The following is a 123,712-nucleotide window of genomic DNA, read 5'->3' on the forward strand; positions in this document are numbered from 1 at the left end:
AGGGCTTAAGAGGTTAAAAGATTTGAAGAGCAAATAAAGAAAGAGTAAAGGTCAAGGAGACAGTGGGTGTTCAAGTGAGTACACTGGGTCCATCCTTTGTCTTGATAAATTAATATTTTCATTCATAACACATTCATTTCAAGGGTTTCAATATGTTTCCAGTATCATGATGCTTATTATTTGAACATGTATTGTGTCTTTCCAGTTGATCACCACTGTTTCACATTACTTCATAATGACACACACACAAATATAGTGTACCAACAATTTTATATTTGGCTTACAACATCTCCAGGGGATGGACTTCTGCTCCAGACAGATTTCTCCCAGATTTTACTAAATAACCTGCCAAGTATTTGCCTGTAGGAGCTGGATCTGGGCCAGTATCAGCTGGGGAGATCGTTTGTGGGCCATGTGTGTCACCGTGTAGTAGCCTCTAAGTGTGTCCGTGTGTGTGTGTGTGTGTGTGTGTGATTATTTTGAGTTGTGTGGGGTTAGTGCAGGAGTAGGCTGCAAAAGCAGTTCTGGGACAGCAGGCTGTAAACACAGCTGTGTTGAGGTGAACGTGAAAGTGAGGACTGCAAGCTTTTTTTTTCTTTCCTTTTTTCCGCAGGCAAGACTTTAGTTATGTTCTTCAGCCGGTGAAGTGTACAATTGATCCTCAGCTAACTACAAATACAGGATTGTTCACTATATAAATAGCCCAATCAACATTTAAATATAGTTTGTTTTTTTAATTCATCATCACCTCTCATGTCTCTCTCGGCACCACAGGAGCTTCTGTCTCTGTCTCTCTCTTTCGTTTGCACCTTGTCAAACTCAATGTCCAGCTCCTTCTGTTCATAACAACAACCACAGAAACACTGTACTGTACGTTTGGCTGTGCGATGACCAAATGAGGCAGAAATTCCCAGCAGCTATGCAAACATGTCTGTGCTCCATATGAAATAAACATTTTTTGCAATTATTCAGCTACATCAACATCATATGCCTTTATATAGAGCTGGGAGAACTGAATCCACTGTTGACTGGATCTCAGGTTTCTCTGCTACCTCTGAAGGTTAACCTTCATTGTATCTTGAGATAGAAGAATACTTTTACCACGACTTTACCCAAGACACTTTTTTTAGTAAGGAACTAATATAAAAGAGTGTTGGTGGTGGGCATTTTTCAGAATGGGAAATCGGATCTCGGTCTAACATTTTGCAGAATATAAAAGTAAAATCAAATGTTATATGTATTTTATGTCTGTGATTTTATCATTGCTATATGTCTATTAGGGCTGTCAAAGGTAATTTGTTTTAACGCCACTAATTTCTTTAACGCATTAACACAACTTGCGATTTTTATGTAATCGCGATTAAATATTTGAATCGATTGACAGCCCTAATGTCTACTCATTTCACTTAGTTTGCAAATATGTGATTTTGATTTTCAGCATTTGTATTTCTTCTTTATGTTTTATGTTGTAGTTTTGTCAGTCTTGGTTTCTAACATCTTGCAACAATGTTGGAAATCAGTCTTTTAAATGTTATTCCTTGGATTCAACCAAACCAAATGAAAAAAATTTAAAATAAATGTATATATCATAATGCTAGTATATTTGCTAATACTGTCTGTAGGGCTACTGTTCAGTTTTAGCTTCAGGTTAATGTCTGCTGTTCCTTAAAGCCAGATGGTGACCATACTGGGTGTAGGTCTCTGCCTCCTGGCCCATTGCCCTCATAAGGTCTGCTGTGATTCTGCCTAAAAAGCCAAGTTTGTGCCTCCCTGTAGTACTAGCCTCTCTCATAAATCACTGAAGTTAACTCCAGCTCTTCAAAGTTACCATTCACTGCTAAGATAACTGGAACACTGTGAAACTTTAATTACTTCTCAGTTCTACCCCTCAAAGCCTCGGGTTGGAATTCTGAAAAAGATGAAGTCTGACTCCAGTTTGTCAAAAGAGATCAGTAGGAATTTATTATTTGCTTTAAATACATGTACAGCTTGTTTTTTTTCCTGCTGTTGCTCCACTGATCATCAGTCACTGGCAGTCATCTCAAACTGAACTCCAAATGGAGGTCCTCCAACACAGAAATGTTTCTGAGACATCGTGATTATGAGTTGAGATCATGTTGTGCTGGAGTTAGGCTCGTGGCATGTGTAGCTGTTAGCTGAACCGGTGCCAGCTTCTCATGAGGCGATTCGTAGAGTTGAACAAAGAGCAGAGGTAGAAGCCATCTCTTGGAAACAAAAGGACATCCGATCGCTGCAATTACCCCGAAAGATTAAAAACAGGCCAGAAGGACAAAGACACTCTTAAAGCCTTTTGCTACACAAGCAGATCACTTAAACTTGATCTGAGCAGTGAGAGAGAAGAAGGACGGTGTAGATGATGAGTTCAACACATGGAGCCAGAAAACACCTCATCATGTCGGTGACAATCAAGATGAGTGAATCATAGCAATAAAATGCACAGAAGAGAGAGTTAGCATGGAAAATAAATACTGCACCGGTTGCTAAATCCTCGTACATTAATGCGTTCAGGCGTTTGCTTCCCACTCGTCTGGCTCATGTGCTACATTTCTCAAAGTTATGCCACTTTCCTTATGAGAATCACAGCCTATTCTGTTCATAGCGTGTTGTTTTTGTTGTGCTGAGATGAAGAACTTCACAGTAAAATGCATTTAAGTTAATGTACTTTAGGGAGCTCTTTCTGTCAAAGACAGAGGTGATCAGCAAGTTGAGTTGTCCCTGAATAACAAAGGGAATGTAGATTGATCACAGGTTTTCATCCAGCTGCTTTTTTTGGATTTGGAATGATCTACAATTTGACAAAAAAAAAAAAAATCTTAACAACACAGCATAGTGTGAGCTGTGCTTGGTTTCCTACTGTCCAAATGTGGCAGTAAGTCCTCTTTTCATATAAATAATGCTAAAAACACAAAATGTCTCCCTCTCACTCACATCTGAACTGTCACAAGAGTCTCTAAAAAAACTAGGAGACACATAGCGTAGCCTGCATACATACAAATATACATATATGCAAATACACAAAAACAAATAACCCCCCTCCATGTGGAATAATGGCATTTCTGGATCTGAAATCATAATTTCATATAAAAATATATAAAAAATCAAAGTAAAAATCAAAGGAATTGGTGAGAAAAAAAACATTGCTGTTCCACTGTGTGATGCCAGTTCAATGAATCTACACACATGTCCAGAGGCCATTTTAAAAGCAGCCACTAGATGAGTTTATTAATACTGGAGTGTAAAAATGTCCACAGACACAAAGAGAGGAGCAAGGTCCTTCGCTCTCTGGCCAGCCAGCGAGGTAACATGAAAACTACACGTCTATCTATCTATCTATCTATCTATCTATCTACACACTGAGGGATCTCTGACTGCAGGGCATGGTAAGTGCACATTCCCATGAAGAGGTCAGTTCGCCTCTTAACCCCGATCAGTTCACGGAGTCCTGCGTCGCTGTTGACATGGAAGGGCGGGCTGGTCCTGTCAACCCAGGCACATGTTCCTGGAACACTGCAGACCAAAGAAATACTCCAAAGAATGGAAATATTCTGCCAGGAGAAGTATGTTTTTGTGGCTGCGTCCAAAAGTCATCCGGTTGGACGCTTGAGACGAACGTCACAACCTTCATTCTCGTGATGAAAACAACGGTTTCTGAGAATGACAGTACAACTGAAACTCTTTCGTTCCATGATAAAGAACAGCCAAAAAAAGATGCTCCGTCACGCTTAGTTCAGGTTGTCTGTCTTAAAAGTTCTTCCTTAAATAGTTTTTTTTCCCATCATATTCTCATCTCACGATCAGGACTCTGGTCCAGTGAGGGCTCCCTGGTGCTGATCATGGACGCCGAGGGCCCCTGGTTGACTCCAAAGGGAGACACGGCTGGAGATCGAGCCGCCAGAGGGGACAGCGAAGGGGAGAAGCTCGGGGACATCGCTGCTGATGAAATGGACCCCTCGTGACTGATCGGGGACCTGCGGAGCGAGGCCAAGTGGGGGAATGTCCGTCCGATCACAGGGACCTTGGGGGGAACCGACATGGCCCCCGGGTGAGCCACTGATGTGATGAGTGGCGGAGGGTCAATTCTAGGTTTGGGATCCATTTTGTGCTTGGGCTGGAAGGGTTGGCGAGGATTCTGGCTCTGCTGGGCGGTTTCATCTTTGAGCCTGGCGATCTCTGTGAAGACGTTAGCCAGAGGCTGGAACTGAGGGCACCAGTTGAGAAGGTAATCCCAGTTATAGCTTCCGCGGAGCTCCTCATCACTGGCGACGATAGCTGTGAGGGAACCATCCACTAAAGGTTTGCCGTCCTCGGGGAAGGGGTAATCCTTGGGGAGGGAGATGTTGAGGCCGCGGCCTACTCCTAGGTACCCACCTCCCTCGTCCCTATAGACTGGGAGTTGGCCAGAGAGCAAAGTCCCGCTGAGACTGCCTCCCAGTTTCTTTCCTTTGAACCAGGTGCTGCCCTCCAAAGCTGCAGGCTCACAGGAAATATCAGAGAGTTGGTCAGCATCCTGCTGGATCCCAGAGTCCGGTCCTCTGGCGGAGATGTGCTCCTGCATGGATGAGGTGATGGAGGCGACGCGTGGGTACTCGTTTATCATCCTGATCTCATCATCCTCCGCTGCCTCGGCTGATCCTCTTCCGCTGGAGTGAGAGGGATCCAGAGAGCCCCCTCTAGTGTAGGGTCCACCACCGGCCCCACCCTGATCTCCAGTGTAGCCTGGCAGAGCCTGGTGATAGATCCTCTCCCCTCCTGCTCCTGAGTTGCATTCATCCATTTTCTGCAGAGCCGTTCCCGAGGCTACAGTTCTGTTTCCTGCATCCTGGGCTTTCTTCCTCCTGCGGGACTTGACGAGGAACACCACGACGGCCATGACCGCGAGCAATACGATGAAACCAAGAGACACGGCAATGATGCTGATCAGCAGGATGTTGACATCTGTGGCCAGGCCGTAGTTGGTGTTTGTGACATCGATGGAGACCTGGGTGGTAGTGGTGCGAGATGCATCTAGAGGACTGTGAGCTCTCACGTCCAGGGTCATCAGCCTGGCGTCCCGTTTGGCCCGGCCCGAGCCGCCGCCGCTACTGCTGCCTGAACCGTCCAACTTGAGGAAAATGACCCCGGTGGTTTTGTTTACGTCAAAGTACTGAGAGCTGGTTGGAAGAGAGTAGAGAACAATACCATCCACCCCGCCATCCTCGTCATTTGCCTGGACCTGGCCGATGCTCTGGCCTTTCTTCGCTCCCTCTGGGACTTCAAAGGAGAAATCAGAGGATGTGAAGAGCGGGTCATACTCATCCTCGCCCGTGACAAACACCTGTACAGTTACAGTGGCCGAGTGGTTTCCTGAATCTACTGCCACCGCTACAAAGTTAAAGGAGTTGACCTTCTCAAAGTCAAAGGGGATTTTGCTTTTGATTTCACCAGAGGTCTGGTCCACGGTGAAGCTGTCTTTTCCCACCACAGATCGCTCCACGATGTAGTACTTCAGTTGGCCAAAAACCCCCGTGTCGTGGTCTATGGCGTGCAGGACAGTCACGGCTGAGTTTGCTGGTTGGTTTTCTCTGATACTGGCCGTCAGGACCTCCACAGGGAAGAACGGATGGTTGTCGTTTATATCTTTGACCTCGACAAAGACTGGAGCTAGTGCGAAGTGACCCTGCCCATCCGTGGCCTGGATGATGACGATATGTGTGGAGCGGTGCTCACGGTCGAGTGCTCTCTGGAGGCGCAATGCTCCAGTCCACTGGTCCATGGTAAACAAGTTCACCTCATCGCCAGAGCTGATGGTATACTGGACCTCAGCGTTGGGAGTTGAGTCTGGGTCTGGCAAAAACACAACAGAGTACAATGAATTAACTAGGAGACAAAGTAAGAGAGAATATGAGAGGACAAAAAGAGAAGACTTTTGCCCACCTGTAGCAGTCAGTCGTATGATCTCTGTCCCGGCAGCGGCGCCCTCACTCAGAGACACAGTATATTCTGCTCTGCTGAACGCTGGAGGGTTATCATTCACATCACCGATGCTTATCACCGCAGCAACACTAGAGCTCCTCTGGGGCACGCCACGGTCAGACACCACCACGGTGAGGTTGTAAAGGGGCTTGGTTTCAAAGTCAAGCCCCTCGGCCAACAGCAGAGTCCCGACTGTCTGAAAGCCCCGCCCCTCCAGGAACCGCACGCTGCTTTCAATCTGGAATGCGTTTCCCTCATTCCCGTTGGCAATGGCAAAGTCAAAGCCGCAGTTTTCTCGAGAGAGGTCGCTGTCAAAGGCCTCAAAGGTCAGAACTGTTGATCCCGGGATGGTATCCTCAGAAACTGTAGCCCTGCAAATAGAAGAACATCACATTTCTAAGGCCAGCTGTTGAGGTTACACCGTAACACATCCAGGATCTAATGAATGCAGACTGACCTGTACTCCGATTGGTGGAAAACAGGAGCGTTGTCATTGACGTCAGAGATTTGGACCTGGACAGTGGTGAGGGAAGTGAGCGAGGGCGAGCCTCCATCACGAGCTTCGATAACAATGCTGACTGACGGACGCTCGGGGTCAAACTCCGCTCTGTGATTGATGAACAGGGTTCCTGGATACAGAGGGCAATGAGAGGGAGTCAGACATTGTGCTGAGGAAGTTACTTTCAAAAATGAATTACATATTACTTTATTTTAGGGCTGTCAATCGATTAAAATATTGAATTGCGATTAATCGCATTATTGTCCATAGTTAATCGCGATTAATCGCAAATTATTCGCACAGCTTTTATCTGTTCAAAATGTACCTTAAAGGGAGATTTGTCAAGTATTTAATACTCTTATTAACATGGGAGTGGGCAAATATGCTGCTTTATGCAAATGTATGTATATATTTATTATTGAAAATCAATTAACAACACAAAACAATGGGCCATGGGCCATGAGCGTTAATTTAACCTCCTTTTGCAACAAGCTAGCATGACATTCCTTAGGTTTTCTAGTTTGATATGACACCAGTTTCTTCACTCTAGCTTTAAAACTGAGCACGCTACAATCTCCAAAAGATCTTATATATATTATCGCGTTAACTTTGACAGCCCTATTTTCTTTTGAAACTCTAAACTTATTTAGGGAGTTAAACTATATCAGGAAGGAAGCCGTGGTCGTCTACCGTTGTTGGGGTCAATGTAGAAACCCTCCTGGGTCGATGATGTCACTCTGTAGGTGATCTTTCCGTTCTCCCCAGAGTCCCTGTCGGTTGCTGTTACTGTGACAACTACGCTTCCTGGCGGCGTGTGCTCAGGCAGAGTTACCTGGGGTGCAGAGATATTAATAAACAACATTTGAGCATCAGGGCAAAAGAAACATGCCAATAATGGATCACATAAATACTGTAATAAAATTCCTAAAAGGTCAACAGGAACTAAACTCATGGAGGGGAAAATTGCATTTTATAGTGTAGTTCCTGTCTTTCCTGAGTTTGTGCTAATGTTGAGGTCATTTCCTGACTAAATATTATACAGGCTGATCTCCGCAACCTTTCCCCAGTCAATATTTGGCAGTTAACTTTTATCACCTCCATTGTGTGCACCTTGGGAGTGTGCATGTTTATGTTTTTACAGTGTGTGTGTACATGTCTACATGTGCAATGCTTTCCTTCTGCTGTAGTCTGTTGGAGAGAAACAATTTCTGAAATAAGTTTAATCCCCTATCAAATTTTATAAGGTGTGAAGAAATCAGAAATAAACTTAAACAAACTTATTCTGTGCATTTCCTCAGGCAGCAAGTAGTATGTAGTAGACACATTGGACTTCTTACAACACACATCCAATTAGGTAAGTAATCAATATGTTGCTGTTCGTCTTTCGGCTGCTCCCGTTATGGGTCGCCACAGCAGAATCATTGATCCGCACATTGATTTGGCATAGGTTTTATGCCGGATGCCATTCCGATGCAACCCCCCTGGGAGAGGATGCATGTTTTGGTGGTGGGAGGAAACCGGAGAACCCGGAGGAAACCCACACGAACACGGGGAGAACATGCAAACTCCACACAGAAAAGCTCTGGCTGGGTATGTAATCAATATACGTTCATAAAAAAAAGAACATTAGCCACCCTACCTGATAGAGATCATGGGTGAATGCAGGTGCGTTGTCATTAATATCCTCCACCAGTATTGTAATGTTGGCCTCAGTCTGGTGCTGGCTGTCTGTGGCTCTGACAGTCAGGGTGTACCACGTCTTCTCCTCGAAGTCCAGAGGGGCAGTGAGCGATACGCCGCCACTGTAGCGGTGAATCCCAAATTTGCCTAAAGCTGTTGGGTCCAGCTGCAAGGAGTAGGCGAGGGCGGGACTAGAGTCGACGTCATTACCCGTCACGAGGGTGATCTCTGTGCCGATCAGCATGTCTGATAGAGAAAGAGGTTGAACAAAAACCTGTTAGTTACCTTCCTGTGGGTAAAAGTAAGCTTTTTGTAGTTTTTTTTAAACTGTTGCGCAGACGATGCACAACTAAACATCCTTAAACCCACAAAGGGTTTGTCTGCTGACAGAATGTGAGTTATTAATTGAATGTAACTTGGCCTTTATAAGATACATAACCAGAAAGAGCAAATCAATTCCTGCAAATGAAAGTACTTACTCTCTGGGATGCGGATTTCCTGGGGCAAGGGAATAGTGGGACTGTTGTCATTCTGGTCAACGATGATCACCGTCAATGTGGCCGAACCAGCCAATCGTGGACTTCCTCTATCAGTCGCTGTAACTACAAGCCTGTGGGTGGACAGAAGAAAAAGAGGTTGTCTAAAAAGTCTCTTATCACATGTGTAAAAGTTTAATTCTAATGTCGGTGGTGATAGAGGAAATGTAAAAGGAACATACAATGATGCACATCACACCTTTACTTTTACACATTCTCATGAAAGAGAAGAGTTATGAAAGCGACACAAAAAAGTTATGGAAATGTTACAGTGAACAGGAGTTGATTTACAGAGTTTGAAATTGCATCTTTGATACATCTGGCACGCAGATATCGGCTTATATATTCAGCAGACTATGTCAACCTCCCCACCAGCTATCTAAACATAAACTAGCTGAGTGAATATGATTCATGATGTCTAATTTTTTTCTGTTTACCTGTGTGTATACATAATGGACTTTTTTCTGTACACCGCCATGCAGCGGCTCAAATATTACAGGTAAAATATATATACATATAGCCGTCCTCAAAATGTGCACATAAAATGGTTCTTGGTGAGGTTTATTCAACCGCAGATCTGTTCTCACTTGGTCTGGGTAAAGATCTCACGGTCCATGATGGCCGCCGTGGTGATGCTTCCTGTCACCGGGTCGATCTTGAACAGGCCGCTCATGCCTGATGACTGGATGGAGTAGGTCACCTGACCGTTTTGGCCCTGATCCACATCCTCAGCCATCACCTGGGAGAAAGTGGGGGAGGGGAAAGAAAAAGATGAGGATTTAGAAAAACTTCAGTAAACCAAATACTTGTATGACTTTGTATTATCTCCTACGCCAAGGAGGTTGTGTTTTCAGTTCGGTTTGTTTGTTTGTCAGCAGCATTACGGAAAAACTACTTGCCGGATTTTCATGAAACTTGGTGAAAGGGTGTAGCGTGGGCCAAGGAAGAATTCACTACATTTTGTAGCGTATCTGAATCACAGGCGGATACATGCATTATTTTTCACTTATGGAAACAGCCTTGGCAGAGGTCTATGCTCACAGACTGCCTTTCTAGTTTCCTGTGCAGTTTTTATATTTGTAATAGGGGTGTCGCACCATACCGGGATTGACGATAACCGTGATATCTAAAATTAAAATATTGATATGATAATATTGTGTAAATCTCTGTCTTCTGCCCCCGCATATGATTTTGTTTTAGTTGACAATGACATTGCATTGATGAAAGATGTTAGGCCTTGTGGATTTTTTGTTTCAGTTCATCTGGTTGTGGTTGCCTTTTCACTATCCATTAGTGTAACTGTTCTTCTACACTCTTGTACAGTTATGGTTACAGTCTCTCCCTCCACCTCCCTACACTCATAATTTCTGTGTAATTCATTTGCCAAAAAAGAGACAAAACGCACTATAAAGATAAAAGTTAAAGATGAATGTGTCTGACAGCATTATTATTATGAAATCCAGGAAGACTTGCTAGATAAATCCTCCTCAAGTGGTGCAGACAACCATGGAAAACGTCCTTCCTCTGTTTTAAGCATTATTATTTTTATAAATTTCCATAGATATTGCGATAGCATCGTTAGCGTTAATTCTTTTGGCCACAATAATCATGTAGTCAAAGTCTGATATCGTGACAGCTCTAATTTGGAAGTACCTGTATGATCGGCATTTCATATCCCTGTGCTTCTCTCATGTACGCCACATAATTCGTCAGCTGAAAGCGAGGAAGGTTGTCATTGACATCCTGCAAGATCAAATTGAAAGCCATGAACGATGTGGAGGACACCGTTTCAGCCTTCACGACTAGACGGAGTCTGGGGGTGTCTTCAAAGTCCAGTCCAATGGAGGTCTTCACCTTGATTTCACCTGGAGATTTGAGTGGAAAATGAGGATCAGGAAATCATCAAATGGCAGATTAAACTGATGTGTTTACCGATTTTTTTTAATGATCCACATCTCATTAACATCTATAAGACAAAATACGTTTTATTGACAGTTTTACCTGTTGAGGAGCTGATGCTAAAGACCTGCTTCCTGTTCCCACTGAACAGGCTGTAGCTGATACCCCTACGGTTGCCATCTGGGTGTTGAGCCTGAGCCTGAGCCACAGCCGTGCCTGAATTTTTGAAGTAGAGCAGAGAAAATATTCCTTAACTGTGACAGCGAAGAGATCTTCACAGTGTAAAGGGAGACAAATTGACTGAGATGATTATTCTAATCCCTAATAAAACAGAATTAATGTCAGACCTTTTACAGCGTTCTCTTGCAGGCTGACGTCTCTGGCATTCCTAGAGAAGCGGATGCCGCTGTACTCCACCTCCTTCACGTAAATCACCACCACTCCCTGTGCAGACTGAGCTGGACTGCCCTGGTCCATGGCCTCCACTATCAGGGTCCTCTGAGCCTGGGTCAGACCCCCGAGTGGCTCGGTGGCCTGGATCTCCCCAGTCAGGGAGTTGATGCTGAAGCCCTTGACTGGCATGGCGAAACGGTAGAAAACGGAACCGTTGGCTCCAAAGTCTTTATCCTCGGCCTTCATGGTGGCTAGGACCCGCTGGGAACGCCGGCTGGACACTTCGATGACCAGCGGATCCTGGATGAAGAAGGGAGTGTTGTCGTTGACATCTAGGATGGTGACTGTCACCTAGAAGGAAGAGGTCACATGTGGGTTAAGTGCAAAATGTATTGCTAATGTAATGAGCATTAAAAAATACTCCTTTTAAAACCTTTTTCAACGATGAGTCAACTGAACTTCTAACCCTTCATTTACCTGAGCAGAGGTGTTCCTGGGCTCAGCAGGTGAAAGGTCAACAGCAAACACCTGGAAGCTGTATGACGCCTGTTTTTCCCGGTCCAGAGGTGCTGATGTGGTGATAGCACCGGTGCTCTCATCCACACTGAACGCTCCGTGCGCCTCTCGGCTAAGGAAGTACAAAACCCTCCCATTCAGGTCATCATCAGCATCCGTGGCTGACACCTTGGAAATAGATAACTACATTTAGGATTAAATGTGAATTATTGATTATATGAGGAATTTTATTATAAAAGTGAGATATACAGTATGTCAGTGAGACATTTCTACTTACCTCCAGAACTTGGGTCCCCTCTGCAGCATCCTCTGACACCTCCACAGCGTAGCTACTTCTGCTGAAGACAGGGTTGTTGTCGTTGACATCCAGCACTTTGACTTCCACTGTGACAGTACTACTGAGAGCGGGAGTGCCTCGGTCCGTGGCCACCACCACCAGAGTAAACTCAGCCCTTGTCTCCCTGTCTAGACCGCGTGACGTGGACAGGGCTCCCGTGCTGGTGTGGAGGTGGAAATCTCCATCAGGGTCCCCAGCTGGATGGAGAAAGTGGATGGAGAGTTAAAAGCATCTGTGCCAACTCTGCACTTAAGTCAAACTTTGAATGTGCTCCAGACAGGTATATGGAGTGTACTATATTTGAAATAAGACAGAAGAATGTCAGGAGTGAGCCTAGGGAAGCTGTATGCAGATCTGATCTTTCATATGGGTGGAACAGAGTGCCAATTGTAATAATCTGTCAACAGTCTTTAAATTTAAACTCGACCATTTTAAGCCCAAAAAACACCAAAAATGACAAAAATTCCCTGTCTCTCCCAGGATATTGTTATTTCCACATGTGACACACCCTCGAACAGCAATTACAGCAATTGTGGTGAACTAAATTGCTCTCTAAATCCGTTCTAATAAAACACTTCTGGGTTAGACACACAATGCTGTTTTCTCACCAGTGATCCTGTACTCCAGCTCTCCACCAGGACCTGAGTCAGGGTCCGTGGCCTTGAGGAAGCAAAGCTCTACAGGGGCCTGGTTCTCCGGTACCTCCAGTTGGTACCATGGCTTTGCAAAGACCGGAGCGTTGTCGTTCACATCCTGCACCTCCACACGGACCACAGCCTTGGCAAAGTTAGGAGGCAGCCCTCCATCCCTGGCATACACTGAGAAGAGATGATGAGATGTTGGAAACCATTTAACATTTGAAACTGATGTGTTTGAGGTGTTCTGTGGGAAATAAATGAGGGTTCAGCTCCATTAGTGTATTAAAAGTTGTGCAAGACAATGCATCTAGTAGTACCAGTGAGTGTGTAGTGATCCTGTAGCTCTGCGTCCAGCTCCCTCGTGGTGGTGATGACTCCTGTCACAGGGTTGATAAGGAAACCTTCCTCTGTCACACCTCCATACGTCACATGGCCATTCGAACCTGCATTGAAACACAAGTTAGACACAAATAAAAATAAAACACACACAGCATACTATGAAACTGCCAGAAATACGAGGCTGTTGACGACGGCTGTAACCACACATTTTCATTAGCATGAGCTTGTGGTTTAGTTTATAGTGATTTGGTTTCTCTAAACCATTTATGAGTCTCTATTGTTTTGTTTTCTGGCCTTCTTACTGGAGGTATTTATGTGCTGTGTATCAGCTGTACCTTTTTACTCATTCTTCCTATAGTGGAGGAGTAGGAGTTATGGACCTTATCCATAGCTGACCAAAAGACACAAATGTGTTCCAGTGCAGGCTCACATGGATTAAATATTTTGTGTTTTTTTTTAAGTTTTGAAAGTCTATGTATATCCAATTTTTTTTTGAAAATTTCACGATTTTGGATTTTTGCAGAAAATAAGCTTTTTTTTTGTCGTAGGACAAAACTCTAAAATCTCTTAAGCTTGTGTTAACCACAGACCTTATTTCAACAGAATCAACCAAACAATCTAACCAAAAAACCCATTCAATAAACCCACAGACATCCAGAGGAGGGAACCAGAAGTGCAAAAATGTTAAGTTATTTCCGTTTTTTAGGACTCATTCCTGCAGCACTCTATAGTACTGTTTGCCCTTATTTCCAGCATCCTGACTATACAGTATTGAAATAATACATTTAAACCAACCTTGATCCCGGTCAGTGGCTGTAACTGTCAATACAGTTGTTCCTGGTCCACGGTTTTCCATCACCTGGGCTTCAAAGTCCGCTCGCTGGAACAACGGAGCTTCATCGTTCACGTCGATCACCTGCACACACAGCACCTGAGAAGTGGAAAGCTGAGGTATCCCATGATCCTCTGCCACAATGGTCAGATTGAAGACTTCCTGCTCTTCCCGGTCTAGTGCTTTAAGGATGGAGAGAGAGCCTACAAGAGGAAAGAAAAGAGAGTTTCTACTTAAAATGTATATTCTCATTTGGATTCTTTTTGTGTGTGTGTGTGTTTGGATTCTTTTTGTGAACATGTAATTTTGTGTACCTGAGAGAGGCAGTATTTGTATGCCTAGAAGGACCAGTAAAAACATAACCTTTACAGCTTTGCTTTATGAGAGATTCCACAGTAAGTGAGAGACCACGGCCAAGCTATTAAATTCTGGCACTTTGAACATGCATTCAAATGTGAATCAGTGCTTTATCGGTGAACTCGTAGGATTATTGTTTGTGCAGGCAAACACACGCAAGGTCCAGACCACAACCTGGAACTACATAGCTGCCAACTCAAATTAACCTATAACCCCCTTCTTCTCTGTACAACATTATAGTATCCGTTAGCCTTTAAATCTGTAATGCATTAGTTGGTGTGTTTATGTGTGTGTTTTATATAAATCGAGATGGTTCACATAGAGTCTGTGAATAAGACCACCACTTTCTCAGACTCTGGCTTCAGTTACTCTTCTACCTTTTATGTCGACACCCCACACCCCTGTCATCACCCCGACTACGAGGAGGGTCAGACAAAGTGAGAGGAAATACGAAATGTGTGTGTGTGTGTGTGTGTGTGTGTGTGTGTGTGTGTGTGTGTGTGTGCTGTTCACAGCAGTGTACAAGTTTAGCTGACACACAGTGCCTGAGAGAGGTGTGTAATTTCTAAATGCCCCAGCATGCCAGACACACACATCGTATGTTGACTGTTCTGTGAAGCAGAGGCTCTGATGTTCCTGTGGGGTTTTGCTATAGCTCCCATGTTTCAGCCAAACAGATGCAAAACATTTCATTCTCCTCTGTAGCCAATTTAGTGTTACTGATACGGTACCAACCATACGATAAAGGTGCTCTCACCCATTAGCTTCGCTCAAACTCATATGGAACTTTATTTTAGTTCTAACCGAAGATCTCAGGTTTCCAAAAGATACAAATTATGTCTGAATTTCAGGGAAAGACGGACAGATTTAGCCATAAAAATGGTGTCTGATTTGATTATTTTACTCATATAGCCTACTGCGAGTTCTGGCATAGCTGCAATGATGGAACAAGCAGATATAAAATATAATATCTATGTTCTCAAACAGCATGAATAAAATGTCTGATCTAATTTTGAAGCTACTTGTGAAGAAATGAAGGGACATATAAGAAACATTAGCTTTCAAGTGGTAATAAAACAAGCAGTAAAGCAGCTGTATAGTGGAATAACTGAAAGCTCACATTGGCAGCGAAGACGTATAATTTATAAGCAGTAATCAGGCTAATGATACCCTCACATTAGCCAGGAAGTTTGGTAAATGTCTTCGCAAAACAATGCTAATCTGCTATTAAAGCTATTATCAACCATAAAGCTTTAACACCGCACAGTCTGAGAGACAAACCAGAGGTGAAATCAAGCCCTGCTAATGCACCAGACACTTGACAGTAATGAAGTAAAGACTTTCTTCCATCTGGAAGCTGCATTAAGTGTCTGTCTTTTAATCCCATCTCAGCCAGCGCCGAGCACGCCCACACCACCCGGCTCCGATGAATGATGAAGAGATTACACATACACATATATAAGATATCAAAGGGTGTCAACGTCCCTAGCCCAAATTAAGATCGGTTCCCATGAACAAATATGTCAAGAAAGGAACACTGAAGCATTATTCAAGTGAAATATTGCTCTAAGGCATTGAAAGATCATCTAGTAAAGAGTGTTATGAGGGTTATGAGTGTTTTAGCAGTTGTGAACGCAGCACTTCAGCGGGTAATTATGATCTTCTGGAAAGTTTTGTTCATCCAGGGGGCTTCCACGGGTGGGACGCTGATTATCTATCAATCACAGAAAAGGTCCACATACTGCTCCCGCTGTGTTGAATCATTCAAAGCAGGATTGTAAATGCACGAAATGACGTGGTGAATTTTACCCCAATCATTTCTTGATGGAGTGTAAATTGGGTGTTTATGGGAAATCCCCAGTCTCCACAGACCCTCTGTGATATTATTGGAACATTATGATATTTTTAGATGTTGTGTTTCACGCTGAAAGAATAAGCTTACCAGTGTTGGGGTTCAGACTGAAGCGACCAGCGCTGTTGCCTGCCTGGATTCTGTATGACACTCTGCCATTTTCTCCTTCATCTTCATCTCGAACCATCACGTACAAAATCACAAAACTGTCAATAAAGATGCAATAAAAATGTCAAGCTTGGGGCCATGAAAGTAAATGCATTTGAATGTTTTTTTTAACAAGCTTTTTGGATGTTCTTCCTCTTCAATGGCAGAAATCTGCGTTAAGGTACCAAAAACAGACATGCCACTCACCCTACGGGCTGATCCTCCATGACGCTGACCGCAGACGGAGAGCTGAAGACCGGAGCGTTGTCGTTTTCGTCTGTCACGAACACCCGGGCGGTGACTGAGCCCCAGCGCCTCTGAGAAGGATCCACTGCCTGGTCTGTGGCCCGCACCACAAGGTAGAGGGAAGGTGTTGACTCGCGATCCAACTTCTGCCCAAGGGCCAGGATGCCGCTGGAAGGGTCGAGGGTCAGGAGGTCAGGCGTGTTGGGCCAATAGTGCTCGATGGAGTAATGCAGCTCACTGTTGGGTCCACTGCCATCCTATAAAAAAGAAAACAGATTAATTAGATGTGTGTGGTCATTTTGATTCAGCAAGGAAAAAGAAAAAAATACATTCTTGACCTTGAAAATAGAAATCTTAACTTTCCATTTCTTTCATCCATATCTCACAGTTTTCATCAGTGGATGAAGTTGCGATATGGTTGAAAGCTCAAGGGGAAAATAACTTGTAAATGAACCTTGAGTGATCAATCACTGGTTATCAACATTACACAGCTTCTTTAGTAGATAACATATTCGGTTTCCCACCTGATCCACAGCCTGGAAAGTATATATGGAGGCCCCCGGCTCTATGTTCTCTGGGATCACGATGGTAACGGGGTCTTCTGTGAACTGGGGAGTGTGGTCATTGCTGTCCTGCACGTTGATATCCAGCTGCACCAGGTGGCTGCTGGGAAATGCCTGGGAGAAGTCCGACACCTCGACGTGCAGCTGGTACCTTGACCCCTTCTCGTAGTCCAGCTCGCGCACCAGATACACGTCGCCCTTTAAGCGGTCCACCATGAAAGTCCCGTCTCGGTCTGTCCCACCCACAACCAGGTAGGTCACCTGGCCTTCCAACATATTGGATTCGTGCTGGTCACCTGGGCGGACGGAGCCAATGATGGAGCCCGGAGCAGCTCCTTCGACTGTGTTCAGGGTCATAGAGAGCATGTTGGGCTTGGGGTTGGACCTGGAGGAGCTGAGAACCTGAAGGAAAGGAAACTAGGGTCATTTCTTTACCTAATCATGATGATTTAGGTCACGCAAGTAATCACTTTGATTTCTTTTATCATCCACATATCTATCCAAAAACAGAGTAAAACAAAAACTGTGAGAACATTTCAATATATACGATTATCTCAACCAAGTATCAATGAAACGTGTCAAGGCGAATGCTGTGTATGTTACTGGATCTGATTTCCATTCTGCAGACAATGAAGCTATATGGCTCTCACCCCAGCCTATCCTTAAACACAGCCTTGGGCTGTAATCTGTTTCTGTTTTGTTGCTATTATTATAATAACCCTGAAGACATTATGTACAATCCTTCCAGTAAATATCTTGACACTGCAGCATTCTGGCTTCAAGATGAGAGACGGTTTTTGTGACCTGTGATATAATGAAGGGTGTAATGCGAGGGAAAACTGTAAATATTCCAGTTCACATAATGCTGAGCTATAAGTGCAACCTCCATATGCCGCAGTCTGGTCAGATGGGAGATAAGTGCGTGCCAGAGGGCTTTCGCCACTCTGAGCAACAGCCTCAGGGTTCGATATTGTTCTGGGACAGATCAAAGAGCCCCGAAGACAGCAAACATAAGCAGAATTTAACAAGCTCTGGTTTCGTCATCAAAAAATCCACATACCCTCGCTTTCTTTACCAAGATCTGTTGCAATGAATTGCATGATTCTGGTATCTTTCTCGGACGTGAATAGCAAGGATAAAACTAGAGGAGGAGGCAAGTGATGTGCATAATTTAGCCTCACATATTCACTAAAAAGGCTGACTTTACGTGCTGACATTTTCAGCTAATATGCACAACAAAGCACATGTCAAAGGGCCACCTCTTATTGACTTTTTTAAACAAGAAAATACCTTTTTTTCTTCTGTGTTTATTTGCAGTGGTACAGAAATCTAAGTGGAATTCAGCAACGATTGAATGCATTTGAACGTAGGACTACAGGTGCATAACCTGACCCGCCAGATGGTTTGTTACACAGAACCATCTGAGAAGCCGTCATTGGGAACTGTTTGGAAAAGGGCAGGCACTTTCAAAAAAATACTTAGCAGGTGATTGGATGAACTATCTGTCAATCAAACTCTTGCCAAAGCCAGTCGGGAGAAGAGCGCAAACATCTTTTCTGTCTAGAAAAGCCTTCAGTGCCGTTCACTGCTCCTCTGTCAATGAAGAAATACTCTCCAGTTCATCCCAGAACATCCAAGAAGATCCCAGTGTTTCTATTATCTTGAATAAGATGCTTTAGTACTCAGTGCCAGCAACTGTACTGTACGATTTTGTAAGTTTCCTTGGTTTTACCCAATGCCTACAGTACACACGCAAACTAGCCAGTGTACTGTAGCACTTGTGGTGTACAACAATATCCCTGCGTCTGATTTTACCCACAGCTATGTGAAATGTTATCTCAAAATCATTATCTGGAAATGTTACCTCATGAGTGTCTGAACGTGTCGTTTGTGTCTGCGTGTGTGTACGTATCACTGCCGGCTACCGTACAGCGGTGTATTCTCTTTCTCTCTGTGTGATTCGATGCAGCTGGCTCTCATCACATCTCATCTGGGAGCATTTGATTCCAAGGTGCCTGTTTCCCCTCTGTCTAATCTCAGTGTCGCACAAGCAGGGCGCAGGCGAAATCTAAGGCGAGCACTCCCGCTGTAATTAGCATCCTTTTTCCTTTCTGAAATCACATCACATAAAAACACTGAGCTCAGCGCTCCACAGTCAAAGCAAACCTCCACCCTTTTCTGGCTAAATGCCTCTGTCGCAGGCCTCTCTTTTCCCCCTGCTCTTGAATCCCTGATATCATGTGTTGATATGCAGGATTGACCCTCCTCCAGAAAGTTCAGAACAATAACTCAGACCAGACCAGCTCCCTCCTGCAGCTCTGAGTTTCTCACCTTGGGTTTTGGTTACCCCACTAACCTTTGGAGCAGGAAACGCACACTGGATTGGATAGATGCTTTTGTTTGTACAGGCACAGGTTCAGCTTCTCATATTTATCTCCTTTTCTAATTCCTTTGACAGCTTTATACTGTTCACATTGTGCACAGTTTGAGGAAATGACTCGCAGCGAGGAATGCAAAAGGACTGAGGTAATGTGTGGATGTGACAGTTTTTTGGTTTGGCCACCAGATTGGTCTTTGTTTCCAATTAGAAATGTTTCGAAGACACAACAAATGTGTAGGCGTTTGTGCATTGCAGCTGGATAACGATGGATGAGGGTATTACAATGTGCAGATTTTGTTTACCTGTATCCGTAGCTGGCAGGTGGAACTGAGGCCTGGCGTGCCGTGGTCAGCGGCAGTCACGGTGAAGGCGTACTCGGCTCGCTCGGCCCATCTCAGAGGGGAAGCGGTTCTGAGCTCGCCACTGGTCGGGTTGAGGGAGAAACGCTCTGCTCTGGAGCCTTCAGAGGATGCCACATATACGGATATCAGCTCGGGTAGTTAAGGTAATACTAAACAAACATATTTTAACAAGTGGTTGAAATGTAACTAATGACTCACCTGATAAAGAGTAGTAGACAGTCCCATTCTCTCCCTCGTCTGGGTCTTTAGCCGTCACTGTCCCTATGACCGTCCCAGATGGAAGGCTCTCCATCACCTGCAACGGAGAAGGATTGTTATTCATATGTTATGCCTTTTCTATGTACAGTATCTTCCTATTATGTTTATTCCTATTCCTTATGTTGTATTTTCTGTTGCTCATACATCATATGATGACACTTTACAGCCTTCAAAAATGAAAAGTAACTCAAACTACAATTACCGCCTCGCTGTTGTTTGCCTTCACCATTCAGTCAAGTTGCAGTTTACATATCATCACTACATAATTTGAGTTTTTTAGACATTTCTATCAAATTATCATAATTAGCATATGAATACGAGTTATGGCCAAAAACGTGTTTTGTGAGGTCACAGTGACATTGAACTTTGACCACCAAAATCTAATCAGTTCATCTTTGAGTCCAGGTGGACATTGTGGCAAATTTGAAGAAATAAACTCAAGGCGTCCCTGAGATATCACGTTCACAATAAGGACGGAAGGACGGAAGAACTTATGTTGAGACGGACAACCGAAAACATAATGCCTCCGGTTACGGCTGTCGCTGGCGCGGAGGTATAAAAACTGTTGTTTACTTGCAAATAGTTATTGTAGAAATCAAACAGTATAAGGGAAGTCAGTTGGGAATGAAGGTAACAAAACCTATTGCTGCTGTCATATGAACTCCTAGCTTGAGTTATGGATCTCCCTTCATCCTCACCTCATGGAGCAGCTCTCTGTCCGGCCTGACATGAGTGAAATTGGGAGCGTGGTCGTTTTCGTCCAGCACACTGATATGAGCGGTGCCAGTGGCGCTGCGTGGAGGCGTACCCCCGTCCTGTACGACCACAACGAGCTGGTAGCTGGACTGCTGCTCTCTGTCCAGGGCGAGGCGGGTGCTAATCTCACCTAAAGAGAAAGAGAAGGAGGCCTTAGCGTGCATTACTTGCAATAGTTAGGGAATAATTACCATGTTAATTGAATTGGCTAACAGCAAATCATTAATTCCTCGAGGGAAATCATGCTGGTGTAAGTGCTGATTATGGAGTAACTACATTTCAGCCAGGGTAACACAATTACAACAAGTGTTTCAAGTGTACTATTACTGTTCTTAAGTTATAATAAAAAAGTCGTGGTGTTCATCTGCACCTGTTTGTGAGTTGATCTGAAAGTGCCTGTCGGTGTGCAGCAGCCTGTAGGTGAGCCGAGCGTTTAGTCCTGCATCTCTGTCCGTTGCAGACACCCTACCGAAGCCCGTCCCCGCCAACAGGTTCTCTCTGACGGCCAGGAACACCCTCTCCTGGCTCAGTCTTGGGGAATTGTCATTCTCGTCGGTTACCGTCACCCTGACTGCTGCGCTGCCAGTCCTCCCTGTCCCTCCTGGGCCTGAAGTGGCCAGGACAGTCAACAGGTACATGTCTTTGACCTCTCGGTCCAGGGAGCTACGAACAAACAGCCACCCGCTATCTGGCATGATGCCAAAACCAGCAGCGTCACCGTCAGGCCTGAGGCGGTAGGAAATAGAGGAGGAGGAAGATGAGGAGGAGCTCCCACCGTTCCCAGAAGCCTCTCTGTTGAGCGCTCGAACCTGGAGGAAACGTGTGTTGAGAGGCGTGTTTTCCCGAAGCTCCACGCGGTAGGTCAGGGTGTCAAAGTTGGGGCCTTGTGCATCTTGCGCTTGGATGTGGACCACGAGGGTGAACGTGGAGCTAAGCTGAGGCGCTCCGCCATCCTTGGCAACCACCTGAAGGTCATAGCGTGGAACACTTTCATAAGAGAGACTCCCAATAAGGCGAACCTCCCCGCTGCCCCGGTCAACGCCAAATGTCCTCTGGCCACTGCTCCCAGCAGCCCCAGCGGAGACCAGGTCGAAGCTGAGCTGACCGTTGTGACCAGAGTCCTTGTCGGTGGCCTGAATGCTGTATATAACAGTCCCCATTTTGGTGATCTCAGGTAAAAGCAGGGACTCTGATGAGGAGGGGAGGAAGGCGGGGGCATTGTCATTGACGTCTGAAATGGTTATTCGCACCCGGCTGGTTCCGTACGCCGGAGGAGAGCCGGAGCGAGCCTGGATCTCCAGGTCGAGACTGGAGCAGGTCTCGTGGTCTAGAGGAAGGGCAGTACGAATGGTACCAGAGGCACTGTCAACTGTGAAGTAACCGTCAGGGTCTCCGGAGGAGATGGAGTAGAAAATATCCTTAGAAACACCTGCAGGGAGGACACAGAGAGACAGCAAAGGAAAGAGTGAGAAAAGGACAGTGACAAAGGGACTAGGGTTGCAAAATATCATAAAACGTCCAAGAACCCAGTCTTTGAAATGCTTGAAAATCAGTTAACAATAATATAAAACAGATGAAAGCAGCAAATAATCACATGTGACAAGCTAGAACCAGCAAATATTTAGCATTTATGCTTGATAATTAATTTTCTTGATGATAAATCAACTAAATGTTTCACCACTAAAAGGCAGGGAAAGGGTTTCGATATACAGCCGTTGATTATCCACTTGTCCTCAGCTTAATGGAAACATACCCGACACGTGAAAAATTCTCATGACAGATCCATATCCGTTTTTAGTAGACAAGGATGTGGTGTGTTTATTATTATTGTAAGTGTTAACGAAGTGCTGGATTCACTCAAAGCGGTTAAGGGGGTAGAATCATTGACACCCTCGTACAGTTACACAGACAGAGATGAGTGCTCCTCTGTCCACTGCACCACTGAGAACACTTCATTCTGACTCCCACTCAGAATTACAACCCCATCCAAATTCAATTCTCCATCAATAATACTGAGAGAAAATAAAAGTCTGGCCACAGTGAAAAATAATCCCCATTTAAACCCACGCAGTGTGATGGATGTGATTTCTTAATGGAGTGCGTGCTCTTGTTGCTTGCATATTTGTACAACTGTTGGAGTGAGAGAGAAGACATCCGTACACTCTCCACCCCATTAGTGCATTTTTGTCTTGGTACTTGTCGGAAAGATGAAACCAGGTACTGCAAGGCACATAAAACAGGTTCCCCCTGGCAAGTAAATTGATAAGAGCAAGCCTAAAGGCCGAACAGACATCAACAAAGAGAAAATAGTCAACGACTCGACAGTACTGGCGTCCTCACCTGTCTTGGTAGCAGCTCGGACCACTCCCACCGCTGTCCCCCTGAGGACGTCCTCGGACACAGTGAAGAAATACTGGGCCTGGTCAAACACGGGAGACGCCACTGAGCCTCCCACCACACTCACGTTTACCCGGGCATTGACCGGCGCCGTCAGACCGGCGCCGTCCTCGGCTGATATCACCATGGAGATTACTGTGTTGGCTTTGCCATGGAGCGAGCGAGAGAGAGAAATCACGCCTGTAGAGGGAGAAAGATGAGTAGAGAAGACGGATTACTCTATATCCCCTGTGGAAACATTGGTATAACTGTCTTTTATAAAAAGTGGCAGTTTCTTTTTTAATGTATGTATTGTTGGTTGTGTTGTATGTTACATTAATGGATCTTGAGTCTTTCAATAACTAACTAACTAACTAACTATATCCTTTTGCTTTTTAACACTCCAAAGTCACATCACACACACATACCTGTGTCCTTGTTGAGAGTGAAGAAACCAGAGCCTCCTGCAGGTACTGTGCGGTAGGTCACCCTGCCGTTTTCTCCAGCATCGGGATCATTCGCTGTTACCTTGACAACGGAGGTTCCCGGGGCACTATGGGTACTGAGACTGACTGTGTAGAGAACTGGATAGAAGGTGGGTCGGTTGTCATTGATGTCCACCACCGTGACCCGTACGCGTGCTACTGAGCTCAGGCCACCCTGGAAAAAAAAATATTCAGATTAGATTCAAGATGTTTGCGTGATCCCTTTGCATGCAAGAGTCAAAATGTTTTTTTGTTATTTTTACTTCAGTGAAAATGTTGCTTTTGAAAGGCTAAACACCAACAAGCATGGACTGAAGCAGAATATTTCGTTAGATAAAAACTAGGGCTGTCAATGTTAACGCGATAATTACGCAATAATTATGTGATAATTACGTGATAATTACGTGTTAGCGAAAATTTGTTTAAACGCCACTAATTTCTTTAACACATTAATGCAACTTGCTATTTTTAAATTAACCTCTTAAAAATCTTACAGGACGCCGATCTTTCGGAGGTTGTAGCGGGCTCAGTTTTAAAGCTAAGAGTGAAAAGGCGTTACGGAAGAGGCTAAATAACACTCCAAATTAGACCCCTTTGATAGATAGATAACTAGACTTCTGCACCTCATCATGGCTCTGTTTTCAGGCTGTAAAAAATCTAGGCTGTGCCCTGGTCATGTTACCAGAACTTGGCGTTCCTTCAACAGATTTTACAATGGCGGCAGCATCAGAAACTTTCTTAATTTACAGCTAAACCACTACAAGATGATTCTGAAAACATTTGAGGCAACAAATAGGCATTAACGTCACATAATATTGATTCATATTTGATCAGTGCTGCCTAGTTTGACCGTTTGGTTGGAGTTCGCGAGTGATTGATAACCGGCTCTCATAGACGGCAGCTGGACAGCAGACCTCAGATCAGCTCTTACTGCTTGTTTCTCCCCAGTCTGTGAAATCTTGCAGATGCCGTTAGGAGCACCGCAGGACACAGAGGCACATGATTTGTTTCTGGTTACCTGTTTCATGTACTACTGTCACGGTATAGCGACCCTACTGCAGCTTTAAATGTATAGTCTATTGAGACAAAGGGGGGCTAAATCATAAGAATCATAAGCTATTTTATTTAAACCACATCCTCCCTCCCTTCCTGCGCTGAATATCCCCAAAGACAACATTCAATTAGTTTTGTATCCCTCGGTGAAACGCGACAGTCCAGGACTTTCATGTTATGAAACTTCGACAATAGATTTATGTCAGTGTAAAGACGAAGCAGCTGTAAAGGAAAAACAGAAAGATGAGTTCTCTGTTGAACGTCTCTGAAATATGGGGCCAATCAACCGTTGTATGCATTTGTCAGCGAGGAGACGAGTTTGCACTCATTACACCGTATCTGCCGGCTTGGTTTTTACGAGACCATTAAAACTGGGATAGTCTAGAAGGAGGGAACAGATACCAAATGAATTGAAGCTGGGAATGTGCCGGGGGTGGGAGAGAAGATGCATTGTGGGGGTTGGGTGGTAAATTATAGACCTGAATTCAATCTTTACCTGAACAGGGGTAAATAGAGAAAAAAAAATACCACCACTATGATAATCCATTTAAAACAATGGTAATGTATTCTATTTCTTTATGTAATCCAACTTTACACCAAAGAATGAATGATTTATTGCACCTTATGTGAAGTTTCAATGCATATTTAAGTGCATACTTTAACCATGCATGGGTCTACTGGGAAGAGGCTAGAGCTAGTGCTACTTATGTTTTGCACTGTAATTACACCTACTTAGGTGCAAATGGCAAATAAAACTCTTGAATCTTGATTCAAAGAGTGTGTTAATGTGGTCAAGTAAAGCATCGTATTTAACATAAATGTATCTTACAGTAAAAAGGTTATTTAAATTGACTGTTTAAATGGATCTGTTTTCCTACTTCTTTACCTTTTTCCTCCCCGCACCCCCTCTCTGTTTGCTCTGATTGCTTTGCCATGTTGTTGCGGTTCCCCTTGATTTTTTTGAAGACACACAGTGAGAGACAGGACGCTGTCTTCTTCAAACGTGTCCCCAATGTCTCTTTGATCAGATTTATTCGAGTGCAGCTGTACACATCTTTAATTTGCCTTCTGCTTGAAGCTTTGATCAGACGGAGCATCACACACACAGCAGGCAATGTGTTTGGTCATGAAGCAACACAAGGAACTAGTGATTTGACTTTAGTTTTCGTATCTTTCAGGAATCTGTTTCAGTTATAATTAATTAGGCTTTGCTTGTACAAAAGATGCTAAGGTAAAAAAGGTGCTACTGTAAAGGCGAGATTGGGAGCATTTCTATTGCCGTCGGTCGGAACGGCATTATCAGCTGTAACCGCCGTATGAGAGCAGTGAAGAGCGGCGGCCGTGAGCTAGCAAGTGGGGCACGCTCACATGCACTAACATGCACTAAAAGCACGCAAAGAGAAGCTCTGATAACGACAGACACAGAGGGAGAGTGACTTCATTTTCTGCTCAGGTAGACATGAATCCTCAATCTCTAATCTTTAGATAGCAAATAGTTGTTTGATGCTGTATTAATGCTCTGGATATCGTCAAGGGGGTTGCTATCTTGCTGGGTAGGGCTGTGTATTGGCAAGAATCTGGCGAAACGATACGTATCATGATACAGGGGTTACGATTCAATATATTGTGATACTGTAAGCAAGGCAATACATTGCGATTTTTTAAATCCAATTTTTGAACAGTCATAGTATAAAGAACAAACCACCATATGCATAAACTTTACTTTTTATGCAGTTAAAACAGTGGGATCTGCATCTGCATTTATAACAGTCCCTGTAACATCAACATCATAGCACTCCTTTGAGAGGGCACATACACTGAGAGGAAGCATCTCTTTGCAAAGAAATAAAGTATTGATTGAGTTAATCTTTCCATGTAAACTTTGAATTAAAAATCAATACAGTGTTTTTGAGAATTGATACAGTATCACAAAACATAATATCGCAATACTCAATATTTTTGATATTTTCTTACACCCCTATTGCTGGGATAGCTGTGTTTCCCTGCTTCAAGTCTTTGCACCAACCTAGTCTGCTGGCAGTAGCTTCATATTTATTACATAGACACAAGAGTGCTCTCATCTAACTCTTGGCAAGAAAGAGAATAAGCATGTTCCCCAAAAATGTCAAACTAATTCCTTTAAGGATTGATTTGACAAGATGAAAGGGTTACAGAGATTACAACTAAGGTAACAGTTTTCTTACTCCATCCGTTGCAGTCACGGTCAAGTCAAACTTGTCCAATCCCTCATCCCGGTCCAGAGCCGTACTGGTGCAAACCTGGCCAGTCTCCTTGTTGATGGTGAAGTGGGTCGGTGCTGCGCTTCCAGAGCCAGAACCCAGGATGTAGGATATGGCGCCAAAGGAACCACGATCCTCATCTGTGGCTGAAACCTGAGGGAAAAGAGACACGAGGTAAGACATGGACGGTCCACCGGTGCCAAACGGCCCGTGAGACATAAGGATTTCAAGAAGCATCGCACCAACACACCCAGCAGGTCTTGAAAATCTGCGTGAAAGAAAACCTCCATGTGTCATAATTATTATATACGAGCTGAGGGCCTTTCTGTTATCACAATAATGTCCCATAATGCAGCCACCTCACAAGCCCAAACATCTGCACTTGTCAAAATATCACACACCATAGCACCACTTGTTATGATTTCCAGAGTACTATAAAAACCGAGCATCTGTGAGAGCAATTCACTTTTATAGATCACAGATACACTGTTGGATAGATCTCCCCCATAGTGTGTTTGAGAAACCAGCAAAAGGACAGGTGGTGTGGTTACCATGGATACAGAGGGAGGGAACTGACAGGTAACCTTTAGTAAAAGAACAGGAGAGTTTTGACAGAGGTTGTGAGTTTGGTAAAGGGGTCAACGGAGGCTTTTAAATGAATGTTGGAAGGTCAAACTGGTTTTCAACTGGCATTTAAATAAGATGCAGACTGGCTGACTGGAAGATCCGCTTAAACACACACCTCAGACATTAATCCTTACTCCATCTTCTCCTACAAGCTGTCAACACAAAGACATGAAACAGACAGAGCTCTTGACCTAACCTTTGACTTTTTTGTCTCATCTACCTAACATCCTTCTTTCTACTGCGCACACACACAAATATACATGGTATGCTCTGACTAAATCTATTAAAACCCTCAAACATCCCATTATACAACAAAGATTCCCTTGCAAAACACAAAAGGGAAATGTCTTCTGTGCTTGAGGGTCCTCCTGTCTCTGACTGAAGTTTTACACTGGTCCATAACATTGTTTGCTGGCGTTTATGGTGCTTGTTAAAAGTAGCATTCTCCCTCAGATCTTGAAAACCTTGAAGGCGAGCCAAGATCCAGGAGGCCTGATGACATCATCCCCTCGCTGCGTTACAGCCTTTCTAATAAGGCAACAGTAAGATGTGTCTGATTTACTTGTTTTTGTGTAAATACTGATTAAGGTTTTCTAACGAATACAGGATATTCTACTGTGTCCAACTGAAATGATATACGATAAAATATTATATGTGATAACACACAATGCAATTAGAAAAGATAGATGAGATATTATGAGAATAAATTTGTAAATTGTGAAGAAAAAATTGTACTATTTCAAGAAGTGATATGAGAAAAATGTTTTGGTGAAAAAAGTCTTAAAAAGGAACATTTCAAGGGATTTATTAGCAGAAATGGAATATAATATTCATAAACATGTTTTCATTAGTGTGTAATCAGCTCAATTACCTATAGGCCACGGTAGTTCTCGGACACTGAAATTGCAGTAACGTGAGCCGCAGAGTGCAAAACCGTGGTACCGACAGCCGCTGTCTGACTTCCGTTGCTCCTAAAGTAGTGTTATTATGGTACGGATGGCCTCTGAGCGAGGGGAACGGCGTTACCACAGTTTTGCACTGGGTGGCTCACGTTACTGCAGTCTTGGATAGGGAGGAATGAGCGGAGGGGTACTCAGTTGGTTGCACTCTGCAACCACACCACTAAATGCTGCCAAATCCTACACATTGTACCTTTAATATGTGGAGAATAAATTATTTTGAGAAAAAGGTGAGGTGTGAGAAATAATGACTTAAACTGAATAATCTGACTTTGTAGATATATTTGACTTTATTCTCTTAAAAGGATGACTATTGTGACTACGGCGACTATGGGATGAATATTGTTAAATTATTCTCGAAACTTCATTTTCTTTTCTTTTTCAATAATATTCTACTGTAATATCCTCATACAGTTTAAAGTGCAAATAGATCTGCTTTCTATATATCCACTGGTGTTGCAATAGTGTTTTCTACCGTAATCAACTTCTCAAAAAATAAAAAAAAGACAGGTGTAAAAGCCACATGTATTATGTCTGTGCTTGCTGTTTAATGATTTCATCATACTGAGTCCTACATGTGAACTTGCCCTGGCCCCGAACCCCACAGGACCACCGTAGCAGACATCCGGCAACGACCTTCCTTCCGTCCCACCAACACATGTCTTCACCATTACACTCACCTACTGGCTATAGAGAGACGGACAGAAACACTACCACCTTTACTCATACTGTTGCTCCTATATAGGATATTAAAAGATGGGAATATCAGAACAGCTCGTTCAGGGTTTTTAGTGGTAGTGTTACTGCGGCTAGACGCTTGTGGTTTTTGAGGGGTCAGTATTTACAGCTGGGGATTTTAGATCATAGCTGGGACTTCCTTTAGAGTAGTGTTGAGACTAATGCAATCTTTTGGGATCTATGCACATGTCTGGGTGTTCGTCATATCTCTGTGACTGTCTGTGATGGATTAGCCACCTGTGGTGACGAGAGCTGGACGAACGTGTACACGCTCACACACACAGATGATGACCCCATCCTTTTCACTTAATCTAATTAAAGAGGCTTTAACACCCGTGACCGCCCACCTGGTCATAGGGTGACTTCATCGTCACCTCTATCTTTACCCCATAAAGTATGTTGGAGGTCACAAACAAAGACGAGGGAAAGGGCGCTCATACCCCGGAGGAGGCAAAAGAGATATGACTTTATTTGTTTGCTTTGTACTGTATGAATATCACCAGAGGCCCCACGATACAATATTATCACGATATTTCAGTCACGATACGATCTTATTGCGATTTTAAACATTGTGTGATATGCACATAGTATTTTGATAAAATATATTGTGAAATATTGCGATTTATTACCTTTTGTCAACTGCAAATGATGCAGTTTGTCAACATCTGTTTTATCTAATGAGATACAGTTTTCACTCTCTTTTCATTCACATGTGTTGAGGTCAGAGGTCAAGAGAACCCTTTGAAAATGGCCATGCCAGTTTTTCCCTTGCCAAAATGTAGCATAACTTTTAAGCGTTAATTTGTTGTTCCCTCCAAGGTAACATGATATGGTTGTTACCAATCAATTCCTATGGTTTTCTTGTTTTAAAGACTGAATAAATCAGACCAGCACATACGGGTACTTCACAAAAAGTCAAGGCTGCGCCCCCTTTGGGGGGAAAGAAAACCCAAGATCCCATAGACTTTAATGCAATTTGACATATGTTTGGATTGTAATTTTGACAAATTTGTATGCATTTATCTCTTATTCTACAAACGTTTGTTTTATACATGTCTAATAATTATTTTGCGACCTTGCCTGAACTTGAGCATTCGTAATACCTAAATAAATTAAGGTTGATTGCCGTCATGTCCCTTCAGTCTTTAGCCATTTACCACACTTATCATATGTACTCATATGTGCCTCAAATCTTAATGGGAAAGCCTCGGTTAACCTGCTACACAATAGATTTTTTTTCATTTTCTCTCATCATGGTCATGAGAGCCTACTCTGGATGACATATTGCTGGTCTGATATCGCGATAGGCTGTATCAATTTTTCTCCCGCCCCTAGGCACAGTATTCATAAATATGCTAGGAAGTAGTTTTTGAACAGAGGCTTGGACTGGAAAGGACTTGCATAGAGGCTGGGAACAAGAAGGATAGCAGGACATTGATTCTCCACACGCACTAAAATTTAAAAACCCGCAGCAGTATGGTATGGATTCTTCATGCTGGATAAAAAATATGCAAGACAAACACAAGAAAACGCCTATGCAAGCACACTTTCATTGAAATCTTGGGAGCTATAAAATAAAAGATGTAATGATTTGGTGTTTTTTTTCTGCTGCAACATACTACGTGTGGTACAGTATAGTTTTGTGGTTACAGTCAAAAATAGAGCGTGGAAAAAAAATGCAGAGACGAACCTCCAAGAGTGGAAAACATGACAGTATTGTCAAAGCACAACAGTTTGAAATGTGCAGCAGCAGAAGAAAATCACATCAACCCTCCAGAAAACACAGGAGCTTGTAAGGATCAACTCTGTCATCAGTACATTCCCCTCCTGTCAATCCATCTGACAGCACAGCACCGATGTTCAGTTTACACTATGCAGGACAGAAGGTTGGCTCAAGCTGACATGCCGATTCAATACCGAAAACTCCTCTTGCAATTTGTTGCAGTATCCTGCATTTACAGCACTTATCTTGAGTAGAAAAAGTAGCACATTTTTAAAAGGTAATCTAGCAAATACACGGCTGACGTATCGTCTTAAATCAAGAGATCTGGTGGGCCAGACGAGAGTGTTTGCCAGGGAGGAATTCCTCCCACGCCAGAGCCTGCTCTCTGATGCATGACCAGCCAGCCAGCCTGCCTCGGATCTGCACACCTATTCCTCATCGTACTCTCTGGAGGTTTCCCGCTGTGATAAACATACAACTACATAGCAACACACACAGACAGCAGCCTATACCTTTCAACATCTAAATCTCTCTTGCTCTTAAGTACATATGCTTGCATAGTGCTTGTCCCTGTGATATTTGTGGGATCTTCTACACTGATTTTTGGATGCGAGTGTCGATGGCAGGGTGGTCTAGTCGTCATCGCCATGTTTTTGTAAAGCTCTGGAGCATGACACCGGACCTCTAAAAATGCGTTATTACTGACTTTAAGTTGTTTTGGATGATGCAACATTTACAAGGAAATAAAAACATTCACATCCAATGGTGATCATCATTATTATATTAAAGGGCCATAATGGTGGTTTTGCAAGTTGACTTTCATACATTATTGGCATGAATTGAAACTCATGGCTGCTTGGAAGGTGGTGAACGCCTGGAGTGTGGTGGTTCACTTTGGAAAATGGTCTGCAGTAATGTTAAGTATACACAATTTGTAGTTAATAGGCTTAAGCGTGCAAAACTTCCAGTGTGGTTCTTTTCTGTGGGAGCTTTGATATCCCACCTGATGTCATGAGATGCTGTGTATGCACTGCTGTGTAAGTGTATCATTATTATGTATTCATTTATTTTTATTCATAAATTAAAAAAATAACTTATTATAATTCTAATTTATTTTATTAATTTATATTTTGTATTTTATTACCATGATTATTAAAAAAAATCTAAGTTTAGGTGGTTGCAGTCTTTTTTTCTTAAGGAAACAATAATAAGCATGATTAAATGACAGGAACATGACCTACAGACAAAGCATTTAATGTTGATAATCACTTCTAATATGCATTATCTGACGTACCAGCTGTGCTTCCTTTTCGACTATCAGTGGAAAAATCCTCAAAACACAAATGGACTTCCATCTGAACTTGTAATACATGAAACATAAATTCACCTATCGTGTAGTTCATTGACCGACTACTATTTATCTGTTAAAGGACACAGCCTAAGTCTCACAAAGCACACGTCAGCCTGGTAAGGACTATGTGAAAAACAGTCAGGAAGAGCGTGCCGAGTATCGGATTCGGCCAGGTCTCATGCCTGGAACTTTTTGTCCATAGAGAGCCATTCATCCCTGGCTGGGACAGTGGGGGAGCGATCACTCACTGGAGCATTAGCAAAGATCCAGACCTCATCATTCATTTGCCTCACTCGTCTTCTCTCTTTCTGGTTCTTTGTCTTTCTACCTTTCCACTTAACCTCTCTCTATCGTACTTTGTGCTCCCACTGTCACTCTCATTCTCCTTCTGCAGATACATGGATGGGCGCCTCTCCGAGGGTACATTCAGATGTCAGATACAGACCAGACCCTTTCCTTAACGCTCACGCACATCACCTAAAGGCAGTGACTGTCAGTGGTATTTCATGCTGCAGAGAAGGAGCGGTCTCCTGTCTGGGATGTGGTGCAGATTAACAGGTATGTCTAATGATCAACGTATCCTCATACAACAGCTCGTATGATATTTTAAGAAAAGTAATTCCTAATTTTTTGTGCGTTTTCCTACAAATGTTCAGCAACACATGACGCACGTGTCAATTTCTGGCAACAAAACTACTTAGTTAGGTTAAGGCAACAAAACTACTTAGTTAGGTTTAGGCAACAAAACTACTTAGTTAGGTTTAGGAAAAGATTGACTTGGTTAGGTTTAGGCAACAAAACCACTTAGTTAGGTTTAGGCAACAAAGCTACTTAGTTAGGTTAAGGAAATGATTGACTTGGTTAGGTTTAGGCAACAAAACCACTTAGTCAGATTTAGGCAACAAAGCTACTTAGTTAGGTTAAGGAAAAGATTGACTTGGTTAGGTTTAGGCAACAAAACCACTTAGTTAGGTTTAGGCAACAAAGCTACTTAGTTAGGTTAAGGAAATGATTGACTTGGTTAGGTTTAGGCAACAAAACCACTTAGTCAGATTTAGGCAACAAAGCTACTTAGTTAGGTTAAGGAAAAGATTGACTTGGTTAGGTTTAGACAACAAAAAATCCCTCAGTTAGGTTTAGTCAACAAAGCTACTTAGTTAGGTTAAGGAAAAGATCGATTTGGTCAGATTTAGGCAACAATACTACTTAGTTAGGTTTAGGCAACACAACTACTTCGTTAAGTAAAAAAAAAAGATCAACTTGATTAGGTTAAGGAAAAGATCGACTTGGTTAAATTAAGGCAACAAAACTACTTAGTTAGGTTCAAGAAAACATTGTGGTTTGGGTTAAAACAACACCGGAAATGGCGTAACTTAAACTTTAAATACAAATAAATAAATGTTGACTTCTGGTTTCACACGGGGTACGAACACTGGTTTCCTGGGCGAAAGTCTGGGAGTTTTTGACACCTCCATCCACCCTGACCTCCTCCCTATGCGTCGTTTGTCGCTTTTTATACTTCCCGGTTCACAATAATGTAAATTAAATATGAAATGATTTTGTGGGATATATATGAAGTACAGTGCAGTACTTGTATGTACGGTGTATGAGAACAGCCTGCTAATGATGCCAGTAGGCCAACATCTACCCCAAAACCTTCCCTACTGTGCTGCCCACATCTCATAAAACCTCAGTGAGTGACAGGTATGGTATCAACTGACTTTTATTTGCTTTTATTTCTAAAATGGAACAGTCCATTATGCAAATGAGCCCGTCCAGTGTGACGCGTCCAGCTCGCGAAACTTGGACCAAGCTGTCAAACCAGGCGATCTAGTTCTAAAATCAAACAAGATTTAGCAATGGCATCGCCTATTTCTTGCTTAAAATGTTTCCAGAAGTAGATTTTGATGGATTGTTTAGAGGGAATAACAGAAAGTTACGAGCAGACCACCATGTTGTTTCCTGTTTGAAACGGCAAGCAGAAAACCAGTGACCAATCAGGTGCATTCCACCATAGAGTATGTCACCGCTTGAACGGCCAGTTGAGTGGAGCTGCGTGTCCCCTAGTGTCCTCACCGGACCTGGTGGACATGTACTGCTAGATTTAACGTTATAGACACGACCACTGACATATTCATGTAACAATTTAGCCACAAATTCACAGACTGACCAGACACGGTCCAGCCATATACTCGGTTTTGACCGAGTCTTGTTCATCTTTCCCTTTCTGTCCTTCATTATACTCATGGCTTCATCCTTTTTGCTGTACTGCATCACATCTCTCTCCCTCCTTTCCTCTCCTCTATTCTCAGCTTCTCCAGATGTGGGCGCTGGTCCAGGTGGATCCTGCTGTTCTCTGCAGTTTGTCTCTGTAAAACATCAGTTACTGTCAGAGGGAGTCTGCGCACGGCTTCTCGGACGCAGCTGCAGCTCTGCTGCGGCTCTGGACTTTTATAGCTTCTCATGAAAGAGAGGGGGAGATTCTATAGGCTTTCAGAGTAATACCTGTAAAACACAGATAGTTGTCCCAATCTAATCTACTCTTCCACTGACTGGTGCCAGGTCTGAATGTTTAGATAGCAATCATCATCTAAGAGGTCAAATAGGCCAAGAAGAACTTAATATTTATGCAAATGATTTCTCACCATGTGCAGAATTAAAGGATGATTCCAGTTTATTCCAACTTACTTTAGTAGTATTATTGGCCATCATTTCTATCAGTTATGATGAATCTGTACTCTGGCATTAATTCTTAGTCTTGTTGACTTATTCTTTGATCAGATTTTTCCTAATTTAAATCATACTTTTGGTCATTTTAGACTATTTCTTTGCCATTTTCCCTCATTTTCTGTTTCGTGTTTGGCAAATCTGGAAGTTCCTGGTTGACTGCTCATGTTTCTTTCCCCATCTGACTTATTTTTAGGGGTTTCAAGGCATTCCCAGATCTCACTAATTAACTTGATAAGTACGATCTTATTATTACTGATATAAATAATGGCGGAAACTATGAAAATTAGACCAGAGCTGTAAAAAAAACTTGAATTACCCTTTAAAGCATGACCATAAAAGAGCATGACAGACTTGGAGCTGGTGAACTGAATGCATCATTGTTAGATAATTGCACACAAGCTGAAGTTATTTACAACAAACTGAAATGGGAGTCTGGATTCAAAGGCAATATAACTGTGTTGGAGTGTCGGATCGAGCTAAAACATTAATTTAACTTTGTTGCTCTTTTTCCACGGACACATTCCTTTGCTCTCCAGTGAGCTGCATTCCTCGTATTAGGCTTTCTCAAGTCTCCAAATCAATTTCTGCCTTTCTGTTGCCAATGAGTTGAGGCACTATGGGTACAATTAAGATATATGGCAGGGGAGAAGTGAAGGGAGGGGAAGGTCAGAGAGGGGGGGAAATAGTTTGGCAAAGGAACAAAAGGCAGGGCTAATGATAACATGAGACCTTGAAATGGGAACGAGGAGGCTTCATCTCGCTTCTCGTTCAATCTCCATTCCTCCCTTGACCTCCCCTTTCTCTTCCAGCATCTCCCCTCTTTTCTGTCCCCTCCCTCGCCCATTCTTTCAGCACCCTATTACGGCAAGTGCTTGTTGTCTTTCATGTGGAGTTCACGGCTGGAAATGATTAGCTACATCAAACCACTGAAGGGAAGAGAAGGGGAGGGAGGTGAAAGAGACAGAGCGAGAGAGATTGACTTCTATATTTGGGAGAAAGAATGCTAATATTATTAATGAACATAATAAGGGATGACGGCCACTAGAAAGCCTCTCGGCCTCTTTCTCTTTCCGCCTCCCACAAATGCGCTACTTGTACACGCATACGCAGCAGGACGCATTTGTAGATGTCCCACACTCAAAGCTAAACAGTAAACTATACCACAGAGTTGCAGCTTTAGCCCATAACATGCAGACATGTGGTGTGTGTTAGGAAGTTTATCTTTGGGCTGCGTCTCATGTTAAAGGACACAGGAGCCGTTGTTCAGGCATATTCAAAAGTCGAGTCATCTCGCATTTATGGCTGATGTTTGGAGTTTCCCATCCCTGCATCTGGTATGTTTGTTTTTCAGAGTAAGTTTTACCCTCCACACACACACTCAGAACAATTTATTTTTTATTATTACACGGCTCTGTTGAATACTCGATTCTGATTGATCAATCACAGTGTAGATGTTGGGTTTCCGTTAATCCATCAGAAAACACCACAGAGTATTTTTCTGATATTTATTTTAATATATTTGGAGAGCACAAAATGTTAGATTCATGGCTAATGGCAGAAGAGTCCCCAGTGAAGAAAAGAAAAAGAGAACAAGAAAACAGCGCAGAAATTGACAAAATTGAAGAAGACAGACATGAAGTAAACGTCAACATTGATATTCCCAGAGAAGTCCCATTCACCTTGTCTCACTTCAGTTTAATGTGAATTATAGCTAACGCGTGAGCAAACCTTAAACTAGAGTTGCGTTGCTACGGAGTTCCAGCCGTGTCAGACGGACTATTTTTATTAGCGGAAGCAATAAAAATCATTTGTACATCAATAAAATCATTTTTTAAATCAATATTTTGTGTCAAATTATTGACTTCTTTAGTACGTAGCCATGTAATAAGCACTTCGCTTCGGGGTTCCTGCATCACCTTGTGGGGGTTCATTTTGCAATAACGACCGGCTCACTGTACATTATCCCTTAACTGGAATAGAATATAATCCGTGATGCAATCCCTTCCAAACTAGAAATCTCCAGCACTACAAACTCAGCAATTACACCAGTTCCGTCCCCATTAGCTCTATAGATCAAGCTGTCGTCTCTTCTGTGGAAACAGATCGAGGAAGAAAGAAGAGGGAGTCGACTGTGAATTGGAGGTTAAATGTGAGGTCTGAGGGAGATAAAAAAGCTAGTTACAGGGATGGACAGAGGGATAGAGGGAACACTACGAGGGATGACATCACCTTACTGGACTCTGAAGAGCGATAAGAGACGCAGGGGATTTAGATGGTAGCAATCCTATCTCGCGAAAAGCCCTGCAATGTGGCAACTCTTAACCCGGTTGTGCAACAGCGTGTGTGTCTGCCTACTGTTATGTGTGTGTTGCTGCCCACGCCCCGCCCGCCCCTTAAGATCCTTTACAAAGTGAATCCTGTGGGCCCTGAGTGACAGCTGGCCTAATCAGCGCAGAAATCAGCCCCTATTTTTTACTTACTGTTAAATATTTATAGCCGTTTAAACCCCGTCTGTGTCTGTGACCGAGGCCTCGGCGAGGGACTCACTCTGTCTGGTGCAGCAGCTGCTAGCAACAGAGGTGCATATCTGTGAAATACCATAGATCGTATTGTCCATATCTGCTAACAGGGGAAGCTAATGAGGAGCTTGGGGTCAGGTGTCAAAGTTGAAGGGTGAATGTGCACCACCCACGGAGGTGAATAAAAATGATCACTATATATTTACTGTAGGGCTGGGCAATATATCGATATTATAGTGATATGGCATAAGTGTTGTCTTTTCCAGGTTTTAAAGGCTACATTATAATAAAGTGATGTCATTTTCTAAACTTACCAGACTGTTCTAGCTGTTATTTGTCTTTTACACTTAGTCATTATATCCACATTACTGATGATTATTTATCAAAAATCATATTATGTAAACATTTTGTGAAAGCACCCATGATCAACCCTACAATATCGTATATATAACAATATATATTGTGATACCCATACCCCTAATTCACGGTTGTGGTAATTAAATAGTCTGAAGTGTGCACGCGATAGAGGCAATATGGCCCTCAATTATCAAGAAGTTTTTTTTTTTTTTTTTAAAAGCACAATTAGGGGAAAACAACATTGCGCTCTTGCAACTGATCCTCACTCAGCAATCAAATTCCGACATCTGTGAGCTTAATGAGGCTCAACGCTGTTCCATTGTTGACGAGCTGCGCAACTGTTCTGTTTTATGTGTTCTGGAAATATAAAAAAAAATACTGCAAAAGCTGCTAAAACAAGAGAGAAGAAAATGCATGACAGGAACGTTTTCTTTCTCTCTAGGCTATCATCTTTGATTTACACGGTGAGAGGTCTGTAATATAAAGTGAGCTATGATTATCACTTATTGTCTTCCAGTTGTAATTTAGCTCCAGAGATGAAAAGAAAACAGTAATTAAGGAGTGAAAGAGAGCACAAAGACGGACTGGAGTTGGACGGCTGTCTAAGACTGTCTCAACTGTGAGTGGATGAATGATTGAGAGTGAGTGGCCCACAGTTGCCTCTGGGACAACCGCTCTGGGTAATTTCGGATCCTCTCTAACCAGTATGTATTTAGCAGGATGCATCTGTGTTTCTGCTGCTGCATTTCTCCCAGAATGGGAGCAGACATCTGTGTGTGTATATATAAAAAAATGTGGGCATTTCGGTGGTTTATCCAATAAAAAACATGACAAAAAGACAGAGAGAGTGTGGAATCTGTTTTGTTTTTTTTCCTCCACATGGACACCGCAGGATTTTATTTACTCTTTGACGGGCGTGTGGGACTCTACGGTTAAGAGTATATCATTGGGAGCGGGCACTTGGAATTTGAGTGTGAGCATCTTGTTGATGGTTATTGTGTTTTATGTTCAAAGCATGTCAAGGGTATAGTATAAGAGGCAAGAAGATGGTTCATACTGAAGCACAAGACTCCATCTATCTACTCTTGGGCTTTACAAATTGGCAAATGTTGTGTTTATGATACCCAATCTACGTGTGTGGGTGTGTTTTGTGGGCAGACACAGTGACACAATCTGATTATGGGTATTGATTAGTCCATCTGTGAGAGCAAAAAGCACAGAGAAAGGGAGATCAATAGGTGTGATTTGAACAATCTATCAGGAAGACAGCTGCTGAAGGAGTGGAGAAAGTCAATGTCATCTTTCTCCAGAGATCTCAAATTTTCTAAAGAAGATTCTGTCATCAGCAAGAATTCAAAATCTTATCAAAGCGGAGATAGAAATGTTTCAAATATGTTGGCTTTGAACTGGTTATAAATCGTGTGTTATGTAAATGTTATCTTCATGTTTACATTCTTCATCATTTTTTCTAATAAAGCTGATGTTTTACATCACTAAACTAATTAATTAATTATTCAAATTTGGGGCCAACGGCAAAACTCCTGCCCTCTCAATAACATGGTTCAAACTGATACGCAAATAGAGACACACACACACACACAATATCTTCTCAACATGCTAGACAAAGGCTCAGGCTTATCCCTGTTGATTGCACAGCTTTGCTCCACTAAACCAAAATAGTGTTTCTAAGCCTCTGTAGCCCTCCGCCCATTTAGTCATGCTTCCTGGACGTGATCCCTGAGGCCATGGGACAGTTTCATCATTCATCTTCAGTCATTGTGTCAATAGTGAGCTGTAAAACTAAGGACAATGGAGTTAATTAACACCAGACTCCAGCCAAATAACGCAGGATTTTGGTTGTGGCTGGTACATTTGGTGCAGTACCATCTGGATATCCTAATTGGGGCTGGGTAAAAGTTCAATATTAAAATCTTTGGACTTTTAGTGATGTCATATTGTTTACATATGATATCCAAATGAATTATTCCAAGCAAATTGTAAGTAGAAACTAATGAAATTTGTTATTGGAGGTGTTGGTTTACATATTTAAAGAGTTTTCTCTAATGTGAAACATAAAATCATGAATAAGAATTTGTTTTTAATGACTTGCCTGGTTAAATAAAGGTAAAAAAAAAAAAAAAAACGTGTAAAACGTGAAAGCAACTTAAGAATTTTAGGATGTATCAATTTACTGTGGCCACTAGACATTTTTCTTGTGAGGTGCAGTCTTGTTTGAGCTGGGAGCATCAACACGACTCACTGAAAAGAAACTCCCCGCTCTCCACCAAAAGCTCAAAACATGGCAGATAAAAATGGCTGACCTCAAACACAGAGGTAAACTCCAAAAATCATTTGTCACTGCCGCAGTGACTCCCTGTGTCTTACGCCTACGGCACTGCCTCGGTTGGGGCATTGTCGTACGTTGCCAGATGGAAGCCTTTAACTCAAAGTCTTATTACATTATTTATCTATTACTTTCTCTGCCTAGGGGGCTGAGAATACTATAAATCTAGCCAAACTTGAGTTAAAGGATTCTACACTGACATGTTTCCAATTCAAACTAAATCACAGCCTTATAAAGTAAATCTGATGGAAAACAAGTCCCCCTCTGTGGAGCTTCCAAGCTAGTTGAAGCCTGATTTTCTCCATCTAAACATTTACGTTTCGGTGTCATTTTATTTCTCGATCTGTAAACCAACACGCGGCTATGTGGGAGGTTTGCACTAATAAGGCAGAGTGTGTTTATCATTATGAGTAAGCTAGGCTTTATTGGGGACAGACTAAACCACCTTTTTCTGTCCTCCAGAAATGGTCATACAAACAGACATCTGACAATATTAGTTTCAGGGATGAGGGTCATTACAAATCAATGTGAGTCTTAAGGGTCAAAGGTGAACTTCCAGCTGTGCCTTGGTTTCCTTGACCCCTTGAGACAAGTGTGTGTGTTTGTGTGTGTAACAGGTCCCCCCTAACGCTGCATGAATGTGTCACTGTCAAAACAGGAGAAAGCAACACCTGTTAACTTTGTACAAGAGAGAAAAGCGTGGCAGCCTTGAGGCAATCAAAACCCTGCGTGATGTGACATTCCAGGCTTCAGCTGGGTTGATCTCACTTGTTTTTTGGGGGTTGTTTCTGAAGAATGGCAGATCAGCACACAGAACAGGATTCAACCAGCTGTGTGTTTGTGCTGCATTTTCTTTCATCTTTCTCTATCTCTGCTTTTTGCACCTGAATCCCACGTCTATATCTGTACTTTCTCCACGTCGCTCCCTCTTTCCCCTTGTTCTACCTGAGGTCAGGCAGTTAGCGACCTCCACTTCAGGGAAGTGACAATAGTAAAAGATAGCAGGAGCAACCCCCTGAGCTTTGAGCTGACATCTGGCGTTAAGTTACACTGATAGTTGTTGACTGCAAAGAGGCACAGCGGCTCCAAAGCAAAGTGTGTGTGTGTGTTTCATACCGAGTCTGTACATTTCAAACAGTAAAGTAAAACATATAACGGAGTGGATCTGTAATCCTATAGTGTCTGTGTATCAAAGCAGTCACATCTCCAGTGAGAATATACACTATATAGCATTATAAAAGTGACTGTCTTCAACAAGGGTGACACTCAGGTCAGGATAAAGAGGTAAACCACTAACAGACCTGTGTATGACAGCCTCTGTTATAGCTCACTCTCTCTCTGTTCCTGCACTGCAAAACTGCCTGTTCAAATTTAAAGGTTCTCTATACGATATCCAGAGCATTAATATAGCAGCAAACAACTATTTGCTATGTAAAGATATAGAGGAGTAATGTCTACCTGAGCAGAGAATGAAGTCGCTTTCCCTCTGTGTGTGTTGTAATCGTAGCCGGGCCGGTCGCGTGTGCTTTTTAGTGGATGTTAGTGGATGGGAGCGTGCTCCACTGCATGGCTAGTTCACGGGCTGTTGCTCTGCACTGCTCTCATATGCTGATAACGCCGTCCCGGCCGATGGCATCGTCGCAGAAGCGTAGCACCTACCCTCCATTTCCCCCCCAGGTTAACACTGTGCTACAATATGTGCTATTTTCATCATCAGAGAAGGGGGTAATATTTATGAAAATATGAATGTATGCGTAACACATACTGAATATAAGAAGTGGACTAAGTCACTGTGATGTGACCCCATTGGTTTGTAGACGGTTTTGAAGCCTTGAGTTCAGCATTTTGGCCGTCACCATCTTGTTTTTTTGCAACCAGAAGTGACAGCAGAAGGTGGAGGTAAGTACAACCAAACGCTGAATAAGATATTGTTAGGCGACCAATTAACAAATAAATTTCATATACACTGAAAACACACTCTGAAAGGGTTAAAATTCTAAGACAAAAAATGGGACAAAGCCGTGGTAGCAACCTGTCAATCACAAGGTAGCCACCCCCTAAGGCATCCCCTGCTTTATGGTCTATTTGACTCTAAATGGGACCATAATTTACTAAATGCACATCATGCTGTATTGAAGAAGACTTGAAACTAGTGATTGAGACCATTAACTCATGTTTACAATGTTTACTGAGGTAATAAATCAAGTGAGAAGTAGGCTCATTTTCTCATAGACTTCTATACAATCAGACTTCTTTTTGCAACCAGAGCAATCGCCCCCTGCTGGCTATTAGAAAGAATGCAAGTTTAAGGCACTTTAGCATTGCTTCACTTTTCAGACCCGGAGGTTGCCCATTAATGTAAAACAAAAGTTAGAAATTAACTATTTAATTAAGTAATTAACAATTAGTTAATACATTTGTTATTTTTTGTCCCAAGACCAAATTGAGAATATACCCTAGAGTAAAATGAGTGATAAAGCCTAGAGGCTATATCCCTTGTATCTAACTAAACAAAATTCCAAATAAGATAAAATTGCTAAATAAGATAAGACAAAGCAAGTGACATTTACTTGAATTAAGTCAAACAGCCTTGCGTATTCAGCTCTACATAATCCAATCCATACTCAGATCAAGTCAGTAGAATATCTCACTTTCCAGGACTAATAATGTCCATCTCCATTTGACATCATTAGTAAAAATGTTCTCTGCACAATATAAACATTGAAATTGCCTGCTGTTGTCTGTTGTTGATGCCTCATTGCTTCCAGATGTTAATCTTGTGAGTGCAGACATCTGTTGCGATCTTAACCAACTAACAGTAATGTTGTTTAACCAAAACTCATGTGCATTCATGCCTATCTGATCGTTTCAGTTCAGGAGGTACGTTACTGTACATGCCCTTAACCTTGTGCATTTTCCTGTAGTCATGTGCATGACAAGGGTCAAACAACAAGCAGTAAAGATTAACGGCTGCTAATATTGGACGTCAGACTGACAATGGAGCTATAAGTTGATTGTGCTGTTAGGAGTAAATGGCAGCGACGATAACTGGATTAGCCTCTCGTTGACCCGGGACTGAACCACAGCCAGAGTCAGGGATGGGTCACCTGCCCGGTGACCGTTGAGACAAATACATAGAGGTTCTTCTGTCTACGTTAATGCTCATTATGAATGGGGTCGACGGCAAGATGAAACTAAACACAGTTAGCAAATTTAATGTGGAGGAGGTTAAACTACTCGGGTCGCATGCAAGACCCTGAAGGTCACGAACTCCAGATGCTGCACATGGTGTGTGTGTTGGTGATTTAAAGACCGCCAGTTACTGTTAAAACACATAACTCTCATTACCCCCACCCCTCCCCCACACACACACACCCACACACATGCACAGTATGCACTCATACTGACACTTAAACTGCTGAATGGTCAGCTTGCAGTCAAAGCAATTACTTCTTAATGAATTCTATTGATTAACTTTATTCTGCTGAAGGTTCAGGAGCCAAACTGTTGTCTGCTCTGCACACACACACACACACACACACACACACTGACGCCTACAGTATAACTAAATTCTGCTTAATTGACCCACAGAGACATAAAAAGCCTCCATGTGTATTTGTGTAGGACGATATTAGACACTGCGATTTCATATTCATACACAGCCTGAGGGGGTGAAAAACAAGCTTATCCTTGTTAAATTAATTTCCTGTGAGGTGAATATGAGGAAGTGGCGGGAAACACAGTCTTGATTCCTAAAGCACCTGTTAAATCAAAGTTCGTGTGGGAGCGAACCCAGAATTTTGACCGTGCTTAGAAGAGGCAGCCAAGTTATTCTCGGGATAAACCGTTCTGTCTGACGCTGCTTTAGCTGCTTAAATCCTCTTTGTCTTTCTCTGTTGTTTTTTCCTTCATTTCGGTCTTCCTCACGCTTTTCATCTGCTCTCATCAGCTTGTTGAGAGAGGATTGAAGCTAATTGCTCCTTTGGGTTTCGGCAACTTTTCTCATTTGTTTCTCTGATTTCAGTGCAAACAAAAGACGGTCCGCATGGACAGCCAAACAGCGGGGAACCTATCAGATTAAAGAGAGCACCGGAGGCCTCATAAAAACCCCAAAACACACTTGGCAAAATAGGTTGTCATTGATATAGAGCACCCATTAAAGATACATTCACGCGCACAGAGGTACAACACATGTGCGCAGCCCGCCTCCCCATTATCATCCCATCCTCCACGGCTAGCTCAGCCAACTGGAATTTCCAAGAAAAACAGGTTGGCTAGGCATGATGCAGCCCTGGGGTCAGAGACACAGCCAACTCCTGCAGGGAGCGAATCAGGCGGGGATGAAGAAAAGGGGAAAGCGAGAGAGAGAGAATGTGAGAGAGAGAAAAAAAGAAGAGGGAGAAGGGGGTTATAGCGTTGCACACCTACAGACGTGTGGAAAGAAGTCTTAAATCAGCTGCACGTCCGCACTTCATCAGTCAGCTCCCTGGGAAATGACTTCTCAACACAGAAAGACCCACTGCAAGCACTGTACAGCACTGTACAGCACAGTAGTAGCTACAAAACACAAACAGTGCAGACATGAACTGGGCAGAGAAGGCCCGAGCCACATATTGCTCCATTGTCTCCAATAAAAAAACTATGAAAGCACACCACAGGTATTCAAAGGAATGTTGAATGCTTAGACAGTTGCTTTATCTGAGTGCTGGGAAAGTGAAAATCTTAATTGCTTGAACAGAGGCGAAGAGGCAGAGATAAAGTGGAATGAGGATTAATTTAAAGCTGAATAGCCTCCACATAGAGAGACTTAGGCTTCAAACAAAGAAATAATGAGACTCCAGTGACTCTGATTAATTGAGGGGCCTTTTCTATCTTCATCACTCCATCTTTCCTGCTATCTGTATCTCCGCTGCTTTCGCTCATTGTGCTGAATCATTATCACGGCGTCTCTGACGTCATTACAGCAAAGAAGGGAAAAGGGCTGCACTGATTACCTCATGCACAAAGTTTTAGCTAATTTACATTCACAGTTGATGCTCTCACACTGCTTAAAGGATGACTTTGGTATTTTTCAACCCTATTTTCCCATGTTTTTGTGTCTAAGTGACTAATGGGGACAATTTTTTTTTAAATTGGTCCAGTATTGAGGGAGAACGCTGCAGCCGCCAGCCGCTAAACATGCTGTAATATAATCCTTTGGGGCAACCTGGTACCATCATTTTACGTCCACTAAAAGTGCTTGTTTTTGCCTCTGACAGGCTTTTATTGTTATTATAAGTGTCTGACTACATTATAGACAACATTACAGAGCAATAAAATGTTTTTTCTTTACCTTTCACTTCACAAGGTCTGTTTGTTATTGTGTGTCTCGCTCAGAGAAGTCTCGTCCTGAAACCTCGCATCGCCTCCACATTGTCGAAATCATCTAAATATTCAGCCATGACACTGAAAATCTTTTAGATAACACTAAGCTACGCTTTCTGTACTCCAATACACCAAACTCTGACAACACCGCTGTCCCGTGGCACTCCTCTCTCCACTTTCACTCACGTTTCCACCATTGTCCTAACAAACCATATCAAGGGAAAGGTAAGAAAAAAGGTTTTATTTCTCTGTAGGGTCATTTTTATAATGTTGTCAGACACTTATATTAACTATCTGAGCCTGTCAGTGGCAAAAAACAAAACACTTTTAGTGGACGCAAAATGATGATGCCAAGTTGCCCCAAATGATTACATTACAGCCCGTGGTAGCGGCTGCCGGCTGCAGCGTACTCCTCATACAGTCGTGTCTAGAGGGTAACCCACGTGTTGGGAAACTCTTACGAGATGGTTAGGCATTGATCCCAAATAGTTAAGGTTAGGATAGGTCGTCAGGCAGCAAGTCTCATGAGAGTTTTTGCAAGTTTATGCCAGAATTCGTAATTTTTGGGTTACCTTCTAGACACGACCCATGACCAATTTCAAAAATCGTTGTCAACATTAGTCACTTAGACATAAAAAACATGGGAAAATATGGTTGAAAAATACCAAAGTTATCCTTTAAAAAATGCAGAAAATGGTTAAAGTTCACAATGTCTTGCAGTCCACATCTCAGTGGATGTGATCAGCTGCACTCTGCTGTGTAAATCACGATGCACCTGTCATTGCCTTCCCACAGAGAGAGCAAGAAAGAAGGAGGTGTAAACAGAAGTCCGGACTGAAAAGGGATGAAAGAGAGATCCCACTAATGGGTTTGATACTGAGAGATGAGGTGAAAGTGTCCGGTACATATGCGTCGGGAGGAGTGGAAATTGTTAGGATAAGAAGAAGTGTGCGTGAGGAAAGAGTGGATAGCGAGGGAGGGAGAGAGGGAGCTGAACTAATGTGGTGTTTTGGAGATGTGTAGCAGAGGGTTTAGGAAGACAAAGCAGAGGGGATGGACAGAAAGTCAAAGAGAATAGAGGAGAATTAACACTTCACATTTATGGTTTCATTTGAAGTGATAGTGAATTGCATTTCTGTGACTCTTCTTGTCTATTTTGGCATCGTTTTCACCCATAAAGGAGGGGGGAGGACAGGCGATGAAGGTTGAGAGGTTTAGTTGGGAGTTAGAGGGGAGATTATCTTGAAGTCACGGGGTAAACAGACCTCCAACACAGTAAGCCGAGGGGTTCCAGGTAGGAGGCGCTGACTAAGATGCACTAAGCCACGCGGTAATGGGAAATGATGGGGTCCCAGCTATCACATGGCCGGTCACATCAAGGCTGCCTGGGAGAGCGGGGTGAGAGGGGGGCATTGGACTGGGGAGGGGGTGGTGGCACAGATTATTACCCAGATCAAAGCCACGTTTGAGTGGATTTGGGTTTCAGAAATGGGAGGAGAACGGGGGCAGAGTGTAGGATGAAGGGAGGGCGGAGATCTAAAGACGCAGTAAACTGTATTTCAAAGAGGTTAAAGTCATTAAAACACATGTTATTAAGTAAAAATAGGCGTACTTTTCCTCTGTAACTAAACCCCTAATGCAGCATTTCTTTCAACGTGCACCTGCTATGACAGATTTGCATCCCTTCCCCAACCCCCACTTTCACGTGTCGCTGCCAAAAACAGCTTCTGCCCACGCTTCCTCTCTGTTTGCTTACCCTTTAATGTATTTACTTGACCTCCAAGAGGCATCCACATGGTGGTGTTTTTCTCACCCCCTAAACTCCCCCCTTTTCTCAGCTCAGATGGCAGCATCGCACCTTAGCCAGCAAGGAACGCTTTGCCATCACCAGGGTCACATTTAGCTCGGCTCAGCACTTACAGAGGAGAATGAGAGAGGGACAACTGATACAACTGCAAAAACAAAAGTGGGATGAGATACAACGGCAGAAAGGGAAAGATAGAGGGATGAAAATGACGGAGGAATAAACAGAGCTTGGGGGGAGGGAGAGGAAAAGGAGGTCCCTGTTGTCTTTAAAATCGTATTGGTTTTCTCTTTCATTACAGACACTGTGTTGACTCTGCACACTGCTGGGCCCCCTATGGATTAACTTCACTGCCTTGACATACACACACAATGAAGCGCTTACTCATATGCATACTAAAACATGCATGAGAGTGAATATGCATCACTCTGTTTTGACACCATATTCAACAGTGTTTTTTTTTTTTTATTTCTTATGCCGATTACAAAGAAAAACACGAGTGGAGCGAGCAGATGTTCCACTTGGTAGCAAACCTCCAGCATGCTGCGGAGATTTGCCTCCATGTGACAAAAAGGTAAACATCCCTCCTGTGTCTATTGTGAGTGAAGCATGAAAGGCGGTTGCACTCGAGGAAAAGACAGCAGCCTTCTTGGACGATGTAGAAACAAAATGTACGTTTTTCAAACACATTGCTCCCAGAGGGGCACGTAAAAACAGGCCTGTCAAACCCAGTAAGCAAGATTGACGCACAATGGCGCCTTGTGTGTGGGGGCCAACTAAAACGTTGCCCTTGTTGGCCCATCTCTGCACTGACAGGGTATTTCCCTTTAAAACTGCTTCCTTTTTTATATCTCTTATCACTTCCTCCTCTTCCTCTTTGAGACCTTTTTCGATCCTTGTCACCTCAATCTCATCTCCTCTCTCTGTCTCTACCCTCCTGACTCCGTTTTTATTGACAATTTGTCCACACTGGCTTGAGCTTTTAAGGCCACATGTGCAATAATCTTTGCTGAGAGTAAAACCTGTAAAGCCCGGGGTGATTGCCTGTTTGACTGCAATGATTAGATTTCCCATTTCCACTTTTCATCTCTATTTTGGAATTTGAATCCAATGTAGTCAGGGCTCCAGACTAAATTTTTACATTGAATGTACTGGTGCGCCTAACTTTTTCATTTAGGTACACCAGCACATAATCTAGGTGCACCCAAAATTTTTCACCGTGCCTTTTAGCGCCGCAATAATACATTATAAGCATTACCTTTTATGTCAGTTCCCATACACATTGGTAATTATGCAAATGATTGTAAACAGTATTAAAGGTGCAGATCAATGTTTTTTTTTAATCAGATGAGACCATCTCTGTCAAAGATGTTGGTTCAGAAGGGCGTCGGAAGTGGAGGGCCCATGTTACACCCCTGTGTTGCATTGCAAACGAGAGTAGATGAAGAAAACAACTTGTAAAATGCCAAGCGTATAGCACAATGTGCGAGTAGCAAGTGTTTGGTCAAGCGACAGAGAGAGTGACGGAGCTCAGAGCAGATCAGCTGTTGGCAAGAAGAAATTAGCAGTAAAGTTGTCTAATGTTCTTAAATGTACAGTATCACACACACACACCAAAATCCAAGAAATAGGCATTACAGTAACAGAAATTTAAATTCATATTTAATCAGCGCTGCTCTGGAGCCCTGGAATCCCTCTGTTTCTATCTTCTTTTGATTGGTATTTCTGTTTTCTGTTTTCAGTTTTGGTTACGGTTCACTGTCCGTTACTTCACAGACAGGGTGTGTCGCATACATTTCTGGATGTTTTTTTGCTACAGTCCACTCTTATTTTGGTTTTGACCGAGGAAGTGAACCCAAAAATATTTCTGGTTGATTTTTATTTTCTTTTTAGTTACTTTAGGGGTGCACTGTGTTTCCTCTGCTGTACATTCATTCAGCAGCTGTGGCACCACACTGCTGGAAACCCAACTTCCGTGTCATTGTCGTCCCAGAAAACACACGCAAGAGCGCCATTGACGTTTTGTGAACTTGTGTGTGTACCTTAATCTTAATCCAAACATTAAAGCGTGTTATGTTTCTGAACTGCAGCCAGCTCTGACAGTGGAAACGAAGATGGTGATGTGGTTTTGTAAATGGACCACAAACCAAAATTGACTCCAACTCCTGCTGTTCCAAAAAGAGAAAAACACACACATGCACCGCACACACACATACTGTAAACAATGGATTTCAGTGATGAACAGATGGAAATGTTCAGTTTTGTTCAGGCTTTTCCACATTTTGATGTCTTCTTCACATAATTCTGGTTAGATAAACATTCTGCAGTAGCTCCAGTATTACAGTTGTTGCTGCTCAGGGCTAAAATTTTGAAAGCCTTTAACCATTTGAGCCTTTTATTTTATTATAATGGTGACATTGGCCTTATACGTCAATCTATATTACATTAATAAGGTTATGAAATGTCTCGGATTTACCTTATTGAAGCACACTGGTGCAGCTGATGCCATTACTATTATGAAAATGTACATGTGACATCATCTGGCTGTGATGGACAAAAGAACAGCCAAAAAAACCTTTCAAGGCAGGAAAAACCCTGTAATAAGCCTTCATTCCCTTCTCATTCCGATCCCTGCCAGGTCGTTTTATCCCAAGTGTTTTTGTTTTTCCCTCTTTTGTCTTTTGCTTCCCACTCTCTTCCCTCATTCTCTCCATACTCCAGTCAGTGCCAGCCTCCGCTCCCTTTGTTCTCCGCTAGGTGTGGCCGATGACAGAAGGCTAGGGGGGCAATAAACTCCGGCACTGCTCTAACACTGCTTCACTGATTCGCCGCTTTGATGCTCTCGCTAATCTCCAGCTCTCACTGTGGCACATACTGGCACAGAGCTACACAAGCTGTGACTACAGTACGCACACAGGCCTGCGCACACATGATGAACAAAGGATAAGGATACAAACAGATCCAGGTTACAGTGTGTACAGTAAGATCAAACATGATCACAAAGACACACACAGACTTCTAAAATGGACCAAACTTACACACGTCAGAACAATTTTCTGTACAAAACAATAAAAGCAAAATCTGATCTTTCCATCAGCATAATGCATATGGGCAACTCATATTTAGGCTTACAACAGCAGATCGCCAGCTGCAATGCGCCTTCCATTATAGAGCTGGCTCCATCAGTAGATACTGTGTTTCCCCTCGCTCAGTGTTTCGCCAGAACAGCGAAATGAGCAGTGTCAGGTTCAGAAAACAAAGAATGAAGAAAGGCTGAGTGGAGCCGCACGCACACACAGATGCAGTTGATTACTTTGCTTAAATCATCATCATCATCTCTGATTGGGCCGTCTCATAAGGCAGCACATTTATACAGACTAAAACAGTTGACTTCTCTCTCTCCTTGCAGGACTGTGAACAGTGAAATGGCAAAGAAGGATATGTACTTAAAGGGATAGTTTGGGTGTTTAGACGTGGAGTTATATGAGGTACTTATCCATAATCAGTGTATTATCTACAGTATATGACGTTACCGCACGGAACCAAAGCAATACAGTGCTGTGGACGGGGCTGACAGAAAAATGTATTTTAGTCACCTAAAAGAAAGGCTCACCTAAAAAAATCAATATCAGTTTAAGTGTACGCTATATATATATATATATATATATATATATATATATATATATATATATATATATAATATTTTCGCCGGTTAGTAAGCTGTTATTCATGCTCTCGCCAAAACAACCAGACTCTATTGAAAAAAATAGTAATTTTACCTTGCAGAACACGCGGTTGCTGGTCTACAGCTGCCTCCATTGGTTAGTTTTTTGTGTTATTGTGTTACTTTGGTTAGTTCAGATTCACCAAAGTCACACAATAACACAAACAAACTAACCAATTGAGGCAGATATAGAGCAGCAAGCCCCGTGATCTGCAAGGTAAAATTACAGTTTTTTCAATGGAGTCTGGTGGCTTTGGTGAGAGCATAGATACGGAAACATAGACTGTATAGCTGTATCATGGCAAGGTAAACCGCCAGAAATGTTCTTAATATAGCAGACACTTTAACTGATATTGATTTTTTTTAGGTGATGCTTATTTTTCCCCGTACACAGCAGTACATTGCTTTGCTTCTGTGCAGTATCTCCTGTCTGCTTCTCCAAATTGGGGTTGTACCAACCATCATCTACTTCAAGTAATCCACCGATTATGGATAAGTACCACTTCAAAACACCCGAAATATCCCTTTAAACAGTTCTATTGCAACCATAATATCCGCCATTTGAACATACTTTTACCATTTCTCACAAATGTATGACTAATATTATTGCGAATAATGGAAAGATTGCTAGGGCCGCAAGACCGCACTGGTTTTAATGGAATATGAGGAAAATGTGTCACAGCTGTAAGGAAAATGCATTTTCTTAAACAAAAAAAGAAACACACTATGAGTCACTATTTCAGCGCCAATGGACACAAAAAAGTGTCACCTGATGACATCCTCAATTCAAGTCGTTATGCTCTAATTGACTCTTTAGCAGACAGATTGTTGTAGATATTGAATTCTCTGTCCACAATCAGTGCAACAGCAGAATGTATATCCTGTTTCTGGGTGGATTATACCTTTAAATTGGAGTTGAGTCATCATTAAAGTCAAGAAATCTTCAAGGACATTTCTTACTAAACTGTCATATTGTATAGTATTATAGAAACAGCCAAATTGAATCTACTTTTTGGCATACTGTATGAGCCGTTTTGGTATCAGGCCCTTCTCTTGATTCTGACGAGCCCATGCACTAAATACAATGAAGTAATTTTTTTAACATTATGCCAAACTTTATGATTGCATATGATGGAAGCTGAAGAAGATTAAACACAATCAGTGTGCTACATGGCACTACAAGAATGTTTTCATTAGACGGTGTCTCCAGGCAAGATGAAACGTATGACAAACAGAAAGTTAAAGGCAACAATAAGCCATTCATGCTCAACATGTAAATCCTTGTCATCACCCCTGGGTTCAGTTTGCTCCACATCCCTGGCATGGGAGTAAGTGCTGGATGCAGCAGTGTGTTAGTCCGGCCTGTCCCGTTTTGATCTGCCTGCATCACGTCCCATAGTCTTTGCAGCCTTCGTCACACTCCGCAGCTGTTGTAAACAAGGCTCTGGGCCAGGTGTATCAGGCGACTTCCCACTCAAACCCTACAGAGGGATTCAGCCTTACTGGCATGACTTGATTCAACAATGAAGAAACACAGCTAAGTAGAGCGCCGTGGTTTTGTCATTGTTGAGTATTCCTGAAATGCTTGCCTTACATGGGCTTTGAAATAAAACCATAGATGAGAGAGAGAGAGAGAGAGAGAGAGAGAGAGAGAGAGAGAGAGAGAGAGAGAGAGAAGGAAGCTGTTAAGAGTTGGACAAGAAGATTCATGCGTTCTTCTGGACGCACTGGACCACCCGAGCGGTGGCCCCTTGATCCATGAAAAAGTAAAGATGGCTGATAATCCCTGTGAAAGCTTCTTGAGATCCCTCTTCTGCACACACACACACACACCAAGCTCCCAGGAAGAGCGCCAGGCTGTGAAGCAAATTTTTGTTGTGGCCAAACGGCGGAACTACAACTTCCGTGTCAGTCACGTGATGCCATTGGGCCCAAAATACTTTTTCCCATAGACTTACATTGGGAAAGAGACACCCTTACTGTAACTCTTTAACTTTTTAGGTATATCCCAGTATGAACACTTGACTAGCCCTTATTTAAATCATTATGTCCTATTAGCCAAATCCAGAGTTATTTCCCCTCCTTCGTTCATGGACCACGGCTGGAGCAAGGCCTGGGAGGCAGAGTTAAAGGAAACGGTACTGCGCCTGCTCTATGGGCCCAATGGATGCGAAAGATCGCCGGTTGATCCGGGTAAATTATCACTCGGCAATCGAGCCATTTTGGCATCATGCGCCACTGAGCAACTCTCATAGGAATGAACGGGAGCCCGCCTCCAACACTGTATCCAGTTCTCTTAATACATCCATGACACACACACATACGTAAGCAAGCACATCTATGATCAGTGTTGGTTTTACAGCTTGCAGGGGCTAGTAAGTTTAATAAGTATAGGCAATTTTAATATTGACATTTTATTCTTTTATTTTATTGTAACAAATCTTACAATCCTGTGAAACACATCACATTTAAACATCTGTACCTGCATGCAACACCTACATTTGTCTTTAAAAAAGAACAGATGCATGTTATCTTCTCCCTATTTATTAGTTTTCCATAAATAGCTGACCTAGATCACTGAATTATGATGCAATTCGACATCGCTACTCACCATTTAAATGTGAGAGATGCAGGGGAAATTATTGCAGAATAAGTGTAACATTTGAATTTTATGGTGACCACCATGACGATGACCAGATACGCTCCTAGGGCTGGATGTAATGGGAACAAGGACATGAGTTCATGTTTTCCTAGAGTTTATTGAGGAAACAGAGCAGCCGATTTATGGTGTATAAAATCACTGAATTCATAAAATTACATTAGCTTTGCCTGCTCTTTCAACTTTTACCCTGTCCTTGATTACTTGGGTGGGTTAGGGGTGGATTTCCAATCTCTCTTCCAGCGGACGCTGTGGTGTGAGACGGTATTAGAACCGAGACAGGAAATGATGCGATAAACCAGGAAGGTGCCACTATTGTTAGGATAGAAAACGGAAGTTCTGCCTGGAACGATATGCTCAGGAACTGGACTTCTATGCAGAAATCACACGAAGAATGCACATGGAGACACCACACAAAACCACACACACACTCTTTCTAAACATAAGTGATATATCCGTCAATGACTGCATGTGAATACACATCTACAAAGTCTGTCATTTTCTTTTAGACGTATGATTGATGAAGGAATGAGAACAATCTGCTGCCACAACAGCTACGACAGAGCTATTAATCGACGTCCCTCTTGCTTTGTAATGTTAGAAGGTGGAAACACTGAGGTCATAGCTTCACATACCAATACTGTAAACAAGGCCAACAATGAGTTTATCACCACAGGGACACAGTTTAAAGCACTATGAAGCTCTGACAAAGTATGAATCACATAAAAAATACAAAATAAAAAAAACTTTCATTTTTGGGCTGCAACTAACAATTAGTTTTATTGTCGATTAATCTGTCGACTATTGTTGTTTGGTCAATAAAATGTCAGGAAATGGTGAAAAATGTCGATCAAAGCCCAAGATGACGTCCTCAAATGTCTTGTTTTGTCCACAACTCAAAGAGTTTATTGTCAGAGGACTAAAGAAATCAGAAAATATTCACATTTAAGATGCTGAAATCAGAGAATTTTGAAATTACTCAAAACAATTGATCAATTATCAAAATTTTTGGCGATTAATTCAAGGACAACTAATCGATTAATTGTTGTTGCTCTATTTCATTATAAACTACTGAGCTATTAGAAATGATATGTTTTTCAAATGATCTGTGTCTGGGTAGTATACATTACTGAACAGTGATAGTGAAGCAAACTGTTGCTGCAGATATTTGGTAGACTTTGGCTTTGCTAATAATTCAGGGAACCTGGTGATGAGGAGGTCTGACAAAATTGGATTCCTCATTTTCTCACACCATGTGATAATTCTTAGACGCACACATGCAGACAAACAATTATGTCTTTGTTCACTCTTTTTTTAAAACCTCCATATTCAGGGTGACAACCTGGCAGTTATTCTGGTCTGCCTCAACAATCGCTACAGTTTGCTGACACGCATTTCACACCTCTCCTCCACAGATTCAATTAGACCTTTTTACAGTATCACCCCGGGAGCATCACGCACATCACTCCCCCTGCTCTGCTCTTCGACACAGCCCTCCTCCTCCTCTCATCCCTCCTGTTACGCACATAAAACGATTGGTGACGTGTTTTTTTCTCTTACAGTCACGTCTCCATGTTGCAAAGCATTGATTTGCACATCTAAGATATGCACAAATTCTCTCACACAGACAGAGAGACAGACATACAACTGGCATACTCAGCATGTGTAGCTTCAAGCAAACCAATGTTTAGCTGCACTGAGCGTGTTCTCTTTGTGTGTCTTTCTCTCTGGCTCTCCTTTGCTCCAACAGTTCTGCCATTTTTATTCACATGACAAACCTCATTATGGACAAGGACAAAAAGAATGCTTGTCAATCTGAACATGATTAAATGGGATTTTAGCATGCTACACACAGCGACAGACAAACTGTGTGTGTGTGTGTGCAGTGCAAATGTACAAATGTATGCGTACAAGTGAGCGCCCGACGGTGACAGCCAGACTGTACAAGGCGTCAGGGATTAGGTAGGAAAACCAATCTCGACCAGCCATGACCAAAGCTCTGTGAAATAATAAAGAAGAAAAGCTCCACAGACAGAGGCTGAGACGAAATAGGTTTCATTGGTTCATTATGGGAGCCGACTCACTGGAGAACACATCTGGATTCCTCATACAGCCTTAATCAAACAGCTGGCCGCAAGTGCGACCAGTTCGGAAGGAGACTACGAGGTTAATGTACGTCAGCGTGTCTGCGTGTGCGCTTTTCTTGCGCATCTTGTTTACAGTTTGTTTCATGCTGTAATGAGGCTAATTGTGTTAAAAAAAATGATGTTTCAATTATGGTCAACCCCCTGAGGTGGTTGTCTCCTTGTTTGTTACTATGGCAACATGATGTCACACAGAGACACAGAAGCCAAGGGAGAGAAGTGGGTCAGACATTATTAGCAAATATATTACATTTCCTTTGGTTGTTTTTTTACCTCGTTGTGCCACAAACACAAACAGGAAATTTGTGTGTATGATTCATTTAAGGGTTTTTTGTACAATAGAAAACACATTTAACTGGCCTTTCGTACTACAACAAATATGTATTTCAATACTATTAGCAACAAATATTGGCTTCTCCATTCAGGGCCTGAATGAATCTTTCCCTCCCGATCAATGCAGCTGTTTTCTCTCCTTTGTTCCCTCTTCATCTTGTTAAGGACACAGTGGAGGTAGTAGATAATATAAACCAACCTGGTGTTTGCTTGCATCCCCTACCTCTCTACGAGCTCCATATCCCTTTGGGGAAAATACTTTGATTGCTCTGTTGATAATGCACAGCACAATATACAACATCTTCTCACTGCGTGGGATGTTCTTGGACTCGTCAGTTGTTTATTCAGAGGAGCTAGAAGGTTGTTTGAGGACCTTACAGTTTTCAAAACTTTCAAATCAAAAGGGCCTCCCTCAGCTTGGGGCTCAAAAGTGAAGGAATGAGATACGAAATGAGTAATGCAACACAACTTTGATGTTATCAGAGGATTTTGAATTTAAGCGTAAGTTTTCCTGCCATCAAAGTCTCGGGGCACAACAAGGATGCTTAACTTTCTTGACAGAAAACTCGCTCTTCAAACACCTCAAATCTACCTCCTCCTTTATCAGCTCAGACAACACAGAGCCAGGAGGAGCTGAACAGGGTTGATTTGCCGTCAGAGTCCGGGAGTGAGAGGCATCTTTGAAGCACGAGCAATTCCAGGTAATGATTTCCAGAGTGGTTAAGTTCAGAGGGATGGGGAATAATCCTGATACTTGACGTGCCAAGGTTAGAGCTACACACATACACGCCGCGGTGCAGATGCACTCTGAGTAACGCAGACAGATGCTACAGCAAGTGGAGACATAGTATAAACATCCAGGGTCGGCGCTTTTGATGACTTGTGTCTGGTTTTGGGAGGGTGGTCTGCCACGAAGCTGCCCCTTCGTACCGGCACATGATCAATAGGCCTGTAAATGTTTTAGCGCTGGCGCTACAAGGGGCATAAAATATTGAAGCGACAGACTGAAACACAACCTCACGGGATGAGGGAGGGATTGTGTGTGTGTGTGTGTGTGGAGGGGGTGGCGGGGGGGGGTAACACTAGAGAGCCAGTCAGCATTATAAACTACCCGATCAGTCACTCTACACCAGTGTTTGTATGAAGAGAGAAAGAGAGACAGGGAAAAGGGATTGTACATGTCAGAGCAATTTAGCCAAAAACTCTTTCTCAATTAGTTTACATGGATCTTTAAGATGGCAAAGAGATTTGGTATTTTGATAAAGAACCATCTCATCAATAATACTTGTCTCTGTCATAGGCAATAACAGCAAAAACACGTTATCGGTCCTCACATGACTATATACAGAAATACAAGGAGATTTTGTAATATTTATTTAGATATAAACCATTACGTAGCTCAAACTCTGGCTCCCCATTCAACAACTGCTGACATGAGAGATTACCTTTAAACCACTCCTGTTCCACCCTCCTGCACACTTACAAACACCGCACTCAGCCCAGGCTCCACATGATTTACTCGAGTGTATATACACGAGATGAACTCAAACCCAAACACGCCTGCTCATACACTTACTGTACGGACTGCACACACACACACACACACACACACACACACACACATGTATACTTCATGTAACTTCAAATGCAACCAATTGTGCGGAAGTGGAGTTGACCTCAGGTTACCATGGGTGTTAAATGACAACTGGGCATGAGTGACTTGGGCCTGAATGTGAGTCCGACTTTACGACAGGAGTAACACGATAGGATGTGTTTATGACAAAGGCAAAGGACCTCGGCTCAGCAGGAAGCTGGGTAGACGGGGAAGGTGAGGGGATTATGAATTGACTATTTCAAGTAAAATGTGTGATTAAAATTTGGATCTAGGGCTGTTAAAGGTAACGCGATAATAACGAGTTAACATAAATTAGTTTTAACACTACTAATTTCTTGAACGCATTAACGCAACTTGTAATTTTTAGGTTGTAGCAGGCTCAGTTAGAGTGTAGATACTGGCATCATATGAAACTAGAGAACCTAAGGAATTCACTGGTACCAACCATGTCATACTAGCTTGTCGTGAAGGAGGCCAAATAACGCTCCCAACTTAACCTATATTTTGGCAAGGAAAAACTGTTATAGCCATATTCAAAGGGGTCCCTTGACCTCTCTGACCTCAAGATATGTGTTATGGGTCTTACAAACATGCCCACTTTATGATAATCACATGCAGTTTTGGGCAAGTCATAGTCAAGTCAGCACACTGACAGCTGTTGTTGCCTGTTTGGCTTGAGTTTGCAATGTTGTGATTTGAGCATATTTGTTATGCTAAATACAGTACCTGTGAGGGTTTCTGGACAATATCTGTCATTGTTTTGTGTTGTTAATTGATTTCCAATAATAAATATATACATACATTTGCATCAAGCAAGCATATTTGTCCACTCCCATGTTGATAAGAGTATTAAATACTCGATGAACCTCCCTTTAAGGTACATTTTAGATACAAAATGTGTCCTTAATTTGCAACTAATCACGATTAACTATGGACAATCATGCGATTAATCGCGATAAAATATTTTAATCGATTGACATCGATTAACTCTTTGGAGTTTCAGCCATCATCTCTGTTGATTATGATTAACATTTCACCAAAGCGATTGCTAAGAAATGCAAACATGCTGACATCGCTACAATAGAGTCTGACAGGGCTAGAAACATGACAGATCAGACAAACAACCCTGATGCCAATGCATGACATCCTCTACAAAGTGAGTTTACACAGGCATTATGGCCATGAAACCTAATCAGCACACAAATTACCGCGTAATGTTTCAATTCCACGAAAAAAGACCAAATGGGAATTTCAAACTTTTTCCAGTAAATGGTAGCATTATGTAACAGGAGGTTTGTCTCAGAGGTTTCAGTCGCCATCACTCTGCTTCTGCATCTGTGTGTGTGTACATTATGTGTGAGAAGACAGGGCTGACAGATGGCTTAGGGTCCACAATCACCACCTCGCGTGAGTAGCAGGGCCTCAGACCCAGCTCTCACCCCAGTCTGTGCCCTGGGCCCAGGCCTTAACCCAATCAGAGTGATGGATAAACCAGACACACGTGTGGATATTTACATACATCTGCTGAATCGATCCCTTAAGGGAGAGAGGATTGAGAGGATGAGACAGACAGACAGACAGATTGACATGAGGGGAGGAACGAACCAAGACTAAAGAAACAAGAGAAATATTAAACACAAATTTCTGCCATCTCTAAACCAGAACAGAAAGTCCTCTCATCTCCTTGTCCCCTCGTCTTTCCTCCACGTCCCTGCAGCAGTTACTTGCAGCAAATTCAGACCAGTAATTAGACTAATTTCCTCACAGCTGAGTCACCCTGGAGGTGGTCAGTATTAAACCGTATGCCAGATGGAGAATACACTGCTACAGTGCTGAGATCATTGTTGATAATTCACTTTTTCCCACCGTTCGATACACGAACAGCAACACTGAGTGATGGTGGAACATGTGGGAGTGTTCGTGTGGCCACGCGTGATTGCTTCCAAGTGTGCGAGAGCAAAAAGAAAAAATGAGAAAATGGGACAAAGATGACCGAAATATTCGGCTACTTATCACAAATTCGTTTTTTTACTTGAGGGGGAAATTTTTCTCATTGAAAATAAACCGCTAGTGACTAATTCAAATAGTGACAAGTGGAAAAATGGATGGAAATGATTAGCAGAGGAGTGAAATACTGGCATTACTAAACCGGTGGCACTGCTGATATGTGGCACTCTTAGTTGATGTGAAGCCGACATTCATGCTACAATGCCAACTTTAACGATGATCTGAGGAGATGGAGTGAGAAGGGAAGGTGGGGTGTAGTAATTGTAATTGATCAGGACATTGGAGTGAGGTCGTTGAAGTTAAAAACAGGGAAGGGTGGGTTACATGAGATTCTGACCTTAACCTCAGAGGGAAATACAACACAGACCCATGTGTGTACACAGAGTCCCTGAGGTTTACTGCATGTATAAACACACCACACACTGTACTGTATATGGTGGTTTCATTATTGAACTCATGCATGTGTGAGTCTGGCTCGCTGCGCAGGTACGATAACACAGACAAAGTGAGGGAGAAGAGCAACAAAGAGGAAAAAGAACAGAGACGGAGACAGAGTGTGTGGACTATTTGAGACCTGTCCACAGTAAATCACAGTGATAGTTCTCTTTGAAAACTTCCCATAAGAGAGGACCAGCAGAGGGACGCCGCCGGCCAGCTTAATAGCACAGATTAAATCTCTATAGCTGGACTATAAACGGACGTTTCTCTGTTTCCATAGGTCTGCATCTCACGTTACCTCTGTCCTGGCTCTGTGGTCTTCTGGCTAACCAAACCTGACTCCTACATCCTATGTCTCTCCGAGGTGACGTTCAGCCGAAAGCAGTGGTTCCAAAACTGGGGTCCAGACACCACAAGGGTAGACTGAGGGGTCCACAATCAGATGAGGTAAAGTTGATCCCTTATATTTCAGGCCCTGGAGGTTAGAATGACTATGTTTACATGCACACTAATATGACAATATTTCGAATTTGATACGGTAATGTTAACAGAATATTCTGTTTGGATATTCTGAATTAGGCCTTTTTTCCAAATGGAGCATTTTCCAATTAAGACATGTAGGATATATCGATATTATTTAGGTTTTAGGAGCATTCTTTGGACATGTGTACAGTGCCTCTGGAATATGGGTCTCAATTGGGGTTTTTAGGGCTGTTTGCGACAAACGGCCTCTTGCCTGTTTACAGCCAGCTCTGTGCATTGTACACAAACCAACTAGTCGACAGGTTGCAGGGACTCATGCCCAAAAGACAAGGTTCATCAACAGGTTTTTGGATATGTGCAAATATCGCAACGCCAACCTTTTCAAGAAAGTGGTTGCCAGAATGACCGAGGGGAGGCTGTGTTTGTACGGTTGAACAAGTCCACCACTGGTTACATTAATCGGAGTATGCACGGCTGCATTGTAAACGGGAATATTAGTGGAATATTTAGTGACACAATATAGAAGGATATCTGTTTTAATGGTTTCAGTACCATTGCTGTTATCGCTCCACCTGATTCCTCAAAAGAAATGACTCTTTGTACCATCAAAATTTAAGTCATCAGGTCCATTCAAAAATCTAAAACTCATGTCCTATCAGTATATCATTTTTGTGCCATTCATATGTGTAGAGATTCAGCCATAGAGGAGTCTAACGTGCATGTGCTATGGGCCCAAAAGTGCCAGAGACTGACAACTTTTTATGCACCCATAAGCCACTTTCATTGGAATGACTGGGATGCCATATTGGAGTACTGTAGCTACATTTCTAAATACTCTATGATAATAAAGCTAAGAACCACGACAAAAATTGGGAACCAAATACAAAATGAACAGTAACGAAATAGTAAAATCAGTTCCATGTGTGATTACATGGAATGGAAGCTATTGTATAGAAAATACTCTCAAAGCACACGACTGAAGATCATTTATCTATCCATCTGTCTCCGTCTGTTTACTGTATTTACCTAACGCCATATATTTTGCTCACATAAATCTGGTGCCAAGAACAAAGTGGTCTCCACAGTCTTCCATAAATGCAAGCTGCATTGTCTGATAAAATGTCAAGAAACTATCTGATACCAGCATCTTATACCCTACATCCTATGTCATAACCAATACCAGATTTGAGTTTGACAGTAAACCTGGCAACTCCTGCATGTCAGTCAAAAACTTTGCTCTGCATTCTTTCACATACTTCATTTCACATATGCTGGACTGTGTCCCTGTTTGTCCAACATGAATATGAATTTGGGGTGGAAGTTGCGGCTAAGCCTTGAGGATGGAGCTGTCAGCTGTAATTCTGTCACAGGTGTTGGGACGTAAATGTACCTTTGTCTCTCACACCTGAGAAACCCCAGTACATCTGACACAGTCATCCTATTTTGCCCAGCTGAGCCCAACCTCTGGCTTAGTCCGGGACGTGGGGAGGAACCCCACCCCTCGCCTATACTGTAGGTTTCCAAAAGTAGGAGAGACTGATGGCTAAACCAGGCGGTAAGTTTACATCCCTGATCCGGGTCTCAGATACCCGGTCCTCCATCGCTCCACCCAACGGTGGAATCCGTAGGAGTCTGTCTCGGCCTGGGGACAACCCCGACAGACGAAAAGGAGACTGAACCGTGGCGTTCTTGTTACCGCATTTAAGTCACTTCATAATTCAGCTGTCAGCCATGAAATAAGTGTGTGTTTTTTTATTTATATATGTGCGCACTCCTGCCAAGGTGACCTCTGAATGAACGCGATTATACAAGCCTCTATATCTGTGAGTCTGCGTGCATATGTGTGTCCATATGTGTGTGTGTAGAGGTCAGCAGTGTCGTGGTAGGGGTAGGGGGAGGGTGCACAGTGAGCGCATACATACAAAAATGAGTGAATGACTGATTTATTAGGTGTATAATTGCCACGGCTCTCCGCTATCTTGGCTGTAGATCTCTGTTGGATGCTCATTTGTGTGTGTGTGTGTGTGTGTGTGTGTGTGTGTGTGTGTGTTGCAGTGGGCAGGATTAATGGAACACGCAGCCCGCTAACTCCACGAGGACCACCAGCATTGCGTTAACCTCGTATACCAAGTTATTGAGACCGAAAGACCATGAAATCGTGCGCATAGCTGAATATGAGCCTGTTTGCCGGTCCACCTGCACGCCTGTCCATCTCATTTTCGTCTCTCTATCCTCTTCTCTTTCTCTTTTTTTGTGTGTTAAGTGTATGCTCTTTATCTTGGTTGAATATTTTAAAAGCTCAAAGTTAGATTTTCTACTTGGAGTGGATCAGGACTTTAGCTTTTTGTCCAGCATCTTCAGCCCCGAAGAGACTCAGGCATAATTTTATCTGTTACCCTAGCGACTCAATGTATCTCATTTAGGATTTCAGCCAAATGCTCTCTGGTGTATATCATGCCTCGCGCTGATGTAAGTCTAAAGAGAGAGAGAAGCTCACACATACACTCTCAGACGCCCGGAGAGCTGTGCCAGAAGAAGTCTTATTCATCAAACCTAACCTTGTGAAAATGTGGACCTGACTACAGTGCTCTAAATCACCGGGATGAAATGGCAGGGGGAAGACGAAGAAGCCAAATCACTTTATTACACAGTGCACAGGCTGAGTGGTAGACTGAAACCAAAAAGAGATGATGTGAAAAAGGGCGGTTAGGAAAATAGAAAGCTTTCCTCCAAAAATAGGATAACCTGTTTTGTTTTTAGAACGAACATAAATCTAACATGGCTTAAACTCTTTGAAAAATCGCCTTTGCCAGATTCTACGATTTATTTGTCTTGTTTTAACACGAGATTGTCTTTGACTCCCTGCGAAATCTTTCCCATACACAGCCTACACCTGCTTCAGAAATACTAAATGAACCACTGATTGGACTTCAAGCCAAGGTTCAAGTCCTCGCTCTATTGAACCTTAAACCAATAAAGACGGCTCCGAATTCGGAGCTGTAATTATGTGTCTTCGGGGCCGTGCGGCAGGAGGACATTAATTAAGCTAAATGATCCTTCCTCTAGTACAAAACATCTTGCAGCATTCATCAAGGAACAAGCAGGAGAATTGCTCCCGTGGCGTGAAATATAGGTGTGCATTGTGTGGAGCGGCGGGGCAGCCTGGACGCTACAAGGTTCACGTCCACTCTACTGTGAGAGAGAGGCAGCTGGAAGAAAGGCTAAGACTAATGTGTAAAATGGAGGACGTGTGATTGGACGTCTGCTAGCAAATAAATATAAAAGAATAATCACACGCAGGAAAAAAGAAAGAAAGAAAGAAAACGCCCACTCTTGTAGTTTTTTCCATTTTGGAAGCAGGTCCCTCCCTACTCCTCCTTCATATTTCACAGACAGGGCTGGGATGGATGGGGCTTTCTAGTGGCACTCTGGGATTAGAAACACACACATAAACACACACACATGCTTAGTCCTAACATCTACATGCTCATGGGCACTGCATATGTTTAATACACACACACACACACACAGGCAAGAGACTGAGGCAGCCTGTGAGGTGATTGTTACCAGATGAGGGGGGTCGTCCATCCAGCCTCACTCTGTGACAGACAAAAGATTGCACTGACTTTTCCTCATCCTCTCCTCATTGTGTGTGTGTGTGTGTGTGTGTGTGCACATATGTGAGAAAGAGAGATTTTTCAAGCATGTTCAAGTAGTTTTTTTGGGGGGATGGGGCTCGTGTCTTTAATGAATAAAGGCTAAACCCCCCATTTCTCCATCGGGCGAGCTGGCAGCTGGCGTATGTGTGTCCCATTCAAATAGAGTGACATGTTTAATTTGACAATTAAGAAAACAAAGGAGTCCATTTAGAGCCACAGTTGGAGGCTGTGTACACTGTGTGTGTGTAAAGTGTGTGTGCTCATCCAGATTCTCGACTGAATTGAAAGAGAGAGAGAGAAGGGGAAGTATTGTCGATGCAGCAACCTAAAAAGCCGGAGCAAAACGTGAACCGTCAGTTTAGATAAGCAGGAAAAGAAAAGAAGCAGGCAAGAACAGAATGAACTCAAACGAGTAAAACACATTTTTCTGCTAATTCAAACCACTAGGCCTAAACCTACTGCTGTGCCAGTCAATCTGGCTCATGCATGTGAGTATTTACAGTTGTGGGTAAGCATTACCTCAGTTTACCTCAAAGCAAGCACCGGCAGACCACAGGGATTTAAAGGTGAGGCAAATAAAACCCGCACATGGTGTCTCTCTTCAGCTGGCGGAGGATCGTTAACCTCACATTAAGTGAGTCACACTTTAGGTGTTGCGGAAAGCAAGCTGAGCCCTTACGCACATACGTACGCACACATTATCTGTCTTGCAAATGCGCATGCTACGTAAAAAAAAACACTTTCATACACGAGGAGAGCTGCGGGCTTGTTTCCTAAGAGGTATATAAAGAAGTTTATATGTTTTTTTGGCCTAAAAAAATCCACTTCTCTGTACCTACTTACAGGGGACTATGGGAGCTGTTAAAAAAGGTACAACTGCATGTAATTATGTGAGCACACATTGTTTTTACAAGTTGAACTAATCTGGAGTAATTGTTGTTATCTTTCTGTTATCTTACATGTGACCTGAGCAGCATCAATTCAATGCTGTACACTTTGCAGTGTAGTTTGTAGCATTTGTAATGCGGGGTATACCCACGATAATCAAGCTGCTGTTGGAAGCTGACTGAAGCGGAAGGACAACCCCCGTCGTCATTGCAGCTTGTTCTCTTACACATCAATGCATTGCAGCCGCGGCTAAAGCATGAGCTAATGCAGAGCGTAAAGCAGTAGTAAGATGGACCTCAGAAGTGGAAGACCAACTTGTTGATTTGCGGCAAGAACACAAGTGTTTATTTAACATGTCTATGACTTTATCCATCCTCCTTCGTTAATGTTCAGTACAAAGTAGTACAAATACTAACATTGCTAATTCTTCCTGCCCGTCGTCCGCCATATTTGTTTAGTCACATTTGATCGTGAGAGATTTCGCGAGATTTCTGTCAATTTTGAGTCAGGATTCTTGTTGTTCATGAATGGAATCTGTTAGTGTGTGGTGTACTGTTTTGGCTAAAATTGTTGCTCACCACACACTATAGGAACAAAACTGTCTGTGTGGGGTCTCTCACATTTTCAAAATCTGTTTTAAGATTTGAGAAATCTTTTAGTGTGGGCCAGCTTAAAGTAATTCCCATTGAAGCCTTTTTATTTTAATGTTTAATAAGCTTTAAACTTTACTATGATTTGTCATGTGGCCAGAACAAACATTCCATTTTGGTTCCGAGAGGCGCAGATTTACATCATCGCCTATCGTAAGATACAGACGCCAACACCACTCCCCATAATTCCCTCTGTCTCCCCCCTTCCTCTCTCTTCCCTCCATGTGGTCCTGAGAGTCCTGTTACCATGGCTACCGCTGAACGATGGCTCCAACTCTTTGAAAACCATCACGCTTCCCCCCCGACCACCACACACATGCAAGCATGCACATGCTATCTGTATGAAGTAATGGCGATCATCCTTCACAATGGGTGAGTGTTCATATGAAGACTGTCTGCCTGCTCCTCTCTGTGCCCAGTTACAATAACATGACCCCACTCTCCCCCTGACAGCAATGAAAAATATCTTCGGATGGAAGATTCCTCCCCTACACACACACACACACACAAACATATACAAAGAGTCTAATCTGCACTCATCTGGTTGTTTTAATTTGCAAAGACAGATTGATTCCCCTCATCGCAACCATTATCATCTAATCAATAGCATTCCTAGAGCAGCCTCGTGGCATTTTGTGATACCATTCTCAGTCTGCATGCCATTAAGATAACATCTTGTAAACAATGGAGTGAATGGCCGGCTGTTTAAAAGGGAAAGATTAGTCTACTCTGCTCACTATACCTGTCTCCTCTGAATCCAATTCTCCACTGCACTGCTCTACTTTTTTATAATGTGTAAATGTGTGTGCAAGCCAGGTACGAGAGACAGAAAATAGCCTGTTTCAAGGGCGTACTCAGACAGATAGAGGTGACAAACACACACACACAGGAGTAAACGGTGATAAATTGGCTCGGCCCCACCTCCCCTGACCCCCCCCTCCTTCTTCTACGTCTCTCATTGTCATGGTAACCATCAGCACCTCCGCTGCATCCTGCATTCATGCTTTCACACCACATGCAGCCATCCTTTTCATCACTCCTTCCTCTTTTTCTTTTTGTACCCTCGCTCGCTCGCTGTCTAAAATGTGCTGAGTGCTGCTCTCTCCGGAGCTCTTCATGTCTTTACTATAACTCATCCATATATTCAGCTCGTCATTATGAATTGTTCATGCAAGAGCGCTAAATTCCTTGCATAAAACCCTTGTATATGATTATACATGACTGGACTATGTAAGTATGTGTGTGAGTGAGTGAGGAAACCCCCTCTGTTAACAGGCTGCATTAAACTTGATGGTCTGCAATAGCATCTACATGCCACACTGACGTCATTGCCTGTCAGTCATTATCATAATGAAAATCATGCAATGTAATAAGGAAATTAGGCCCACCAGGGTGCACTGCAGTATACAGTATAAACTATTTTACTGCTCGTCTAATGCGGTTTTCATGACAAAGCTTCAATAAATGCAATAAATCTGACAATAGCGTTCATAAAAATCATACACAAACAAAGCAAGCTAACGAGTGTCTTGATTCAATTTCCGCATCTAACTTCCAGATGAGCGAAGACGACAAAAGAAACCAGCAAAAAGAGAAATTGCTGGTGGAAAAAATGTCGCGTCTGCTATTTAAAAAAGATCATGTGGAGAACAAACAGTTTTCTTTAAACAGTTTTGTTTTGACAGAAGTTAAAAAAAGCTGCATATATCTGTGAAAATAACATTTTGATATTGCAATATATTACAAAAAAAAAGGTTAATACAGTGCAGGTAAATAAAATTGCATTATATGGTAAGGTACCAAACAGCCATGATTTTGATCAGTCAAGATAAGACTCTTGCAATTCATTACCGTCATTGCATGCTTCATTATAGTGCACAGTGCACATTTTACACGTTATTCACAAACTAAGCAGTATCATCTGTTCTGCAGTGCACTTCCCGTGATCTCAGTTTCTCCATCTGCACGACTTGAAAGACCCATTCTTTAGATAAGAAACAAAGGCTTCGGAGGAGAAAAAATACCCTTCGATGGATTCACATTAGCCCTTGTATCCGGCATTAGAGCGGCGGATCCGGCTCTCCGAGATTCTTGCAATCAAGCAGCTCCTCTATAATCGTCCCCTGGAGCGGGGCACAAAATACTCTCAACAGCCCGCCAGTGGTGTGGGTGTTAACCAGTGTGCACGAGCATGTGTGTATGTCTGTATGTATATATGTGCGTGTTGGAGTATGTGAACACCACTTGACAACATCAGAAAGCACTTCCAGCTTTTTCCTAAATTTCTAAATTGATATTCCCCTACTGGGAGTTAAGGACGCTGGCCAACATACCAACGTCTGCCTCTACTAGAGATACAGAGAGACTGTATCAGCGACAGAACAGGGTTTCTCCATTAACAACCCAGGCTGACACAGTCCTGAGAGGAATGGTTTGTACTATCTTTAGCAGACACAACTGTTGACACTTGCTCTTCCACTCCACTATACAAAAGATGCAACACTTCAGTCACCTGTAGACTTTATCTGCCACGGCTGCTATTCAAAACGCCAACTAACCTATTCAGATGCTCCATTTCAAGCTTTTGAAGGTCTTTTGTGTATGTATGCATGTAGCAGAAAGACTTTTTTTAACATTTTATTGGTCTTATTTTAGATGTATCACTTGTGACTGGCCTTTAATTTGTGGATAAATATGTGTTTCTATCTGTGAGGTTTAGTCGTGTTGTTGAGAAAAGAACTTCAGATGAATCACTGAAGGAAATCCCCTCCTCGCCAAACCTTCTTTATTAAGACACGGCTACGAACCAAAATCGTTTCTTCCTCCCCTCTGTGTGAAAATGAATGAGTATAGGATATCAGATTCAATGACAAATGTGTCCCTTTTCATCTTCCAACCAACCGACTGCTCCCACTTTCCACAACAGTCCCGCTCTGCTGAGCCATGATGTGAAAGCATTAAGCTGCGCTGAGTGACAGCAGCTAGGACGCCAGATGTTGACATTTAAAAATGACTGCTGCGACTCCCTCTCTTTGATGCCTTTAGTAGGGAGCACTGCGACGTCTTCAAGCAACGGAAGCTTCCGAGTGTCTGATTGCTCCAAAAAATCCAGACTCGTAACGTAAACCTCGTCTGCCTTTCTTTCTCATGTCTGTGCACTTTGACTTGACAACATCATCTAGTAGCACTTTTACTGCTGAACTCTGCGAGATGGACATGTTATTTCAAAACCAGGAGATTTATTTCAAGTAGTATAAAGAGCTTCCTAAACTGCACACTGCGCACCAGGGTGTGTTGGACCGCAGTAAATCTGATCCAAAACCACAGAGCTGAGTTTGGGCCACATGCACCAGAAACGTTGGTTCTCCTAAATTGACATTAAATCTGACACATCCTTACTCTAAAAGTTAAATCTCATGCAACAGCGAGACAGAACGCAGGCCAAATCAGATGATTTACCTAACCTCAGCCAACACCTATCGCCCAGGCCAAATGCCTGTAAATGTACTCAGTGTGAGGTTAAAACAACACAACGCGACTACTGTTTCATGTCAGAGAGATTCATCTTAAGAGTCCTTACACGACTCCAACATAAACACCTTGTGCACGATCTGACTGTGAGACATGCTATGAAAAAGAAAAACTTTCTGTGTCGTAGTCCTTACAAGAGCTTTGTCCAAATTGCAGGGTGGGAATAGTGAAAGGCACAGTGACAGGAAAGATGGAGAATCCCTTTTCCCTTAATGACGAGCTACAGCATGGTTGGTCAGAAAAAGATAGACCACCCTGAAAGTTGCTTGAAGCAAAAAATTTTGAATGACCAGAGTATGAAAGCCGTATGCCTTGTCAAGAATGTTTAAACTCGAGAGCTTAGAGAAATAATCGAAGCCATTATTGATGAACGGCAAACTCAGAAGCATGTATTTATAGGTATATTATTAGTGTTAATGCCAGCGGAGCTTTACAAATATTACAGCGGGTGTTCCTTCAAACAAATAATTGTGCTGAAATGACTGACCTTGGCCCAAATAAAGCTAGAGAAAGGATAGACCGTAATGACCGCAGTGGTAGCAGCTTCTAAAAAGTCCAACCCACACTGAACTTGTCAATTGAAATGGAAAAAAAAGACACTGAGGTTTATTCCTCATCTCAAGGCTGCTTATTAAATTAATATTCTGCGTATCCTGCATGGACGGGTTCACTGAGTCCAGAAGGCTACAGTGCAGAGCGTGTCTGAAAGACAGTGCTGCTGAAGGGAAAAAGAGTTTGGGGTCGAGAACAAGTTAACAATCAAAGCTCTATAATCAATTTTTCTTGTGTCTATTGATATTCTGTTCCAACATTTCCATCATCTTTCTGATCACCTCTCCATTTGTTGTCATCACTCTTTCACTCATCCCCCGTCCCCGTCGCCCTTGCGGCTCAAGATTTGCACAGTTCAACGAAACAAATCACAGCAGTTGCCCAAGCAAACAGTGGAGTTATTTCCACTCCTGTAGTCCTTCCAACCCTGTCTGACACACCACAGCCAGCGACCACAAACACACACGCACGCTCACGTGCACGGAGGCCAACAGTGGAAATAAGTCTCCGGCTTTTCGGTTGTTTTTTATCCCTAAAGCTCGTGCGCCGGGGTTTCATCCTGTGCTTCTGTTCTTCTCTGTACATTTCGATTTATACATCTACATCCAATGTTGTTTAAGCACAAATGTGCATAATATATACAGTATGTACAGTGAAATGCCATCAAAAAAAAGAGGGAGAAATGTGGAGGGTAAAGTGGGCAGGTGGGAAGTAGTAAGCGATTCTCTTGTAAAAGATTCCACTGTGGGAGAGTGGAAACTTTCTTTCACTCTTTCTGTTCGAACCTTTAATAGACAACTTATGGTGAGAACTATCCTTATAAAAGCTTAAGTGCAAAGAAAAGACAATATGAGGTGCACGCATGACAGAAATGCATCTGGGAGATGTAAAGAAAGCGAGAAGACGTGATGTGGACCATATTGAATATAAAAAGCTTTTTGTCCATCGGTGCCATGTCTGTGATCTCATATAGACCGGCGGTATTGTTTAATAATGTGTCTTTTGGCACCGCGAACGCAACGCTAGATCTGGCATACTGACTGTCTCCTTTTTCTGCCTGTCTCTCAGCATCTCTCCAGTTCCTGAGGTGAGAAGGAAAGTGGAAGAGGACAAGTGAGAAGATGATTAAATGGATGATTCATTTGAGAAAACAAATATCTGTAGCTGCAGTCTCTGACCCCTGAGAGGAAAATAAATAGTGTGGAGAGAGCTGGGGACAGACACAACACCAGAGGAGCAGCCAGATAACAGCTCCAAGGCTGCAACACTCACGCACGCCCACACACACACAAACAAGTCATGCCCTAGAGTAGGGCAAGAAATAACAAATGAATCGGACGACTTGAATCTTCAGCACACTAAGACACAAACTCTCAAAGAAAAATGTCTTGGTCACACCCAACTGTGACATCTATCGCTCTGTAAAGCCGAAATGACAGAATCTGATACACTGGGAAACAAGCGCCTGCGCCGCCCTTCACCCCTAACTTATCGACCACCTGCTGTCCCAAACTGCAGGACCTCTCCCAAAGCAAATACAATCTAGAGAAACACAGGAAGCATACTAATTTACACCAACTTAACTCCATGTGTCATGAAATTAGATTAGTGTGACCAAATGCACTGTGGAGAGCCTCAGGATCACCTGCCGCTTTAGCGTGTGGTGTTCGTGTGTGTGCATTCGAGCCCAATATGTGACTGTGTGTTTGTTCCTTTCACTCTCAAGCTGCAGGAGTGAGAAGCAATAAGAGATGAGACAGTGACAAACTGGAGGCCCAGACGGAGATAGAGAAGACGTCTGGACGGCAGATAAGTTTGAGAAGAAACACAATGCGAAAGCAGCCCAGGAGAGCTGGAATAGAGAGATAGGCTGGGGGGAGAAGAGACAGATAGAGAACGTGTGCATGTGTGTGTGAATGGCTACGGTTTTGTCTGTGTTGTATATCGAGGATCCTGTGCCTGCAGCAGTTTGATATCTGCCTGTTCCTAGCGGAGCTATATCTCAACTGTGTTCTCGCTAGAGCTGAATGTGTCCACCTTGTCAGTTTCAGGCTATGGAAAGAAACTCACTTTTCAGTTCACACAGTTCTTTTCTATAGATCTTTATTCATCATTGTGGAGTATAATTTGCTGATATTCAGGAATTCTGGTTTCATCTTGTACATTTGAGCCGCAGAACAGACAATAATGTTCACTTGGTTAGGTCTATTTAGTCGATTAATTGAGAGCTGCAACGGTTAATTGATTAGTTTTCAACTATTAAATTAATCACTAACTATTTAGATAATCGATTAATTTATGCGCTAAATTTTGGTGAGGAAAAACTGTCATGGCCATTTTCAAAGGGGTCCCTTGACCTCTGACCTCAAGATATGTGAATGAAAATGGGTTCTATTGGTTTGCCATGTTATGATTTAAATGTAAGCCTATTTCTTTATGCTAAATGCTGTACCTGTGAGGGTTTCTGGACATTGTCATTTTTTTGTGTTGTTAATTGATTTCCAATAATAAAAATATACATATATTTGCATAAAGCAACATATTTGTCCACTCCCATGTTGATAAGAGTATTCAATACTTGACAAATCTCCCTTTAAGGTACATTTAGAACAGATTAAAATTTGTGATTAATTTGCGATTAATCAAGATCAACTATGGACAATCATGCGATTAATCACGATTATATATTTTAATCAATTGACAGTTCTAAAACTGATCGACATTTTTCACCATTTTCTGACATTTTATAGACCAAACAAAGGGTCCACTGATGCAGAGAAAGAAATCATTTCCATACTTGAGTCCCATTCACTGATGGGAGATTGGTTCCTTTAAAATAGCAGAGGAAAAGATAAAGTTGAGACCAGTTCAGGAGCCATAAGGGGAAAAGCTCGTGAGACATGAGGTAAAAAGTAAAGAAAAAAAGAAAGAATGAAAATTGAGATAGTCACTAACAGATGAGATGAAGAAAAGGAATAGAAACCAGTCAGACTGGAGAGAGACAGAAAGAAAGAAAGAGAGAGTGAGAGGAGAAATCCCCTCGCTGCCATATGGTACGGAGTATTGGGCTTAATGAGGCGTGAGGCCATCCTCTCCACAGAGGCATTGGCCAGTCAGATCACACATGAATGAACAATGTGATAGGGTTAAAACACAGCATATGCCAACAGCTAGTGATATGGAACCAAACTACTGCTTCTGAGGGGGAAAAAGAAAGAAAGAAGAATGATTTACCAAACTCGGGCCAGAATCCAACACCCACCAAAGAGCTGGAAAATGCTCTTGCAAAATAAGATAAGAGTTTCAAGTTGATTGCTTTATGTAGAGCTGATTGCTATTGAAAATATTATTATAGTTAAAATAGAGACCTGATGATGTCGCTATATGAAAAGTCAGGAGATCATCAAAGTTATTACAATTCATTCTGTGGGGGACATGAATGTGTAGTACATTTCAGTGCAATCCATCCATGTTATTGTTTTTGAGACATTTCACTGAAAACAACAAATGTCAACCTCATGGTGGCGCTACCATAGACTGTATTGTGGACGTAGGCACCGTGACGTCATCCATTGGTTTGTAGACTGCCGCTTTGAAGCTTCGAGTTCGGCATTTTGGCCGTCACCATCTTGGTTTTTGGCCGTCGCCACCTTGATTATTTGCAACCAGAAGTGACACGAGAGGGTGGAACTAAGTACAACCGAATGCTGAATAAGACACTTTTAGGCGACCAAAATGTTATAATTAACTTTCATGAACTGAAAACGAACTGTTAAAGGGTTAAAGTTGTAAGACGAAGACACTGACAACTCCCAGACCGGACAACGCTGTGGTAGCGGCCTGTCAATCACAAGGTAGCCACACACCCTAAAGCATACCCTGCTTTATGGTCTATTTTACTCTAAATGGGACCATAATTTACTAAATGAACATCATGCTGTATTGAAGAAGACTTAAAACTAGCGATTGAGACCATAAACTCATGTTTACAATGTTTACAATGAGGTAACAAATCAAGTGACAAGTAGGGTCATTTTCTTCTTTTTGCAACCAGAGGAGTCGCCCCCTGCTGGCTATTAGAAAGAATGCAGGTTTAAGGTACTTCCGCATTGGCTTCACTTTTCAGACCTGGAGGCAGCCCACTGGGCACTACAGCAAAAGTCAGGAGATCTCCAAAGTCCTATGATTCTTCTTCTATAGGCACAATGAATGTTTGTAGAAAATGTAATGGAAATCCATGCAATAGTTTTTGAGATATTTCAGTCTGGATCAAAGTTGTGCATCGACAAACCAACCGATTGACAGACCAGACCGCCGTTGACATGTTGACAGCCATTACGCTAGCATACCTAAAAATGGGGGTTCATATAATGAAAATCTAAAGGATTGCAACCTTGATATTTCAAAAAACACTCATGAGTTCAGACCATGTGTTCTTTTAAGAAAGACATTACCACCGCCATACAGTTATCAAATAAAGCCCACCTCATTATGTAGAAAGTTTAGTGCATGAGCAATAAAACTAAGATGGATTTCGTCCACGGCTTCTAAGCTTACAGTAGCAAACAGGTGATGAATTCGCAGCAAGTGTTGATGGATGTTATGAGAATAGTTCGCATGGCAGACACACCATCCTGATCCCTCGTCACACACATCCTGTCAACATCGCTGGCAGCTGAGAGATGTGTGAGTCGGTGGGAGAGAGCGGGAGAAAGAGACAGAAACCAGAGCGAGAGGAAGCGTGTCAGAACAGGGGCCAGCTGTTAACAGCATGAAACGATTCACCAAATTCTTGATCTCGCTGGTGTCTTGTTTGTGCGCGAACCCGACCATTTGTCAGCGCTGATCACCTGTTAGATGCAACTGAGGCGTGTGGTGACAAGTGATCGCTCCAACCTGCGGCCTTTCTTCACTCAGCTATCGATCCCAGCAAATTAAACACACTGACAGATTAATTAAAACACACAAGATAAAGTTTCAACAGAGCGTATTAAAGCACAGCTGCCATTGTTGGACAACAAGCACTGAGGGAAGACATCAAGCGGACAATAAATTTCATCACCCCCCACGCGAACACACACACACACATATTTTCAAGCTTAATAAAAACTAAAGTGTGTGTGTTGTGAGTCTAGGCTAGAGGAGAGCGTGCAAGCTCCAAGTGGAAGCTGTGGTTTGGACTGGCTCTGGTTTCCGCGGGGGTCGGATTCAGTGCGACACCAACAGCAGACTGGTCCGGTGTTACAGGAAGCTTAAGAGGAACACCTTCCTGTTTTCAGTGCGTCACTAAATGTCTCTGTCTCTGTTGGTTTATCAAATGTGATTTGTCTCAGTGTGTGTATGTTTTAAATATGATTAGTGTTTCCTTATAGAGCCATATGGGCTTTAACCACGGGGTGCCAGACTTTGGACTTCACACCAAAATTGCTGATTGCTTTGACAGGCAGACGTGCTGTGTTTGTTTAAGTGGTTTAGCGGGAAGTTCAGGAGGACTAACTCCACCTGTCAAAAGAAACCTGTCTCCTTTCCTTTATATGTTTTTGCTCTATTTCAGTCACCTTCACACCGCACTCACACTCAACATGTTCTTGTGTGACGTTCTCTTCTTGTTTTACCTGACTACCCGCAATACCCGCCTATTTGGCAATATTTCGGATTTAAACCCAATACTATAAGGGAATCATAACGTTAATGAATCAGCATGCGGAGGACGGAGCAGTTACAGCCAGTGTGCACAGCTGGCGCCAGGTGGAAACCTGCAGCCCCGCAGCGAAAGCCCGACCGGAGAGTCCAGACACACGGGAACACCGGTGTTGCCACAGGTTTGTTAACCGGTGGGAAAATGTCCTCGCCATGACATCCCTAATCTCCAGTGTTAGCAATGATGTACGAATAGAAAAATCATTAGTGTGTTTCTCATCCTGTCCAGCATAGTGGGGTGTAAAGAAATTTGCCATGGGCCTCTAGCGTGGCTTCCAGGTCTTATTTCACTCCCTTATTTCTTATCTTTGATTCTGAAAAATATCCATTTATAAAGCATGGTGTCAAAACGCACTCGACCAACAGACAGTGCAGTACCATTATACTGTTGTACTACGATGCCAGCAAGCAATTCTCTACGGTTTTGTACGTCTCCCAGCTGAGCAGCACATCTGTGTGTGTGTTGAGATGATTGAGTGTTGCTTAACAGGCTTGACCAGGAAACCACATGCTGAACATCACAGGGGAGATGCATCACCTGCTGAAAGTGAGTTCTGGGCTTCAATAGTGTACACAAGTACACATACATACATACATACACAGATGTATGACATACAGGTATGCACATGTGCATATACACACATACAAACTTTTGCTTTCTGTTTTGCCGTTTTGAACTGATTTTTCTTTATTCTTTTATCAGTGTTTCTTTTAGCTTGCATCTCATCTGTTGATGTCTGTTGGTGCTGCATTAGAGGCTTGGCAAGCGTGTGCATGTCACTGCTTGTGAGATCAACAGTGGCTTCCCAACGGTCAGGCCGTGCTGGAAGTGAGCATGTCATTGGATTTGACAGAAACTCTGCAAGGCACAACCCACACAGGATAGATTACACGCTTAGTCTCTGAAAAGCACAGATTATACCCAAGAAAAAAGAGGAAAAAAAAAACTGATCAACTCAGTGGCATTCAAACAGGCCCCACACAGATCAGATGATTTGCATGCAAATAAGGGTTTTCAAACAATGAAGATGCTCCACTCTAAAATATGCTTGTCACTTTTCATCACCAGCCACAATTTACACTGTTCTCATGACCCTTGCTTTCTTAGGATATGAACCTGAGTCAGATGGATGTGCATACACACACACACAGTGCGGAACCATAACCTCTCCTGCCTGGGAAATACTTTAAGGAAGCGGGGGAAGAGGAAAGCAGGGAAACCAAGAAATAAATAACTCCTTTGTGCCGCGGCTACATAAACAGTGCAGCACATTACAAATTACTATAGTAGCCCAACTGATAAGAAACTTCCTACACACTATAAGTGTGTGTGTATGTGTGAGTGGAGACGGAGAGAAATCAAAACGAGACATCATGATATGAAAGATATAGAAACAGAAACATAGCAAAGAAGTAAGAAAAGCAGAGACGGAGAGAGAGAGAAGCTACCCCTTACCTTATGTGTATGTGTCCCATTCTTTCAAACACATGACAATAACATATTTCCTTGTTTAGATATTAAACATTTGCTGATTTTCCCCTATATTTTTACACAAAGAGTCCAAAATTCAAAGCGAGCCAGCCAGGCCAGTATAATAATTCCTAAAGCCAAACAGTGATATGATTTTTATCTATTGTAAATATTGGTACAATTCTGAGAACATTCTGCCTTCGTCTCGACTCTGTTAGGAAACGTGACAAAACCTCACAACCTGATTACCGGTGCCAAATAACATCACACAAAAATGTAAACTGGGCCTACTGGACCTGCTGACCCAATTCTTCACTTTGTAACTATCTTGACAGAGTGAAAAAACAAATGCTCCCCAATCTCGACAGTTGGTTGGCAGACAAAAGGAGAAAATACAGAAGAAATCTGGAAAGACATCCATTAGGGAATGATGTCAGGTACGACACAATTTGCCTGTGTGTGTGTGTGTGTCCTATCTGAGGTGCCAAATATTCAGAAAAAAAAGTTTACTCCAACTACCATTATCCTGCAAATCGCTGCCCCTGTGGGCAGACTCGCGCCCCGAGAATCTTGGCTCGGTTCGAGCGAGCCTTGAGGAACGTGCAGGAATTAGCAAATCAAGCCTTATTCACTCAATCAGAACCACCCGTGATGTCTGGCATTGGATTACGCCCGCAACTACTGCCAGAATAACTGCCGGCTAGGATTAGAAAAACGACTAACAGTTGATTACAACTGTTGCAACAACTGGAATCGAGGTCCAGGGGGTTCATTCAGTTGGGTGAGGGATATAATAATTCAACAGAGCAGCCTAATTAGGAGCAAATTACACGGTTCAATAATTCAGCAACGGACAGGCTGTATGTGTGACTGTAAAGACAACTCAAGAGATAAATCAAGTTAAGGCTGCATTGCTTTTTTTCTTTTCTCAATCCTTTCGAAAAGTGAATCCACCTCTCTACCTCTTGTTTAATTCATTTGCATCTCATATCACTCCTCTCTTCATCATGTTCCCTTACCTCTCTTGCCTCCTGAGCCCATATGCCAGTTTCCTCAGAACATACCAACCAGCCATCCTTTCCAAATACATGTTAAATGAACCTGCAAGAATGTGAAATTCAACTACCGGTATTTATCTAATTCTAGACCAGTTGGTCCAAAGCCTTATGTTAGAGCTACTGCACTTTTAAGTTCTAGCAGCGGGCGTTCTTAAAAATGCTGAGAATCAGAAATGCTTTCTTTTTCCTCTCAGCCGCTTCACGGCAGAGCAGAGGGGTGAAACCAACCTGTAAAAACAGTTGGTCTAAACGGTGCATGATGCCAAGTTAAGACCTCGCTGGAAGACAAACAGCCAGTCATCCTCTTTTCATTTCTCGGGAGAGGTCCTCCTTACACAGAAGAGCTGCTGGAATCAAGATAAAAGCAAGAGAGCCGAGCTGCCGCGAGATACCGAGGGCTCGCCCTACGCTGATGGCTTGGTTACCATGGCGACCACGGGAGGTGAGAGAGAGGACATACCAGCACAGAGTAAATCTCCTCGCAGTACATTCAGGAATGCAGGTGAAGTCTGCCTCCCTGCTTCTCTCTCTTTCTCTGTTTCTTTTTTTCTCCTATAAATCTTTTCACCTCTACATGAATGCGCTGAATGGCTTCACTTCTCCCCTCATAGCCCAGTTTTTATGAATCACATCACAGTGCTTTCAAGCGCAACCATCCTTTTCTACAATAGGACTTTGAGACTGCTTTTCACTTCAGACATGACTTTGATTCCCAGACTCATTTGTATTGATCTATAAATCAGGCTTTTGCCAGGGGAGTAATCAGAGAGAGCTTAAGGGAAGTGAAAAGAGAGTGAATAAAGAGATGAGAGGAGAAGGCAGACAGTGAATACTTGGTTTTGGCTGCATAAGTAGGACAATAGTATTGTGGCCAACACAGTGCGAGATTGAGCACCATGAGAGTTAAAAACGAGAGACTGAAAGAGAGCTGGATACAAGAAGATTGAGAGGGAAAGAAAAAAACGTCTTCAGGGTTTCTCTTACCTCTAAGAAGCAGGTCCCAGCTGGGGTGTTTTCCTTAATGGAGGCGTTGTAGAAGCTGCTGGAAAACACAGGTGTGTTATCATTAACATCCTGCAGCACGATGTCCACCTTCGCCGTGGACGACAACGGCGGGCGGCCACTATCCGTCGCAACAACGGTCACGCTAGGTGCCGGCTCTGATTCGAAATCCAGAGCCATCGCCGTGGTAATGATCCCCGTGAGCGGGTCGATGGAAAACCAATCAGAGTGAGAGTTTTTGCCCTTGAGGAGGCTATATCGGACGTCACCGTTAGGGCCCTGGTCTTTGTCCCTGGCAGTAACTTGGAGAACAAAGGAGCCCGGATAGACGACCTCGGGAATAGTCTGTCTGTAGGCCTGCTGGTCGAACAGAGGGGGGTTGTCGTTGACATCAGTAACCTGAATGGTGAAAGATGATTCTGCCCTGAGGGGAGGTGTGCCAGAGTCCGTGGCCATAACCCTGAGGTCATACGAATCCCGCTCCTCTCTGTCCAAGACCTGGTCGACATATATCAGGTAGATGATGCTGTCCTTGGTTGTGAGAGCAAACTTCCCATCACCCCCCTCAAGGGACACATTCACGTTGGCGTACTCTCCGTAGTCTGGGTCTGTGACGGATATCCGAGCTACGTACTGGCCCGGTTGGGCCCCTTCGGAGATCCTCGGAGAGCCGTCCTCACTGAGGAAGATGATGGTCATGGTGGGCTGGTTGTCGTTGTAGTCACGGACATGAATGGTCACAAACGCATTGGTCACCTGAGAAAATGTGCATCATTCATGTTATTTAGTGTTCAAATCAATTTGTGTTTCACTGTAGTAGTGGACTACTTGGGCTCATTATTCTCTGTTTTAGTTTTCAAGAAAAGGGAATTTGTCAGTGTTGGATTGAATAATACAGAAATCTAGGTAACAATGACCCTTCAGGAAAACATAATTACATAAAACAATACATTACCTGTCATTAGGAGTGGGTGGAGGAATTGATACAGCATAGTATAGCAATATTTTGCGTGGCACTATTGTATCGATACACGGACGATCTTTTATTATATAAACTATTAAACTCTTAATTATCCGACGCTATTCTGTCTTTCAAAGGTTGTACTGGGCTGAGTCTTAAAGCTAAAGTGAGTACTGGTATCATAGGAAAGTAGAAAACCTAAGGAATCAATTGGTACCAACCATATCATGTTAGCTTGTCAGCAAGAACACCAAATAATGCTACAAAATTACGCAAAATTTTGGCGAGGAAAAACTAGCTTGGCCATTTTCAAAGGGGTCCCTTGACCTCTGACCTCAAGATATGTGAATGAAAACTCTGAGATGAACAGAGTGAAAACTGTATCTTATTAGATAGAACAGATGTTGATAAACTGCATAATTTTCAGTTGAAAAAAGGTAATAAGTTGCAATATATCCTATCACAATACTCTACCCTAAAATCGCAATGAGATTGTATCGTGACTTAAGTATCGTGATAGTATCGTATCGTGGGGTCTTTATGCATTAAGCACTGTTATGAATAACCATAGTGCAATTACCTCAGGGTGGCTGGCGTTATCCCTGGCCTGGACCACCAGTTCATGAACCCTCTTCAGCTCATAATCCAGGGGCCTATTCAAAGTGATGACCCCGGACTTGATATCCATGACAAAGCAGCGATCAGGGTCACTCTGACGCCGGTTGATTTCATAAAGGACCAGACCATTATCGCCCTCATCCTCATCTGTTGCAAACACCTGAAAAGATAAGAAAGTCATTGAAATTAAAATTACCCTGGAACATCTGGATTTACAGATACAAGAACTGTTATTGAAGTAATGAGTCACTATCTGAAGCTAACCTGTAGGATGCTGCTGCCTTGTGGGAGACTTTCAGAGATAATAGCGTGGTATCTGCTCTGATTGAAGACCGGCGCGTGGTCGTTGATGTCAGTCACAGTCACTTCCAGGGTCATGGATCCCATCCTTCTGGGTGAGCCCCCATCAAAGGCCTCCAGGACCAGGGTGTACAGTGAGCGTTTCTCCCTGTCCAGTAGGCCATTGACCACCAGGTCTAGATACAGCACCTTGTTAGCAGCTCTCCTGGTCTCCAGTCTGAACGCCTGGCCTACGTTGCCCTCTCGAATGGCGTAGCCTTGAGTGGTCAGCTGGTCCTTGTCCGCATCTGTCGCAGGCTCCAGGGAAAACCTTGTCCCCACCGCTGTGTGCTCAGGGATCTTAAGAGCAGCTTTCTTTTTGGGGAACACAGGCGCGTGGTCGTTGATGTCATTGACGGTGATCGACACCTCGACAGTGACTCCTGTCATGGTCACGGCGATGAAGCTATAGTGGTCCCTTTGCTCGCGGTCCAGACGTTGTGCGGTGGTAATGATGCCCGTGGTTTCATCAATGTTGAGATCGTTGCTAACGCCTGTGCTCTCATGGTCCGAGATGAAGTAAAGACCTCCGGTTTCACCAGGCGGTAACCCAGCGCTGATGTCGCCGACGATGGTCCCCGCCGGCTGCTCCTCATCCAGCTGGAGCTCCAGTGCCCCGAGTACAGTTGTAGATTGGACAAGTACAAGGACGATGCATAAATAAAAGAGTGGCTTCCGTCGCCAGAGACTTGAACGCACACAGGGTCCGCTGTCCCAAGACATCCGTCCTGACCCTTTACTTGTTACTGGCATGGCTGGGCTCTGCTACACCTGGAAAGGAAAAAAGAGAGAAAGAGAAAAACATCAGCCAGAGAAAAGATGTATTTCTACAAGTACAGATAAAGTTTATGATGTGTGAATTGAGCAAAAACAGCTTTTTTTCATTCTCTATTTGAAAGAATCTGAAAAATCCACTCGCTCCCTTAGCACTAAATGAAAACAAATTGTTCTTGTTTTCAAAGTGGAGTATGTATCTTAAATCCTTGCATGACAACGTGCTAACACTTTTACAATCCAGAACCTATAATAAAGACACTGCCTGATGAATTTCAGCTTCAGCCCCCCCATTAAATGGACATATATAACATTTTGGAAAGAACTCTTCAGCTGGATCATGGAGATTTGAAAGAGCATGAAAATGGAAGTCTAAATCTGTCTGGGATCCACATGGAGGACAGAATCATAAACTATATTTATCTGAAGGATAACACATTTTATTCACTGGGTGAGAACATTTTAAAGTATCCAGAGTGGTCACGGACTGAAATCCCAAGGGAAAATACATTAAAGACACTGAAATGGGTACCAAGATCCTTTGAAAGATTTTTATATCATGATAGCAAATGCTTACACACGCACACACACTTACAAATACGTGGAATGCATGGGAAAGTAAGTCTATATCTGCTTCAGCAGGGCCTTTATGGGGAAAAGAAGTCATTTAAGACTGTAAGCTTAGCCTCTATGTTCCCCAAACTCTAAATCACGCACAAATCCATAAAGATAATATCCTCCTCATGCTAATGCTATATCAATCTTATCAGCCATAGGCTGGATCTAATCATGAACAGATACACATATTGTAACTGTCCACAAAGGCATGCATCAGTCCAGGGTCAAACCTTTTTTTGCCAGAAATTCTTTATGTTCCTGGTGTGCCAGAAGTGTGGATTTGCCTCATCAGTTTGGCACATTGACTGCAAGAAATGCAATCACAAGAGTTTAAAAGGCTATCTAAAACTCACCTGACACTGTCCTGCAGCTAACCCACCATCTGGTACTTCCAGCAAGTTAAAACAAACACCAATAATTATTTGCAAATGGTATTTGACCCAAGTTTGACACACATACTTTTACACACTGCCATAAAATTCTGGAAATACAAATTTAACCTGTACCGCCGCTCTGAACTCTCTCACGAGACAGATGCTCATTTTACCCCTTGATGAGGTCTACAAATATTTAGATTATGTTCAATTGTTTATGCGTGTTCCTCTCGTATTTACAAGGGAAGATTTATTGAGCGTATAACTCTTGAAAACATCCTGCAATGAGGAGAACCAACCAGCGAGAACATAACTCATTCATCACACTTGGAGACCAGAGGGACGCTGCTTTAACAGTCTTCTACATTGAACACCTAAACTCTCTGGAATGTGAATGAGTCCTGCATCTATCAGCTAATGCTTGGTACACATCTTCAAAACTAGACATGTGTGATGCGGGCAAAGGGCCAGTAGTAGCAGACAGGAGGTTAGTTGTCAATGGAGGTTGTTGGCCTTTGCTGGCCGACCATATTCACCCAGACAATCGCTCCCCCAGTGCATGTATAGTGTGGACAGTAAATTTAAGGAATGCCTTTCACCTCTGGAGAGAAGGGCCTAGGCCTGCTGCCGGCTGCAACATCTGCACATACGTTGAATTGAAGCATTCACACTCAGACATGAAGACCAACTGGCCTTCTTGCAGGCTGACGGAAAGGCTGACTACCATTCCAACGTAAAACAAGAGGATGAAAAGCAGCTTCTTTCTAATAGATAATAGCTCATCGAAGTGAGGTTACACTCAGCAGTAGGTGTTGATTCACGGTATCAATCACCATAATCAATGCTGAAATATTTGCTCGCTTTGATCTTAATATAATTAGTTTCTTTTCAGTTTCTAACCAAGGCCCAAAAAATACTTTTAGGGTAGAACTAATTTCCTTCTGCATGAGTAACACAAATCATTATTCAGATCACATGCTACTGAGCAAATACTACTCTGTTATTCATTTTAGATTTACAAGGCTCCTGAAGGACTATTTAGAGCGTGCATGACATATAAAGCAAATAAAAAACATTATTTAATATCTAATGAATCCTCCTGCATTCATCCATCCCACCAGCTTTCTAGTGACCCTGACCTCCTGCGGTAGTTTATGAGGCCTCCGAGGAGCAGAGATTAATAAAGTCTATAGCTCCACTGGGACGGGGTGAGGGACACTGATACTGGCCCCTGTGGTACAGTCACTGATCTCTACATCTGGTCCAGACGGCTGCTCTGGACAGTTGCTGCACTCCTACGCAGCAAAGCTGAGACTGAGCATGCATACATGCCTTTCTTTTGTTGTGTTTGCCGTGTGTCAAAGTGTGTTTGTGTCTGAGACTGTCTTGAATAAGCGCAGGAGGAAAAGAGAAAAAAGGAGTCGAAAGAGGAGGTCTCACAGAGACAATTAGGGGTGTGATGATGAAACGAAACCTTTCTACTGCTGGGAGGGAAACTCCCAGATTCAGAGCCTTTGGAGACTCCGCTGTGATGAAATGAACCCACTGTACCCTACAATACCATAATGTAGCCAAGGAGGACACCAGGGAGGGAGGACAAAAAAAGAACAAGAGAGATGGAAAAAAGTGGGATTTAGGACACAATAGAACAAGTTACAATCTGAGGGGTGATTACAGTTTGCTTTGGCTTGACTGCCTTATTGTCTTTAGGGACTCATGATTGAAAAAAAAAGTCAGAAAGGGGTGTATTCCAAAGTGTGCGAGTGGTTATGTGTTTCTTTTCGGGTCCGCTCTCCCTCATTGCTTCAGTCGAGTGTCAGTGAAAGGTTATATTGATGAACAGATCGCACGGCTGCAATCTGTCAATGTCAATAAGCAGTCGGGGCATGACATCATCTCCCTTTTGACGTGCGCTGTAATACACTTGGTGTTTACACTGGAAAACACGAAGCTGATGAGGAATGAGGAGAGCAAGGGCTAAAATATAGCTCATGCTGAAAGGATACTGGCAGAACAGATGGTCCGGTGGAAAACACAGCCACCTGATTCACTCCCTCTAGTGGAGCTCTTTATAACACTGCTAATTATGATAAATTATGTTTCTAGTACTTTACATTATTAGGGTATCTCTAATTCCATTTTAAATGCAAAAAAATGTGTATAAAATAAGAAGAAAATTAAAAGAACAACCTGTCTGTCTGGTTGCATGGGTCTTCTTTATACATCTGTATCTTTGCACGCCTGCACAACACATGTGCATGCGAGCAGTGACATCATCTCTGTGCGACCACATTGACAGGCAGGGCAGACCCGGAGGGCTCCATGCAGTCTCAGCCACATTATATCTGGCATTGCACCCCCATAATCTGCCTCTGCTGCGCGCAAGCCTCAAAGCCTCAAAAGCATGGGCCTCCACTCTTAAGTGCTGTTACCATATAATAGAAAAGCCATAGTGTTTTCTATAGGATGTGACCATTGAAAGCAGTACAGTGTGTGTGAGTGTGTTCACACTGTCGTATCTCAGTTGTGAGGAACAGTTTTTCCTTGCGCAGTGCCAATTTAGAACAGACTTCTCTATCTCCCTATCCCTCCCATGTCTGTCCCTCCTCCCTCCCTCCCTCTGTCCGTCCCCTCTAATGGGTTTAGCAGACCTAGTAGGGCACGCCATAGCTACCCGTGGGCCAAGCTAAACAGGACCAAAAGTCACGAAGTTCCACGTAAAAAACGGCCACTCTACACCGCCTCTATCTCAGCCATGTTTCTTGTGCTTTGATGGAACAGCGCCGGATTGCATTCAGCTAGTTCCTCAGCGGTTGAGAGGTCTGGCATTGGCTGTAGATAGTTGGCAGAACCTGCAACTGCTTCTGTGTCACCCAGAACAAACATTGGCAAGGTCCTGAGATTGACAGTAAAGTCAGACAGGGGGGAAGAATAAAGGGAAAGGCTGTCAAAGTGAAATACACAAGTTAAAATTAGAAATACAGTATGCCTCTCATAAAAGACGGACACTGGATTACCTCACCTTCTCATATTCAAAATGCAAAAATTGGATTTATGGAGGAATTTTCTGCTTTTCCTCACTTTTTTTGTTAAGATACTAGATTGTTGTAGTTTTGGTGCCATTTAAAAACATAAAATGTTCTCAACAAGTGTACAATTACAGAGTGGCTAGAGCAACATCAGCTGTTTACATGACTGAGAATAAAAGGTTAGGCCAGGGTATGGTGAAACAGACTGCAGCGGTATAAAGTTTGTGAGAAGAGGGAGGGAGGGCTGAGAGTCTGGTTGGGGGGGGTAGAGGATGGAGGAATGCCTTGCATCTCAGTTTTCATGTCGTTTGGGTTGTGTGTGTGTGTTTAGGGGGACGACAACTATGACCCCGTCTCCCCTTGCGTCGCCTTTCCCCGGATCTCTGGATATAGACGTCCCGTTTCCGACCCCAGCTGTCACTAGCACTGTGAGCAGAAATGTGTGCGTGTTTAAGTCCCCTTTTATTCACACATATATCTACGTTTTCTTCACTTCCACTTTTACTTTTTCCTCCGCTCCAGACTACATCCAGACTACACTAAAGATGGATATCAGTTTCAATTTATTTCCATAGCTGACTATCAAATCAATCGTAGCACCACCGGCCCCTCAGACAGCCAGACGTCCACTGTCTGGACAGTTACACACACACTGAAATATACATGCACATGCTGCACCGAAGCACAATCAATATTAATACCACTATGTGCCGAGAGAGTTCATGACTGAGCCGTACAATTGGGTTACCTCACCCAGGGGATGCCTGCAGCCGTAAAAGCTCTCACAACCTGTGAAACACAACCTACGTATCTGGTTTGTGGAGACTGGTAGAATTTAAGTGGGCAAGTTTGAATTAATTATGACGAAGTGAGGACCAGTTCCTTGGTTACTCTGAGCTGTAGCTTAAGGCCCTTATACACCAAGCCGACGGTCGACTCTAGTCTGCAGCATGTTGAATCGGCGGCGGAGCTCGTCGGTGAGAGAAATCACTCTGATTGGCGGTTCAGCTTAAACGAATCAGTGCATGAGAAGAGAAACAAAAGTTGGGAAAGCAAGACAACGAGTAAAGTCAAGAGGAAAAACACAGAAGGCTCTTCTCATTTTTCATCTTCATCTCATCTGATCATTCCAATATACTGATATTTCTACAACGACACGGCCATCTGGAATGAAGCTGAAGTGGTGAGTGAGAGTGGTGTGAAAATGGTCTACAAACGCTGCTTTGTTTCATGTACGTATCATAACAACGGCTTCTATATCCGCCATCCTCAGTCTTCCAGTTTCCCTTTTTCTGACTACCTCTACCTGCTGGTGTGGTAGTCATCTCACGCAGGCGCAGAACGTCCGTGCTAACTGGCCGTCGGCTGTAGTCTTTGTGGTGTGGTCCGGTGCAACTTGTCGGCCAAAACAAAGCTGACTTGATGTGAGGCGACACAACAGGGGGCCTTCTTCGCTAGTTCTCTGATGTCGGGTTGGTGTATCCCCTGCTGTAGTGATCAGAGTGACAACTAATCCAGCCACGAATACAAACTGTATAAGAGAACGTGAAAGAGAAGTCGGTAAAACTGATCTGAGGTTCAAATTTTATCCAGTTGATCTACTGTATCATCACAAGTCTTATGATACAAATCTGGATTTCTCTTATCTAATTCAGTAGTGATTACAATCTTTAGTACCGAGGAACCACACTGTAACATTTTTCCCAGTTTACCTCAACTCTGTGAAAGCCTTTGTTTTTAATTCCGTCTGTGAAATGTTGCTCTGGAGTTTTATTTTATTACTTATTTCCTACATAAATGTCGATGTCAGTGACATCAGTGAGGCTGCAGAAGGTAGGTGGGGGGGGCGGGGGGGGGGAACACGTCATCGCCGAGACTAGTCAGTTCACAGTGAGAGCGAGACTCTGTGCCAAGAGCCTACTGAGAGTTTGAGGCTCAAGTCCACACTTTGTTTTCATATTGCAACTTCTATTCTGAAGAGTAGAATAGAAAAGAATAAACTAGAAGACACAAGTCTTATCCTCTGATTAAGGAAACGAATGTTTGCATGTGAACATTTTTTGTTCCAATCCAAAGTTATTTTGAGTTAGTTAGATATTTTTTCATGGTTTGGCTCCGTGCTCTCATTTGGATGTGAAACGATGCGATGAAAATGAGGTTAAAGTGCTGACTTGTTGTTTAAGTTTGTTTTATTCTCAGCCATAAAACAACAGCCGTGGTTGAACATCATGTGTCCTCAAGTTTGGGTCACTGCTATTTAAGACATAACATAATTTTTGGTATGTTGCATCCCATCTTAAGCTGCAAGAAGAACATCAACAGGTTCAACTGCTCTTCGAAGCCATTGTGCATCTTAATTTATCAAAGTATTGAGCTATATTTGACTAATTTATTCTTTAGTGTAGCACTATTACGGCTTGACTTCACTATGACTGGTTGAAGTTATCTAATCAGTCTGTTGCTGCAACAAAACTTTAAGATAGGCGTGTTACACTTATATCTTTGCATATCTCCACTAACATTCTTACTCAACTCCATGGGGATATTAGTGGGGGGGGGAAATAACCGCATAAGACTCTGAAACTCTGCTGCAGCAGCATGACAACTCAAAGCTGGTGTGATGACTCAGATTTGTTTATTTACCCACACAGAGGATGTCAAGCTGGAATACAGTCGCACACACTTACAAACTGCACCGGGTCCCCTGTGACAAAACGTCCTAGATTTCACTGCCCGACAGCCAAGAAGGAGAAAGAGAACGGCACAGTCGGAGATGGAAGGAGCAGAGGAAGAAGTGGAACTAGATGCAGGAGAAAAGTTTGATTCTGAATGAGGTTTCCTTAAAAAAAACATTGCCACGGTGACAGTGGCAGAAACATGAAGGAGTTAACTGTAGTCTGAGTGAGTGCTGAATCACACACACACACACACACATGCATGCAGCCTCACACACACCCACATAAATAATGTACCCTCTGGACCGTCAGCGGAGCCATGGAGCAAGTGAAAACACAGCCGGAGGTGATTCACTAACCCCTCAACCTTCAAGGCCACACCGCCAAGTGAATGTGCAGTGAGTCTGGTTTCTCTGATGAATGTGTGTGTGTGACCATTCGTTTTTTAAGAGGAAAATGGAGAAAGTGGGTGGAAATTCAAAAGGATATGAGGACAAGAACGAGTGAGATAATAATACAAAACAAAGAAGGTCGGCAGAATCAAAAAAGATTAGCGTGGCGAGATATCCCTGAAGGTGAAGCAGCAGCTGCCATCTTCCATCACACATCGCCCCTCCCCATCAGAGCATGTTTAATATCCCACAAGGGCAAGTTGTCGAGCCGAACCAAGTCCGTGACTCTCTGTCAAACATCGTTACCTCATTGGTGAAACTGAGATAAATACCTTTATAGTAGCTGTAACAAATTGTTTCTCTATTCAGGATTTGCATTTTGAGTTCTACCTGAGAGGAGAACACCAATACAATCAAAACACTGACTGGAAGTAATTAAAGGAAATCAGGAAAGATTCAATGTGTAAGACTTTAAATGCACAAATACTTAAGGTACAGCGTGTAGGATTTGGCGGCATCTAGTGGTGTGGTTGCAGATTGCAACCACCTGAGTACCCCTCCGCTCACTCCTCCCGTTCCAAGACTGCGATAACGTGAGCTGCCGAGTGCAAAACCGTGGTTAAGAGGCCATCCTTACCATAATAACACTACTTTCCCACAGTTTTGCACTCTGCAGCTCAAGTTACCACAGTTTCACAAGCGTGTCAGAGAATTACGGTGGCCTTCAGTTAACGTAAAAATGCAAAAGTCTCTCTCTAGAGCCAGTGTTTGGTTTGACCGTTCTGGGCTACTGTAGAAACATGGCGAAGCAACAGGGCAGACTCCGTGAAGAGGACCCGCTCCCTATGTAGATGTGAAGGGCTCATTCTAAGCTAACAAAAACACGATTCTTAGTTTCAGGTGATTATTATTACACTAATGAAAACATAGTTGTTAATATTAAATTCTATTTTTGCTAATAGATCCTCCGATATACAGTTACACACTGTTTCTTTAATGGCTTCATTGGGTTGCACAATGTGCTTCAAACCTCTAGTATGCATCACACAGACACACACACACACACACAGTGTGTTATTAGTAAGTATTAGTAGAGTATAATTGGACAGTATGCATGTATGAGTATGTTCTGTGGTGTACAGTGTATGCATGAGAATCATTACTTTCGTATTCATTAACGTGATGTAAATGCAATGCAAATACTCATTAATAAATCGTAGCACCAGCCCCTCATACATTATTCATTTAAATTTTCAATTTACCCCAAAAGGTTTCTGTGCAGGATTGTGTAGTAGTGATAGTACCCATGCACACTTGCTACACAGACAGTGTATTAAATTACTCTAATTCCCTGTAGGGTTATCCTAACCTTAAATGCCTGACCCCAACCTTTGACCCAACCTTAACCCAGTCATAATTCAAAACCTTAAGCTGGGGACACAAGCCGACATCAAAGAACTAGCGGCGACGAATGCCGCCTGTTTTGTTGCCTCAAGTCGCCTTTGTCTGGGCTAAAAAGTTGCACTCAAACAACACCGCAAAGACTACAGCCGACAGCCAACTACCACGTACGTTCTGCGCCTGCGTGAGATGAAATAACTCCTCACACCAGCAGGCGTCGGTAGTCTGTATTTGTCATTCAAAAAGGGAAACCGGAAGACAGAGGACGGCGGATATACAAGCTGTTGTTATGATACTTGGATGAAACAAAGCAGCGTCTGCCGACCATGTTCACACCAATCTCACTCACAACTTAGCTTCATTCCAATGGCCATGTCGTTGTGAAAATATCCATGTATTGGAATTATGAAAAATGAGAAGAGCCTTTTGTGTTTTTCTTCTTCACTTTACCCCTTTGCTTGCTTTCCTCACAACCGTTTCTCTTCTCGTGCACTGATTCGCTTAAGCTGAACAGCCAATCAGAGTGATTTCTCTCCGCAAAAACTAGGCTGACACCGACGGCCCCAAACTGTCAGACGGCCAACCTTCAGCTTAGTGCGTCAGGGCCTTAAAACTCTAAAATGAATGTCTAACTTTGTGGGGACTGCTATGGGGACATATGTGTGTCCCTACATGTGGCAACATGATCAAACTTCAGTCCCCACAATGTGATGAATACATTAACATTACACACACACACTGTATTGTATTAGAATCATTCGTTAATGAGCAAATAGAGGAAAAGTCAAAAGACAAAACACTCAGCTGATAGCCAAAACATGATCAGGAGAAGGGAAACCAAAGATCCCTCTTGTAATTTAAACACACACACTCGTACACACAGGAAAGCACACACTTTAATCTTTTTCCACTTTCCACCCAATGGAATAATCAGCAAACAGCAAACCAGGGAGAAAGGCGTATCAGGTCATGTTATTGTATCAGAAAACACATAAACATTAATCAAAGTGATAAAATGTTTTGTTGAAGAGTTTGCCAGCTGACAAAGTGAAAAAAAAATAGGGTAAAAAGAGATCAGTATCTTTTAAAGATAAATGCTGCAGACTTAATTTCACTGGGAGAGTTCTTCTTTGGTTGACATATCTGGAAAACTATCAAAATCATCTCTAGCTCAGAATATGGGACAGTGACTTAGCTTATTAGTTATTAAATTCTCCATCAACTCTCGGGTTAGTGGCGCGCCGACAGCTGTTCTTTAAGAGAATGCCTTTGTATCATGTTACTCCATTATATTTCTTGTGGTAAGCCAGGGAATTAAGTCTGTCTGTCTTTGTTTTGCTCCGCACAGTCAAACAGACATCAATATTTCATCAGTTAATAATGATGCAATGAAATCTTGATAAAAAGACAGAGATGTGAAGGATGGGTTTGAGGTTCCGGATGAAAAATTAACTTCAGCACTGATATATTCTCTGACAGAAATATCAATGTCAAATAGCACAGAATAACATTTTTGATCTTCCTAAAAGGCCACTGCTTTCAATCTCTAATGAAACAAAAAACTTTTCTCAAGACAACTTTTTTCTTTCCCGCCCAGCTTTTGTCTCACACCACCCACACACATCCAGTTTCTGAATCTCTTAACTTGCATAACACGTTGCACTACCTAAGCGGCGGTGCCCTACATGCAGCTCTCAGCTCGGTGCGAGTGTTTGAAGTTACCAGAAGCTCAGATCATCTCGCTTACTTCATTAAAAACACATGAGACTCTACTACGCAGACGGGCTCTCTTCTTCCTCTCTCTGTTCCGGCCTCAGAGCTTAGACACCTCTCATCCATCATGCACCCAGATGGGCAGCAGTTACCACTTTTCATTCATCTCCGCTCAGAGCCATTCCCACGTTTATCTTTTCATGTGACTAATGAAATTAATACATCACTTCATTCAGAAACATGTGTGCGTATATATACTGCATGCACATTCCGGCACCAGCCGTCTCCTCAATGGGGAAGAATCGATAAAGAGATCCGAGCAGAAGCGTCTCTGCTGGAATCTGATAGAACACGCTAGGATGCTGAAACAGCAATTAATCGATTGTGGATAGACAGCAACAATTAAGTCATTTATCAAGCAAAAACGCCAAACACCTGCTGGTTTTTGACATTTTATAGACTAAACAGTTAATGTATTAGTCAATAAAATAATTGAGAGATTAACTGCTGATGGAAATAGCCATTAGTTGCACCCCAAATGAGATACCTCCATCAACAACACAGGTCAACGTATTCTCATACAACGGTTCGTATGATATCTTACAAAAAATTATTCCTCCTTTTTTGTTCGTTTTCCTACGAATGTTCAGCAACACGTGTCAATTTCTGCTTGTTGCATGCATACAGTCTTTTCAAAATGTATTTTATTCATTTAACCTTTATACAAATCTCTTTTCCAAGCGTGTCCTGGCCAAGATAGGCAGCAGCACAGTTACACGGTTGCAGACATAAGATAAACATAAATTAAAATAAAGACAAAGAGCAAATTACAGAATCATAAGGTAGCGAAAAAACATTCCACAGCATTCAAAACATCTACAGCCTGGTATGTTTCCTTCCAAGATTTTAGAAGCACTTTAAAGACATTCAGTGAGACCAGCTCTTGAAGATTCAAGTCATTTTGAAACTGATTCCAAGAAGAGGGAGCAGCATTCTTGAATGTCCCTTTTCCCAGTTCAGTACAGACTTTGGGGACAGCTAATAGGATTAAGTCCTGGGAGCGAAGACAGTAACTTTCCGTACTTTTTTGAAGAATGTAGATCTGTAGGTAAGATGGAAGCAGACCAAGAATAGTCTTATAAATAAGAATACGCCAGTGGTTCAGTCTACAGGTGGACAAGGCAGACGATCCCACCCCGAGCATACAAAGAGCAACGGTGCGTAAGGGCTTTAAAATTCATAATGAATCTCAGTGCTCCATGGTAGCAAGAAAGCTACTTAGTTAGGCTTAGGAAAAGATCGTGGTTTGGTTTAAAATAACTCCAGAACTTAAGTAGATAACTTGCGTGACACATAAGTCAATGTTGACTTCTGGTTTCAAAGAATTATATTTATGTTTCCTGGTTCACGATTACGTTAATTATACAAAATTTGATTTTGTGGGATATATAAACCAATTACAGTGCATTACTTTTAGGGTAGGTATTGCCAGGAGACCAGCCTTGCACAGATATATCCAAAGGCCACACACTTGCTCGCGTGCGTACATGCAAGCACAGAAGCAAACTCACTTCTTCCATCCATCTAAAACAACGAGAAACCCAGAGCTCCAATGATCTAGCCACACTTTGGCACTGGGGAGCCAGTGTCACTGGTCCAACCCACGGCAGAGAAGCACAGGATGGGGAAACTCGAGCTTTTAGAGGACTTCCATCTGCAGCTTCCTCCAGGAATATAACAATCCATTTCCAACAGTCATTATCCCAGATCCGAATCTAAAGGCCTGGTTTGGCTACGCCGGCCTGTTTGGATCATCGTCTTTTGTCAAATTTAAAGATTATACTGTAGCGAGATGTTTGAAACTTGGTATTTTTGAAGGGCAGTGGAGTCCAAAAGCGGTCTCCTCATAGCCTTGCAGACAGCACCTACTGCCTGCACTGTAAAGATTTTTTATTTTTTATTTAGCCTGTGTCTGTAGTCTTTCCCATCCAGCTGACCTGATCATTACACTAACAGGATCCCTACTGCCCGAGAGACCATGAATAACGGCGGTTACTTCAATACTGGGCTTCAGAACAAACAAAAAAAGGAATTGCACCATCTGAAAACTCCAGCCTAGTCAATCACTCTGCGTCTGACAGCAGAGTCCAGTCATTTCCTTTGATTGGTTGAGGCCGTCATATAGTAATATCTTCTCCAGAGCAGCAGATAGATGGGTCTTCATACTGTAAGTAGGAAGGTAAGATCTGTATTTCCCCGGGGGGAAAGACTACAGCACACTGTCAGAAAAAAAACCTTAGGCCGAGCTAAAAGATGAGGTATGACTCAGGATGATTACGTTATCAGGCCAGGGTGTGATTCATTTTGCCAGAGTTCATTTAATATAAACACGTTTCTACTATCACACATTGCAAAGTATGAACCTCATAATTCAAACATTATCTCCCAAAGTTGCAGCAGCAAGGATGAAAAATGAAACAAGCAAGGATGATAACTGCTGACAAACTTATTTTTTAAGGGTGGCAAGCCAAAATAAAATGATGAAATTGCAAATTGACGCTTTAATCGACATACTTATAGAAGAAATTCCACCAATGCATCGATATACTTAAAGGAAAAGGTCACTGAAACCAACCAGATAAATTTTAATGTGATTTGGGGGAACTGATTTTCCTGCATGTAAGCACACACGCAGCTCCAATTTTACAATGGTGTAATTAAATTTCACGATTATAATCACAGCAAGATGGTAGACTTGGTGATTGTAGCTGTCATGGCAACCAAGAGGGCCCTGAAGGGGTAAAGTGTAATGAAATGTGGAGCAATCAGCAAAGAGGATTCCTTATCAATGGGAATCTTATTTTCTGACTCTACTACTAAAGCTATTAATAACTGCCTGGCCCTCCTGTGGATAGATGATGCAAACAAGACGGGGCTTTCCAGGAAAACCGAAGCTACTCCATCACGCAATGCTGCAGCTTAACACTGGTTATAGTTCACATGCTGTCTAATAAACATAAATTACACCAAATCCCTTCAACATTGAGCCTTTGGTTTATGTTTTGTCTAAAGACGGTGGTCTGAGAGGTAAATAAAGACACCAACACAAACCCCAGGCATCAGCAGTGAGTGAAAGACGGAGGGTAAATAATTCCACAAGCTACTTGTGGAACCAGGAAAACAATCTTTAGTTGTTTGGTTGGCTGTCATCTGCTACCCATTCAACACTGTGGTAACTGCATGTTGTATTTCTATACTTGTGAGGACAAATGGTTATTTTGCTTCTCCTTGTTTTTAAGTTGCTAATTCAGCTTTTTAAAGCACTTGGTGTTGAGAGTTAGGATTGGGTTTGGGTACAGGGAATATTATCGAGTGAGGTAAAGTTGTGGAGGAATGCATGTTGTGTGTCTGCTAAGCTTGAATGTGTGTGTGTGTGAGAGAGAGAGAGGGAGTTTCTGAGTCACTTTCCGATATTTGTACTCAGGCGATGATTTCCCATGCACAAGAAACAAAACCCAGGGAAAAACAATTCTGGGATACAATTAGACAGATTTTTGTTTGAGCTGCAACATTTGGGTGGGAAGATGCTTTCTGTTTTTTTTCCCCCTCTCTCTCTGTCTCTTTCTCTGTTGGCAGCACTCCATGATTCAAGTTGATGAGCTGAAGCAGATATGACACAAAATCCTTCACTCTCTACAGCTTTCAATGCAATATTGTACGCATGGTGTCTTAATTAACGATTCAGACATTCAGGGTTATGGGATAAAATCGTGCACATCGTGAAACTTGACTGAAATAGACGACATTTTCTTCTTATGTTTGTTTTTTGCGGGGGACACAAAGAGGACAACGGTGTATACAGTACAAGCAGGATTTCAGTGTCAATGTGGGTGGCGAATGCGCAATTTGATTACACTGTATATATCCAGAGTTTAGAGTAAACTCTTACGATTACTCAAGATTTGCAAAGGAATTAGGCCTCAACTTGGACATCCCCTGAAGTAATACCATTAGAGTAAACAAAAAAGACCCTGGGTGGTGTCTTTCAGAGGCCTGTAGCAGGTTTTCAGTGTTAGAGCCAGAAGGTACAGATATTATATGAAACTAGAAAAACAACCATGTCATACTAGCTTGTCAGCAAGGAGGTTAAATAACACTTCAAAGTTGGGCTAAACTTTGGCAAAGGAAAAATTGGCATGGCCATTTTCAAAGGGGTCACTTGACCTCTGACCTCAAGATATGTGAGTGAAGAATGGTTCTATGGGTACCCACGAGTCTCCCCTTTACAGGCATGCCCACTTTATGATAATCCCATGCAGTTCGGGGCAAAAACGATGCTCAACATCTAATCACCAAAAAAATGCAATTCTTGCAGAAATCTCAAAATGTCAAAAGTTTTTGATACCAAATCACAGCACGGCTTTTTCTATGGTGTTCCTCAAGGTCTTGGTGTCTTAATGTGGTATTTTGGAGTGATTATTGATCATTTTTATCAATTCTCGAGTGGTAAAAAATTGTTAAAAATAGCACAAAATCTGTGTAACAAATATTGCTGCAACAATTTATGAGACATAAGTGAGCATGGAGATGTCCAACATATACTTCTATTATAATGTCCTTAGCCCTTGTACACATTTACAATTTATTTCAATTAATTAATTAATTAATTAATTAATATTTATTTCTGATTTAGTGCTGATCTGCATTGCAAATTAATCTTCAGGTTCCCAGCTTCCAGATAATATACACCACTTCTATGTGACATCTATTTGTTGACCTGTACCCCCCTAAAAAAGACAAAAAAGGGTCTATTGTGGGTCTCAGAGGGTTAACAATATTCACCTGCATGCCAGCATGATTCAGATGTAGCATTTTCACAATACAAGCAGAAGAATCCGATGCAGAAACCAAGCCAAGTTAGACGCCAAATTGCTGCCAACATGCACCACAGATAATCCGATACACAATGAAGGGAATGGGGGTTGGAGGGTATACTATTGAGTCACCTCCCCCCAAAAAATAGTAATATAGAGTCTTTCAGCAGATGCTGTTGTCTAAGGAGTGTATGTATTTTGAGCACAGCCCTGATGAGAATCCCCTGACCCTGGTAGAGTCAGTATCATGCTCATCCATTCAGCGCAGAACAACATGAAGTGCAAGGTAAACAGCTGACTGTTTACTTTGTTGATAAGCTCCATAAAAAGACTTGACACTGAACTGAATGAATAGACCTCTCTGCCTTGACACGCTTGTTGTAGACAGTGTTAGGTAGACAGGGAGGAATGGGAGAAATGTGAATTATCACAGCTCATCTTGATAATTAAATGAGGATGAATAAAAACATATTTCACAGGGATGTTCAGGGGTCAAGTTGGACACCTCAGCTTCCGCCCAAAGATCACATTAAATGGTGGAATTCCTCTTTTCATAACTGTGTCCTCTAAAAATGTACATGACTTTAAGATATAACCACAATTGTAACGTATCCAAAGCTCCTGTATATGAGCTCCTCTAAGCAGCTGATGTGAGTAATTATAAGTTGTTTGTACAAACATAAGCTCTACTCGGTTGCAGCCGCACCAACAAGATATCCATATGGTTTCTGTTAGAAAATGTCTTGCTGCACGCCTCATCACTCCGCAAGAAACCAAAACTCTTACTGGTTTGTATGAAGACCAGAGGCTCGAGGCTGAGGCCAGTACGCTGCAGAGCTGGAGCACATGAGACCATGTAAGTGGATAGTGTAATAATGCAAAGATCCGTATCCCTCCTTACAGCAGAAAACCAGGAGCTGTGGATGCCAGTGGACACCAGATATGACTGGAATAACTGTTGTGGTTAGGTACTTAAATATGCCCCTGGGTTCCCATTTTTAGCTTTTGGCCATGTAAACATATATAGACAGAAGTGGCTGCTATAAATACACTTCATGTTGTGTCAGAATGTATTCGCTGGATATTAAAACTACCTAAAATCCTCTTGGACCTCTTATTTTTGTAATGTATTATACGGTCTTTATTGTCTTCTGAGATAGTCCCTCTGCGATTTTTTGGTTCCGTTTTCACAATTATACAGAAAAGTGGAAGCGTATCATCAGCAGAGCAGGCCTTGCTGTAGCTAATAGGATAGAGCTGGGACGATACACCTATCTCCCGATTCGATACTATCAAGATACTTGGGTATGTATTGCAATTTTTAAGTATTGCGATTCTACAAGTATTGCGATTTGATATTACGATTTATTACGACTTTTGTTGACTTTTTTAACACTAGACCATGGGAAAATGTTGAATCTTACACTTCTAGGGACTTTTACTTTGGAAAATATCTAAATTAATATGTTAAAATGTTTGATTTTCATGTCCTGAAGTCAAATATATCAGTCATGGATGGTAAATGGACTTGCATTTATATAGCGCTTTTCTAGTCTTCCGACCACTCAAAGCGCTTTACACTACATGTTAGCATTCACCCACACACTGATGGCAGAGGCTGCCATGCAAGGTGCCAACTTTGCCTATCAGGATCTAATCTAAATACTCATTCACACACCAATGGCTATGCCTTCGGGAGCAATTTTGGGTTAAGTGTCTTGCTCAAGGACACATTGACAGTTGAGCCAGGGATCGAACCACCAACCTTCCGATTGGTGGACGACCTGCTCTACCCTCTGAGCCACCGCCACCCAGGCACTATTCATTAATTTTTTTCCAGTAACTAAAAAATCAAAGAATAAAGAGGTTTCCCTCACAAATTAGCATTTTTTTTCTTTTTAATTTATAAGGGACATGTAATGTTTTATACTTCTGGTGAAAACAATCCAATCAATCTTATTTCCATATATGTATTTTGTATATACAGTTCCCTTTGTTAACACCTTATTTTGAAAACCGGACGTAGCCACACGTGTCCTTCGCTAGCTCTTACCGTCAGCTATACGTTCTCTTTATACATCCATGGTCAGCTCCATCTGGTCCGTTTGAATGCATTTAACATAAATGTCAGTATATGGTTGCTCTACAGTTGTAGCGTCGGACAATTTGACCACAGAGATGAGAGTGACGGCCGGCTTGACCGCACGTTACCGCAATACGATAACGTTTCCTGTCCATGACAGAGTTGGCGTGCAGCTTTAGCCGTGATGTCTAGCTTTGCTTTTCCTTGCAATGTGTGAAACCCAAAGTGTTTCCATACTTTATGTGTGGATGCAGGTCATATCCACGCGGACCCGCCGCCGTTTTCTACTTTCTTGTTGCTGCTGGCTGCAGTTTGTTTTGGTTGACGGATACGGAACGAATATGACGTCACAGACTACAACAATAAAAGCGGCAACTTCCTTTTACCTCTGCATAGACTCAAAGAAGCAAATATATAGATTCTGACATTCAAAAATTGATTTAAAAATCGTAAAAACAAAAAACACATGAATCGATTTTGCCTTGCTCAAAGGTGCACAACAGTTACTTCAAATTCTCTCCACTAGTCTCCTCACAGTCAACCCCTACATATCAGTTGGCCTCCCCAGGAAATAGTCCAAAGTATGCTGGCCCACTTTCTGCGCTTTTCATGGTGTTTCCCCCTTAAGTGGTTCTGTCCTCTCTCCAAAACAAAGTGTACTTCCTCTAAGTTGAAAATCCTGAGGAGGAAACCACTGACTTTACTTTCATCAAATAGATATAAGAAGCCTATATATACTGGCCTAACACCTCCCTTTCATGTTTAGCATATATTTTTTTAAAAGGGGCTCCACTCTTTTTTTCTTTTTCCAACCTGGCTAGTTTAGCTGGTTTGGCTGTGGATGTGGGATCAATAATCAATATGAGGCTAGATGCTGCATCACCACCATCCATTGAGCTTGTATAATAGCTTACTATTGTAGATGGTCTCCCCACATCTCAGACCAGCTAACGTTACCAGCTCATGCATGCAAGGTGCAGATGCAGGGTGCACCCTCCTCCTATATGGAGAAGCAGAAGAGCTCTACCTTTATTATCCCTTATACTGATCAGTGAAACACAGAGGATGAGAATAAAAGGAGATGTCACTTACATTCATCGGACCCAGTCTGCAGCAGCTTGTGGATGTGCGCTCTGGATGGATATCCCCTCCAAAACCTGATTAGTATGCAAACGGGTTTCCAATTCCCCCCTCAGCTAGACACAATCCACCAGGACAAAATGTTGAATGGAGCCGTGCTGGCCAGCTGGACTGGGCTTTTTTTTTTTTTTCTTTTTACATATTATCCACAAAAATGACAGTCCACAAATCTCTTTATTCCGGTGGACCGGTAGGTTGGTTTTACTCCTCCAGTGAAGGGTCTTTTTTGCGTCCCCGGTGTGTCAGGTGAGCGCGTTTTGGATCAGCTGCTAAAGCTCCACGGTGTCTTCAGCTGTCTGCAGGAGAAGAAAGAAAGGAGTCCGTCTGTGGCCCTGCAGTGCTCCGCTCTCTCTCTCTCTCTCTTTACGTTGATCTGAAGCGTTTCTCTCCTCTTTTCCTCTCTCTCAGCATCCAGTCACTCAGACACGGTGTGTGTGTGTGTGTGTGTGTGCTGAGACACAGAGCCGCTTCAGGGCACCGTGCACCTCACCGACTGAAAGCCGACTCCTCCGCCACAAGGCCCAGCCCCCCTACTCCACTCCTCCTCCTCCTCCTCCCTTCACCGACTTGGGTTGCTAATTTATTCGGGTATAGCTACACAAAAGGGGGGGAGAGAGAGGGGAGGCTGTAGTGGGATACAGAGGGGAGTGAGAGGAGAGGAGGTTTGGAGAGCAGACTTTGGTGCCCCCCAGCTCCGCTCAGTGGAAGTAACATGTAGTCTTTGAGACAAAGGAGCTCCATCAAAAGAGGAGTTTAGCTCTCAGCATGGCACACATATGGAAATGGAAAGTAGTCATTAACAGCATCCTTTTTCTATTTCCTTCTACTTGGGGATTTAATATTATGATATGATTGAGAAGAACTCCACACACATTTACAAACCTCTCCAAAGAGTCAACAAGTGAACAATTAAAAGTGCTCAATACAGAATTCAGACCATATCTATCGCCATGAAAATGGCTGAGCCAGCCCAGCAGCTAACGGTGCTAGCAGCTAATGGTTTTGGCAGCTAACGGTGCTAGCAGCTAATGGTTTTGGCAGCTAACGGTGCTAGCAGCTAACGGTGGTAGCAGCTAACGGTGGTAGCAGCTAACGGTGCTAGCAACTAACGGTGCTAACAGCTAATGGTGCTAACCAGCTAACGGGGCTAGCAACTAACGGTGGTAGCAGCTAACGGTGGTAGCAGCTAACTTGCTAGCAGCTAACGGTGGTTGCAGCTAACGTTGGTAGCAGCTAACCGTGGTAGCAGCTAACGGTGCTAGCAGCTAACGTTGGTAGCAGCTAACGTTGGTAGCAGCTAACTTTGGTAGCAGCTAACGGTGGTAGCAGCTAACGGTGCTAGCAGCTAACGTTGGTAGCAGCTAACGTTGGTAGCAGCTAACCGTGTTAGCAGCTAACGTTGGTAGCAGCTAACTTTGGTAGCAGCTAACGGTGGTAGCAGCTAACGGTGGTAGCAACTAACGGTGCTAACAGCTAACGGTGCTAACCAGCTAACGGTGGTAGCAGCTAACGGAGCTAACAGCTAACAGTGCTAGCAACTAACGGTGCTAACAGTGCAAACCAGCTAACGGTTCAGCAGCTAACGGTGGTAGCAGCTAACGGTGGTAGCAACTAATGGTGCTAACAGCTAACGGTGATAACCAGCTAACGGTGCTAGCAGCTAATGGAGCTAACAGTACTAGCAACTAACATTGCTAACAGCTAACAGTGCAAACCAGCTAACGGTTCCAGCAGCTAATGGTGGTAGCAGCTAACGGTGCTAGCAGCTAATGGTTTTGGCAGCTAACGGTGCTAACAGCTAAAGGTGCTAACCAGCTAACGGTGCTAGCAGCCCCACCAGTGCATACAACAGCAACTACGCTGTGGGTCGGGACGCCGTTACCACAGTTAACCACAATATCAGAGCAGCTCAACAGAGAGACTCACATGCACTAAAAGGGCAGCCAGCCCGGCTATGTAAACAAAGCACAGAGACACTCCGATTACGACACAGTGACTTTATTCTCTTGCTCCGCTCAGGTTGCAAATAGTTGTTTGCTGCTATAATAATGCTCTGAATGTATAAAATCTTTAAGGAATTTTTTAATTTTTATCTCTTGATTTTATCTTTAATATTTACTGAAGAATCATCAGAATAATACCCTAATGGTGGCCTATATTTTGGATTATTTTCAAATTTAAGTGGTAGGCTGGCTATTAAAAGTAAAGCATAATGTAAATTCATAATCATGTAAAATGAATAACGTTGTTTTTTCAAAAAAAGTTTGTCAACTGCACATTTTACACATGCCTATATAATTATTTTTTTCATATGGGATTTAATACTGTGATATATTGCCATATTTTAATTAAATACAGACACATTAGAGTAATTTAAAGTAGCCTTATTATTGAAGTTGGATTCAAGCTATTCAATTTTAATAAGGTTTTAGCTATGTGGATGATATAATCTGAGAGAGGAATCAGCATAGCAGGCTGGGCTGGGGCTCAGACACACACACATACACACACATACACACACACCCTTTGGACTGCTAGCATCAGCAAGATGGGAGTCATTTATCACCCCAGATTTTAGGTCAAGCCTCCACCTGCATCGCTGAAGCAGAGCAAGAGAAGCGGTGTGTGGAGGAGGGAGTGATGGTGTGGATGTGGGAGGTGTGAACATGAGGAGGGATCTGTGGGTGGGTGGGTGTTGGAGGCGGTGTCCAAGGACAGCAATCAATCCATCCCCTCTTGCTTTGGGAGAGCACAAGCCTGATGAGTCTGTATGTTGCAGTCAGTGGAGGGAATTGGTGCATTTACGCTTACACCAGTAAGTGTCTACATTTACCCACATTAACCATGACATGATGACCAAACAGCATGGATTCAGGCTCATTTAACTCTGCAGGATGCCCAATTTACATTAAAGACTGTTTGGTTAGTGGTGAATGCAGAAAGCAATGATCTATGAAAGACAAACAAACATAATGTCCCTGTTTCCTCATATTGTGACAGTGGTCACATGGGGATTGAACTATCAGTCATGGCAGTATTAGTGTCATGTGGTACCTCTTAAAATGAACAAAATATAAAATCAAATCCAGTAGGAGCAATAAGCAATTGGGAGTGGTTTAGAGTGCAGTTACACGTACGGTTTTCCCAAAATTAAAAATAATAATTACTTTATTTTTATAGAACCTTAAAAACTACCGTTACAAAGTACTTCACAAACAAGGACAAATAAAAGAAAGCAGGAGAAAAATCAAATACAAAATCACAGTCAACATACACCAATAACATATACATTAAAACAGATAAAAGTAAATATAAAATAATGGATAAAACACATCAAAGAACGCATGAAATAAGTAATAGATAGAATAGTTACTGTAAGAAAAAGCCAAATGATAAAAATTAGTCATGAGAGATGATTTAAAAGAGGGTAGTGAGTTTTCTAGTCTTAGTTCCTCAGGTAAGCTATTCGAAATGGTTGGAGCCCTGAACGGCAAACGCCCTGTCACCCTTGATCTTCAGTCTTGACAGGGAAATAACTAACAGAGCCTTATCAGAGGACCTCAGACTATACGGGCTGGTGAGTAATGATATAGAGGCTCAGCCAGCTCAGTGCCATACCATGCAGGGCCTTTTAAAAGTGAAGATTAAAATGTTTAAATCAATTCTAAAACAGGCAGACAGAGAGGGGAAGCTAAAATAGGGGAGATATGATCATGGTTTCGTGATTTGGTTATAATAATAAAAGTTAATAAAAGATCTCATTCTAGAGATATTTCTCAAGTAGAAAAAAACATGACTGAGCTAGCCTTTTAAGATGGAACTCGAAACTGAGTTTGTGATTTAAAATAACACCAAAGTTCTTGACAGTGGGTACAACATGTTGAGATGGAGTACCAAGAGCAGGCAGAACATGGCCATAAGTGTGCTCAGGGCCTATAATAAGGATTTCCGTTTTGTAGGAGTTAAGCTGAAGAAATTTTCCCCCCAATCCTTGACTGCAGCTACAGCAGGCAATTATGCTGGGCAGATAACTTAGCTAATTCAGTTGGTTTGCAGGACAAGTACAGCGGAGTGTCATCTGCGTAACAATGAAATTAAATATCATGCTGTTTGATAACATGGCCCAAAGGGAGTGAATAAAAGGAAAATAAAAGTGGTCCTATGGAGCCCTGCGGCACCCCATACATTGATGATGGTTGAGAAGAGGTAAAGCCGTCAACAGACAACAAATTTTTTCTTTTTGAAGCCGGTACTCCACTAGAGTTGAAATCCCTTTTATTACTGAGTACAAAATATGCTTGGCTTTGTCATACATTGGGCAACTGTGGAGTCATTGACAGTGACAATCAAAGTAGTACTATTATGTTAAGTTTCTTTGTGCACTTTGTTTTGACATATCCACTGTTAAACAATCTACTGTCGGTACAATTTCATCCTCTCGGCTATTTAAAAGCTGTAAATACGCTATTATCAATGTTTTTCTTTGAATTTTTTGAGCTGTTAACTATCAGTAAAGTATTTGACATCCTTAACAAGCCAGCAGCATAAGCCTCAACAACATCTAATTCATTATATTCCTGGTCTTTGTTGTTATCATAGCAAGTTTAGCTTTATTTGTTTAGGATGATAGCATGTGTTAGATAAGATTACCAGTGGATACAACGTGTAATCCAACTCCTATTCTCACCCTTTGGTTCTCACCTCCTGACTGAACCCCAGGCCACAGATACGCTTTCATTGTTAAGAAAACATACCAAAGGGTTAACATGAAAGATGCAGTTTATAGTGGAGATAGAAAATGATCCACCAATTGAGGACTGTACTGCACATGTCTTTAGAAATATTTGCTGCCTGGTTGGCTGGAAATACTGGACAGCTTAAAAGCTCTGATTAGTTTGGCAATAGTAAGTGCTTTTTTTTTAAAGACGTGTTGATCAATTCGAAAATGAACACACTGGCTATTTTTTCTTAATCTCTCATATATTTCTCACCAGAATAAATAAATAAATACATCTTTTCCTGGTGAAACAAGCCCCCAGATTCATTTCAGAGCTAAATACTCCTCTGTCCTTCTAGATTCTACATTTGTCCTTGTGTGTTTGCATGTGTGCAACTGTGCCGTGTATGTGTGTGTGTGTGAGTGAATTTATTCAGCATCGAACTTGTTGTGTGAACACTTGCCACAGAGTTGCAATTACACAGCTTTAACCAATAGCAGATGGCTTAGGAGTGACACTTTTGGTGGGGCTCCCCACGACGAAGGAGACCAGCGCAAGATTTATACTGTTGCCGCACACATTCATATATGTATCTCTGCCTCTTTGTCGAATACAAACACACGCGTACTCACATACACTCACATGTACACAAACAGACATATATCATGAAAATGGAGGATTTCTTTGGCTCCTGTGTCTATCCTGTTTGTCAGTTCCTCCCTCTGACCTCAAAATCCACAGCCCGAGCAATATTAACCCCGATCCACATTTCAAACCTTTAGCATACCTCCCAGATTTATAGTCTGTCAAGTCTTAGATAAGCCTTGTGTCTATTCCAACCCCATGCATTCATAACGGAACTGATTAAACCAGAGCTGTAAATTCTCCCTTTTAGAAATGACTTAATCTGGCCTTTCGAGCATCATCTGATATTCTATACAGATTTTAATTATCTCGGACCTACAGCACGGTCACCATGAACACAACATAAAAATAAGTGTGACATGGTGGTTAGCTCACAACTAGAAGCTGTGAGGTCAGTTGGAAATGCATCGTTAGGAGCTAATGGAGGGGCCTGTCTATATTGGCTGTGTGATTGGACTTGTTGGCTGGGTCTATGCCTCTCGCTCCTATGCAAACACACACAGTTGACCGCAGGACTGTGATGTGAATCAAAGCAACAAATTAGCCAAATTGGCATGTTTGCATGTGCAGTGGACTGAAACTAATTTTTAGATTTCATCACTTAAAAAAAAAAAAAGCTGGTGAAAAATGTAACATAACACATACTCTTCCTCTCTGCAAGATCTTCTGGAAAATGTGTCTGAAATAATCCCTTAACTGGCAAGCAACATAATATCCTAGCGCTGTGTATCCTGGCAGCTCCATCCCTGAAAGAGCTTAATATATCTCTTTCCACCATGTCTTATTTCATTCAACTGTTATCACTTCATCTCTCTGGATTCAGTCCTTTTCCTCACACACAAGTCCATATCTACACATACGTTAACTTTCTTATTTTTGTCACTTGACTCTGTCTCTTTCTCCCTCGACCGTTACACACGACCCTGTGTCCATGAAGGTGTCTGTCCCGGCTATCTGATCCACCTTTCCTGTGCGGCAGGATGGGATGAGGTCACAGCTCCACTCTGTGACTCAGTGCCAAGAGAGGAAGAGAGCGGTGGCTTATGATCAGACCTTCCTTTCCCATGGCCAAAATATCACTGTCTGGCCTTCATGAGGGTTTCATTCAAAAAGAGTTCCTTTAACTCTTTTGAGCAAAGAAAACTTGTTATTCACAGTTCAATGTTTTAAAGTATAGGTCTGGCAATATTCTATATTTTCTTCTTATTGTCAACAAATCCCATGAAAAGTCTAAAATGAACATAATTGATTTTGCTAACAAGTGTACAAGTGCAAGTGCAGTCAAAGCCTATATTATTCTGTGCCATAGACCTCCAAAAACTATTAAAACATGTAAATGAGCAACACCTTTGCACTGGGTAACATGTTCATTTAATACAATGAATATGGGCACTGTAATCTATTTGGAATCAGTTCCACATATGCTGTCCTGCTGCTGAAAATATTTATAATATAATACACAAATATGTATCACTATGCAGCTGAAAATAGTCCCCAACTAATACACTATTTATTCCAGTTTGAGTAAAGTTTGCTATAAACTACAGTGCTTTTAGGAAATTACTAACCCTTTTAAAAGGTGAACAGTACTTTACGAGGGTAGAAAAGTCATAAAGTATTGAGAGATGGAGTAACACGTTGTTGGTTTTGGTGTTTTCATGGGATTTGTTGACAATAAGAAAAAATATATAGAATGACAACATACTTAAAGGTGCAGTGTGTAGGATTTGGCGGCATCTAATGGTGTGGTTGCAGACTGCAACCAACTGAGTAGCCCTCCGCTCACTCCTCCCTCTCCTGTGGTAACGTGAGCCACCGAGTGCAAAACTGTGGTAACGTCATTCCCCTCGCTCAGAGACCATCTTTACCATAATCCAGGACTTCTTATCTCAACAAAAGCTCCACTTCCAAGCCAAGAATCAATCAGGCTGTAGTTATGCTTTTGGTTTTGCATCTGTACTGATTAAAGACACATATTATCTCGACTTATCTTGTAATTGATGCAAAGTTCACAGTATTATTAAACTGTAATATTTAAAGGTATAATGTGTAGGATTTGGCGTCATCTAGTCGTGTGGTTGCAGATTGAAACCAACTGAGTACCCTGCGGTAACGTGAACTGCAGAGTGCAAAACAGTGGTAATGCCTCACTCATAGGTCAACCTTACCATAATTACACTACTTTAGGAGAAACGAAAGTCAGACGGCGGCTGGCTTACCACGGATTTGCACTCTGTGGCTCACGTTACCGCAGTTTCTCAAGCGTGTTGGAGAACTACGGAGGCCTTCAGGTACAGTAAAAACGTGAAAGGCTCTCTCTAGAGCCAGTTTTTTGGGTTGTCTGTTCTGGGCTACTGTAGAAACATGGTCGTGTCTAGAAGGTAACGTTCTGCAATGCAAAATCTGATCTGAGATCTGCAAAAACTTGTCAAAACTCTCATGAAACTCGCTGCCTGATAACCTATCCAAACCTTAACTATTAGAGATCTATGTCTTACCTTAAACATCTCGCAAGAGTTTCCACAAAATTGACACTACCTAGAAACATGGCGGTGCAAAATGGCGAATGGAAATACAATGATTCTTGGTTTCCAGTGATTATACACTAATGAAAACATAGTTATTAATATTATATTACATTTCTGCTAATAGATCCCCCAAAATATTTTACACTGTTCCTTTAACTTCAACAGCAAGTTTTGTCTTCACACTAGAGAGGAGTGTTTTAAAATCCTGGACATTACAAAACTACATTGAAATATTGTTCTAGCTTCACCTCTTCTCAGCACGTTATAAACTATGAGCACTTCCACTAGCTTTTTTCTTTTTTCTTTCTTTTCTCAAGTGCCTTCCTTTGCCACTGGCAACAAATGGAGTTGTATTTTGCCTTCATCTGTGCCTGCAGGGTATTCTTAGGGAGATTATTATAGCTTACTTTACTCTGAGGCCGGCCTGCCTTCCATGCAACCACACACCGGCCCAATGACTTTGGCCGTTCTTTCAAAGCTACTACGTTGTGCATTTCTGCAGATGTCACTAAATGGGGACCAAGAGTTAAGTATTTAGAAAATGGGAGAATTTCGATTTTGTTCTGCCAACGGAAGAAAAAAAAGTCTGTGTTTCCATTTTGTTTTGGGGTGGGCACCACATTTCCTGTTGGATATGTGTGGTTTCCTCCAGACCCTTTTTAGCCGATTCACTGATTTTTACATGTGCATTGTTTCTGCGAGTTGTCTGTGTGTACGTGTGCAGCTTTTGGACTATTTTGGGGAGAGACCGTGAGGATAAATATACTGAGGGATGACAGAGCAGGAAAAGGGCATTGTTATTAGGAGCTCAGTACTTCCCCAGAGCTTCGCAGAATGATATCACACAAAGAGCTCCACGTCCAAATGGAAATTATGTCTGAAATAAAACGTTTAAAGTTGTGATATCATCATGGCAGCCACTCACCCGTAAAGTAACTGCTATATACAGTACAGCTCTTTCCAAAATCCATCATTAAATCCTCTTTTCACTCCACGAAGACTTCTTGCTAATTCTGAGCTTCATATTTCAGCCTTATCTTGAATTACGTCATCTCCATTATGTGCTTAGAGTTGAAAGAAATGTTAAAACCCGTCTCTCTCCGACTGAACTGCTATAACTTCAGAGGATGGCTTGCTTCCACTTGGCAGGCTCCACCTGAACAAGGCCTCCCAGCATTAGCTGAACATTTGCTGAGAGTGTTATCTTTTAGGTTCAAGCATGAAGGTCGTAACTTTTTTCCTTATCGAGCAGTGATCTTGAGGTAAAGAGTGAAAACAGGAAAGCAGCAGTCCAGGTTTAACACTGCAGTTGCAATGCCCCCCCCCCCCCCCCCCCCCCCCCCCCCTATCTCTGTTACATGCAGGCTGATATCAGAGAGGGAGATTAAACAGTTCCTCTGACGAGCTTCCAGGTTTTGTATGATGGAGGAAATTTATGGGTCACAATCCATCCGGGGTTTTCTCCCGTTGGGAGGATGATTGCACTCATTTCTCTTATATCTCTCTCTTTTGAAATATAACTTACCAGGTGTTATCCTGGTTTATACTGTTTCTTTTGGTTTCTTGTTGAAACAAGCTGATGTAAGGTACAGTAATTCCACTGGTCCCACAACAGGATGCATCTTATTTTTGCCACAGGAAAAGGAAAGGAAATCATTCCTGGAAGCCATGGAAGTTGGTGTAAATATCAATGTCTCTAGGCTATAATCCAAAAGGATGACACCTTTTATAACTCTCCTCTTCCCTCCTTTCCCTCTCTTTTCATCACTATACCGATCTCTTTATATACATGACTTGGACGTCACATCAAACCAATACCTGCAGACTGCAACCCTCCTCCTCTACACTCTTCGCCTCCTCGCTAATTTACCTCTCCATGACACCTCCCTTCCCTCTCCATGACACCTCCCTTCCTCCCTTTATTAGAGAGTTTTATTGGTAAAAAGCAAATACACTAAGCAGGCAGATCCACTAAATCAGGACGGCCTAAATTTAAGAGCTTGTTTAGACTTTGTGGAAACTATTTAGCTGCTGGTTGCTATAAAACCTTGGCGACCATGAAACATGGGCTTGTTGGAACTAAAATGACTCTTTTCCAGAAATAATTGCAAAACAGTTATTGTGCAGATGTATCGATTGGAAATATAAAACCTACTGTATGTATGACAGCTATATCAACTCTACAGCGTTGTGTGTAGTGTTGTCAGTGTTGATCAAGGGTTATTCCATATAGGAATAAAATGAGGGAAAGCTGAAATGTTAGTGAGCAATGTATCCTCATACGGTTTGTATGATATCTTACGAAAAGTTATTCCTCATTTTTTGTGTGTTTTCTTACGAACGTCCAGCAACATGTTTCAATTTCAGTGCATTACTTTTAAGAGTACGAACGGTGTATGAGAACAGCCTGATCATTGTGAATAAAAATGTGTGTGTAGAAAGTGGACAGTCATCTACAGCAGCTCTAGAATACTAGAGTACTCTCATACTGGTTCATTACACGTAGTGAATAGCTGCTGAGAGACTTCTCTACCTCACAATGTGCTTCTAATACAAGCGTCTAGCAAACAGGAAGTAGCCAAAGCTGAGAACTTCCTGTATAAGCCCATCTACTGGCCAGCTTCTGAACTATGGGCACAGGAGGTTCCTGAATGTGTCCTCAGTGTGTGTGTGTGTGTGTGTGTGTTTGCCATTCAGCATTCCACCCCCCTTTGCTTCCTTCCCCGCTGTTGGCCTGCCGGTGCACGGCATCGTGGGAAAGAGTGAGTCGCACCTCTATACACGCCGCCCTTGCTCACTCACCGCACACATAAAGCAGCAGCGACGGGGACAGATTTAGTGGGTGTTGCGAGCCAGATGTGTTGCCGCGTGGAACTGTTATAAAATCGTGCCGTTAATGTGCCACCCTGATTCCATATTTAGAGAGAATTGATAACGAGCGTGTGTGCGTCTCGGGACTCTAAAACAGAGGTGTTCAAAGCTTGTTTGTTAAGTTGCGCATTTTTAACTAATCTGATCTTTCTTTGCGTGCCGAAGGTTAATGTTTTAGACCAGATTCATACTCCCAGAACAAACACGCCTTTTCGTTCATCCCTAGTTCCCCAAAATAAGATTTGCAGCATCATGTGACAACAATTACTCTTTTGTTTATGTACATGCATGTGTGGTGCGTGTGTTATGGGACATCTGAGCGTTGGCTCAGCCCGTAGAGTGTGTGTGTCAGACACTTCAGAGGAAGAGGAAGATGAGAGGGTCAAGTGCGTCCAAGTCGTTCCTCACGTTGCCCTTCTGGATCAGCTGCTTCCTGTTTATTGTTGCACTGAAGTGTTGTCCCATGAAGATAACAAGGCTTTGACCTTTGATTCCGGCAGAACGGGAGCACATCCTGCGACGGATGCCATATTGTTCGGTGCCTCGTCACGCCTCCTCACATGACCGGCGTGACCTGACACCTACTCACATTTATACAGTTTGTACGTCATAGTGGATCATAGTGCAGCATATGATTGAATGGCTTTTATGTAGACGACGGGTTTACCTTGACATGGTTCAAATGTGATTACTGGTGGTCCAACACTGCTTGAGTGCAGGCTGAATAATAATGAGCTGGATGTAGAAAAAATAGTGACACTAACTTCCCTTTTATTTCTCAAAAGCAGCCAGCAACAAATCCAGCACCCTTTTCCAACCACTGAAACAAACTTGTTAAATGTTAAATTATGTTAAATCCCCAAACATTTGGTAATAAATTAGCACAGCTTATTTGAATTTGTGCAGTCTGCATGTCTTCACAGAGGCCTTTCAATTCTTCTCATACACTGAATGAAATTCAACAGAATCTGGCTTCAACATACAGAGCACAAAACTATCCCTAAAGCCCTAAAGCAAAATTTGTTATTTTTCAATAAAGTTGAGGTATAAGTTTACATTAAGACAGAAGGAATTGATAGATTATATTCAATGTTTTATAATACAATGTTCTCAAAACGTTGCCTATCTTCTTGGAATCAGAGAGCAGGAACTTACGGCCACTTTGAGTCTGGAAAACGGTCAAGAAAAACTCCAAAACTGCTCTGTAACTTTCACAGCTGTCTGCGGCTGGAGCCAGGGCAGAAGCTGGAGAATTTTCTTCGTCCCCTCCTAGAGTAAGATTTATGTCCAGCCCGGTCTTCTCCCACTGCTCCGACTTTGTTTGGTTGTTTATTTTTTTGGATCAGTATAGGATTTCTTTTCCAATAAATTGTGCGCCGCAGGACAATAATCAAGATAAGGTATAATGCTGGTTTCCCAACCAGCGCCACACACAGTACAGGTCACAATGTGTTTACATTACAGAGAGCTTGTAGAGGGATTACGGCCAGGAGATGGAAAGGCTCCAACAAAGCTCCGAGTTGTTCATAAGGATGTTTGGCGAAGTGACAAAAGTATATAGAGACTTGGAGAAAGATGGAGAGCAAGTGAAGTTGAGGCTACAGCAGCTCAGGTTCTGTACACAGGAGTATTTTTTACGAGAGCTGATCACTGATCGCAAGTTCAAAAGCATATTTTATCTGTTTTGGACTGCAAAAAGGACTCTCTGTTCTCTCAACTGCTGCTGCCATCAACAACGCTCGCGTGAGCGGAATATGACAAAATAGAAACCCACAAAAGGCCGTTCCAACAGTCTAAATAATAACAAGCTGAGATTCATTTACTTTTGGTTCTGAAACCCCCTCAGCACTACAGAGTGTCTCTATTAGATCTGGAGCATTCAAGGCGTGTCGACCACTAAACAGGGGGTCATTCATCTCTACTTCATCGAGTGCATCACTGATAATGTGACCTGTGCATGTCTGACATTCGGCATGTGACCTGGACCGTGTAGTCTGCATCATCCAAGGTCTCCTTTTACTAAATAGTTCATGAAGACGGAGACAAATGTAATTTTGTAAGCACATGTAGACAGTCCTGGGTGCATAGTAAACAGGGTTAACAAGGTTAAGTCCAGACTCCACACTGATAAGAGCCGGAGACGGACAGGAGCCACTGATGACGTGGTGTGTGTTTTTTTCAAATTTAGAGTTTCTAATGCCAGTAATCAGTGGCGAACTCAGGCTGTCTGAGGTGCAGGGGCGAAAAAAATAATAAGAGCACCAGCTGAATGCGGTGGCGCACCAACACGCAGAAAGATTTCTAGTATGTATAGCAGCCTATATGCCACTGCATCACATTTTCTCCACTGGAAGGGCAGCCTATAGGGCAATTTATCACGTTTTCTCCATTGGAAGGGCAGCCTATAGGGCAATTTATCACATTTTCTCCATTGGAAGGACAGCCTATAGGGCAATTTATCACGTTTTCTCCATTGGAAGGGCAGCCTATAGGGCAATTTATCACGTTTTCTCCACTGGAAGGGCAGGCTATAGGGCAATTTATCACATTTTCTCCACTGGAAGGGCAGCCTATAGGGCAATTTATCACGTTTTCTCCATTGGAAGGGCAGCCTATAGGGCAATTTATCACGTTTTCTCCACTGGAAGGGCAGGCTATAGGGCAATTTATCACATTTTCTCCACTAGAAGGGCAGCCTATAGGGCAATTTATCACGTTTTCTCCATTGGAAGGGCAGCCTATAGGGCAATTTATCACGTTTTCTCCACTGGAAGGGCAGGCTATAGGGCAATTTATCACATTTTCTCCACTAGAAGGGCAGCCTATAGGGCAATTTATCACGTTTTCTCCATTGGAAGGGCAGCCTATAGGGCAATTTATCACATTTTCTCCAGTGGAAGGGCAGGCTGTAGGGCAATTTATCACGTTTTCTCCACTGGAAGGGCAGCCTATAGGGCAATTTATCTAATTTTCTCCACTGGAAGGAAACCCTAGAGCCCACTTTATCACGTTTTCTCCACTGGAAGGGCACCCTAAGGCCACTTTATCATGTTTTCTCCACTGGAAGGGCAGCCTATAGGGCAATTTATCTAATTTTCTCCACTGGAAGGAAACCCTAGAGGCCCCTTTATCATGTTTTCTCCACTGGAAGGGCACCCTAAGGCCACTTTATCATGTTTTCTCCACTGGAAGGGCACACTAGAGGCCACTTTATCATGTGTTCTCTACTGGGCACCCTAGAAGGCACTTAATCACATTTCCTACACTGGCAGGGCACCCTAAAGGCCACTTTATCTTGTTTTCTCTACTGGACAGGCAGCCTATAGGGCACTTTATCTCCTTTTCTCCACCAGAAAGGATGCTCTAGAGGGCACTTTTGCTGAATTTTTTGGTGGCATCAAGGGGGGCAGTCGCTCTTGTCTCACTATTTTAGGAGGAATTAAAAGAAAGCAAAGTATATAAAGTAACACATACTCTAATGATGATCAAGACAGCTTAACATGAATTCTCATTTAATGTGGTTATAAAAGACAATACTTATTTATGAACTCATCAAGCACTTTTGTGACATCATGACTCAACTGCACCAAGCTCATGCCGTGTTTCGACCGGCGAGTCCGTCCTCAGAGGTTTTAACTCTCTCGTCCACTGGCAGCTTGGCAGGCAGCGAGACCCAAATATTTACTGTGCCTTGTCTGCCATCTAAACACCCTTTCTACATGACATATTTATTCAATTATGCTTCGTTTCACAGAGACAAAAAGAGCACTGCAAGGTCCCGGGCCAAGTTGTGAGCATTTTCCACCAACAACTGCACAGTCCCGTTGGCTTTGATTCAAAACAGACGGGGAGAAACTTTGGATGCATGTATGACATTTGTTAAATGCTCTCTGTAAACCATTTTGACTGCTGAGGAAATCATAAACATTACTTTTGCACGATTCAAGGTCCAGGTAGGCCGCTTGGAGCCGACAGTAATGGTGAGGTGTTTTTTGGAATAAGGCCGTTGGCTTTACAAAGAGCACTGTGTGAGCCACTAGTGATTACCTACCACAAGGGAGGTGTTCTCTAATTTACAGCCATATTTCTCTTTTATTGAACATTTGGTTTTTTAGCATGCATACCGCCACAAGTTCAGGCCACAACACAAAGTGGTTTCCAATTTGCAGAATAGATATTTGCAAATGCTCCAAAATATTTCTAAACAACCATAGACTGAAAAAAAACATCAGGGTCTGCACTGCGGTAATTTAAACATTTGCAACAGCTATTATTTCTGCAATATTTCTTTTTAAATAACAGCAAATGAGTGAGATCACAATGAATGTCCCAAGAAGCCAACAATGGCAGCTAATTTTTCATTTTTTTCCCAGCATGCCTACTTCCATATGAGCTTGGAATATAATACATGCGGTTACATGGTTCAGCAAATGTGAAAAACTGCTTTAAACGATCCTTCTGACATCTTGGCAGGGACGCTCTTTGATCCATTTGGTGTTGTAGGACAAGACGAGTGGTTTTAGTTCCACCTCTGTGTGTCCGGTATCTGTTTATATCACAACACTGCATGCTGATACTTAGTTATACTGCGTGTGATTAGTGGAGGGTTCAGCATAACGTCGCACAGGGACTGCTGAGCACAATGGGATCTGCCTGCTCTGATGTTGGCACGCAACATTGAGTTGTTGTAAAAACGTAAGTGTTAATTTGGCTAAATGCATTCCTCTCAGGCTCAGTAAAGTAGTTTGTGTGTGTGTGTCCCTTCATGTCCCTGTATTGCAGTAATTGTGACCGTCAGGCAGACAGTGAGCTGCCAGTCACCTTTGAGTATGAGGTTGACATCATTATGACTTCATTTCGCCGGCTTTCAAAGTCACTCAAAGTCAGAGAGTTGTGTAAAACTGGATGCTCGAGGAGGCTGACATTTGTTATACAACCCACGTGGCCCTAGCTGGCGCCTTTCTCCTTTCTGATTTTGTTTTGTTCTAAACGTCTTTTTCAGTCTCTGATGCTCCCCTACTTTCTTAACCTAATTGTTGCTTTTTCTTTCGGAGTTTGCCTCAGAGGCACGACTTAATGCTTTCTTCTGAAATATCACTGTGCTCTTGCAGAGGCAGTCTGTTTCATGTTGGTGAAGTGTGTCGGGGTGCGGGGATTTGGGGGGTATTGTGGTTGTGGCAAAGGGGGGTTCGCTCGTTTCTCCTCCAGGCAAAGATATTATTCCCAAATTTTCCATGCATTAAGCAGTTATTATTTAACTACTGCAGCTTTCATACATACACACTCAAACACACCATCATGCCCGTGCAATAGAGACAGTTGTGCGCAGGGCTTACATGGGGGACAGAGTGGTCACTGTGTTTCCCATCATTCCCTGCACACACAGATAGCCCTAAATGGAAAAGCAAGGTGGTGTGTGTGTGTGTGTGTGTGTGTGTGTGTGTGTGTGTGTGTGTGTGTGTGTGTGTGTGCTACCGCGACCAGAAAATCTGCTGCTCCGCTTAGGATACCCACCGGCTGTCCACATCACAGTGACCACTGATTTCTGAGCTCTGTAATCACCGCACACAGGACTATTTCGGTGCAATCTGACTATGGATTAGACAGCAAATTGCCGGGGATAGTGAGCGTTTCCATGGAGAGGGTGGAAGTTGCTTGTAAGGAATAATAAACAGAGATAGATTGAGATTAGACGCGACGGTCTGAGAGCGATGGCAGCTGGAGGAGTGAGTGTGTATCCAAGTGTTTGCGTTTATTTAAAAGCATAAAGAGGAGAACAAGGAGGTTTTATATGGGAAAAAGATAAAAAAAAAACGACAAAAAAATATGTATTTCACTTAATTACCTCCATTTGTGCATGTCTAACTGATGACTTCTTCCTCATCCACTATTAATCAGATGGGTGTAAGCTGACATAGCCATAAATGTTTATACTCTGTCAAGTTCACACACATATGTGTTGGAGACCCGCAAACTTGTCCAAAGTCCTCCCAAAGCTCAATTCATTACAGAGTTTGTGGTTAGAACTGTCATGAAAGTCATGCTCAACCCAACAATTAGCTCCTTTAATGACTAAAAATATAAAAACTCTGTCAGAATCCCTACAGTCTTTAAACGCTCCATCGTGTATTTATTAAATGTGACTCCCCATCAACATGGCGGACTGCTGAGAGACTGGCGTACACACACAGTATGCATCAGAGGACTATACGTATAGATAGCACGTGGCACATCTTTCCGAGAATAAGGAAAATAAACTTACGCACACACATAAAAACTCAGTGATGAATTGAATTGGAAACCTCAACATGCATTCCTTGACACTGCCACATTACTTCCCGTCCGCCACAGCAACAAAATGCAGTCCTTCTTCCAACTTTAGCGCAATATTTCAACAATAACAATTGAAGAAGACACACATCTTTTTCTACTTTTGCTTGGAAAGTTTTCCAATGAAATTGTACTACATGATGAATATATTAAGTATGCTATTTTGCCCCAAAATTATACAAAGGCATGTCGGAGCTCATTTGTAAGACAAAGGGATCTGGAGTGCTGGTAAACGCACAAAAGCCTGTATGCAGATGGTATGTGAATCATGCCAAAAGAGAAGGAATCTGCTCTGGCTCTATCAATGATAGTGGCGTAAATTATTGAAGGAACAACATCACCGTGCAATGAATCACCTCAGCAGCAAATGGGTCAGCGTTGAGAGAGTCAAGTTGCTCTCATGAGGTCATACGCAGAGTTTGTTTTTGTTGCTGATCAGCTTCCAGGAAAAAAAGATCTAATACTACTGTAGGATTCACAAAAGAAACTTTCTTTATCAAATCAAATACAAAGTTCAGTTCTCTTTTTGTAACTTTTGAAAGCAAAAGTGGGACTTCCCTTACGAAAAAGTAGTATACTTCAAGTTTATTTTATCAAGTCAACTTAAGAAAAGTTCAAGTATATTTCCCCGAATCATACTTTATGTAGTAAGTATACTAACATCAATCTACTAGTAGTATACTAGTAGTGTACTAATTCAATACTTCTTGGGACTAAATTGGCCCACTTTTTAGTTTATAAAAGTATACTTTTAAGTGTACTTTAAGTGTAGGAATAGTAAACTTTGAGTACCCAACTGGTTTAAAATTAAGTTGTATTTTGTATTGCAACTATACTATGAACTATACTACAAGTGAATAGGTATACTGTTAGTTTAATAGTTATATATTATATACTTGTAGCCTACTTTTTAGTTTGTGAAAGTACACTTTAAAGTACTCTCAGTTTAATAGTTTTTATACTGCAAGAATACTTGTATATATAGTTGTAGCCCAGTTTTTAGTTTATGAAAGTACACTTTGTGTACTTTAATTTTTAGTACTTTGCCAATGATTTATGTATTACACAAAGAGACTCCTTTTGCTATTTGACTTGATGTTTTGTGATGATAAAAAAAAATACATATTCTCGCATGCCTCCACGGTGAACGGAGAATCCAAAAATGTAGAAAATGCTCGATAAATTGAAGTAAATTCATATCAAAACATTCGTTCACAAACTCTAACACACTTTAATAGGCTACTCTATCAAAAAGTAAGCACAACTACAAGCCAAGTATACCTTTCTGTAGACCTATAAGGTAGGAATACTTAATTATGTTTTTCTTAAGTATATCTCGATCAAAAGATTAAGTACAAGTATACTTAGACTTTTCTGTATACTTGTCCCTATAATACTTAAGTATATCTCTGATAAATACATAAAAAGTAAACTGAAAGTATACTTTAAAATAAGTATACTAATAGCACACTTGAATAAACTTCTAAGGGTTGAAAAGCACCATTCACTGAAACCCAAAGTCTCTCCTTTCCTTCTCACAACTCTCTCAGATTGGTCGTCAAATTTATGTGTTCATGATTTTGCCCTCATGCTATTGCCTTGGGTGCTTGCCGAGCGGTGCCATTAGCTTTATCACATTCCCCAGCAACCATGCTTGGCCTCTGATCACCTCCAAAGCTGAGCAGCTACACACACACACACACACTCACCTGTGCTCCAACTGGTTAATTTCCTGAACATCAGAGAGAGAGAGAGAGAGCTGGGTTGGGTTCGACAACAAAGACAGGAAAGCATTTGGCTTTGATAGTTATGAGTTTATTGTGGTACGCTAAGTGCTCTCTCTCTACGTGTGCATGAGTGTGTGTGAAGGGAAATATGGTTGCCATGTGGAGTTGAAGGTGTGAGAGGAAGCCTAACAGGCGGTCTCATTTGTACGCCATTAGATCCACTAAAATGGGCACACACTGACTTTAATGACTGTTGGGGCACCTCGCCGTTTGCTCCAGGTGTTCAGCGTGACCATAAAAGAAACTCTTGAGAACACAAGAGCTCTTGTTTATACTAATAGAATAATGGAATAATATTTCACTGTGGATTATTGTGTCCATGGGTTGTTTGAATAATATGAAACACTTCCTTGAAAGCGACAGATTCCCTGTGAAGATTTGCTATCCTTTTTTATTCTGTTGCTGTGATGATTGCGGCCCAATAAAGAATCTCAGGGGGCTGTGATTTTAACGAGACCCCTTCTTATAGCTTGTGGCTCCACTTGTTCTTTCTTTCATTTTGTCCATCTGTCACGCTGCCGAAACATGCCAGCATTGTTCTGCTCTGGCTAACTCTAAAGGTCTGTCGCCCTCTGATGTGGTGGATCTCTGAGGGAGATTTTAACTGCGGTGCATTAGGTGATTGGAGGGAACAAGCAAATAAAGATTTCAGATTGAACTTGATAGAAAGCAAGTGAACAGTCCAGAAAACCTTAAGGGATATTATCGGAAATGTACCAAATGGTTGTGCGTGCAGCTTCTCATTTCTGTTAGAGTGAGAGATTCTCATTTGGAGCTGGATTCTGCAGTGCATATATAACCTCCCCGAGGACACTGTGGTCCGTCCCAGCAGGCTACAGGGAAGATTCGGGTTTCTTCACTGATTTTAATTTACAGGTGGTTTTCATTTTAGTGACAGTATCATCTTCAGATTCTTGTCCCAGCCTCTGCACTTTGACCCACCCTCTTTTTTTCTACGTTACCAAACTCTTGTGTCCCCACTTGCCCTCTCCAAACTTTTTTTCTTCACTTAACTTTTTCTCCCTATAAGTCTCTGCTGCACTAAAAGAAGAAGGCACTGTTTAGCAGGCAGTCACGAGTCATTGCAAATAAAAAATCTTTTAAGAGATTTGTCACGCGACTGATGCCAAATGTAGCATTTTAATATCAATGAATCATTATGAGGTTCATTTTGAAATGCTTTTATAATTACTGGAGAAAGTCCTACTGGTGAGACATTTGCAGCCGATACCAGTCCCCAGAAGTCATTTCAAATTTTGTGCCCTCACGTCTGAATTCACTAAACTGTCCTGGATCAGATCCAAATCAAGAAAAGAATGGCTCCGCTCTCCCAGCACGAACACAGCAATAGTTTCTCACAATGACAGAAGGGAGGATTATAAAAGCAAAATCTCTATGTTTACCCAGTGTGTTTATCTTCTTCAGTAAAGCAAAGATGAAAACTCCCAACCAGAAGAAATAAAGATGCTCTTTGAGAGAGGAAGCAGTTTATGGAAAATGTGGTCATCATTTTAAGAAACACTTGCAGTAAACGGCCACTGCTGCGGGATAGAAGCTGCAAATCATCTCGACTATGGCCCCATTTTGTTCACGATAATTACGCAATAAAGACAAAGAATTATGTTGACAATGACATATTGGTGTTTAAAAACTCTGCATGCGTCACCTGTAAGGCAGCCTCTCCAAGTCTGACCTACTGAAACATGAGATATAAAAGGCGGCGTCACAGTTTTGTGGCCCAGCCTCAAAACTGTCAGAAAGCGTCTTCTCATCCTCGGTCATTGATAACATAACAGCTTGCTAAGCCTCAGCCTGTTGTTGGGACATGATGGTGAAGTGCATGTTGCATTGTTCCAAATTTGGCTTGCAGAAAAATGTTTCAGTATCCATGGAGTATTAAGTGTTGCGTGTTGCATGTTGACAGATTCACAGTCTCTTGTCTTCTTTCACCTAATTGTATAATTTCCTTATGTTGTGCAGGACCAAAGGGGTCTGGAAAGGCTCATCCTCTGGATTCAAATCCCACATGCAATCACGATTCCAATAAATATCTTCAGATATAACATAATTAAATGCATATGATCAGACAAGGCACATGGTTTTGATTTTGTTTTCTAACATTTTGGAGTAAGCTAGATAAGTATTGGAGCAAGCAGTGGGCTAAAGCCAGACAGTCAAGGTTTCTTTGTCAGTTGATCGAGAGCTTTTTATCTCAACAAAAGCTACACTTTTAAGCCGTAGTATAAATTTCCAGGCTAAAATTATGCTTTTGGTTTTCACTGGAGTTTTGCATCTGAACTGATTCGAGACTCAAATTTTCTTCACTTATCTTGTCATTGATACAAAGTTCATAGTTTTCATTAAATTGTAATATTTAAAGGTACAGTGTGTAGGATTTGGCCACATCTAGTGGTGTGGTTACAGATTGCAACCAACTGAGTACCCCTCCGCTCACTCCTCCGCAGAAACATAACCGTCCTTAGTTTCAAGTGATTATACACTAATGAAAACATAGTTGTGAATATTATATTCATAGATCCCCCGAAATGCTACACACTGTTCCTTTAAGGCAACTTTTTCGTTTCCAGGGGTTTCCAACAAACACATCAGGATCAAAGTGGCCTATAGCAACTCCAGCTGTGTCTTCCGCCCTTTAACAGCATCCTTGTCCTTGGAGTGACATCAACAGGATATCCTATACCAACACTGCTGACCTCAGTAGACCTCAGTCCACTACACATACATAGGCTACTGTATGTGTGCGTATGTGTGCTGTCATGTGGTCTCCTTTCCATTAAACTGCATCAGTGAAAGTGTTAGCTTTTTCAAAGAGCTCGAAGCGAAGGCTTTAATTTACCAAATCTGTGTTCAGGCAACTTGGAGCTGATGCAGTGCATGTGCTGGTTGGTGCTTGGCACAAGCTTTTTTACTTAAAATACAGAGGGCAGTAGCAGACCTCATCAAAGCCCTACTACTGTTTAGCTGCTCACTAAACTTTGTCCACATGTCCACTCACAAATACTACTCTACAAACACACTATAGCCTGCACAGGGATCCATACACACATCAATGGACAGGGAAAAAATAGGCTAAAGGCTGTAATAAAATGGTCATGTTTAGAAGTTAACACGCAAATTGCATTGACCTTGAATAGTTAAGGTCAGGTATTGACCTTGAATTGTTAAGGTTAGGTATTGACCTTGAATTGTTAAGGTTAGGTATTGAACTCGAATGTTTAAGATTAGGAGAGGCCGTCAGGCAGCAAGTCTCAGGAGAGTTTTTGCAAGTTTTCGCAAACGACCCAACAAAGTAGTTATTGGTCAAGGCATGTTTCAGCTAAGACTGAGCTGAACAGGTATGACAGAATAAAAAGTCAAGTTGAAACAGCTCTGGAAAGTGTTTCTAACCCAGGTAGTTTTAAAGCTTCAAGATTTTGGGGAAATTTGCTTGAGGAAAAGATTGATACTACTGTCATATCTCTCCCATCAATATGAAGCTAGAGCCAGGAGACCATTAGCTTAGCTTTGCATAAAGGAAACAGACGTATACAGGTATAGACTGTATACACAACAGCTCCCCAAAAGTGAAGCCAAAACATCTGGATCGCCCCCTGGTGGCTGGCTGCAGTATAGGTCATAAAGCCCACCGCTGCCATGTTAGGGGATGGGACATGAGCCAAATATTAGATATATTATGGTTAGTTGTTCTGTGTTTCTTGCCAAACAGCTACCATGGTGCTAACGTAGAAGCTGGGTGGCGCATGCTAACATTGGCTTGGGCGGGTGTGAAGACGGAAGTGAAGACGCGTCGTCCATCTATATATACAGTCTATGATACAGACCCAAGCTAGCTGTTTCATTAATGCTAAGCTAAGCTAACCGTCTCCTTATATTTAAAGGACAAATATGAGTATGGTATTCTCTTATGTAACTTTAGGCAAGAATAAGAGAATAACCATATTTTCCAAAATGTGGAACAATACATTTTATGAAAAACTGCAATTTAAAGAGGGGAAAAGCAAACATTTGCTTAAAACACATCTTACTACAGAGGTTTAGCATAGATTAGTTGACGTTTGTTGAGCCCAGTAAGAGAGGTCACCCGTGCACAGTCACTGTATGGAAGGAAATAGTTCAGCAGGGCTGTCGATGACATATTGTTAATAAATCTCATAGAACAATAGCGTTGCGGTCTCGCTGCAGATCTGGCTTGGAAACCAGAAGGTACTTGGCTCCAAAGTTTCATGTTTCTTTTTTGTCAAGATTGGAAATGTTGATCTTAGGAAACTGTGACCATTGTGAAGCAGAGGGAATGGAAAAACCAATGGCATAAAATGCTTTTCTTTTCTATCCCGGATTAACCGAGCTTCCCTAAAGAGTTTGGCGCGATAAAGAGATTTAATGATTAAAAGCGCTGGTCAGTGTTTCACATGCAGTGTGTGAAAGTCTTTTTTTTCTGAGTCTCTTGAATGTTTTGCTGAAATGTCGGCATTTCACTGCCCATCTCCGTTTCCTGTTTTACAGTACCACAAAGCAACACACTAAGTAGTAAGTAGGCCAAGCTGATTAAGTGATAATCAATAAGGTCAAATGGGGGTTAACCACCCCTCTCTGCATCACTGCTAAACATCACAGTCAGCACCATGCAAGCTGGATCACAAAAACTGCATCTGGTATCGGTAAGACTCCAGATAA

The 123,712-nt window shown here is 42.4% G+C and overlaps 1 protein-coding gene across 1 annotated transcript; it reads right to left on the minus strand.

The window, feature by feature from the left end:
- Nucleotides 1-1,935: 1,935 nt before the first annotated feature.
- Nucleotides 1,936-100,718, minus strand: LOC119475647 (protocadherin-16-like). Its single transcript, XM_037748529.1, has 29 exons — nucleotides 100,091-100,718; nucleotides 80,991-81,836; nucleotides 80,689-80,886; nucleotides 79,130-79,903; nucleotides 26,682-26,870; nucleotides 23,368-23,599; nucleotides 22,904-23,140; nucleotides 20,934-21,992; nucleotides 20,506-20,693; nucleotides 19,748-19,844; nucleotides 19,490-19,647; nucleotides 16,769-17,209; nucleotides 16,206-16,501; nucleotides 15,942-16,057; nucleotides 13,606-13,845; nucleotides 12,789-12,914; nucleotides 12,442-12,651; nucleotides 11,774-12,030; nucleotides 11,458-11,664; nucleotides 10,935-11,331; nucleotides 10,690-10,803; nucleotides 10,342-10,553; nucleotides 9,276-9,427; nucleotides 8,632-8,762; nucleotides 8,112-8,398; nucleotides 7,163-7,304; nucleotides 6,431-6,602; nucleotides 5,935-6,344; nucleotides 1,936-5,844 (listed from the first exon to the last, which is right to left on the minus strand). The coding sequence occupies exons 2-29, from the start codon at nucleotides 81,816-81,818 to the stop codon at nucleotides 3,797-3,799; spliced, it is 9,918 nt and encodes a 3,305-aa protein (XP_037604457.1). The 5' UTR covers nucleotides 81,819-81,836; nucleotides 100,091-100,718; the 3' UTR covers nucleotides 1,936-3,796.
- Between the last annotated feature and the right edge of the window lie 22,994 nt (nucleotides 100,719-123,712).

Source organism: Sebastes umbrosus, chromosome 17, assembly GCF_015220745.1.
Source record: "Sebastes umbrosus isolate fSebUmb1 chromosome 17, fSebUmb1.pri, whole genome shotgun sequence".
In the NCBI taxonomy this organism is placed as follows: domain Eukaryota; kingdom Metazoa; phylum Chordata; class Actinopteri; order Perciformes; family Sebastidae; genus Sebastes; species Sebastes umbrosus.

What these genes read in the sequence shown, in the direction of transcription:
- LOC119475647 (XM_037748529.1), bottom strand. Translation starts at nt 81,818, where the DNA reads ATGCCAGTAACAAGTAAAGGGTCAGGACGGATGTCTTGGGACAGCGGA. An exon ending in GCAAGAGAACGCTGTAAAAG is followed by an intron (nt 10,804 to 10,934) that starts GTCTGACATTAA and finishes TCAAAAATTCAG; the next exon opens with GCACGGCTGTGGCTCAGGCT. An exon ending in TCACCCATGATCTCTATCAG is followed by an intron (nt 7,305 to 8,111) that starts GTAGGGTGGCTA and finishes TCTGCACCCCAG; the next exon opens with GTAACTCTGCCTGAGCACAC.